Source organism: Electrona antarctica (genome assembly GCF_951216825.1).
Source record: "Electrona antarctica genome assembly, chromosome: 12".
Taxonomy (NCBI): domain Eukaryota; kingdom Metazoa; phylum Chordata; class Actinopteri; order Myctophiformes; family Myctophidae; genus Electrona; species Electrona antarctica.
In genome coordinates, this window is record NC_136793.1 from 51712762 (window position 1) to 51843936 (window position 131175).

The 131175-nt window shown below is 42.6% G+C and overlaps 6 protein-coding genes across 12 annotated transcripts; 4 read left to right on the forward strand and 2 right to left on the reverse strand.

Moving 5' to 3' along the window:
• Nucleotides 1-1160: 1160 nt before the first annotated feature.
• Nucleotides 1161-45461, forward strand: LOC306934690 (multiple epidermal growth factor-like domains protein 9). 2 transcript variants are annotated; one of them, XR_013791330.1, is made up of 7 exons: nt 1161-1837; nt 5134-5338; nt 21639-21778; nt 27994-28143; nt 40101-40370; nt 42883-44656; nt 44861-45461. XR_013791330.1 is itself a non-coding variant. In XM_079517375.1 (6 exons), the coding sequence occupies exons 1-6, from the start codon at nt 1261-1263 to the stop codon at nt 43425-43427; spliced, it is 1887 nt and encodes a 628-aa protein (XP_079373501.1). In that variant the 5' UTR covers nt 1161-1260; the 3' UTR covers nt 43428-45461. The 2 variants fall into 2 exon arrangements, 1 of the variants encoding a protein (XP_079373501.1); XM_079517375.1 differs by having other exon boundaries at nt 42883-45461.
• A 2327-nt stretch (nt 45462-47788) lies between these two features.
• On the forward strand, nt 47789-51143 carry LOC306934456 (lymphotoxin-alpha-like; the record flags this gene model as incomplete). Its single annotated transcript, XM_079517024.1, has 4 exons — nt 47789-47926; nt 49397-49424; nt 49894-49962; nt 50710-51143. The coding sequence occupies 4 exons, from the start codon at nt 47789-47791 to the stop codon at nt 51141-51143; spliced, it is 669 nt and encodes a 222-aa protein (XP_079373150.1).
• A 15023-nt stretch (nt 51144-66166) lies between these two features.
• Nucleotides 66167-102846, reverse strand: LOC306934698 (endophilin-B2-like). Of its 3 annotated transcripts, none has more exons than XM_079517387.1 (11): nt 102667-102846; nt 101461-101602; nt 97775-97903; nt 93173-93306; nt 91120-91212; nt 84410-84472; nt 76197-76220; nt 75706-75795; nt 75145-75245; nt 74313-74526; nt 66167-69020 (listed from the first exon to the last, which is right to left on the reverse strand). In XM_079517387.1, the coding sequence occupies exons 1-11, from the start codon at nt 102727-102729 to the stop codon at nt 68913-68915; spliced, it is 1161 nt and encodes a 386-aa protein (XP_079373513.1). In that variant the 5' UTR covers nt 102730-102846; the 3' UTR covers nt 66167-68912. The 3 variants fall into 3 exon arrangements, with proteins under 3 accessions (XP_079373513.1, XP_079373512.1, XP_079373514.1); XM_079517386.1 differs by having other exon boundaries at nt 91108-91212; XM_079517388.1 differs by lacking the exon at nt 84410-84472 and having other exon boundaries at nt 91108-91212.
• Nucleotides 102847-103190: 344 nt separating this feature from the next.
• On the reverse strand, nt 103191-115864 carry LOC306934696 (phosphatidylinositol 4-phosphate 5-kinase-like protein 1). Of its 3 annotated transcripts, XM_079517383.1 has the most exons (10): nt 115734-115859; nt 115429-115532; nt 113329-113379; nt 112817-112968; nt 107157-107281; nt 107033-107067; nt 106880-106935; nt 106613-106722; nt 104971-105133; nt 103204-104071 (listed from the first exon to the last, which is right to left on the reverse strand). In XM_079517383.1, the coding sequence occupies exons 2-10, from the start codon at nt 115480-115482 to the stop codon at nt 103636-103638; spliced, it is 1182 nt and encodes a 393-aa protein (XP_079373509.1). In that variant the 5' UTR covers nt 115483-115532; nt 115734-115859; the 3' UTR covers nt 103204-103635. The 3 variants fall into 3 exon arrangements, with proteins under 3 accessions (XP_079373508.1, XP_079373509.1, XP_079373510.1); XM_079517382.1 differs by lacking the exon at nt 115734-115859 and having other exon boundaries at nt 103191-104071; nt 115429-115711; XM_079517384.1 differs by lacking the exon at nt 115429-115532 and having other exon boundaries at nt 103205-104071; nt 115734-115864.
• A 1862-nt stretch (nt 115865-117726) lies between these two features.
• On the forward strand, nt 117727-119043 carry LOC306934457 (forkhead box protein J1-B-like; the record flags this gene model as incomplete). Its single annotated transcript, XM_079517025.1, has 1 exon — nt 117727-119043. One exon carries the CDS (start codon nt 117727-117729, stop codon nt 119041-119043), a length of 1317 nt encoding a protein of 438 aa, XP_079373151.1.
• A 2449-nt stretch (nt 119044-121492) lies between these two features.
• LOC306933405 (phosphatidylinositol 4-phosphate 5-kinase-like protein 1) lies at nt 121493-125825 on the forward strand. 2 transcript variants are annotated; one of them, XM_079515620.1, is made up of 9 exons: nt 121493-121689; nt 122211-122261; nt 122515-122666; nt 123018-123142; nt 123238-123272; nt 123370-123425; nt 123537-123646; nt 123933-124095; nt 125012-125825. In XM_079515620.1, exons 1-9 carry the CDS (start codon nt 121534-121536, stop codon nt 125460-125462), a joined length of 1299 nt encoding a protein of 432 aa, XP_079371746.1. In that variant the 5' UTR covers nt 121493-121533; the 3' UTR covers nt 125463-125825. The 2 variants fall into 2 exon arrangements, with proteins under 2 accessions (XP_079371746.1, XP_079371747.1); XM_079515621.1 differs by having other exon boundaries at nt 124012-124095; nt 125012-125463.
• Nucleotides 125826-131175: the final 5350 nt, after the last annotated feature.

A 131175-nucleotide genomic window follows, 5' to 3' on the forward strand; every position in this document is an offset into this window, starting at 1 on the left:
CCTGGCTGGCAGGCTGGGACAACCACGCCTCTAGCTCCCCAGAATGCATTCTCTCTCTCTATGCTGTGTGTGTGTGTGTGTGTGTGTGTGTGTGTGTGTGTGTGTGTGTGTGTGTGTGTGTGTGTGTGTGTGTGTGTGTGTGTGTGTGTGTGTGCGTGTGTGTGTGTGCGCATTGTGGCTAGCAGGAGACTCCTGCATTTCTAACCTGTCTCCTTCTTGGCTCCTGTATTGAAATGTATCCTGAATTTCTCTACAATACAATTATTTTACTCTTATTATCTGTGGTAAAAGGATTGTGTAGGCCTACATGTGTGTTGTAACAGCTCTGTGTACTCAACATTTTAATTGTAGGCCTACATACATTATTTTGTTTTGATTGTAAATGTTCCACTTTTGTTTTTTTTAGCAATGTAACATATGTTTTCTTATGCCAATAAAGCTATTTTTAGCTACAATGTTACACAGCTCTGTTAATAACACATTTATAGCAATTTATACTTGTGTAACATTGTCCATACATTGTTTTGTTTGTTTGTTATTTGATGTTATTTGCTTGGCAGTGCAAACGTCCTATATGTTTCCAATGACAATAAAGACCATTTTAATTGAACAGGGGTGGGGGCTTCTGACAATCTCACAATTACAACAATATTCTGTCTGAAGAAGAACTGTATGCAGCCCATTGTGCCTATTAAAGGTATCATAGTCTCTCAAGACAGACTGTTGACTCCCGAATATTTGCCGATAGCATTCTCAGATTGGGTATGATGTATCATAAAGCATGGACCATGCATGCCTGCATCATCAAAGGATTAATTGTTCAATGCATAGTAATTACATGATTTACACACAGACGTCATGTTCACAGGCATGTTCTGGCAATTAAACCAATTTTATGAATGAAATATCATAGCCATGTCATACCGCTCTCTGTTGTTTATCTATTTGCAGTGTTTTTTTTATGATTTATTCATAAGAGTTGAGAGAAGAGTGTCCAACCAGGGTGAAACAACGCCCCGGAGACGCTCCCTCCAATGCTCCCATTGGCTATGGCACGTGTCAGTCAAAGATACACCACCATGGTAGGTTGCGCGTCGTGATGTTGGAAGTCGCGACTAGTTCATAGGGCAACAATTACCAAGCGTCCAGCCGCCGAAAGACATCAATGGTGGAGCACGACGTACGCAGCAGGTCCATTCAGGGGAAGAAAGGTCTGACAGAGACCATCATTAGGGCTTACATGGAGAGCTGAAATTGAATATGAGGTTCACGTCCTTAATGATGTACATATCTCCGGTTTTGCTATTTATTTTCTACGTGTATGTTGGATTTTCTGAAGCTGCACCTCGCATCAGCTCCCACGACGATGCGTCGCCTAGTGTCCTCCACCTCCTCCCCGGGAAGAAGCCTCCTCGTTCGGCCTCCGACTCCGAGACCTCATTGGAGCTGTCCAGCAACACCGGTATGCCTAAGAAACGTTCACCTGATAACGATGGCGTGGCTCATGTCGGCCCTTTAACGGCACGTCTCGAACCGTCGCCCACCATTGTTTCAGGACCACCAGACGCCGCAACAACCACCTTGCAGCCGGCACCCTCCGCGGATGTTACAGATGTTATTCCCACCACAATGGAACAAAAAATAACAGCGGCGTCGGACGGCTCCAGACGATCCGGTGCGAGGAAACGGTCCACCGATGCACAAACGTCAGTGTTTCCTCCGGAGAAAATGCTGCAGACCATGGTGGTCTCCATGGTTTCCCAGCGCACAGCAAATGATGCCTGGTCTGCAGATCATATTGATGCTACGTCTATTACCTCAACCGAGAGCAGCCGAGGTTAGTGTGTTTTAATCTGGGAAACAAAATAAACGCATATGCATTTGCAATTTTAGAATATGACATCTTCAGTGTTAATCTATAACTCGGAGAGTGTATAAAGGGTGCATTTGGTTATATTTGTACACTCAATTATGAATGGATAAATGAACACTGCGGATTTTACAGTGTATACATGTTTTATTTATATTAATGCTGCATGAATATTATGTATGCAATGTTGGAACCCCTTTCCATTCACAATCACAAAACTGCTATATATTTACTGTCTGGCACAGTGGCACCACCAGTGTGGGCTGGGGTTTTGACGCAGAGAGCGACCGAATAAACCAGAATGCAACAATGAACATACATACTCCTAATTCTTTTTGCATTGCTTACAAACACAACATCATACAGACAGCATCACCTGCTGTACCATGCCACCAAATTTCATAACACAAGCCTATTCTATATAGCGTGTAAAAGGATATTTATTTCATACAGAATAAAGGTCTTTTTATAAGGAGCCTGAGGTGAGTGTTCTAGATATTTCAGTGGGGTGAAAGGTTTATCCTGTTGTCATTTATCCAACCAACCCCCCCCCCCCCCCCTTTCCACAGATGTGTGTGATCCTTTTGTCTCAGAACTAGACACATTTATTTTTATATTTACAAATCTCTGCAGCACCTGTTTAGATAGCTACTGTTGTCCCCACTCCCCCACAGCATTTGTGTGACACACCACAGACACAGAACAAGGAGGCGTACCCCCACGATCGTCCAAAATGGCCAGGCAGGCACTAAAAGGCTGCCTGGCAAGCAGGCAAAGCTATGAATGAGCCCCATGACAGCAACAGAGGAGAGCCCCTCCTCCTCTCCACACACACCTCACAGATATTAGCTCCCCATGTGCATGTGTTGTTCTCCTCTCCAGTCACAGCGGCAGCAGACATTTCATACACTGGATATCGTCTACTATAGACTGTAGGCATAGTGGATGCACCTGACTAAAATGGCCTGCATGCCACGTTTGTCACAGGCCTGTGAAATTATACATGAAAAGCCGTAAAAGAGTGACTTGTTGCAAATGGTCCCCGGAGGCTTCTTATACAGTGGGTTAGGCTCCATTGTTCCTCCGTTGAAGCCAAGGGCTACTGTAGTGATAATATAACGTCAACAAAGACCTCACCTGGGTTGACGCCTAAAGCGGCTAGTAGGCGGCATAGCCCAAAATAATGACACGCATTCCCTGTCAGGGCTGGGGCCTTTGTCTGACGTGCAGACAGATATGATGACGCGTACGTGCTTTGACCTTTACTTGTACAGATACATTATGAGATACTGTATGACCTACTGGCTTCTGGCATAATGTCACATTGAAATGAAAGTACAGTAATCGTTTCCATATACACACACAGTAAAATCCTGAGTGTAACTTTAGAACCTTACCTACCGTCACCCACCCCTATTGTTTTCGTTATTGAGGCATAAACATTGAGGCCGTGAGGAATTGAGCAAAGGGAACATTTCGCAATGGTGACTTGTTTAAAATAATAGTGTGACAGAGTGACACTACATATGCGTCTGGTGAATATCAACGATTCTATCACACAGCTTTACCTGCAATGCTCTTCCCCTTCCCGTCTCTTCTCACCTTCTCCTTCTATTGGCATCTGTTTTGTGGCTTTCACAAATTATTGTATCATTTCTCCTTACCTGCTTAAAGCTGCCTTAACTTGGTATAGGCAAAGACATTTCACATGAGTGAAATACTTTCTAACTCTGTGTAAGCAACTAGTCGACTAGTTTACTAGTCGACTAGTAAATCCACTAGTCGACCTTGTTGGTACTAGTTGACTAGTTGATAAGAAAAAGAAAAAGAAAAACAAGTATTTTTTATTTTTTCCCCGATTTTGTAGGCCTCAAGATCAGGTAGATTATAGTTATAGTCACCATGTACACAGTTTTTCAATGTACAAATATTTATAAAAAATAAATATCTTTTTTTTATTATTTTTTTATTTTTTACATAATAGGTAGTTAAACAACTAGGCAACTAGTCAACTAGTAAAAATGACTAGAAGTGTGTGTGTGTGTGTGTGTGTGTGTGTGTGTGTGTGTGTGTGTGTGTGTGTGTGTGTGTGTGTGTGTGTGTGTGTGTGTGTGTGTGTGTGTGTGTGTGTGTGTGTGTGTGTGTGTGTGTGTGTGTGTGTGTGTGTGTGTGTGTGTGTGTGTGTGTGTGCGCGCGCGAGAATGAGAAACCACTGGAGGGGTTTCCACATTCTTGGGCTTAATTCAGGCAGACAGTCCTTCAGTGGACATGGCTTGAAGTGAACACGTAGGGGCCTGTTAGCGCTCTCCAGGCTTGCATAACCGTGGCCTTTCAACTGTTACATAAAAGTCACCGCAACACAGTGGCCATCAACAAAATAGTCTAATCGGAAAAGGATGCCTGGGCAAGAACACATTCACATTTGCGCCCTCTCTCACCTTTTCTCGTATGGCAGCAGAGGTATTGTGTAATAATAACATTGCAAGTACTAAATGCGAAATACACTGATTTAAAAATGTCGAGTCACACCGTCTGTCCTATTTTTAAGCCGGACAGGCGGACACATCTGCCTCTGCCTGGCATTTTCGGTCATCTGCCTCCCTTTGCTTTAAATTGGACTGGTTAAACAGAATGGGGGTTGAGTTGAAAACACCCCGGTTGCAGCTCACCACACCTAACCTGAGCTCAACTGAATAATAGATGGTTACTCAGCAGTACAGGGTCATCCAGATGTCTGCTGGTTTCGTGGACTGTGGCTGTTTGAACTACACTCTTAGTTTGTAAGCTTTTTTTAGTGGGTGTCATGTGAGAGGCTTTATTCCAAAACACCATATTACTACAATAATATTATATCCATAATATGATATAATAATACTTTTAGAAAGACAAATATTTTAAGGTCTTACGCTTTTAATAAATCTATAATGTTGTACGCTGTTCATGAATGTGTTATAAAAACAGGCCTTAATGTGTCTTCCATTTTTAAATGGTCTCCTTTTGAAATGAATCTCTTCATGTTTAGTTGTGTGGGGTTTAGTGACAGAGTACATTTCAGTGTTTCGTTACCTGCCAGCGGCAGCATGACTATACTATAGAGCAGACCTCCATACCATGTGGCCATGACTAATATTCAGCAGCATTTATAGGTTGGGGTTAATTTTACACCAAGCTTTCTCTTTCCCTTATCCACATTCACTTTCCATTTGACACATCGCTTTCTTTTCTGACTCTCTTTCTTCTCTCTCTCCGTCGACTCTGTACAGAGGTGCTGTGTAACTGCAGTAGTGGCAGTGAAGGCATTCAGGATCCAGAAGACTGTGAGCCGAGCACCGGACAGTGTTCGTGCTTGTCAGGATACACCGGGCTGCAGTGTGAGGATTGTGAGGTGGGACACTTCACCAACGGCACCACTGGATGCCTGCCGTGTGGCTGTGACTCTTTCGGTGCTGAAAACAACCTCTGTGACAGGTGAGACTTCTTTTTGATTCTCGCTCTCTTTAGCCTTTACAGTATAACCATACAGTTGGGTGCCACCGATATTGTCCCTTATCATTTGACCCATTTAGGCCTGACCTCAACATTTTAAAAAATCCTTCTAAATCCTCCAGTTTTCTGAAATAAATATTTTCACGATTTTTCAAAAATAGCAGACCTACAAGCTCGTAGCGCGCCACTTGGTGGCGCGCTATGAGCTTGTAGATCTGCTATTTTTCAATAGCTAAATTATAACAATGTTTAAAACACCAAAAGGGGTTCCCGCCCAAAATGGGTTAACGGACGGTTAAAAGGACAATATCGATGGCCTCCAACTGTATAACATCCCCTGTTGAAGTGCTATTGGCCCACTCTTGGCTTTGTTTATAAAGCATTTTTGCCTCCTATATCCAGCTTTTGGTGTCTGTCCGCAAACTTTGTCCCACACAAACATTACATTTCCATTGACAATGAATGGAGAATTTTACGTCATAGTAACTGAGCAAACCTTTCATTGAAAATGAATGACTAGATAACGCTTGCAAATGTTTTAATGCAGCAAGCAAGCAGCGTGTATGAAAAGCTTTGAATTGTCCATCTCGAGGTGCCCTATCATAAAATAACAGGATGAAATATAAACCTTTCAAGATTTTAAATGATGTCCTGAGGACACCATCAATCGGTTATAAGTCTGTCTGTCTACAGTACTGACCACAAGGTCTGCATGCCGCACTCCCATCCGTGGCGTGAACACAAGGCCAAGCCCCTCAATAGTCTCAAAACATCCTGTGGGAAACAAAATGTGGAAGACGCATTTGGCCATCAGCATTAGATGACCAAATAAATTCCAGATTAGGATTGTGTATTTCAGGCATATCTTAACATTTACAGTAGCCTACATAGCAACGGCTTTACAAAAGAAAAAAAAAATCAGGCTTATTATGAAATATTTTGTTTTGGGTTATCGTGTTTATCTCTGCAAGACAAATGATACATCTGTTAAACGCTAAATTGCTAAACGAATACAAATGCAGAAAACACAGGTCTGTTATTTCCATTCATAGCTGCAGGAGAGAGAGAGAGACTGCATGTATAATTGTTTAGGGAGTTTGATTTGTCACAATGTTCTAGTCTTGAGGAATCATTATCCTCACTGTTCTGCTTCACTTGCTTGGCAATGAGACCATGATCCTACCTTGACTCCCCCATGGAGACTGCAGGGTCTGCTCAAATGTAGAGCCAAAACACACACGCACGCACGCACGCACACACACGCACGCATGCACGCACACACACACGCACACGCACGCACACGCACGCACGCACAATGCTATACTGTAGATGTGTTTACCGCTAGATAGAGAAGATGTGTGACTGGAGAGAAGCTGCATGTGTGGTTGGGAACAAAAATACATATCTTCTGCCTATAACTGTCAAAAGGAATGTTGCTGGTTTCTAAAAGCTTGACTGAACTTGTGTGTGTGAATGTCGGGGATTTGTGACGTGTCTCAACTATGTCCTCAGTCCTGACAAGCCAAGTGACAATAACAGCTTACAATACATAAACCATCATACATTATATATATATAAATCATTAGTGTAAAAACACGTTGCCAAATTGTCTTTGGTTCACATTCTTCTTGCCGGAAAGATTGACAATGTGCACACAGGGTTCGAGAAAGGATCTGGAAGGTGCAGACAGACAGCTCGGGTTATTTCAGGGACAGGGCGTAGAGAGCGTTTACACACTAACACACATAATACGATCCTTCTTAGACTGTCTGAGCCAAGACCACTTCGTTCTAAACCAACAAGCCTAGCTCACTCTCGGTCGGTAATCACTTCACACTCAGCAGATTAGCTAGCTGTGTGAGACCTCAGCCAACCCCCAGCCTTGCGCTATTAGGAATAGCGCTTATTGAGTATCCAGCCCCCATCGTCAAACACACGTTATTCTAATTAATATTCGGTATGACATGGCTACGGTAATTCAGCTAGGAAATGTTGCGTATCTCAGAATCCACACAGAAACGGCGTGGAGCCTCTAATGTGGAGTGATCTGACTTCATCAGTCATGTTATTTATCAAGTTCCTATTTTGACATTACAGTATGACTCCAAATTTGGGCAAGGTTTCAGTGTCATCACAGTCACTTTGACTTCCTTTAAAGTATGAAAGTTAGATATTTAAAAAAGAATACAACTTGGTTGGGGGAGAGGGGGGGGGGGGAGGGGGTGTAGAGGTACCTGTCTTGGTCTACTGGCCGGATACCGGAGAACTCGCCAGTTTACCAACTCGCCACAGCGAAGATTCTTCATCAATGTCTTCATCGTTATGCTAACATGCTGTCTTCATCAGTGTAGTGTGTCAACCCCACAGATGTTGGAGTTCATTTCCAAAGTGATCAAATTATTTTGTGCAATTAAATGGTCAGCTAGATAATGATACAAAGTTGAGTATGTGAATACCAATGATAGCTATACCTACCAATTCAGGATATCTTTTACCAATTCATTACATTGTTTCTGTACTTTGGTGTTTAAACTTTGGCATTCCTACTTCATCTAGTGTTAACTCTAAACAACTCTCTATCTCTCAATTCAATGCAATTTAAATGAAGGTGAAATAAAACTAAAATGCACTAAACCGCGGCGAGTCGGAAGACTGGTGAGTTCTCCGGATACCTACTGGCCTACTGGCGGTGTGCACAAGTTTGATGCTGATTGGTCCTGTGGTTTGGCTTCTGACCGCCTGACAGACAGACAGACAGACAGACAGACAGACAGACAGACAGACAGACAGGCAGACAGACAGACAGACAGACAGACAGACAGACACACCCTGCTACCCGGCTAGCCTCTTGCATGCTTGCAGATCACAGTCATGTAGGCTTATAGACTGTGAGCTAACAGCCTGTAATTAAGCTCTTACAGCATAGACTACTGTAACAATAGTCTTCCATGACACTGTATATTTCATTTTAAAAATAGAAATAAATGTCTGTGTCCTAAAGTTGTGGATTAATTGCAGTAATGTCACATTGATTGAACGGAAACATTTAGCCCGTCTACCAATATTTTAATCAAAGTACTGGAAAATACTATTTGTTTGGAGAAGGTCAAGGTGGGATGCTTAAAGGACAACTTTTTTCTTTTTTTTCAACCAATGGTTCATGTTTTAGGTTGTTATTAGAGAAAGTAAAAGATGAGTGTTATTTTTTTCATTTGCTGCTTTCCTTTGTTTTAACGATTTTAGCTATTTTTGACAGGGGGCAGGGGCATTCAAACAAGTGGCTAAATATGTATTGTTTTTACAAAATGTTACAGCAATTTCCTTATTATTATTTACTAGTCCTACTAGACCCTAGGAAATTACATCTGGCCCTCCCTTTAGGTTGCGTTTTCTGCAGATTTCCATTGGAAACTCACTTTGCTTTCAAATACCGTAGTTAGTACGTACACCATCCTCATGATTAAGAAGGCTAGTTATTACCCCCTCTCATTGAATTAGCTACACCTTTGTTTAAGACCACGAGCCATACCACCTCTCACTGTGCCGGTTCACCAAAATAGATCCCTGTGTGGTCAAAACGAACAGGACAATAGCAATAATGTTAGTCAAAACAAGAAATGCTGGCCTGGGCCATGGCTCAGTGGTCCAGGCACCTTGGCTGGTAATCCAGTCTGCCAGTGTGCCGCGGGTTCGACTCCCGATCCCGACGGCCTTTACTGCATGTCTTCCCCCCCATCTCTCTCCCCATTTCCTGTCAGCCTACTGTCTGTCCCTCCATAAAAAAATATAAAATAAAAAAGGCGAAAGTCACACAAAAAAAAACATTAAAAAAAACAAAAACAAGAAATGCTGATGTCAGGGTCCTGGGCTAATGGTTAACTGGGCTTTATAACTGTCTGTCTGATAATGACTCAACCTATGCTTACCACTGCGATAGCAGTGTGTGTGTGTGAGATAGATAAGAGAGAGAGAGAGAGAGAGAGAGAGTGGATGTGTGCGCGCGTGCTTGCTGGAAACTCCAGTTGTTGTGTTATGCAATACAGCGGTCAAGTGTTTGCCTGGAAAAGGAATAAACCAAACAATGTTATATGATTGGGAAAGCTAGCGGTTGCTAAGATTGTAGCATTGTGAGTGCTTTTGTATCACAGCAAAATAACGTGATGTGTGCCACTACTATAACCCATTCTGGGCGGGAACCCCTTTTGGTGTTAGCATTATGTTATGCTTTAGCTATTGAAAAATAGCAGATCTACAAGCTCATAGCGCGCCACCGAGTGGCGCGCTACGAGCTTGTAGGTCTGCTATTTTTGAAAAATCGAAGAACCACTGACACAGAAACATAGCTTTTTCAGAAAACTGTCAGGATGTAGAAGACATTTTTAGAATCTGATCTCAGGTCAAAATGGAGTACTTTGTCATATGACCACATGATCGCTTGCCGAACATAAACCAGTATTCATTTAGAAATTAGTTATTTTCAGAGAGTGACATGCACGGTCATATGACCAATTCCAAATTAGGCTTTAGTAGTGGCACACTGCTATCCCATTTAATCTGGCAAAATTCAAAGATTATGATATGAATCACTCTGCTAGACTTTGCATTACTATTCAACGTTTTTACATCTGTAATCATAGTTGCTGAACACTTTAAAATAACTATTATTCATAAATAGTTAAAAAGTCATTCACAAACTTAGTAGTTAATTAATTATGACTTGTTAATGAATTATGGCTTTTCAATTATAATCTTTTGTAGTATTATTATTAGTTGGTTAATGATTTTAAATTATGCCTTATAAATAGTTGGTTCATGAACAAGTTGTGTTATCACTAATGCCTTATTACGTTTGTAATAGTTTAATAGTTGATGAACAACTTTCAGTAATTGTAAGTAATTGTGATGTGCATGTTGTAGTTCTGCATAGGTACAGTGAGGGAGGATTCTGGGAGGTTGTAGTTCTGTGTGTGTGTGTGTGTGTGTGTGTGTGTGTGTGTGTGTGTGTGTGTGTGTGTGTGTGTGTGTGTGTGTGTGTGTGTGTGTGTGTGTGTGTGTGTGTGTGTGTGTGTGTGTGTGTGTGTGTGTGTGTGTGTGTGTGTGTGTGTGTGTGTGTGTGTGTCCGTCCTCAGGGACGCATCCGCCTGGGTGACGGACGGCAGACTGCTGGGCGAGCGATGGTGCTTTGGCATGGGGTGGGGGGTCAGATCAACATATGGAATGAATTCTGTACTGGCCATATATTGGAGCGTGTCTTGAGTGTACAGGGTTTTATGAGGTCAGATCAACATATGGAATGTCAGAACCGGTCAGCTCCATATATATGGAGATCTAAGGGTGGCAGGTGGGCAGTGTCTTTCTTGAGTGTACAGGGTTTGATGAGGTCAGATCAACATATGGAATGAATTCTGTATTGGCCATATATGGAGCGTGTCACGAGGCGTGACGGACTGACTGACAGGGCGTAACGGACTGACTGACTGCAGACAGGTTTTCATAGTAAACTGCGACCTACAGTACCGTTACAATAAGGGATAGTTATAATTGTTGCCTACTGTAACACTGACATATGATGCGTCATATGGCAAGGTTTGGTTTTCAAATATACCGGTAATGATGTGAGTTGAAATGGCAGGATATACCCGAGGTGGGGTTGGCGAAAGGGCCTTTCTGTGTGGAGTTTGCATGTTCTCCCCGTGTCCCCTAGGGTAGGTACCCTCACAAAAACATGCAGTAATCCTGGTCTCTAAAACTACCTCCCCCTGGCCAGTCAGGGCGCCTGATGGAGGGGAAAGGAACTGGTCGGAATAACATGTTCCTTCCGCGCGCTACGTCCGGCCAGGGAATTTCCCCCCTGTCAGGTGAAAAGAAGCAGCTTGGACTCCTCATGCATAGAAGGAGGCATGAGGTCAGTCCGCTGCCCCCCCAGGTTGGCAGAGGAAGTGTAGTGCCCAGGATTACATTAGATAATTGGCACTGGGTGAAAAGAACTGGGTTGCAAAATCGTGGGATCAAAATTATAAGTAAAAAAAAAAGAAGAAATGGCAGGATATGAAGGTATGGCTTGTTGTGAATTCCTGCAAAATGTGTTGTGGGGTCAACAACCACTTACTTCCACCATAAGAGTTCTATCAATACTTTATCTGGGTCAATCCTTTTGGGAATGGTTTGTGAAGTTGCACATTTATTTCTCACTGTCCCGTATTGAACAGTGCCACAGTTTGTAATGAAATATTGATTCTGGGTGCAGATGTTTTCCGTCAGTCAGTCCATCCTGTCTGTCTGTCTGGCCCGGCCCAGTGGCACACAGCTGCAGGCGGGAAGCCACAGTGGCTGTTTGGTACGTGAGCGCTATGGTTCCATTTTGTTTGATGATGACGATAATAATATTAATCACATGTTCATAAAACTAGATAAAAGCAACAAGATCAAAATATACACAACACACAACGTGTGTGTGTGTGTGTGTGCGTGTGCGTGTGCGTGTGCGCGTGTGGCATATTGGTAATAGTATTCAACAGTATACAGGCTCACGTGATCATGTGATTCTTCTACATAGTATGTTAACCCATTTTGACCTGAGATCAGATTCTAAAAATGTCTTCTACATCCTGACAGTTTTCTGTCGTTCTTCGATTTTTCAAAAATAGCAGACCTACAAGCTCGTATGAGCTTGTAGATCTGTCATTTTCCAATAGCTAAAGCATAACATAATGCTAACACCAAAAGGGGTTCTCGCCCAAAATGGGTTAACGTATTACCCGCTCGGCCGGTTTTCAGTAACTGTTTTCAGCCGCTACATAGTATCACATGCTTCAAAGCACCGGCTGTATCCCTTTTCATGCCGACGTGTGATTGAAGGTGCATCACTGGCTAATCGATATCGAAAGCACGGGAGCTGACTCTCAGCATCCTGTCCGTCTTTGTCAAGGGCCTGCGTCACCAGAAACCAGCTTATAGCAGAGAACTCTAAAGTGAGGCACCCTGGCTCCGATACCTTCTCGGGAGACATGCGGTACATGCAGTCAACCTTTTCGACTGCACTGTCTAATTTATTAATGTTTTTACCTATCTGCGATTGGTGGTTTTGAGTTTGACTTGCGGTGAACGCCAAGGAATTATTCTGCCGTCTCTTTTGAGAGTGAACAGTCTTGCATCCCTCCCTGTCCGAGTTCTTCGCTCTGCCGCGGCAGGAAGCCATTGGCTGACTGACTGGCCGCACATTGACTTTCATAAACATTTGGATGTGTTTATGTCTTTGGCCCAGCATCAAGGACTTTGTTGGCCTAATGGCCAGAGCTCAGAGCTTACAGGTTCCCAGTCATCGTTGGGATAGGTTATATAACTGGGCCAGCTTGTGATCCTGAGCCAAGGAACAGAAGAATGGATCACTTGACCACTTCAATCCTAGCAACCCCCTATTCTGAGGGTAACAATCGCCGATGCGTTGTGTGGTTGTAGTTGTAGATGCAGCTATTTATGCCGAAGAGATCTGGTGTAGAGAGGGGACCAAATACTGACCCAACCATGGTCAAGTTGACTGGTCAAGTTTACCAAGTATAGAGGGTTGAAATTGTTACTGGTTAAAAGGTCGGCAACCTTTATGATATGAAGTACCATGTTTTCATTTTCTTGATAGTCTGTGTGCCACATCAACATTACGTTTTAATTATGAAACCACGTCAATATGTAATATTTACAACGGATTTGGATAGTCCATAGGCTTAGGCTATACTGCCCTACAAGTGCAGTAATGTTGTTGTTGGACAAACCACATTATTTGTGTATCCCAAAGGTCAAAGTTTTGGGAGATAAACAATTACCCCAAGAACATAATTTACAATTAGTGTAATATCACTTATTTGCCGATATCTCATTTGGCTGACCATTTGAAACACTCTCTCTCCCCCCCCCCCCAGACAATCCCAATTCCCCCGTCAGAGAGTTATCAGTTTGAATGAATGTAGAATTATGCGCAGGATGTAATCTGCATACAGATGTGTGTGGACTTAATTTAACCGACAACATTTTATTTTTAAAAGACAAAACGTATGCCAGTGTGCCAGTGATCTCCCTCCCCTGTGCCAATGTTGGCACCCGTGCCTATAAGGCTGCCCTACCCGTGGGTTAATCCATTGAGACCTGGAACGCATCCATGTCACGTTAGCGTTAGCGTTTTAAACATTATGTTATAATTTAGCTATTGAAAAATAGCAGATCTACAAGCTCATAGCGCGCCACCGAGTGGCGCGCTATGAACTTGTAGGTCTGCTATTTTTGAAAAATCGTTAGAATGTGCCTCAAATCTTTCCGAAAATTGTAATGATTTTGAAAACTTTTTTTTTTTTAATTTCGACGTCAGGCCTGAATGGGTTAAAACGCTCCCTCCCTCCACACAGCAATGCAACTACACCCGTTTTAGCATCGGGCTATTCTCGTTTTTCCTGATGGTATATTCGTCGCCCACTCACTCCCCTCTAAATTAAAAGCACTTAAGGGTAGCAGGCGCTCCACCGGTTTCCCCCTGTGGACGGAGAGGGATGCGCTCGTGCACCGCCGGATGGATGTGGATAGGCAGGCATCACCGGGCCGCGTCTGGCTGAGGAACGAGGTTAAGCCTTGTTTCCCTGTACTACTGACCTACTTAATAACCGGATGATCTAACAACCAAGCGGCGAGGGCAGCATGGCTCTCTCTCTAGTGAAAAGCTACACCAAAAAAAACAAAACAACAATTGCTAGAAAAGCAACCCACCCACACCCACCCCTCTGACCAAGGAGGGGGACAATGAAACACAACAACAGTTAGTGGTGGTGGTGGTGGTGGACTGAAACCTTGGATTACTGTTTACTGTGGGGGAGGGGAGCAGGTTTTCACTTCTATAGCCGGTGTCTTGTCTCCACTCAATTCAATTCAACTCAACTCACTCACTCCACTCACTGCCTTGTCAGCCCTGGAGCCAATATAGGTTAGCGCTGCAGTCCTATATGTACAGTAAGAAGATGCTTTTAAATAAATAAAGAAGAAGCCAAGAAAGGCAGACTGTGTACATTGTACGGTGTTTTACCTCTGGGATGTTACATGAAGGCGTGCTAGCACTACAAACACCCGCCCAGATGGCAGGTTGAGCGGTGTTGCCACAGGTCACTCCTTGGGGGACTGCCAGACAGCTAGTGAGGGGGAGAAAGAAAAACAGAAGAGAACATAATTTGGGCCATGGACCGGTTCTCTCTTGTGAAATAATATTAAGGTTTCCTCAGAACATTTGGAAAATATTGATGATTTCCAGCTCTTTCAAATAATACATTATTATTGATGTATTTATTAATAATAATTATTTATTATTATTATTATTAATATTATAGGATATAAGGATATTAACCCATTCAGAAACATAGGTTTTTCAGAAAACTGTCAGGATTTAGAAGACATTTGTAGAATCGTCCTCGTCAAAATAAGGTCTACTTAAAGCATTTCACGTGAGACAGATTCATTAACCCTTGCCTCTTGAGGTGACCGATTGTAGCGCTACATGATTATGGGTAGAATTATAATATTGATTTGCTTAATCATACTGTAATCACAATTATTGGTGATGAGTTTTGGTGGGGAAGGAAATAAGAAATGATAATCAACTAGTGCAGTGAGTATACACGAGTGAAATACTACTCGCATTATTTCACTTCATGTCTATTGTGTTTTGTTTTATTTATTTATTTATTTATTTATTCATTCCATTTATTCCATTGCACGCCTTTGGTGTGTCAACATACAATATCGTTGACGCACTATAGCAGATTTGTGGCATTTAAAGATACAGATACAGTAAATGTCTTCGATGCTCATTGTGCTTATCAGTGTTATGTCTTTGGTCCAACGGTATTCAGCCCATTTTGGGGCGGGAACCCCTTTTGGTGTTAGCATCATGTTATGCTTTAGCTATTGAAAAAATAGCAGATCTACAAGCTCATAGCTACGAGCTTGTAGGTCTGCTATTTTTGAAAAATCGAAGAAGGACTGACATAGAAACATAGCTTTTTCAGAAAAGAAGACATTTTTCTGATATTTTTTTTGATCTCAGGTCAAAATGGGTTAGTATGTAATGGTCGGCCCGATGCTTTTATTATTTAGGACTTTGTGTACTGGCACAGTGATGTAAATAGGGTTTTGTAATGTAATGAGTCCCGGGACCCATTTTGACCTGAGATCAGATTCTAAATATGTCTTCTACATCCTGACACTTTTCTGAAAAAGCTATGTTTCTATGCCAGTCGTTCTTCGATTTTTCAAAAATAGCAGACCTACAAGCTCGTAGCGCGCCACTCGGTGGCCCGCTATGAGCTTGTAGATCTGCTATTTTTCAATAGCTAGAGCACAACATAATGCTAACACCAAAAGGGGTTCCCGCCCAAAATGGGTTAGAGGAGTCCCAGGGACATTTGATGAGTCCCACTTCAACGACGTTATAGGAGTCATATTTTGCCATTTTGGTTATATTCATGTAGAAAACAGAAGAAGAAATCAATGATTATTATAACTAAAGCTAGCAAAACAAACTAGAATAAAAAACAGTACAGGAGTAGTGCATCCCGTGGATGCAGAGGTCGTTGTTTTATTGCGTCCCTCAACTATAAACTGCGTTTTGGCGATGCAAAATGCACCCTATTGTAATCTCTGCCGGTATTATTTATGAGGCTTTGTGTACTGGTGGCGAGGAGACGAGGGCAAAGATGCAACAGCTGCCAAATAATGTGTCTTGTCTCCGAATTAATTGTCCATTTTCAGGATTAGAAAATGACACATGAACTGTGCGCAGCCCTGACTGACTGTTAGGTTTTCTTTGTTCTAAAAAAAATCACACCCGTGTGAACTGATTGGTGCAAATCCCCCCCCCCCCCCCCCCCTCTCTCTCTCTCTCATTAGCAGGCAACAGTGCAGCACTATCTCTCTCTCCGTTTCTGGCACAACAGCGCCACTTTTGGTACTCATTGGTACTGGTCACACACAAACATAGTCACACACAAACATAGTTGAACACGGACATTGCTGTTCCTTGGAGTGGTTGCACCACTCAAAAATATACTGTATATCAATTTGGAATCAAATACTGTGTGAGATGCATCGTGATTTTATTCGGGCACTATTCTTTGTTCTTCTTTTGTTCACCGCTAAGTGTTCTCCTGTTGACTCGTCTCTCAATGAGGCCATGATGTTGACGACAGTCATGTTTTTGTCTGTGCTTCTTCCAAACATTATCAGGATGGTGTATCTATTCTATTGTGCAGCGTCTGTCGATCTCGGCCCTTGTCCTCGGTCGTGCCCACGCCCCACTAAGCACTGTCACGGGCCTCCTGATTTGCATCAAGTGCATTTGTTTTCACAAAGCCCCGTTTGTGCCCGGAGACCTACGCACATGCTCGGGGGGGAAAGTCCTCCCAGTCACTCTTCATTTGCTTGATTGGTTTTGAAGTCATTGTCGGCAGATTATATATTTTTGGGATCCGTTCTCTGGGTTCGGGGGGCCTCTCTGCTAGCCTGACTGTTGTCTTCAGTCCTAACCGGCCACGTAAGTCCCCCGAACCTCATCAGTCTTAACTCTTAACCGGCCTCGTAAGTCCCCCGAACCTCATCAGTCTTAACTCTTAACCGGCCTCGTAAGTCCCCCGAACCGCATCAGTCTTAACTCTTAACCGGCCTCGTATATAGTCGGTTCACACTTTTTTCAAAAATAGCAGACCTACAAGCTCGTAGCGCGCCACTCGGTGGCGCGCTATGAGCTTGTAGATCTGCTATTTTTCTGGCCTGACTTCCCACTGGTTGTCTTCCTGCAGGAGAGAAGGCGATGATAAACCTTTGGGGCAGTTGGACCCAGAGTGCGCAGCAGAGCCTGTTTATGTGCAACGGATGATTTCTCGTCTCTCTCTGCCACTCTCACCCCTCCCTCGTGTATATAAATCACCCCTGGCCTCTCTGTTTTATAGCCAGCAATAGAGAGAATACTCAGAATAGAGAACAGTCCAGGTGCGACCTACAGGGCTGTGTGTACCCTTAGCAGCAGTAAAAAAAACAACAAAAAAAACACGTTGGTTGAATGAAATAAGTCATGTAAAAATAAAAAAGAGGCTCTGGCGAGGCATGGAAGAATGTAATTAGATTTATGCCGTTGAGCGTGCTCGAAAGCATTTACCGACTGAGATATTTCCAGCCGAGTGCAAATCATTCGCAGTTATGTAAACGTTAACGTATGAACTCAATAGCATGCCGTTTGTTATTATTACTCACTCCTTCCGCCTTACTGCGTCATGTGCCATCTTCTCAAATGTAGGCACGTCGTAAACCCAGTTAAATAAGAACTCATTCTAATCTTGGATACAGCAGGGGTTCTCAACGTTTTTGGTCGGGGACCCCCAGAAATGCTTTGGCAATGTCTCGGGACCCCCGCCCCGCCCCCTCCCGACCCCCAATATAAATTGACTGCTACAATAACCTTAAACCATTTTGGGTGGGAACCCCTTTTGGTGTTTTAGGCATTGTTATAATTTAGCTATTGAAAAATAGCAGATCTACAAGCTCATAGCGCGCCACCGAGTGGCGCGCTACGAGCTTGTAGGTCTGCTATTTTTGAAAAATCGTGTTTTTTTTTTTTTTTTAAACAAAATCTTTTTTCTTTTTTTTCTTTTTTTAATAAATTGGGGACCCCCTAAAATAATTTGGCGACCCCCCGAGGGGTCGCGACCCACGGGTTGAGAACCCCTGGGATACAGTATATGCTTGTAGATCTGCTCTAAAACCTGGAAAAAAGAATGGAATGTAATCTCGAATTCCACGTCTTGCCTTTTTATCCCACATCCACAATCCCCAAGCAACCTCACACACACACACACACACACACACACACACACACACACACACACACACACACACACACACACACACACACCCACTTTACATTCCGGCGGCTGTTATTCGTCTCTCCCTCCAACTGTAGCTGATGATGAGAGAGGGACAGATCCTTCATAAAAAATGACTCTTTTGTCACCACGACTATGCTACTGTGCTCTGTGCTCTCGTCCTACCCAGTGGCGTGCACAGACATTTAGAGGGGCAGGTGCTCAAGTGGAAAAAAAGGGCACTTTGTGCAGCGCGTGGAACCGGCCGGTTGCCTTAATAGTGTGAGATTTATAGATTTTAGGGCCTAAATAATATATTAGAAGCTTTTTTTTTATCAAGAATTGATCAATGTCACCATGGTCCACATACTGTACAGTGTACACTGTATACAAAAAAAATAAAAAAATACATTTTTTTAAGGGCACATTGCCAAAAGGGCAGGGTCTAGCACCCCCTAGTGTCTATCTGTGCACGCCACTGCCCAGTGGGAGACGGAACTGTGTGCAACAGGATTCTAGACTCACCACAGAGCACTTTAAAAAAGAAATCAGCAGAACATTGGCGGAGTGTCCCCCAAGGTATACTGTCTGTGACCCATTCAACTCCTCATCCTGGGCAAATAACAGTCTGACAGAGACTGTGCCGCCCCTAGATTGGGGCGTTTCCACCCCATGAGTGGCCTCAGCTCCACACTGCGAGTGACCTTGGCACCCGTTTCGAATGCCATCAATGCATTGAAAGGGACAAAATGACATTTAACACAATCGGTGCCGGGATGCCGCTTTTACTCTGAAGCCCCCTCCCTTCAGTGTTTCTGATGTCATCGACACTGGGCTCACTTCCTTCGTGGACTACAATTCCCATAATGCTTTGGTGCACTGCTCCTCCTTGTGGATAGGGGAGGGCTGTCTTACTGAGACAACATGTAGTCCAGGAAGTAAGTGAGCCCAGTGTCGATGACATCAGAGACACTGGGCTCACTGCTAGAATCGAAAATATCTAAAACCACATATTACACACATAAAGACCCCCAGGAAAGTGTTCTAAAGCTCCTAAACGTCATTAACATATATTTTTTTGCAAGAAGGGTGAAGTGTCCCTTTAAGACTGCAGGCAGATAGGCAGGCCTCTATAGTACCTCATGTCCCGTCTGTCTGCTGCACAGTACAAATCATCAGGGTTAATTTAACTGAGAGTGTAAAAATAGATTATAGACGGGTCAATTTTTACACTCACTGAGTTAAATTAACTGGCTTACTTGCGTGTTGTTCTGCTTGAAGGAATAGGCCTGTCACAATTATTACATAATCGCCTAATGGCAATTATTTGAGATAATCACACTTGTTTTTTTTGCATAATCGTCAATCGTTTCCATGTTGAAATATTTCCATCTTTTTCAAAAAATAGCAGAAATAGCAGATCTACATCCAACTATTTCCACAATTTTGTAAATGTTGTAAAAGAAAAAGAATATTGAGTGATTTCTTTGTATATTTATTTGTTTATTACTTATTATATTCATTTATTTGTCACATCTGCCCTGTGCAATTTGTGATTACGAAGCCTATAAAAGGCAAACAGAAATACAAATTGCAACGTTCCAAATGTTCAATGCAAAAAAACACAATTAAATCGTTAATCGCAATTATCTGTGTGACAATTAATCGCCAACTTAACCCATTTAGACCCGACGTCGAAATGGAAAAAATAGTCTTCTAAATCATGCAAATTTTCTGAAAAACCTCATGTTTCTATATCAGGTTCTCAATATTTCATGTCAAGGACCCCCCCCAACAATATATGTAATTGGCTGTTGAAAAACGTTCGCTCGGAAAGAATATATTATATTCAAAGATTTGCGCGAGCATTTTGCACGATTCTTTCAAAAATAGCAGACCTACAAGCTCGTAGCGCGGCACTCGGTGCCGCGCTACGAGCTTGCAGATCTGCTATTTTTCAATAGCTAAAGCCAAAAGGGGTTCCCCGCCCAGAATGGGTTAAATTTGATGCAAAGGAAGACTCACTCTGCATAACAAGGGAGTTCTGGCCTGGGCCATGGCTCAGTGGTCCAGGCACCTTGGCTGGTAATCCAGTCTGGCAGTGTGCCGCGGGTTCGACTCCCGATCCCGACGGCCTTTACTGCATGTCTTCCCCCCCATCTCTCTCCCCATTTCCTGTCAGCCTACTGTCTGTCCCTCCCTAAAATATATAAAATAAAGGCGAAAGCCACAAAAAAAAAACATTTAAAAAAAAACAAAACAAGGGAGTTCTGTGGGAAACAGATGGATCGATGGGACGACACCGAGACCATCCTGCAGGATGTCTCGTCATGCATGACATGTGCCCGTTGTATGGCATGGCTCCATCCATGCTCCATCAGGGGCTATAACCCAAACTATTCCATTCCATACCATACATACAGTAGCAGATTTGAGTTGTTCTTGTTTCTGTCACGTCTGGTGTGGCGCTATACTGTATACGCATTTACATGAAGGCTGTCTTCTGAGCCTATGCTTTTGCAGTATCACATGATTTCTGATTTTAGCTTTTATAATTGTGTTTTTACCATTTTTGGTGCATCCTATCGGGTGGAAATAAACAAAACTAAAACCCTCTAATCTCATGCATTCACAAGCATTTGAATCAATGCTAGTACTATTATAACCCATTTTGGGGCGGGAACCCTTTTTGGTGTTTTAAAAATGATGTTATAATTTAGCTATTGAAAAATAGCAGATCTACAAGCTCATAGCGCGCCACCGAGTGGCGCGCTACGAGCTTGTAGGTCTGCTATTTTTTGAAAAATTGTGAAAATATTTATTTCAGAAAACTGGAGGATTTAGAAGAATCTTTTTTTAAATTTCCAGGTCAGGCCTAAATAGGATAATTATATGATATATTATATGCTTATATTTTTGCAGTGCATCAATGGTTGCTTTCCGTTATTAGTCGAGATTCTCTTTGATGATCTCCCTCTCCCGGCCCTGTAGTGTATTAGTAAGTGTTCCCATCAATGGTCCAGTGAGGCTATTCAACGTTGAAGCTCTGGGCCCTAGTGGTAGGAGGAGGGACTACAGGCGGACCCGTGGATTCATGACCAGGGAAACCCCGTGCAGCTGGGCTTTAACACGTAGGACCATCACTCCCTACGTCACCTCCGGACCTCAAATTTGAGGTCCGGAGGAGGTACTTCCGGCAGTCTTCCGGGTGCTTCAAAACGCCACTGAGCAACTCCATCGAAATGAATAGCTTGGGGGCGGGGCTAGTGCTCCAGTTCGGTCTCTATCCTTTATATACACTACAATCTTACTGAACAACGAACTTTAAATATAAAATATGGTCCTTCGAGCCGGATACATAGTGACATTCATTCCATCTGCCTTTTTCCTTCCAGCTCAGGAATATGTGTGTGCAAGACCGGAGTGTATGGGCCAAAGTGTGACGAATGCCACCCCGGGTTCTTCCGCTTCAGCAGCACGGGCTGCCAGCCGTGCCAGTGTAACAACCACACCAACTACTGCCATCCACAGTCTGGTAAGCCTTTCTCCTCTGCTTCCCTCTGTGTGCCAATCATGTTTTTGTCCCAGGGATTACACATCAAGTCACAGTATAAGCAGGGTTCCCCAATTAATTTTCCTCAAGGGCCATATTTTGACTAGGGAACAACCAGGCTGGGGGCCGAGTCCGCACGCGCGAAAAATTGGGTTTTTTATTTTTTCATTAAAAAAACAAATTAAATGTTCTCAACCAGTGGTCCGGGGACCACCAGGTCCTTGAGGGGGTGCCCAGTTTGACATGCATAGGCTACTGACGCCCATTTAATGCCATTTATATCTGGGACACCCCCCCAAAACAAAACAAAAAACTTTTTTTTTTTTTTGTATTCTTCCAAGGGCCACAAGGGGGCGCTCCGCGGGCCGCAAATGGCCCGCGGGCCGCCTATTGGGGAACCCTGCAGTATAGGAAGGTAGACTGTGAACTCGGAAATCGCCTCAGACAAAACATGCAGACAAGCGACATTGCTTCCCTCGATTATATTTTAGATAAATGTATTTCCACAATGATCCATAAGATACAAATTAAAAATAGAGTCTGCACATATACGTTCCATATACACTTGAGTTTACGCTAACTGTATGTAAGGGAGGCTTGCTGCCTATATCTTCCGTAACTTGTCTTGGAGCTTAAAGTGGAGTGTGGTCGCAGGAAGGATCAGCATCAGCATTCAACACTATTCCCTTGCAGACTCCACACACAAGCTCAGGTACCTAGGACTCAACGCCAGCCTGGGTAGTTGGAACCTAGACTTTCTGTCAGTTCGTTGCCAGGTGGAGAGGACGGGCTCCAACACCACTGCCACCAGCGCCGGGCTCCTCTGGTCCTTGTATGTACATCCATAACCGCATTGGCCATGCAGTCACAGCTCCAATTAGGGCATTAAGCAACTAGTCGACTAGTTTACTAGTCGACTAGTAAATCCACTAGTCGACCTTGTTGGTACTTATCAACTAGTTGACTAGTTGATAAGAAAAAAAAATATATATATATATATTTTTTTCTTTCTTTTTTCCGATTTTGAAGGCCTCAAGATCAGGTAGATTATAGTTATAGTCACCAATGTACACAGTTTTTTAAATGTACAAATATTTATTTTTTTAAAAAAAAAGAAAAAAAAGGGGGGGGGGGGGGGGGCGTTTAAACATAATTGGTGGTTAAACAACTAGTCGACTAGTAAACTAGGCAACTAGTCAACTAGTAAAAATGACTAGAAGTGAATGACCTAGCTCCAACCCTAGTGGTAAAGTTCACTGTCCGACTCGACAGTGATGGGCTTGATCACTGATGCCGATGAGACCTGCCCCATCTATCTATCAATAGTTTCGCAGTGGAGAGGGTCAGTCACAACGCTTCTTATACGTGCTCTAAACAAACTCCCATAGACTTGGCTACAATATGATGTAATCTTCAAAAGCCATGATGTATTGGAGGGGCCCCTCAAAAAACATCTTGAATCTCTCTCTTGGACCCATCCGTCGTGCCATGTGTGACCTATAGGAGTCACATGGAACACCATAGCTTTGCCACTGTGGGCGGATCAGAGGTGTAAAAGTGTGTTGGATTACCATAGCTCAGGTTTGACAGCTCCCACTAAAACGCATGACCCTGACCTCTCTCTGTCCCCCTTGCGGGTTGCTTACATAAGAGCGCTGTGCTGAAAAACAACATCCCACATTGCTCTGGGTATTAGCATGACAGTGACTCGTCATTTCGAGCCCTGACATTAGAGACTCGGCAAGATTGTCACCCCCACCCCTTCTCCAACACAGGTGTTGTGTTCCGTCGGGTCGCCACGACAAACCACGGGAGTCCTCTACGGTGGAAGGAAGGACAGAGGTAAAACAATGACAGTAAAAGTATCGCGTATCAGAGCCTCTGCAAAGCCTGGCCAAGTCCCTCATGAAGTTGGGACAGGGTGTATTATTTAGAGTGTTCATTGACTCTAGAAGACAGTGTGCCAGGGACACACAGACTTTGCTATTAGCTCATCTCAGCACACTGTTGAGTTTAACTAACCTATAGCCCGAAGGGACAGTCAGCTGAGTCGGCCGTTTTATTGGTTGTTGGACGGGCTTTGCCTCGCCCCACTACAGGTTGCGGTGCGGTGACAGTATTGTGTCAGTGTAATATGAAAACAAAGCCAAAATCGGGGAAAATGCCCCTCCGTTTTGTAATCTAAAAACGAGTCTGTATGTCTGTATGTGCCTTAACATGGCTCATATAGGGCGTGTGTGGCCCAGGGTACGTTCCTCTTGGACTACTTGGACGGCACGGGACGATTATGAGTTTACAACTATCTCAATTCACATAATTGACGATGTTATAATATATCCGTAGCTGATAAGCACTTCATATTTTGAACTTATGGAGATGTACATGCCTTAACCCATTTTGACCTGAGATCAGATATCAAAATGTCTTTGATTTTTCAAAAATAGCAGACCTACAAGCTCGTAGCGCGCCACTCGGTGGCGCGCTATGAGCTTGTAGATCTGCTATTTTTCAATAGCTAAAGCATAACATAATGCTAACACCAAAAAGGGTTCCCGCCCAAAATTGGTTAAACACAGTGTCTACGACTGACGTCGATACTCAAATGTCAGAATAGTCAGAAGCCAGAAATCAGATATGGGAGAAGACCTTAAGAGGCTCATAGCTACTGTGGAGTCACTACTGCTGTATGGGGCCGAGACATGGACCCTCACAGTACAACAGGAAAAAGCCCTGGATGGAGTCTACACAAGAATGCTACGAATGGCACTTGGACAGACCGCATCAGAAATGTGGACCTCTATGGGGACCTACCACGGGTCACGGACAAAGTCAGAGAGAGAAGGATGAGGCTGGCAGGGCACTGCGTCAGGCACCCAGAACTTGAGGCAAGCAAAATTGACCCAAATGGGAGCCAACCCAGGAGGGGAAAGAAGAGTACCACCTATATGGACGTGATGCAGCGCGACAGCTTGGCTGACAACACTGCAGAGCTCAAGAACCTGATGTTGGATAGGAAATTGTGGAGGGCAGCGATCCAGGAATCCCGAGCTGGTGTTGGCTAGACCTCACTCTCGCAGCCTTAACCCATTTGGGGCGGGAACCCCTTTTGGTGTTAGCATTATGTTATGCTTTAGCTATTGAAAAATAGCAGATCTACAAGCTCATAGCGTGCCACCGAGTGGCGCGCTACGAGCTTGTAGGTCTGCTATTTTTGAAAAATCGAAGAACGACTGACATAGAAACATAGCTTTTTCAGAAAACTGTCAGGATGTAGGAGACATTTTTAGAATCTGATCTCAGGTCAGAATGGGTTTAAGCCAAGGCTAGTTAATGCCTTCTCCTCTTGTGACTGAGCTGCCGAATGGATCACTGTGAAGCTCGGCTTGTGTGGTTGACAGACAGCTGCGGAGCCTTCTAGCATTACATCGTCATTTGTTCGACCTTCGTGTCCTATCGTATTGTGACTCAGGAGTGTGCTTATTTCGGCATAACCAGACTGGTTTTCGGGTAGAATTGTGCACACTAACGTTTCATTTGGTACACTACTGCAGACGTTGCGGGATGTTCCTTTTGTTTTCATCAAGACTGCAGAAAGATTTTCCATCGTCCTATAGAGTTGAAAGGATTACCTTTTGGACAATTAAATCCTCTAACTTTCTTTTACAGAAAAATACAGAGGGTATATATGGAGTGTGGGAGAAATCGATATATCAAACAAGCCTAGACTGTGCACAGCACCATTACGACCATAGGTGTAAATATGTGGATGACCTCGACCTTGTCCACAAAGTGTGGAGAAATCAATATCGACACTAGCCTAGACGGTGCACTGACTGCACCATTATTATGATGACCATAGGTGGGAAGTACGTGGGTGACCTCAGCCTCGTCCACAACGCCTCCGGGCAACATAATCATCTCTCCACCGCAACCCTTACTCAGCTTGACACATGGGTCCAGGATAGACACATGACTACTGAAGTGCAAAACACTGACTGTGGGCTTCATGGAGACTGTACTCATCATCACTCCATCCATCTGTGACTCAAGTCAAAGGGGCCAGCAGTAGCAACCACAATCCAGAGTGACCTCTGCTGAGTTGACTTCTGCTGGGATCAGCAGGTGACCAGTCAGTGACCACTATCTGATTAGCCTGGAACTCACCTATGCTTTCTATGGAATAGGCAGCTCCCGGCAGGATCCGCCGGCAGAAACGGTGCGCAGCTGCTGGACATGAGACTAATTAATTAGAGCGACAGAGAGAGAGAGGAGTGTGTGTGTGTGTGTGTACGGGTGTGCGTCAATTTAACAAAGGTGCAGACGATCAGAAATCAGCAGAGAGTGATCGACGTTTGCGCTACTCTATGCCGAATTGAAGTGGACTCTCGGACCCATACTTTTTTTTTTCTCCCTGGAAATAAAAACGTCTGGGTTTCCGAGGCTACTATGTGATGTACTGTAGCAAAAAGGCCAGCTTGAGCTGTTCCTCCCGTCATTTAAAAAGAGCTGAAATTCCACCGGGTGATTTGTCAAGAATCCGTATTGGATGCGTTTGTCCTATAACTCAAATACACTGCCCCGTGTAGCACAGTTCTATCACACATTCAAGCAACTCCTTTAACCCATTTTGACCTGGGAACGATTCTACAAATGTCTTCTAACAGTTTTCTTGAAAAACCCTATGTCGTTCTCAAACATTTTCATGTGAAGGACCCCCAAAAATAGATGCATTTGGCTGCCGACCCCCATCTGAAAACATGTTGTTCCAGGGACCCCCCCCAGAAGCAAAGATTTGAGTTAAAAACGTTCGCTCTGAAAGAATATATATTCAATGATTTGAGGCACATTTTCACGATCTTTCAAAAATAGCAGACCTACAACCTCGTAGCGCTGCACTCGGTGCCGCGCTATGAGCTTGTAGGTCTGCTATTTTTCAATAGCTAAAGTATAACATAACACTAAAAGGGGTTCCTGCCCCTAAATGGGTTAAAATGATGATTGGCAAATCTTCTGATAGCTACTCTCTGACGCAGCTTATAGTATGTCGATGATTTGCAACCATCACAGAAGGCACGTTCCAAGGACACAGACAAATCCATCCATGAGCCCTTTCATATATACCTTTCCACCTCACCGCCACCCTCCTTTTAAACACCTTTTTTTGATATACGGTTTTGAACTATTCCAGTATTTTGTTTATTGCCATGTATGAGTATACCAATAAACATAACAAAAGGCATACATGAACCCTACGAACATTTGGCAGAATTAGCCAATCTACAAGCTCACAACTTGTCCGAACCCGATGGGTTGTGAGCTTGTAGATCAGCTATTTATGGCGAAGACTTGAGTGGGGGGCCTAGTATACTATAGTCCCCTGGGGGGGGGGGGGGGGGGACTCTGGTCAACTAGTATAATAGGGTTTAAGTAATCTGGAGAGGTTTTACGCATGCATAAAAACGGGAGGGGTCGAGGGTTTAACCCTTTTTGACCTGAGGACGATTCTACAAATGCCTTCTACATCCTGACAGTTGTCTGAAAAACCCTATGTTTCTATGTCAGTGGTGCTCAAACATTTTCATGTCAAGGACCCCCAGAAATACCCCCAGAAATACCCCCAGAAATACTCATTTTCGCGCGGCACTCCAAAGGGGTTCCCGCCCAAAATGGGTTTAAGTGGTTAAAAAGGAGCACCTGATGTGTGATGCAGTAAAACACGGTTGGATGGTTTCATAGTCTGTAAGCAATTCAGAGACAGCCGGGTAATAACATTTACCGCACCAATATGTATATATTACCCTCCTGGTAGACTTTACAACTGAGCCAGAGTTCGGGTGTGGTCTACATATAGTACCGTTATGGCTGCACTTCTTTTTATCACGGACTGTGATAAGAAAACGTCTGAGGAAACCGGGCTAAGGCCTCACTCACACTGTTGCAACATGCATACAACATTTGTCTTGTGTCTTGTCCGTGTTTCATGGCCGCCCCAATGCATTTCCAATGCACAAGTGTTTGGTCAAACCACGTGACTTCCATTGGAAAAGCATTGGGGCGGCCATGAGACACAGGCAGAGCACAGCACAGTTGTTCTTTATGTGTGTACGAAGCCTAAGTCCTTTGAAAGCCCGAACTGATCACCTGTTGTCTCTGTCTCTCTCTCTCTCTCTCTCTCTCTCTTTTCGTTTCTCCTCCAGGTGTGTGTCTGAACTGCCTGGACAACACCCAGGGCGCCAACTGTGAGGAATGCAAGCCCAAGCACTACCGCAGCGCGAGCGCTGTGCTGACGGACGCGTGCGCCCCCTGCCCCTGCTTCAACACCACTTCCACCGGCAGCTGTCACACCGGTGAGAATCTGAATTGGTCAATCCAGGAATCAAACGATTAAAACAAAATCTAAACTAAAACCCATTCTGGGCGGGAACCCCTTTTGGTGTTTTAAGCATTATGTTACAAGCTTGTAGATCTGCTATTTTTGATAAATCTTGAAAATGTGGCGCATATCTTTGAATATAGTCTTTCGTTTTTCGTTTTCTTTACTCATATCTTTGCTTCTGGAGGGGTTCCTGGAACAACATATTTTCAGATGGGGGTTGGTGGCCAAATACAGATAGTTCTGGAGGTCCTTGACATGAAAAAGGTTGAGCACCACTGACATAGAAACATGGGTTTATAAGAAGACTGTTATTTCCCCTACCATAAGCCCTCAGTGAATTGCATTGAATTGTGTGCCGCTTGGGATATTATTTACATTATGAAGAGAGGATATATACCAAAAAAATTATAATTTTGAGCGATGGAAATAAGCGAATTAGCACAACACCCCATTGCCCCATTCAATTCAATGCAATTCATTTAGGGCTTATGGTAGGGGGAATATAGCCTGGCTTGGCCAGCCTCATAGCGGGGATTCACTGAAGATTATTCATATGCGGGGAGGAAACATAGCTATGAGTCTGGCCGCGCCAGGCTAGGGGAAATAGCCAATAAGGAGCTTTTGCACAAAATAACACCTGGACCTCTTTGGTGGGGACGTAACAACTACAAAGAAAGGTAAGAAAGCCTTTTAGTATGGAATTCTCCTTTAAGACTGTCACCAACTCGCCATAATACGTGAACATAGAGGGCATCACTACTACGTTGTACAACAACAAAAATGTGTTTGCATGACACGATGATGCCACAGGAACCATCGCGTAACAAGGTGCAAGACGAGTGCAGTTGCACTGCGTTTTAACATGCATTATTTACATTTATTCTAGGCTAGTTGATTATTCAGAGCAGCGTGTAGTGCATTATTGGCCTCTTCGTGCTCAAGGACACCTCCTTGACGGGGTTTTCATTTCCATCGTTGCCGTTGATGGGTACACAATTATTGTCTTTTGGTGAGGGATTGAACCAGTGACGCCTTCGTTCATGGAATGCTATGCCACCCTGAAACCTGTGTCCTGAACCTTGAATGAAGTCTTGTCAGTCCGGCGTTCGAACCCTACCTACACGGTCACAAAATAATGTCACTGCATGCAAACGCAGCACAGGCATTTCATTTCGATAATCATTAACCCATTCAGGCCTGACGTCGACATTTTAAAAAAAAAGTTTTCTAAATCATGACAATTTTCAGAAAGATTTGAGGCACATTTTAACGATTTCTCAAAAATAGCAGACCTACAAGTTCATAGCGCGCCACTCGGTGGCGCGCTATGAGCTTGTAGATCTGCTATTTTTCAATAGCTAAAGTATAACAGAATGCTTGAAACACCAAAAGGGGTTCCCGCCCAGAACGGGTTAAACTGCCGATAACGATTAAAACCACTAGAAGTGCACACAGAGACTATAGATAAGATAACACGCCAGTGGCATGTTCTGGATGATTTGATTTGAATGCCAGTGGCATGTTCAGTTTATATAAACCTCCTGGCTGCTTGTCTGAATGCTAGACCGATAACTACAGTACACTGGGGCCTGTGCAAGAAGAACTGCTGCTTAAAGTGTCTCGTTAGTACACCGACCAATGAAGAACTGCTGCTTAAAGTGTCTCGTTAGTACACCGACCAATGAAGTCACATTGCTTAAAGTGTCTAGTTAGTACACCGACCAATGAAGTCACATTGCTTAAAGTGTCTAGTTAGTACACCGACCAATGAAGTCACATTGCTTAAAGTGTCTAGTTAGTACACCGGCCAATGAAGTCACATTGATGCTGCGCAGATCTGTTTACATTCCCCCGGTCATGGGGGAATGTAAAAAAAAAATCACACCCGTGTGAACTGAGTGGTGTAAAGTCTTATATAGCCTGTCTGACGTAATGAAATCATGTCTGACGTAATGAAATCACACCCGGGTGAACAGGGTGAACATAGCAACCATGCTCATTTTTTCTGCACAGAAAAAAACCCCTGTTCACCCGGGTGAACAGGGTGAACATAGCAACCATGCTCATTTTTTCTGCACAGACTAACAAAGCCAGTTGTAGGAGTGGTTTACACCACTCAAAAAAACGCATAATTTGTGATAGGTCGGGGGAAACAAAAGACCTCGGGTGCCGGAAGTGCATCCAACGGAAGTCTTTCCCCATATATAGACATATTGGGCTGTAGTTCTTTCGCCAGGCCTTTCTCCTCGTGAGATTGTAAAAGTCCAGGAACAAGGTTAACGACAGGGCAACCCCTCAGATCACAGCTGCGGGTGGGAGAGTTCACACTGAAACACACGCACGCACGCACACACTGACATTACAAGGGTGTTAACGGTAACACAGGTAGGCTAACAATCTTTTTTTTCCGAAAGCAAAAGACGTGCCTACATTATATGTTCTTATCTTATCTCTCGCTGAAAGTGTGTCCCAACTCTTTTGTGTTCGTTTTTTTTTTTTTTTTTATGTTCCATTGCTTTTTTTTCTTTTTTTCTTTTTGCTATTGGCCATATATGTGCCTCTGTTGGGTGCGTGTGCAATCCCCAATATGACTTTGTTTACGTTGGCATCGGCAAACAGCATCATAATACAATCGATAGTCGTGGAATTTTGACCTGGTGCCTCACGGACGTGCTACTGACGACAACCATTTAGGAGCACATACAGTGACATGCTACTGACGACAACCATTTAGGAGCACATACAGTGACATGCTACTGACGACAACCATTTAGGAGCACATACAGTGACGTGTGACAGGACAACCATTTAGGAGCACATACAGTGACATGCTACTGACGACAACCATTTAGGAGCACATACAGTGACGTGCTACTGACGACAACCATTTAGGAGCACATACAGTGACGTGCTACTGACGACAACCATTTAGGAGCACATACAGTGACGTGTGACAGGACAACCATTTAGGAGCACATACAGTGACATGCTACTGACGACAACCATTTAGGAGCACATACAGTGACGTGTGACAGGACAACCATTTAGGAGCACATACAGTGACGTGTGACAGGACAACCATTTAGGAGCACATACAGTGACGTGACAGGACAACCATTTAGGAGCACATACAGTGACGTGCTACTGACGACAACCATTTAGGAGCACATAAGTGGGGTTCCGGGGACCCCCAGGGGTCCTTGAGGGAGTTCCAGGGGGTCCCCAGCTAAATGATATTTTGGAACTAAATGGACCCTTAATGGGTCTGTAACTCTGAGAGTGTACAAATGGATCCAAACGGGTCCGTTTGGTTCCATTTGTACACTCTCAGAGTTAAATTAACATTGATTTTACAATATAAATTGGGGATCCCCGAGATAGAAATGCCATTAAATGGGGGTCCGTAGACTAATATGCATGTCAAACTGGGGGGTCCTTGAAATTAAACAGGTTGAGAATCACTGCTAGAGCCGTGAAAATCTTCCCTTATGATATCTCTTCAAATGGGGTTCCGTGGGCTAATTAGTGTCAACCTGGGGGTCCTTGACAGACCTGAAAAGGTTTGGGAACCACGGCTAGAGGGGACAGTGCCAAACACACTGCAGACGGTAGCCTATACATAAAGGGCAGTATTATGCGTGTCTTAAGTACCAGGTCTTATTACTTAACTTAAGACCTGGAGGCGTGATCAATGCCATTTGGCTATTCTGAGTGGCCAAACAGCATTGACCACGCCTCCAGGTCTTAAGTTAAGTCATAAGACCAACCCATTCAGGCCTGACGTCGAAATTTAAAAAAAAAAAACTTTAAACTCTAAATCATGACAATTTTCGGAAAGATTTGAGGCACATTTTAACGATTTTTCAAAAATAGCAGACCTACAAGCTTGTAGATCTTCTATTTTTCAATAGCTAAATTATAACATAATGTTTAAAACGCTAACGCTAACGTGACATGGATGCGTTCCAGGTCTAAATGGGTTAAGACACGCATAATACTGCCCAAAGCCTCTACTGTATATACACAGACACACAGACGTCTAGAACTATGTTCAGTATGAACCCTGAACCGTCCTAGACGTGGGGACTCCCATGTCGCTTCTCCTCTCGTTCCCGATTTACACTCCGCCGAAAGTAGCTGTATAGCATCTACGTACGGCGTATAGATCAGCTATGTTTGGCGCGTGGCTTTTACATCGGCCCGGGCCTCGCACATAAGTATAAATCAAGCTTCACCTCTCCCTCCCTCCCTCCCTCCCGTCCCGCTCCGTCCCCTCCCCTCCCCCTCCCCCTCCCCCTCCCCTCGATGGAGCCCATTGGTGGTAGGGCCGCCCTGCCTGGCAACAAGAAACTGTCAGGTTGTGTTTGCACCCAGCCAGAGGCCAACTGGCTGGGGATGGGAATGGAGCAGAAGGGGCTGTGCAACGTCACCACGCATGTGGAGTACACACGCGCGCACGCACACACACACACACACACACACACACTACAGCAAGTCATGCAGCAGTGGCGGCGGAACTAGAGGCAATCGCGTCTCCCGTCCTGTCCATTCAGTGACCATTATGAAATATCGGAAAATATGCACAGAAGCATCGCAGCCTGTAAGGGGCTGCTCTTATATAACTGAGTGGTGTGAGTGCACTGTGTCTGTTGGCGGTGGGGGGGGGGGGGGGGGGGGGGGGTTGTTCAGCATGAAGACAGACGTTGCTGTAGCAACAGTGAATAATGAGAAAATGCCACAATGCGGTACCACCGGTGCCGGGGAGACTTGTCTTGACTGGGCCAGGAAAGACCACCGATCTGCAAACGAAGGGCCTCTTCGTAATTAATGATAGAGAGAGAGAAGGAGTGACGGCGAGCGCTGCTGTTGTTGCATCCATATGAGGAAAATGTGGGTCACACATATCAAATGATCCGTGCAAAGTCGAAATCTTTTCTCAATGGTATATGGGCTCATTCATCCGGAAGGCTACTAAAACATTGACTGTTTTCCTTTACTCTCTCTCTCTCTCTGTGTGTGTGTGTGTGTGTGTGTGTGTGTGTGTGTGTGTGTGTGTGTGTGTGTGTGTGTGTGTGTGTGCGTCCTTGTGCGTGCGTGAGAGTGCGTGGAAGTAATGATGCTCATGTGGAAACAACACAACATCTGTGCGCGGTATGTCCATTTTTGAGTGGTGTAAACCACTCCTACGACTGGCTTTGTTAGTCTGTCTGTCTGTCTGTCTGTGCAGAAAAAATGAGCATGGTTGCTATGGTCACTCAGTTCACACGGGTGTGATTTCATTACGTCAGACATTACGTCAGACCACAGCTGATCAGGCTATATAATACCTTACACCACTCAGTTCACACGGGTGTGATTTTTTATTTTGTAGTTAAGAGGCATGATGTGCCAGACTTCACTAACTAGACTACTACACGTGTTGTGTAGAAGTTATGTGTAAACAACCGGGTCAACTCCTGCACACAGAACCTTGAACCCCATACCAGTGCTGCTGCTGCCGAGTATATCGTGTTTCACTCACGCTGGGTGATATAACACATCGGCGTCTAGCTGCCAACTGGACTCTTCAGCAGGGGTTAAATCCATTCTGGGCAGGAACCCCTCTTGGTGTTTTAAGCATCACGTTACACTTTAGCTATTGAAAAATAGCAGATCTACAAGCTCATAGCGCGGCACCGAGTGCCGCGCTACGAGCTTGTAGGTCTGCTATTTGTTTAAAAAGAAATCGTGAAAATGTGGCGCAAATCCTTGGATATATATTCTTTCGGAGCGAACGTTTTTTTTTAAAACTCATATCTTTGCTTCTGGGGGTGTCCCTGGAACAACATATTTTGAGATGGTGGTCGCGGGCCAAATACTTATAATCTTGGGGGTCCTTGACATGAAATAGTTTGAGAACCACTGACATACAGTAGGAACAATAGGGTTTTCAGAAAACTGTCAAGATTTCGAAGACTTTCTTTTGGTTTAATTGCTCAGGTCTAAATGGGTTTTGAATCCAGCTAATCATGAACAGTCGGAGGAGCACTAGTGGTGAGCGGAGCCGTGTCACATGATCATTCCAGATTGAGGTCTATAGATGTAGGGCATTCGTTCAGGAAAAGTGGTACGAACTGAAGCTAGGCAGGCCTGTCGCCGTCTGAAATGATCTCACGTGCATTTGTCCGACCAAGAACCGTCCAAGAACAGTCCATAATAACTCACCAGAAAATAAATTATAGATTCATGCTGCATTATCTAGTGGAGTAGGCGTGCACACACACACACACACACACACACACACACACACACACACACACACACACACACACACACACACACACACACACACACACCGTTTCACTGTGTTCACTGTTATCACTGTACTTCACTATGATTTTTGGTTAACTATGTTAAGGTCACTTAAGCCCTATTTTATATTTCATCAAATGGGAATTGTGGAAATAGCCAGTCCACAAAGTAGCCTCGGAAACCCAGACGTTTTTATTTCCAGGGAGAGAAAAAAAAGTCTGGGACCGAGTCCACTTCAATTCGGCATAGAGTATAGCGCAAACGTCGATCACTCTCTGCTGATTTCTGATCGCCTGCACCCTTGTTAAATTGACGCACACACGTACACACACGCACACACACACACACACTCCTCTCTCTCTCTGTCGCTCGAATTAATTAGTCTCATGTCGCGCAGCTGCGTCTAGATTATCCTGGCGGATCCTGCCGGGAGCTGCCTATGCCATAGAAAGCATAGGTGGACCCCAGGCTAGTCCACAAGCTGCCATCGCATCACGAGCTTGTAGGTTTAACTAAGATATTTGAAAATGTGTGAAAGTAGTTAAAGCGCCTATTATTATTATTATTATTATTATTATTATTAGGGCTTATATAACTATTGAATATTTCACACACACACACACACACACACACTAGGCTTCACCGAAAGATCACAAGGGGTGTGATCTTTCATGCCTCCCAGCAGGTTGGGAAACACTAGTGAAGGGTGTCTACAATTAAGCAATATTACACGAGAGGGTGTGGTTTAACGTGATTATTGCCACGACAGTGATGCGGTAAGAAACGAGACGAAGTCGAGTTCCGCAAGCATCACTGAAGTTACCCTTAAAACTAAGAAAATGGCTGGAAAAAATATATTTTTTAATGACAGATGTAGTCACTACGACCACAAATGTCCCAAGAAACTAGCTAGCCTATAGCCACCGAGTTTGCTAGCGCTCTGGGAGAACAGAGCAGCTGAATTCTTTGTTTTGATTATGGTGCTGGTTTAACCCACGGCTAGAAGGCTGTTTCAACCAATCAGATTGCTTCCTCGAAACGACCTGTGGTATAATGTTGTTTAATGCAATTAGATATGACTTCTGTTTTGATGCATGGGTTGTCAAGGCCAGAAAGTAGTTTTTAGACACTCAGTAGGCATTCCTGCATAACTTCCTTCCTGGTTTGATGATTATGTCTCGCGCATACCCTCTATATGGGTTACCCACATCAAAATTAGATGTGCTATGATTTCATAGCCAGAAATATTTAATAACAAAGCAAACAGTATTTATCTTTGTGTAATGTTATTGGTTTTAGACTTTTCTTAATAACTACATACGTATGTATGTATACAGATTTAGCTAGAATGTGAGGATAAGTTATGAATTTACACAAATCCATGTATACAGTATCTTAGGCCCCATTTACACTGGCAGACAAATCTAGCCTGAATCAGATCTGTGACACATCAAGATTGAAATCCGATTGGTTTAAATGGTCACATGACTCATTTAGACAAATCAGATTCCAATCTGGATGTGGCTCAGATCTGATTCAGGCTGGATTTGGCTGCCAGTGTAAATATGGGGCCTTAGTTAGGAGACCAGTAGAGCTGAAATGACCAGCCAATTATTTCTTCTGCTGACCAAGTTCCCTGGTGTAATAAATACATTTCATGTCATAGTTTTATCTTCCATTAATAAGGGTTTTTGACGGTAGTGAAAATCATACCGCCTGGATGTCTAATTACCGACCAAGGCAGGGGTTCTCAACGTTTTTGTCCGGGGACCCCCGGAAATGCTTTGGCAATGTCTCGGGACCCCCGCCCCGCCCCCTCCCGACCCCCAATATAAATTGACTGCTACAATAACCTTAAACCATTTTGTGCGGGAACCCCTTTTAGTGTTTTAAGCATTGTTATAATTTAGCTATTGAAAAATAGCAGATCTACAAGCTCATAGCGCGCCACCGAGTGGCGCGCTACGAGCTTGTAGGTCTGCTATTTTTGAAAAATTGTGAAAATATATATTTTTTTTAAATCTATTTTTTTATTTTTTTATAATTTGGGGACCCCCTAAAATATTTTGGCGACCCCCCCCGAGGGGTCGCGACCCACGGGTTGAGAATCCCTGGACCAAGGCACATACTCAAGTTCCCTGTGTATCGTTTCCTTCCATAGCAAGTATGTAACATGTGATGTGGGTGAGAGAAGCAGTTGCAACCGTTAGATAATGGAATTCTTGAAAATGGATAGGAAGATAAACAAAATGTTTAAAAGAGAACACTGACCATTATGCTCCTTTGCCTGTTGCTTTGTCGTCCTTTTGCAATGGAAGCCAGCGACATAAAGCTACAAACTGACACCCGACACTTATGTGTGACAGGCGTGACGCACTGCAAAAAAAACGTTGAGCTGGTTTCAACTTTTTTGCAGTGCTCCAATGACGCAGTGGACCGTCAATCAATCAATCAATCAATCAATGACGCAGTGGACCGTCAATCAATCATATGTTTGTCTCACCATTTTTCTCTCCTTAACAATTCCTGCTCTGTTCTGTAAAAGGAAGAGAAACCTCATTCGGGCCAGTTCTCTGTGCTATTTAACCCTACCATTTTCATTCTCTGTGCTATTTAACCCTACCATTTTCATTCACGTAGTGTGGCTTGAGCAATACTTCAACAGCGACAATGTTATCCCCCTCCCCTCTGGTAGTACTGTGAACACTGCATAAGTCACGCAACTTCAGTTTCCTGCAAATAAAGCTTTAAAAATGGTAAATGGTGCATTTATATAGCGCCTTTATCCAAGGCGCTTTACATAGATTGTGCATTACATTCACCCATTCACTCACACATTCATACACCGATTGCAGCGGAAGCCATGCAAGGTACCAACCAGCACATCGGGAGCAATTTGGGGTTCAGTGTCTTGCCCAAGGACACTTCGACATGTAGACAGGAGGAGCCGGGATTCGAACCGCCGACCCATGGATCATTGGACGACCTGCTCTACCTCTTGAGCCACAGTCGCCCCTTTAAATTGCTACAAAAACAAATGTGATCTTTCAACCCCATGAATCCTATAGCGTCCCCGTCCTGGGGTGAACATTCGGTGAAAATAACAGATATACGGTCGTGTCGTTGCGGCACATTTTGAGCTTGTAGACTTTTGGGGAAGAGATTTGGTGTAGACGGAAAAAGAAGTATAGAATAGAGCCCTGGAGGACCCATGTCTTGTCAACTAAAGTTTTTTAAGTGGTTAAGAAAAAGTTCAGGTCCCCCCTGGTTTGTTTTTAGTCTCGCCAGTCGCTGCGAGTTGGAATAAAAGAAGCATATACCAAACAAGCTATTCCAAGAAGTATACTTGAAGAAACTTGTCAGATTCATACGCCGCATCAATTGGCTTTTATTGGGTAGGCCCTAAAATTATGATGCCCTTGATCACTGGGAATTTGGGGTAATACGCAGCAGTGTTGTTTTCGTCGACTAAAACTAAGACGGAAAATGTTCGTCGACTACCTTTTTCCACTGGCAAAAACTATTGGAAACTAAATGAAAACTAAGCTATGATGACTAAAAGTAAGACTAAATATACTGACAATTTCGTCAACAAATTGTTAAAAAAAATAGTCATTACGACGGCATCAAGGCCTGCCAAAATACATTTTAGTCGACTAAATCACCTGTAGATTTAGTCGACTGAAATCTCATGACATTTAGTCGACTAAAACTAAACCAACACTAACACATTCCAGGTGACTAACATGTGACTAAAACTAAGTGAAAACTAATCAAGAGACTTTTATGACTAAAACTAAAATAGAAATTTGCTGCCAAAAACAACACCGATGCGCATTACGGATTCCGCTTTGGGGGTACCTGTCTGATGACAACATGACGCAGGATATCATCTGCTCCCGACCGGATCGTGAACCCACAATGGGATAGATACCTCCCAGGCTAACAAGAGAGACAAAAATAAAATCTAAAGACTTCATTATTATTATGCCATTTAGACCTGACTTCGAAATTAAAAAAAATGTCTTCTGAATCCTGTCGGTTTTCTGGAAAAACCTATGTTTCTGTATCAGTGGTGCTCAATATTTCATGTCAAGGACCACACAAATTATATGTAATCGGCCGCCGACCCCCCCATACATCTGAAAACATGTTGTTCCAGGGACCTCCCCAGAAGCAAAGATTTGAGTTAAAAACGTTCGCTCTGAAAGAATATACATTCAAAGATTTGTGCCACACGATTTTTAAAAAAATAGCAGAAGTACAAGCTCATAGCGCGGCACTCGGTGCCGCGCTATGAGCTATTTTTCAATAGTCTAAAATATAACATAATGCTTTAAAACACCAAAAGGGGTTCCCACCCAAAATGGGTTAAACTCGGTGCCCTTGTTTTGAATAAATGGTGCCCACAGGGGGTGGCATGGTGCAGTGCAGTGTGTTGTGGTTATCAGACCCTATTGGTCATCATGACACAGAGCAGTGTGGCGTCATATTACCATGACCGGAGGCCTTTCAGTGGGAAGCTGACCCTAGAGAGGACACCCATGTGATGATAATGAAGAATAATGATCCTCCGTAATAAGGCATCGGGCATTGAGATCAATTCTAGCAGGACCGTTAGAATCTATTTCTGCATTTTAATGCTCTGCGAAGAGTGTTTTGAGAGCAGATTAGTGTGCGCATGTGTGTGTGTGTGTGTGTGTGTGTGTGTGTGTGTGTGTGTGTGTGTGTGTGTGTGTGTGTGTGTGTGTGTGCATAATGCATCTAAATTGCATTATGTAACATAATCATTGCTGTCGCGTGGAAATGTCCATAACGTTAACTTTTCAGGAAATGGAAAAAGAAATGACCTGTGTTCCAATGGGTCCAGTGTAGTTATTGCTTAGTCACAATGTCCTTTAGTACTTTTCGTTGTCATTTAGGGGCAAAATGTAACATGCAATGCATTGTGAGCTTGTAGATCAGCTGTTTGGGACTTTTGCACTGTCAGGGGATTCATTTATGGAAAAAAAAAAACATTCAAATATGGATATACAAGGTTTCTGCCCTACAATGGACAATATGCCATTTTGTTAATGGCTGCCTTTTTTATTTTTTACTGTTACATTTTCTTAATTAATTGATCATTTTTATAATCAATTAAATCAACTTGTTTGATTAACGGTCGCGTCCCTAACCCTGGCATTGATTGTGCTGTTATAGTCCGTTTCTGCCTGCAATTATTCATGTCTGTCTACCCAGCCAGTAGACTGTGATCTTGAGCCATCTAGTGGCGAAGTTAGGGATGACTCAGGGTGATAATATGCACCCAGAGCACCCAGACAAAGCAAACAGTAAAAGTTTTAATATTTCAACCAAGAGTGCTTTAGTGCTTACACTTACAGCATGTTTAGAGACGCAGGTGCCAGGCCTGTTGAACTGGTAATGGTGAATGTATCCTCAAAACCACACACACACACACACACACACACACACACACACACACACACACACACACACACACACACACACACACACACACACACACACACACACACACACACACACACACACACACACACATTGCATTCAGTGCATTCGGCCTAGAAATAATAAATCCCATTGTCCTTTGTCCTCATCTTGTCTTTTTCTATACAGACTCTGACGGCTTCCCAGTATGCGACCAGTGCCTTCCCCAGTATGGCGGTTTGAGGTGTGACGAGTGCAGCGCTGGGTTCTACAAATTGGCTGGCAAGTGTGTGCCCTGTGAGTGCAGTGGGAATGCAGACCCAAAAGGCCCTGCCCAGATCTGCCACCCGGACACAGGGCACTGTCTCCGCTGTGGAAACGACACCACAGGGCTCCACTGCCAGCTGTGTGTCCCTGGCTTCACCGGGGACGCACGTGCTCACAACTGCAGCCGTGCAGGTAATGGTTTAACCGTAAAGCAAAAGCAAAGCAAAGTTACTATATTTACCCAGGGTATCTGGGCTAAGCTCAAGAACTTGTTTCCAGCCAGGCCCTGCTCATAGAACATTTCATGGTAGTGGTTCAATGCCTTGCTCAAGGGCACTTCAGCGGTGGTAATTTTAACGTGTCGGACCGCTGATTCGAACTGGCGACCTTCCGGTATCAAGACCGCTCCGCAATCCGTTCGGCCACCGCTGCCATCTTTTCGATGATGAGAGGTTTTGATGACAGAATATGGCCATGGTCTGAAGACTGTAGGAATATGTAGGAAATGATAATACTGTGTGTCGGGCGCACTCACTCAATTCTCAATTGGTAATGGCCCCAAAATACAATATCAGGATGTGTCCACTGTAGCTAGTTGAATGTTAACATATAACTTACAGTAGATCAGGTGCAAAGAGGCCTGGCTAGCTTTATTGTACAGCTATACTGTTATTTTATATGCTCACCAAGTAACTCACATTATACTCATGAATCACAAGAATTATTTTTTTATAATAAGTAACATCGATTGACCCAGTTTATGGTACCAAGTTGGGCGCGCTGTTGGAGCTCATAGGAAAGTCCTCAGAGTTACCGTAGGTAGATGGTCTGTACTCACAGTTCCTTAGCAAACCTGTGCAGAAGCTGCAGAAGTATGCAGTGGCAACCTCCGAGCACTTCTATTGCCCCAGCTGGTCCAGCGATGTCCTGAATTTCAGCACACTATATTCAAAGGAAACCCCACACACTAATTCACTTTTTATCCTTTACAACAAATGCATTTTCTTTTATCAATTATACTGTAGTGTTCATAGTACTCACTGGGGCAAAGATAATATCCTCCAACACCCTCTCTTCTCCCACAGTGTTAGTGGGACAGCTGAACTTGTTTTTAGCTGTAGCTTAGCATTTGTTAATTTGTTTGGTGACACTGGTTGTGAATGACTGACTGAAACATACAACTCTCCTGTAAATACAGGCTTCACTAATACAAAGCCACACTAGTGCAACATGATTTGACAATTTCCTGAACTTATTTAAACACATAGGCCCTCATTTATCAACTCGGCGTAGGCCTACGCCAAAATATGGGTGCACGCCGGAATTACCACAATTTTCGGCATTTACCATTTCCGCCATTTACCAACCATTTACCATTTACCAACCTTGAAATTGAACATGTGCCAGGACAAAAATCACGTCTGGTCGGGAGCTGTCGTAGGCTTTGTCCTCAGCTGTTTTTCTGTCGTACACAAGCGGAGCAGCATTGTCTGAACTGCTGACATGCTGTCACAGGCATCTAAACATATGTTTTCACTCCTAAAATGTATAAAACTAATAATTCACGTGAAAAAAATATATTTTGTAATGGCATGTCATATGAAATTGGTAGGATATTTCCAAGTGTGCAAGCAATTAAAATTGCGCAATTAAAAACAATGTTGCAAGTTAGATGCTTAAGCCATTTAAACAGTGTTTTGCATGAGATGAGCGCATACCGGTAGCATCTATAGGTATAGGCTAACCCAGCCAGCCTGAGCCCACCACCACTATAGCCTACCACCAGTACCACATAAGGTTTAGGCTGCACAGGGAGGCAGTCTAATATACAGTAATGTCATAAACGTGCATGCAGGTCACGACAGTGACAGAGACAGACAGAACAGGAGCGGAGGAGGAGATGCAGCTATTTGCAAAACAGCATTTGTCACGGGCTGTGCGTGTCCAAACTCATTCCAATGACGTGAGCAATGTTATTTAATTAATGCTTCACAGAATCACAGGTTTTCGTTCACTAATCTTGTTGTATATTAAATTAATAAACACTTTCATAATTGTATATACAACTAACAACACACAGTGACAGTTGCTTGCAAGTTGCGTGTGCGTGGGAAAGCGGGGGAAACGTTTTTATTGACTTTTTTCGTCATGTAACTATGGTTTCCAAGGTCGTACTGCAGTTGTTCGTGTCGCAAAAACGAGGGCGATGCTTGATTTCATAGGGCGTGCCAGATAGATTTCAACCGTCACATTTATTAACGTCGGAACGAAATTAAGGAAGGATCAGCTGTTTGCGATCACTTTATAAATGCCGTGGCGACGTGGGTGTACTAGGAAACCTACACTCGAATTTGGGGCAGATTTTACACTCAATTGATAAATGAGGGCCTTAATGTCCCTGTTTGTCCCAAAAACTCCAGTCTCTCCCTGCTTCCTCATTTTTGTCCCACCCGTCTTGCTCTCCGTAGGTTGGCTCGTGTTGATTGTCAACCCAGTCCCCCAATAGCAATTCTGCCATGAACAAGCAGCAGTATAGATTGAAAGGAAATTTAAATAAAACTGTATCTGTAGCAGGGTTCTCAAAATGTAAACAACATTTAACAGTGTACACAAATGTAAAAAAATTATGCAAGGTACTACATGTACATACAAATAGTGTCTTGACAATTTGTCCTAACTTTGTGACTTTCTTTACCCACTACAGCATCACGGATCGTCCCCACACCGGCAGGAGTGACCACAACAGGGCCCCCTAAATCCAGCACATCCTCCCCGACTCCGTCGGCCACCACCAGCACACCATCTACCACAGCCAGCAGCACCTCAGCCTCCCCCCGGACCACCAACACCAGCACTGTGCCACCCCGGGCAGCCTCCACCACCACCACCGCCGCCGCCCAGACCCTGCTGACCAGCCTGGGCAGCCCCACGGACAACACCACGGCGGCGCGGACCGAGGTGTCCTGGACCCAGTTCAACATCATCATCCTGGCCGTGATCATCCTGGTGGTGCTGCTCCTGCTGGGCTTCGTGGGCGGCGTGTACACGTACAGGGAGTACCAGAACCGCAAGCTCAACGCTCCCTTCTGGACCATCGAGCTCAAGGAGGACAACATCAGCTTCAGCAGCTACCACGACAGCATCCCCAACGCCGACGTGTCGGGCCTGCTGGAGGACGAGGCCAACGAGGTGGCGCCCAACGGCCAGCTGGCCCTCACCACGCAGGGCAACTGCTACAGCAAGGCCTAGCGGCGGTCCCTGACTGACTGACACCCCCCCCACTTAGCCCACCCCACCCCACCCCGTGCCAGGGGCCCAGCTAGGGCCCCCTCCTCGCTATGGGAGGTCACCACAAAGCTGCTGGATTGTACCAAAACAAAAACAAAAAAAATAAGAAAACCCACAATGCTCCATTGCGCATAACTACTGCTTTAACTCCACCCCAGCTCGCCCGTGGCGCTTCAGAACACTTTGCATTTAAGAACCAGGAGAACAAGCAGGGTGGGATCAAAGATTAGGGATGGCGGTATGTGACAACAACAAAACTAAATGAAGCGGATCAGCAAAAATGGACCCAAAGAGAATAGTTTCTTGTTTCTGTTGTGTCCTGTAGAGGGCATTATTCCAGATCTGGTAGGTACAGTAATTGACAAAGCTAATAGGCAGGGATTAGATAGCCTACCTGTTTGCTGGTACATTGATTCCTGCACAGTTCTGTGTGGACACAGAAGGACTTGCGTGTGATGATCCTAACATTTCAACATGTTTTCAGTGGGACTAATGAACGGTTTATTAAGTTATAACCTCGATCACATGAACAGTGGTCTTTAATGGAGACAATGATTGTTATTTAATTCATTTTTATTCCGTTATTTATTGTTTCACGTTTTTATTCTTGGGAGAAATGCTGCACATGTGTTGTGTTTTTTCATGGTGTTTTACCTTTTATGTGCTATTGAATGGTAATTTAATCGGGCAATATGTTTTCATGTACAGTATGTGTGTCTTTGTGAGCGTTGTGAGAGTAATAGGGGGGAAATTAAGGCTGCTGGCGAAGGCAATTCATGACCTCATTCTTTTATTTTATTGCTTTTTATGATTTTATTACCTTATCTTGAGTATTATAGAGGAGTGTTTGGCACAACTGCAGGGCGGTGACTTGTGCTTATTACAAACCACTGATAGGCCAACATTTTGATCCAGTCTTCAAATCTAATCTAATAATCTAATCAACAATTTGAATAAACAAGTAGTCTATTACTTATATAGTCTATAGTAGTCACATTATCCATGTATCGATTGGTTTATGGCCCAAGCTCACTACGCAATAAAAACCTGTTAATTTAACTCTGAGTCAAATTAACATTGATTATTTTACTGTGCATGTACAAATATTACTCAAATTAATACAAAAATACTGAAGTGAAACCAACCTATACACGGTAACCTAGTAGTACCCAGAGTAATCTAGTAAGAGAGTAATGACACTCCCGTTGACTCTCATTGTAACAATGGAATGCGGAAGTGCTCATTCTATCTCAATGGAATAGTTCCAGCCATAGGAGCAATGTTTGGAACTATCGCCCCGCCCATAGGCACCCGCTTTGCGGCGAGATCAAAGCGTGTCACCACTCTCTTACTAGATTACTCTGGTAGTACCCATGTTACTGTAATCAGTGTAGTCACACACAAACATTTTGAAGAAGGCAAATACAGCAATTTTGTGTAAAAGCAATCCACTTTATAATGTAACAATTTATCCTGGGGGCCTTGGTGAAATCTTTTGAAATCTGCTGTTTGTGAAACTACCATCGACACTTTGATGGCCTCTGTTTGTTTTGTTTTGCTCTGTGGTAGATGATGGGGTAGACGATGGAATTCACTCCTCAGGTATACTGGCTCTTTCCCCGACGTGATCACTGTAAATATGATATTGTACAGATGAATGTGAATAGTAGCGTTATTATTATTATTATTGTACAGGTAGAAGATGGCGTACACTCTTGACACTCTCACACAGACCTTTGGACCTTTCACCTCGAAGGGGCTTAATTGTGGTGGTGATCACTCCACACAGCATTTCTTCTTGTTTGTTTGTTTTCTCCACTAGCAATGACATCTTTCCCATGTGTATTCAGCTGCTGCCTGGACTGGAAACATGACTCGGACACCCAATTGTTGCGCTCAAGACAAGAGAATAGAAATGGTGTAAATATTAGTCCTCAAACTACTCCACTCTCAACACACATTATCGAATAAAATTGGGTTTAACTGTTCAACTAACTTGTTTCTCTATTACTCTGATTCCCACAATGCCCACATTAAGTACTATTGGTATTTGTTTGTTCATGGTCTCATGACTCATGGAGACAGGCGGTGTGACGGACATAAACAATAACATCTGATGTGCAATACACAGTGGTGTAAAGTAACTAGGTACATGTACTCCAGCACTGAGCACGAGTAAAGTACAATTGAGTGTGTGTGTGTGTGTGTGTGTGTGTATGTGTATATATATATATATATATTTTTTTTTTCTAACTTTTTCAGGATTTACAATTTCAATACTTTTACTTCTGCCCGACTACATCTCAGAGGAAAATGCTGTACTTTTACATTACTTTTACTCACTCACTAAAATTATATGATTTTGATATATATATATATATTTATATTTCGTCCATTTCAATATCTAAAGATATACAAAGCTCACAGTGAGCTCGTAGATCGGCTACTTTCAAGACATTTATATTTTTTATTGAATACTAAAATTAAAAACTAAATTCATCAAGACAGTTAAAGAAAAATAATAATATACAGTAAATATGCAAAATATATGCAATTAGTAATTACTACAGAAAGAGTACAGTAAACAGTTGTGGGGCAGGGTTCATTTCCGGTGCTCTTTTAGAGCGGGTTTGAAGTAGGGTAAGGACTCAAGGACACACATTGTTATGACTGCTGCTTGACATTTTGAACTTGTGAAATGGGACATTATGCATAATGAGTATTTTTCCTTTCAGGAGGCTTACTTAAGCGTATGTGATTGAATTTGTGGTATTGGTACTTTTACTTAAAGTATACAAAATGTGAGTAGTCTGCACAACACCACCTCTGCAATCACATCCGATGTGCAAGATAACGAACCTGTTGAAGCAGGTGTGTGAGATATCATGGGTATGCGTTCTGTGGGCTTTTGCCAAATGATTTCCCGTGAGCGCTCCTCCCTTCCGCTCTCTGTGATGTGATGCCATGTGTGTGCGTGCCTTGGTGCGTGCATGTGTGCGTGCGCGCTTGTGTGCGTGTAGTGCGTGTACGTGTGCGTGTGTGTGTGACTAAGAGAGGTCTGTGAGTCCGAGCCCTATGTGTGTGTTGCCATGTCCGCTTATTATAAGCGACTTTGGGCTTATTTGTCTGTAAAGTTGCTTGGTTTAGTGTGTTTGATTGAAAATGTTATTCACAGTTTGTAGAATGGGTACAGTTCAAAAGAAAGTATAGGTCAATACAAAAACTGCTACTATATCCTTTTATGCTACTATTGCCTTTTTTACACGGGCCATGTGTGAATTGAATTAAAATGTTTCATGCCATGGAGTCGGGAGTCTAACCTGAAATGAAATGAAATGAAATGAAATCTATATTTACCCAGGGTATCTGGGCTAAGCTCAAGAACTTGTTTCCAGCCAGGCCCTGCTCATAGAACACATTTCATCGTAGTGGTTGATGCCTTGTTCAAGGGCATTTCAGCGGTGGTAATTTTAACGTGTCGGACGGCTGGTTCGAACTGGGAACCTTCCGGTATCTAGACCGCGCCGCTATCCGTTCGGCCACCGCTGCCACTGGGCACTGGGCACCGCTGCCACTGACTCCGCCAGATGGGGCAGCAGAGAGTACACTGGGTTCCCCCCTCCAGTGTACTCTCTGCTGCCCCATCTGGCGGAGTCAGGTTATCGGGAGTCGGGACCTTACCCGATTAGGCCGATTTGTGTTGTTACAAATATTCCTTGTTTTCATAGATCTGGGGACGGGGTTGCTTATTTCTCTCACACAATCTGGCAATAACACCATAGGGGCAACAAACAACACTGGTGTGCGTGCGTGCGTGCGTGCGCCTGCCTGTGTGTGCGTGCAGCGTGTCTGTCTGTGTAATAGTGTGTATAATATACACACACGCACAGTGTGCGGTCTAGTATGGTAGTAAGTAGTAGCTGGATCCAGGCTAAGTAAGTAGGGGGTGTGTGTACTGTGAGTGAGAGTGTGACTGAGAAGAGAAACTGGATACATATTATGATGACGTTCCAAAAGAGGGAAGTGTTCATTCATTGTCTTTCTTGAAGGGTGCTTAATTTAAATGTGTGACACAACAACAACGTGTATAAAATGCAGGAAAGTTCCACTTGGAAAGGCACTTGACTTTCACTGATCACTGCATGCTGCACCACCGACCCGGCTCTCTAGTTTTAACCATAATGGATCATCACATTCCTATGATGGAGCAGCAGATGGATCATCACGTGGAAGGAGAAGACGCTTGTTGCTGTTGTGGTGGATCCATGTGCCAGTCTGAGTCTCGGCGCTATATTATTAATAATAATAATAAAGATCACTTCATGCAGCAGACGCGCTTAATGCAGCTGACCCGGTTCATTGTTGCGGGCTTTCTGTTCGTGGTCACGGCTCTGCTGGCGCTGCTGCTCGTGTTCGTCTTTGGGAATATGCGTGTGCTTCATGGCTGCCAGCAGTGCCAGGTAAGAAAGAATATTCAAAGAATAATAACAGACAAGTGCACGACACGTTACTGTATATACCGTATAGCCCGCCTGGAATAGCTGTGATATGATGTATAGCACCATGCAGTGGTGGAATTAATTTACTTAAGAAAAAGTATAGCTAAAAGTATATCAATGAAGTACGGTAGGCTACTCTGTTACAACTTTAAACGCAAAAGTCCGAAATAGTACAAAAGTATCTGGTATTAAAATGTACTTAAAGTACCAAAAGTAAAAGTATCTAAGTCTATAGTCATTAGTATGCACTAATATGCATTGCAGACTAGTTTTCAACTGTATAAAAATATTTTGAAATGTGTTTGATGCCACGCACTGTGAGCTTGCTATTTGACCGAGATGTAGGCCTAGTAGAATTTAAAAAAGTACTGGAAATTGGAAATACTCAAAATTGTACTATTTATGTGCAGTGCAGTACCGCACGTACAGGTGCTTAGTTACTTTACATCACTGCATAGCTCGCATTTATAGCATACTGTAGGCTACTGTACAGCCATATAAGGACTAAGGAAGGAGTCATCTCGAGGCACTCCTGCGTGACGTACGTGGCTACTTTTTACTCACTGTAAATAAGTCAACCAATAATACTCGCTGCTGCAACTTGAAGTCAGCTCTTGTTTCACATAATATCCATTTGAAAGGCGTGGCAAAACAAACACGTGTATTTAGTTAAATTAAAGGTAGGGTAGCTAGCCCTAAGTGATATTTTGGGTTAATAAAAAGAAAAACAATTGTATGTTGTTAAACGGTTAAAGCACTAGGGGTCTCCGCTTCCCCGTTTATCCAGCTCTTAAATAAACACAAAATACATTTTCAGTTGGGTTGCTACATTTCAGGCAATCAGGACATAGTAGGCTAGTAGCCTAGTGTTCCAGTTACAATTTTGTCTTCTCATTACTTTTTGAAAGTTGTGTCATCATGAAATGTCGGTAATATCACAGCCATTCTAGGTCTACGTTAGCTTAAATATTATTATTGCCATACATAGTTAGTTAGTTAGTTACTTTATTGACACAAATGTATAAAACATTGGGTCCAAACAATAATAAAAAACCCATGAATCAAAAACTTTAAAAGGTACAATACATTAAAATATACAATACACAATACAGAATCCCTTTACAACAGGAGCTTTCTATTGCTCCACAAGTGACAGGCAGGCATGTAGCATACGCAAAGTCTCTCTGTTAGTGCCCACAAAGAGTGAGCTCAAATCAATACCCTCATGTCCATATTTCACTCTGATATCTTGTGTGAGGGGACACACCAGTATGTGCTGTTCGTTTTGTATACCAGTCTCACATTGGCAAAACCGCTGTTCAGGTGGTAGCCTATGCGGCTCCATCTTCCCTTTTCCACACGCAGTCTATGAGCGGACAACCGAAACCGTGTAAACCATACATGTTGCTAACAGTGTTTGTTTTCTTATAGCATACACCTTCTGCTGACCCTTCACCAGGTAAATAATTATTATAAACATTACTTATACAGTACGTTGCTTTCCAAAACACCTGCTAGCACAGTTCCCAAAGTCAATCAAAAGAGGTGTGTGTGTGTGTGTGTGTGTGTGTGTGTGTGAGCTTGCCTTTTTATATACGGTCACATACAGTATAGTGTCAGAAACACAGACTGTATAACAAGAGTGTGCAGTAAAACTTGGCAATTTGGATTTTATTATATAGTCTCTCGAGACAGACTGTTGACGTCAATTCAAAGGAAAAGAGGGCACTGTTTTTCCTTTATGTTTTGGCGATTGGGTTGTCAGATTGATTAATCATTAATCATTAGTTTGCTTTTTGGGATGTCCCCCTCGAAAACGAGATGTGACATCTCAAGGGGATATCCTTTCTCAATAAAGGTTCATATATATATATGTCATAGGCCTACAGACGATTTCTAACCCATCATGTTTATCATCTATCCTGTAGCCATCAGTGCTCAACAGCAGAAACAAGTTCAAGTTCAACAGCATCAAAATCCAAGTGCACTTTTGACAGGTAAGGTAGCCTACTGGGAAATGCCTATTTTAACTTCTGTTGACTACTAACCAACCAATCAACAAATCAGTGTAATTTCATTGTTTAATGTTTACTTGTTTCATTCTTAACTCCTAAATTGTGGATGGCACTCTCGCCAGCATTAGAGGTCCAATGCCCTGTATCAGTGGGTGTGAAAAGCATGTCAGGATTTAATAGGTTGCTGACCAATTCCCCCAGGGGGGTCTCCATATGAACTCCTCGAAAGGCGAGGCGTTCTGGGCTTGTAGATCTGCTATTTTCACAATATTTCTGTGGAACCGGGTCAAACAAAATGTAATGCCTCAACTCGTACACTACCTTGTAAGTGCTTATCAGGGTGGGGACTTAAAAGGTTGAGAACCATTAATGTATGCTGATCATTTAACTAAAGCCCTAACCACACCAAAGGGTCAAGACGGTTTTAGCGTTGTCCCTGCGGTGTGATATATGTCTTGTTGCACATTGACCCACGTTGACCCTATAGTGATTCAACGCATGGAATTCAATGGCCCAAACCACACCAAAGGGTCGAGACGGTTTTAGCGTTAACTCCTTGCAACCGTTTGGACCCAAGGAGTTGCATGGTGACCCTTTGGTGTGGTTAGGGCTTATAGCATGGCTATATGGCTTTTTTTTCTCATCTGGAGTACTAAACAAAAGGATTGTGTTATCCTGTTTTGGTATGGTGTGAAAACAAACCTTTCTTATTGCCATATATTCTTCTAGCATCAACATCTACCAAGGAGCATCACCACCTTGCGTGGGAGGACAGCGTCGGTCATGCCCACCTCCGCGGGGACTTCAGCTACTGCAACAAATATCTGATCGTGCCCAGAGACGGCTTCTACAGAGTGTACCTGCAGATCACCTACGAGTATGACGGCACCGCCGCTGATCCGGACAATGACTTTATTCTGGATCACAACGTGTATCACATTGCGGACAACTACCAGAGAAACGTGACACTAATTCACACGGTTGACACGGTGAAATGCGATGTGGAACACTGTCAGAGGTCCATGTACTCGGCAGCTTTGTTCAAGCTGAAAAAAAAAGACAAGCTGTGGGTGTATTCAAGCCACCCCAGTCTGATAGCGGTGAAGCCAGACCGGGTTTTTTTCGGTGTGGATTTCCAGTCTGAGTTAGCGGAGTCTGAGTGACCCCCCCCCCCCCCCCCCCCCCCCCTTGAACTTGTGGTTTCCTGAAGGGATTCCGGGAAATCCCGTGCTCATTACTCATGATTCACACTACAACGCTGAGCAAGGCCCATCACGCATGTGAAAAGGACATTTCTTGGTGTGCTGGCTATTTCTTCATTCTTATGATTCACACATGGAATAGCATGCGGAAACCCTCTATATTGTAGATTTGATATACTAGACCGGTGCCCGGCTGTAGAGCACAGACAGAGTCGGTAACGATTGAAGTTGGAGATCCATCCCCCACCCGGCTACGCAACACCCGCTGTACCCGTGTCAGAGTACCCATTCCACCCATCTGCCCCTGTCCCTTTTAAGCCCATATATGGAGATGTCTGTATCTGTCTCTCTGTGTCCCTTCATTCCGATATATGGAGGTCTGTGTCAGGCATGCCCAAATATGGAGTGTTGTGATGTCAGAACAGGCCATGGGCAGAGGCCTATTGTGGTTCTGGGCACTGCACTCCCTGTGGGGGTGAAGTCGGTGGGGCTAACGGTTCCCGAGTTACGTGCATTAAAGCTGTACACACATACGTACGTACGTACGTACAGAGACATTGTGCATTTATGGATAGATAGATTTGGTGTGTAATATATTTGATTTCAAGCTTCAGCTTGTTCCCAAAATATTAGTTTGTTTTTTGACGGACTTTTGATACATTTAACAGATCAAAGATCAATAAATATCAATAAATATTTGTATGCATTTTAAAGCATTTGTTTCCACCTGTTAATTATAGGCTATCTATCTAATAGGGCCAGGCTATCTATAATTTAAGAAGTCCTAAATACTGGAATTGAAACACCCACATAGCGTTTATACTTGAGCCAAAGAAAACATTTCACACTTTCCTTTTCCTTTGCTGACTAATCAGAACGTGAAGTGCAAGAGACTGACTCACAGAATTGTTGTGGTTATTGTCGTCATGGTAATTCGTTTTTTGGGTTAATCAATAATGTAATAATAATGCCATAGTAGGTTTTATAAGCTATATAAAAATTAAAAATAAAACAGCCTCATTGAGGTTAAAATGCAAAAAGTATTTTAATTACAAAAGCGGCAAAAAAGGTGAAATGAAGTGACTTTGATAAATCTATTGTGGTCAGAGATGGACCGTTTAATGCATTTCAAATCCTTTTGTATTTGTATTTTTTTTACATTTTGTATTTGGCTGGTAATGTAATTTGTATCAATATACTTTCAGATCTTCTATTTTCTGTATACATTAAAATAATAAAATACATCGACTTTTCTGCCTTTATTATGGATAATACAGAGAAAGAGACATGGAGTGACACGCATCAAAGGTCGTCAGGATTGGGAGTCGAACCCAGGCCGCATTAGCAGCCTACTGTAGGTAGACAGCTACGCCAGCCACCCGGGCCGGGGAGGATGATAGTTGTCACTGCATGCAATCCTACAGACTGGGGTAGCAACACAATGTGTGGGGAGGAATTGAAATTGGGAAGAAAAATCAGACCCGTCTGTACTTGTACAGTACTGTACACACACAGCTGTCTATAGGAGTGGTTGCACCACTCCAAAAGGGGTAAAAAGCAAGGGCCTATGGGAACTACTCTTCTGACTAAATTAATTGTGGCACACTATTTAAATTAAACGTTTTAAATAGTTAGACTTGTGGAGGGAAGGTATCGAGTATTTTCAAGTCAAAAAAGGGCAAATCTTTCTTGATTTGATGAAGTCGAGTCCAAGTCATTTATTTCGGTCCATTCATTAGAACATTGATATATAGTTAAGCTATCCAAGTGACTCGAGTCCAAGTCATGCCATTGTAACGCCCGGGACGTGAAAGTCCAACATCTTAACCACTAGACCAAAGGGATATCCCTCTGGACCAGGGGAGATATTAGACTTTTGAGGCCATCAGGCAGAGAATCTGAGCCACTCTGCTACACCATGTGACTCCACTACTCTGAGCCACTCTGCTACACCATGTGACTCCACTACTCTGAGCCACTCTGCTACACCATGTGACTCCACTACTCTGAGCCACTCTGCTACACCATGTGACTCCACTACTCTGAGCCACTCTGCTACACCATGTGACTCCACTACTCTGAGCCACTCTGCTACACCATGTGACTCCACTACTCCAGGCCTGGACTAGCCACTTGACGTACAGGGCAAATGCCCGGTGGGCTGCCCAATGAATGTGCCCCCCCACCCCTTACTTAAAAAAATGTTTTGCATATGGAGGGATGTTTTTCAGTATAAAAGTGGTGGTATTAGGGCTTGTTTGTTTGTGTGCCTCGACAGAGCGGGCGGTAGAGTATCTGCTATCTGCTTGCCGGTTGTGGTGGGCCAGTCTGGGCATAATCAATGTCAGGGCCAAATGTTTGGACACAGTCCAGCCCTGCACTACTCTGCGAGGTACTGCCATTTGCTAGAATGTGATTCCAAAGGTCATACAGAATAATTTCTCCATGGTCCCCTTCCCAGTCTAGCTGATCTGATTAAAGTAAGTGACCCATAGATACATGAGATGGGAGCTTGGCACTAATGGTCACAGGTGTGGTGATCCGGATGTCACACTATATACGTACAAATGACTGTCTGAGGGCCTGAGGAGCGTTACCAACGTAAGCTTGCATTTGGGAGCAGCAATACTGGTGTGCAGAGTTTTTATTCTAATATAAAATGGTTTACTTTTTGATCAAGCTATGCGTGTGTCCTTTAGCCGTTTTACCAGCTTCTCTCTCAACTTGCAGTCTAAAATTGAATCCATAATGTTTTATAAAATAACGTCAATCCTGTCATGATGACCCCTATATGCATTGCTTATTACTCGTGAAGTCAGCAAAACGTTCAACCTCAGATGCAATGCATCAGCGATTAAACTGCATGGTTCATTAACAAATTCAACATGGGTTTGTTTATTCCTTTTTTGACATTTTTTAAGCATTGATGGTAAACTTCTGGAACCAAGTCAAGTGTCGTCAACACAGCAGTTTCCACTCAGCGGTACTTGCAACAGCCTCCTGAGTTTACCCATAAACAATGTAACAGTTTGAGAACTTGGTAAATGCTTGAACACACACACAACACTACACCAGAGGACTGTGGTCCTCAAGCTTTTCAGGCCGTGGCCCGTGACCCCCCACCAAAATAATCATATTTGAACTGTGGACCCCCCGTGACAAACACTTGAGTTGAGGCATTAAATAGTTTGCTCAACAGATAAATATTGTGAAAATATCAGATCTTCAAGCTTGTAGACCTGCTATTTTCACAATTTTTAGGTAGTCCCAATTTTCACAACTTTGTTTGGCCAATCAGTTTTTAGAATAGTATAGTTTGCTGTATTAAATGTCTTAAAAGTCCTTATATTGTTACTGTCACTGAGAACCACTGCACTACTACATACACACGGCTCTCAATTATTTAAATAAACTGAGACAAACAGAGGGGACATGAGCCACACTCCTTGACCACGAGAGCCATGGAATGAGCTGACTCCTGGTTCCGTCATAGTGTCTGATTCAAACAGCAAATGGCCACCGGATGCTTGCCTGTTGTTTTCCTTTGAAAACAAGCAAGATGCCGGACACCAAGAAGCAGGTGAGGCCTAGTTTTGTTTAGTTTGCAGCTCTACTCATCTTTAATATTCTGGTTCCTGGAATTAGGAATTATGTGGTCTGACAAAATTGTATACAGCATTCTCAGGCGAGGCTTCCTGTCTCAATCGTGGATAAACAAAATTCCAAAGTGAAATGACCTTAAATTATCATGAAAAAAGTGAAATGGGACAAATAGTTGAGAAATAGTATTGTAACCAGAGAATGTAAGTTTCAATTCAAAGCATTTCGCCCAGTTGCATGGGACATTTGTACAGGCAGTTGAAGGACATCGATCGTGAGTTATTTATGGAAATCACTTTAAGTTGATTTGATTTCGGCATTGCACTGCCACCGACTGTAATGGACACTTTATTTGTTTTGGGGCGGCATACGGTGAGAACACTGTAACCTTGTGTTGTTGTTTTTTCTGCATAGTGCAGGATAGTTGAATACTAGGTAGGCCTATATTGTTATGTAAAGATGGTGCTTCTTATCGTTTTCTTACCTTTGTATTGCTGCATACGACTACTTTCCTTCTCTGTACCTGTGACTCTTAACTGCCTCCTCATGGGTGAGGGAAATTCCCTCATGGATCAATAAAAGTATCATCTATCTAATTATCTATGTCTGCTCATAAAGTAGTTAATATTTTCTTAATACTTGTGTTAAACCTACAACTGCATAGTGTGTGCAATTGGATATTCTCAAGCAATGATTAACAGTGTTAAAGGAGTAGTTCACCAAAATAATTACTTTTCTATCACATGAAACCTTTAATTCATTATTTAGTTTTTGTTGACACTCAAAGAGTCTCCATTGAGTCGACTCTGTACGTATAGGTCAAATTATTGGTTTAGGAATGCGTCAAAACCTAAAATAATCTCCATGAAGTCTAGGGGGTGTGAAATTGATAGAAAACTAGAAAAAGTGCTCCTCGGAGCACAGGTCTCCGCCAGGTCAGGTAGGATATTGTGGGCCAGCAATGTTCGGAATTCACCAATCAGGATGGAATATGAAAAATATCCATCCAGCATCCAGGGTGTGTGTGCAGTGCACAGTTTCGTTGTGATCAAGACAACAGTGCCGGAGATTAGCTGTCCACAGACAGATATAGACACACAGACGGACGGACAGGGTGCAAAACTGTAGCTATGGATAGGGAGTACTAGGTGTGCAGTGCAATGCCGTTTGGAAAGGAAGGGCCAATGTCCTGCGGCGTCCCGCAGGGCTCTGTCCTTGGACCGGCGACCACTCCTGTTCTCCACTTATATTCTGGATCTAGGTCACATCAGCCGCAAGCATAAACACCATTTTCATTGCTATGCGGACAAATATATGTCCCGGTCAAATCCCCAACCACAGGAAGCTTAGGCGCGATTCATACTCCTATTTTAGAGCCGAATAAAAGTTGGTTCGGCTCTGTAGAGCCTACAATGTGACGTCATTTGAGGTTCGGGGGGGCGGGTACCGTCCTAAAGTCGGCTCTTCGGTGCTACTGAAAATTTCTGACGAGCCGAAATCATTTCGGCACTACAGCGGTAAAATAGGAGTATGAATCGGCCCTTAGACCGTCTAAGAGCCTGCCTTGCTGACATAAACTCATGGATGTCACAAAACTTCCTCCAACTTAACTCCTGACAAAACTGAGATTGTTCTCTTTGGCCCCTAAAACCTCACAACCGCTTTAAAAGACAACCTTGGCAGCCTATCGAGTGCTGTGCGACAAGGCGCCAAAAATCTAGGTGTTTTCTTTGACACAGACCTGACTTTTAATGTCCATGTTAATGAAAGGAATAGAATACACCCGCACACATTTGTCCAAGTTAAAAAAGTTGTTCAGTCGTATTTTTACCAGCTCAGAACCATTGCAAAAATCAAATCCATCCTGTCCCCATTTGCAGATTTAGAGAAGGTCATTCACGCTTAGATTACTGTAATGGTCTGTACACCTGCTAATCACAAAAATCCATCTCTCGCTTACAACTGGTGCAGAATGCCGCTGCCAGGCTTCTGAACAACACCAGAAAAGGTGCCCATATCACCCCCGTCCTGTCAACTCTCCACTGGCTCAACACTGTAGTTTTCAGAATTGATTTTAAAATGTACTTTTAATAGCTTTTAAGGCCCAAAATGGTATTGCCCCCCAGTACATTAAAGGAGCATTCAGTGATTTGGGTGATTTGGATGGTAACAAGATGTGCACATGCACACGCTCTACAGTGGGGGAAGTACAACAGACCAACAGCACGTGCACCAATGCCCGCCCCACTCGATCATGATTGGAGGAAGGCCCCTCTCATCCTGATTGGATGAAGGCTTTGCCACCCAAAGCCCAAACCGAAACTAGGGTTTTTTGACCCCAGGGGCTCATTGGGGACAGGGAGGATCTCCTTATATGGTCAGCACACTTTATAGTAGGGAGGATTATCCAAAAAATAAGAAAAAATAAGTGATATTTGAATTAAGTGAAATCACTGAATATACCTTTAAGGATCTGCTGCCCTCCTATAATTCGCGCAACACGCTTAGTCACCAAGGGTGACCGGGCTTTTTCCGCCCTACCCCTGGCAATTAGAAAGGCCAATTCTTTGTTATCTTTATCTATTCAGGAAAGCCTTTCCCTAGATCTCGTCAACTGCCATAATAGTACCACAGACGAAAAACAGTCTAAGTCCAAATTTCATTCTGACCCCTCCACGAAAAGGCCTCGTTGTCCTGAACCCTTATCTATCATGTATACATTATGGATCAATAGTGTGGACTTAGACTGTTATTCGTCTGTGGCATTCGTATTGTACTGCATGTTTGTAATGTATCCGTTTTAGTCATTTGATACCTGCACTGTTTTTAATTTTCTTAGTTTACTTTTGTTTATTGCTTGGCAGGCTCGACCTAACTTCTTGTTACGCATGAGACAATGTAAAAATATAAACACTGAGAACTTTATTCAGGATGTTGTTTCCATAGACTGGGATAGGTTTCAGCTGATACCTTTTGTTGAAGAGGCCTGGAGTTTTCTTTTGAGTGAATTCACTAAAGTCATTGACAAACATGCACCTTGGAAGACGGTGACAGTTAAGGGAAGACACTTACCTTGGATTAGCTCTGAGTTAATACATCTTTTCAAACAAAGAGATAAGGCTTGGGAAAAATATAGAGCTAGCAGAGACCAATCCGACTGGGATGCTTATAAAATATTAATAAACTATTGTAAAACGCAAACCAGGAGTGCGGAGTCAAATTATTATAGAAATACTCTCTCTCAAAACTTCCAAAATCACAAAAAGTTCTGGAACAGAGTGAACAATAAAGTCCTAGAAAAGCTACTGTCTCACAAATCCGTAGTAATGATGTGGTCGTCAACGACCCTACTCTTATTGCTAACATTTTTAATAGTCACTTTGCTTCTGTTGGCAACGCTTACTCTAATGAATCACCTTATTTAAAAACATATAATATCAATCCGATCATCCCTGGATCCTTTACCTTTAGACCTATTTTGCCTACAGTTATCTTAGAAGTAATTTCAGAACTAAAGGATAGGTCCTGACGGCTTAGACGTAAAATGTATTAAATTGGCTTCTCATGTTCTTATTTATCCTCTAGCCGATCTGTTTCATTTATCTTTATCTACCTGTCAGCTTCCATCAGTCTGGAAAAGTGCAAAGGTTACTCCACTTCATAAAGGAGATGACCCTTTGGAGGTTAACAATTATAGACCTATTTCCATTATTTGTACTACTGCTAAAATATTTGAAAAGTTAATTTCCTTTACAATCTGGCTTTCGTTCTAATTTCTCTACCACTACCGCCCTTACAAAACTGACTAATGATATATTTTCTTCCTTTGATAAAGGGCAATTAACTGGTGCTATTTTTATTGATTTAACGAAGGCCTTTGATCTTGTGGATCATTATTTACTCTTAGACAAACTGTATGAAATTGGAATTTCTCAGCAAGCGTTATTTTGGTTTAATGCTTATCTCCATAACCGTCGCCAGTGTGTTTCGTTTCAGCAAGGTCATTCTGAATTTCTAGTGGTTGATATGGGGGTCCCTCAAGGCTCTATATTGGGTCCTTTACTTTTTTCTATTTTTATTAATGATCTCCCAAAAAGAATGTCCCACTGTTCCATGCATCTATTTGCTCCATTCATCACACTCTGATATAGATCAAATCCAAAGCTTGCTGCAATCGGAATTTTCTTTGGTACAGAAATGGCGCTCCAATAATAACCTTATATTGAATAAAAATAAGTCCTGTATTTGGTACCAGATATAACCTCAGTCATTTAACCACTGCATTGAATATTCATTTTGCTGATCAGTCTCCCCTCAAATCTGTTTAACTCATTTCAATATCTGGGACTTTGGTTAGATTCAGAGCTTTCCTTTAGGCCGCACATTTTTTTAGAAATAGGGTAAATGTTAGTCTTAAAATAATGTATAGGTCAATCAATAGTTTCTCCTTCAAGACTAGAAAACAAATCGCACAACAGCTGCTATTCCCCATACTGGACTATGGTGATATAATCTACCAGAACACCTCTGATACACACCTTCATTCCTTAAGTGTTGTTTTCAACAATAATTGTAGATTTGTTTTGAGGTGTCCTTATCGAACGCATCATTGTCTTAATGTATGATTCATTGAAATGGTTATCACGCCATGCCAGGAGACATTTTCATTGGTTACTTTTTGTGTTCAAATGTTTTTATTTCAATTATCCCAGATACCTAAAAACCTTCTTGAACCCGTTCACATCTACAACTTACAATTTAGGCATTTAGCAGACGCTCTTAATCCAGAGCGACTTACATTAAGCAATAACAAAAGCATGGCATACATCACATATATAACTAGAAAAAGTGCCCTTCTGGGCACAGGTCTCCACCAGGAGGATAGGACTGTGTGAGATGTTTGGCAACATGTTTAGGAGTAATATAAACATGTTTGCCTTTGATGGCAATTGGATGATTTGAGGCATTTTGTTCCAAAAATGTGTTTTGCAAAAATCAACCTGTTGGTGGCGCTATAACAGGCCAATATGAAAAGGGTGGGATATATTCCTCAGCCTAGTAGGAAAATGTGTGAAAGATTTCACGTAAATTGCATGCTGCGTTCATGATTTGAGGCTTTTGTTCAAAAGGGGGCAATCTTGCAAACTGTGAAAGCCAATTATAGCCAATTAGGATGGAATATGAAATATGGGACAGATCCGACTTGAGCACATGACCATAGAGATACTCTGTAACGATTTGTGAGATTTTTGGACAGAATCTGGAGGAGTAATATCCAAAAATGTGTTTTACAAAAGTCGGCCTCCTGGTGGCGCTATAAAAGGCAGATGCGGAAAATGCAGGTCAAAGGTTTGTCCTTGGCCTCTAGGGAGTGTGCATGCAACGTTTCACGCAGATCGGTGCAGTTTTAGGTAAAACATGTGAAAAGCTGCCTCATGGTGGCGCTATAACAGGCCGTTCTGGAAAATGTGGGGCAGAGGTTCATCGTTGGCATCCAGGGAGTGTGTGTGCAAAGTTTGGCATCGACCGGGTTATCGGTGCCAGAGATTAGCTGGTAACGGACGGACGGAAGGACACACACACACACGGACGGACACACGGACGGACACACACACACACACACGGACGGAGTGCAAAACATACTCTCTCCCCATGCCTTCGGCCTGGTGGAGACAAAAAGTAGTTATCATGAATCATGCGTAAACTAAGAACGTAACAGTGGAGTATCTATGTAAACTATACATACTATACTATATAATATATTATACATGTGTACTATAAAGTGCTATGACTACATAAAGTGCAATTCTAGAGCTGTCTACGTAACAAGCTATAAGTCTGTTTAAAATACTATATAAGTCTACATAATGTGCTATCTAAGGGGCTAGGCTAGGGCAAGTGCTACTTATTCTTTAAGACATACCCAACATCTTTTTTTTACTGTACCCAGCATTTCAAGAGAAATAGGGAGACGTGCCTTCAAGTTTGAAAAAGTGCTCTATAAATAAAGTTATTATAAAGGTACTGCTAATGTGCCCAACATGAGCATAGCAGCGCGAGGTGAGCTGTATTGTCATATGAAGCATCAGCAGAGATATTTGGTTTGCTGCTGCGATTGGTCTACTTTTGTTGGGACATACTGTACTGTATACAGTACAGACAAATCCTGTTCTTCGGTGCAATATACTGTAAATATTGAAATAATTTATAATAAATGTGTCCGTCTCTAGTCGCACTCTGCTGTTGCCATAATTTTTGAGTGGTGTAAACCACTCCTACGACTGGCTTTGTTAGTTTACGTGTCTGTCTGTCTGTCTGAGCATGGTTGCTACGGTCACTCAGTTCACACAGGTGTGATTTCATTACGTCAGCCATTACGTCAGACCACAGCTGATCAGGCCATATAAGACCTTACACCACTCAGTTCACACGGGTGTGATTTTTAATACAATGTAGCACCCACCACACCACGCCACTCCATCAGTAAGGGCAATGTATGAACAAAGCATATTTAAGAGATGTGTAAGCACACAATCAGCACGTTTACAAGTGTAAAGCCCTGACAAAAAAGGACAGTCATTTTGTAACAAAATGTGGACACCAAAGTCAAGTGTTGTTTATACATTTAGAAAAAAACAAAAATCACACCCGTGCGAAGTGAGGGGTCATATCATTGTACATCATAAATCATCTCATTCCGGCCAGTCACAATTTGCGTCCTCACTTTTGTCTTCAATGTTTGTGTTTACGTAATGTCTGTGTTTACGTGACAATGTAAATGACAATCCACCACTCCACAGGTATAAGATCGTCTCGTTCTGGGACCCTCGATGAGTCAATAAAGACAAGGTGGTTGATGCTGACCCAGAACCATTGGGCACAAATGGACACATTCACTCACTTCCCAACGTCCCAGGAGCGTCCAATGGGAGCCTTAAATCCTCAGTACCCAGGCCAAACGGGAGCCTTCAATCCTCAGTACCCAGGCCAAATGGGAGCCTTCAATCTTCAGTTCCCAGGCCCACTGAATATCATAGTAATAGTACGTTTTTTACCATCTTGACTTAGGTTATCGGACCCAAGTCAAAAGGTGGTTGTATTTATCACATCAGGTACATTCCAATAGTGGCTGTAGTTGTCAAACAGAAAAGTATGCTAAGGCCCGGACAATTAGCTCAACCTAGGGCTAAGCCAGGGCTAAGGCACCTAGGCTGCCAAACCAGCCGGACGGCGTGCCGTGGGTTCGACTCTGAGCCCGACGGCCTTTGCCGCGTGTCACTCCCCAATACCAGATAACTCGCCGCTTTACCAACTCGACGCAGCGGAATGTCGAGAGAAACAAGTTTCAATGTCTTCATCGTTATGCTAACTTGCTGTCTTCATCAGTGTAGTATGTCAAACCCACAGATGTTATAGTTCATTTCCAAAGTGATCAAATTATTTTGTGCAATTAAATGGTCAGCTAGATCAGGGGTTCTCAACCCGTGGGTCGCGACCCCTCGGGGGGTCGCCAAATTATTTTAGGGGGTCCCCAAATTATTAATTTTTTTTTCACGATTTTTCAAAAATAGCAGACCTACAAGCTCGTAGCGCGCCACTCGGTGGCGCGCTATGAGCTTGTAGATCTGCTATTTTTAAATAGCTAAATTATAACAATGCTTAAAACACCAAAAGGGGTTCCCGCCCAAAATGGTTTAAGGTTATTGTAGCAGTCAATTTATATTGGGGGTCGGGAGGGGGCGGGGCGGGGGTCCCGAGACGTTGCCAAAGCATTTTCGGGGGTCCCCGGCCAAAAACGTTGAGAACCCCTGAGCTAGATATTGATAATGATAAAAAGGTGAGTATGTGAATACCAATGATAGTACCAATGATATTGTTTACTGACATTGTTTCGGTACTTTGGTGTTTAGCATTCCTAGTTCCTACTTCATAGTGTAAACTCTAAACAACTATCCTCTCTCTCTCTCTCTCTCTCTCAATTCAATGCAATTTAAATAAAGGTGAAGTAAAACTAAAATGCACTAAACCGCAGCGAGTCGGAAAACCGGCGAGTTCTCCGGTTACCGTCTCAACAATAGCAGCACCCAACAAAGAAATCAGTGGCCAAGTATAGCACTGGATTTGGAGGTTGATAATTGGCTCCAATGATGATCAAATATAAAAGGTGTGGATGATATCTGACAGGTTGTGCGTGTTGTGGTTTCGGTTGACCATTCTGAATGGTCTCTAGAGTCTAGAATCTAAACCAAGGGGGTGGTGGGTGAGTGTTTCGCCACTGAGTCAAGCATATTGTAACAGTGCGTGACCAGGCTTCTCTCTTTGCAGATGAGTAAGGCTGGGAACGAGGCTAGTGCGTGGTAGACCTGAAACACAAGCTGTGTCCCAATTCAGCAAGGACGCAGACCCTTTATTAGGACACAGCTACAGTGAGAGAGACAGCTCTAAAAGAAGCATGTCAATGAATGGACAGAACACACCTTTGTGGTATATTTCCGGCAGCGGTGGAAAGTAACCCAAGAGGAAAATTAGCAAGAGAGGCCAACTTTGCTTTACTTCCCGTATCTGCGTGAGGTGGGCGGTAACATTTTTAGGAGACAGGAAGAATGTTGGAGTCTATTCATTTCCAATGAACGTGAACACAGCTTCTGAACCATTCCTTAACTCCATGGTCACTGAACTAAATACTGGACCCAATCATCACAAGGCACACAACATTTACAAGATATTCATAGTAAAATGGCTTCTTTTAGCGAGACAAATCAGGAGAAAATCTACTTTGTTAATGACATTTCTTTATCCCAGCAACAAACTCTCTCGAGATTTGAGATGAGTCCGGAAGCCTCTCTCTGTCCATCTGCAATTTGAGGGACAACACATATTTAAGATGACAATATGTGAATATTAATAATATTCACATAACGTGAAATGAATGGACATATTAAAAGTGAAATAAAATGTGTGTTCCAATGCTTAGTAATATAGTTTTCCATAACCGTCTTAGACTCTTAATTGGTTGATGGGGGCGGATTTGGGAAATGGCATTTGCCATATAAGTAATGCTCTCAATGCTCCACATGACGTTGTCAGTGTTGTTGTCAGCCTGGGAGAGGGGGGGAGGTCGGGGAGAAGCAAACAAAACTATATTTAGGAGACCATTTGTAGGCTTTGTGTACCATTTTGCCTATAGTGGCTCCAATGAAGTTGGCCCATCTTCATAAATAGACCATCTTTGAAAGTAACTATTAAGAACATTTACTTAATTTTGAGGTATTTGTACTGGAATATTTCCAATATTTTTACGCAACTACATCTCAGATCCAAATATTCTACTTTTACACCGCTATAATTATTTCAAACATTTAGCTAATAGTTACTTTGTAGATTTAGATTATTATTACAAAACATACATTAACCACTTCAGCCCTACGTTATATACATTTCAGCCATTGGAAAATAGCTGATCTGATTGAACCATGAATGAACCAATATCGTCCATGTATCTTATCTCCAACCATGTATCGTGATGCGTAGCAGCGTAGGCCTATCGTGTCGCTGTTAAATGTATCGTTACACCCCAACTTCCTGCACATACTCTAAAAGGAAAAGGTTAAACCTACAGTATTTGCAATCACTTTATGATCATTTCAATAATTTTTTGCCATTCAGGAATTTAATGAAACGGGCATGAATTATGTTTAACTCAAAATGTACGTACTACGTAGTAGCAACTAGCAACACATTGTATTTTGTGTTCCAGTATATGGACGGCCCTCGTCTGGGTGAAGAACAGACAACCCGGCTTCCTAAGGACTACTATGTGGAGTGCATTCCGTAAACTTCCGGTCCAGGGCTTTGTCACCATTTGCCAATAGAAGGCACTGTAGAAAACTGTCCCGATGAAGTGATGCAACTCTCCTTACATATACTGTATATATGTGGCTTTTTATATGGCTCCGAGTAGGACAATTAAGCTGCCAGCCTGCTTTCAACATGAAACTTATCTGAACTGCTGTCATACCCAATACCATGCAGACTTTTGCAGTGAGTTTCAGTGTGGGTGGGTATGTTGGAATCCTGTGACGCAATTTCCCACCTAGTATACACAAAGAAACTCTGTGGGAGGACGGGCTGTTTGGATCACGTTTGTTCACTTTCTTCTTTCTTTTATAGACACGTGAAGCACTTGCAAGAGGCGACATCAGAGAGGCCAAGAGGTCCTCCCGCAAGACCCGGACCTTGGTTCTGTTCAGCCTGATATTTGGCTGGGTCTTGTACAGCGTGATTACTCCGCTTGTTATTTTGACATGTGATATTAGATGACACAACAGCTCATTGTGTGAATGGGTTTTATGTTGATTGTTGGAGCATGTGATGCAAGACAATAAAGTTATAAATAGAAAAAAATTGAGTTCTATAGCTCAGTCATTACTTAACTTAAGACTCACTGAAAGCCTTTGTCTGTGTTCTGCCCGGCTATATTCATCATTTTGGGACATTTCTAGGCATAACCTTTTGTGTTCAACACTTAACTGCAACCACTATGATTGCTTGCAACTAATGAGGGTTTGATAATGGACCAAAAACAAGCTGTGAATAAAACATTTGACCCCATCTGGATGGTAGAAACGGCAGCGTATTTGAAACATATTGAGCCACGAACATGAAATAACATTTTCCTCCAAAAATGGATTACCATCTTGAGAGCTCTTAATGGTATGACCAGTGTGATTATAACTGATCTTGCATGGATTAAAGCAAAATAAAATCTCGACGCGACAGAAAGAAAATGTGTACGGACAAGTCCTATTGTGCGATTTGTCAAACGGTGTAATAGGAGCGCCGCCACATTGTCTCGTAAACAATTAACACAATATTTAAAATTATGTTTCATTAATATTGTTCCTGCCTACATACTGCCAACCATGTGAATAAATTACAGATTGAGCCTTTAACCTTTGCCTTTATGAAATATTTAAGACCATTAGGGCTTTGTGGAAAATGTTTCTATACATTTTGCTAGTTTGACCACTTCAAATGCTCTAATCTTTCAAAAACATTACCGAAGAAGAACCCCCAGAATAGGGACACTTTTTTTAAACCCATTTTGACCTGAGATCAGATTCTAAAAATGTCTTCTACATCCTGACAGTTTTCTGAAAAAGCGATGTTTATGTCAGTGGTTCTTCGATTTTTCAAAAATAGCAGACCTACAAGCTTGTAGCGCGCCACTCGGTGGCGCGCTATGAGCTTGTAGATCTGCTATTTTTCGATAGCTAAAGCATAACACAATGCTAACACCAAAAGGGGTTCCCGCCCAAAATGGGTTAAATACTCTCAGTAGCAACTACATTAGGGTTTGCTTTTAATGAGAATGAAAATCCAAATAAAGGTTACCTTTTAATTCAATTCCATACATTTCATTCATTCAGCATGGCTTAGGGACCGGCAATAAATATACTGAAAAAGCCAAATGAAAATGAAAACAAAAAAAGGTGAAGGGAAAAACAAAAATCACAGTAGCGATGATATAAACCCTCGACAGAGTGCATGCATGTACGGTAACACAGCTCTGTGTGCAAATGCTTTGGTACTAAAGATCCGAGAGAAAAAACAGATTTATACTCTTGACATATTACATAAAACGTAGGTACACAACCAGACAAGCTACTCAAAAGTAGCACATGCAGCACTAGGAATCAAAAGACACTTCAATGACGTAACAGACGATGGGAAAGAGAATCGTGAAGACACAAAGGAGAGAGACAGAGGGAGGAAACTCAGGAAAGAAATAATACTCAATTGCATAGGGGTCAAAGAAACTAAGATGACACACAAACAAACAGGCATATTCACATCATAGTAATGAGTTACAGTCTTGCATGCCACACCGTGTAGTGTACAGGATTGTGTTTGCTCAGAGACATGTCTTCTGTTGTAGAGGAGAGTGCACTGGACATTGCAACGCAGACAAGCATGTCTGGATTATAGCAGATGGCCATAGGAGTGTAAATGTCCCGTCACTTTAAGGCAGTTAGTAGTTGTTGGACTTACAATATTCTTTTTGCTGCAGAACGTGTTTGTATGACCAAGAGGAAGATATCCTATATATATATATATATATATATATATATATATGCTATGGGAAGGGGTGAGCCAAAGTGGTAGTGAGTGGAGCATGTTTACATACTATACAGACACAGTACTACCGTATCTAGAGCAGTGGTTCTCAACCTTTTTTAACCCATTTTGGGCGGGAACCCCTTTTGGTGTTTGAAACATTATGTTATAATTTAGCTATTGAAAAATAGCAGATCTACAAGCTCATAGCGCGCCACCGAGTGGCGCGCTACGAGCTTGTAGGTCTGCTATTTTTTCTATCATCGTCTCTGGTACCCCAATCTACAATGTAAAGTCCTCGGTGTTCCATGTTACGGTCAACGCGCGTGCGTTTTTTAAAAATAGGACTGGACCTAAATTAAACGCACTCGCGGGGGTAAACGCACTCGCGGGGGTAAACGCACTCGCGGGGGTAAAGGCACGCGCGGGGGTAAAGGCACGCGCGGGGGTTTTGTGCGCGAAAAGCCTGGTGTAGCGTGGCCGTAAGTCAGAGGCCCCTTTTCCACCAGGGTCGAACCGGTGCGGATCTTAGTCCATGAGCCAGAGCTCCAAAATGTAAACGTTAATTATGAATCGAGTGGGCAAAACCATACCTATATTAAATTGCTTATATGGTAAATATAAGAAAAATGTATATGTAACCCTTCCACAGTAGTAGCTTTTTCATATATTCTATTTTTTGCACATGTTCCTATATAATGCCTAATTTGCATACAATAAATCATTGTCTTTGTGTAAGTAATCAACTGTGGAGGTTTCACAATTAATCTCTGATAAAAAATGAAAAAGCTACTCCTGTGGAAGGGTTATCATACATACAGACAGTATATTAATTCACTTATAGATCAATATAGGTATGGTTTTGCCCACTCAATTCGTAATTAACGTTGCAATTTTGGTGTCCTGGCTCATGGACTAAGAACCGGGCCGGTTCAAACGTGGTGGAAAAGTGGCCAGAGTGTATACATAATATGAAAATCGTAGGTTCCTCTCTTTGCACATAATCCGACTTAACCCATTTTGGGCGGGAACCCCTTTTGGTGTTTTAAACATTATGTTATAATTTGGCTATTGAAAAATAGCAGATCTACAAGCTCATAGCGCGCCACCGAGTGGCGCGCTACGAGCTTGTAGGTCTGCTATTTTTGAAAAATCGTGAAAATATTTATTTCAGAAAACTGGAGGATTTAGAATATTTTTTTTAAATGTTGAGGTCAGGCCTAAATGGGTTACAAACCGCCTCAAGGACCCCACATGGACTGCCGCATGGACCCCATGGTGAGAACCACTTGATCTTCTAGGGAATAGATAGACACTTTGACCGGGAGTGATGATGCCAACGGTGCAGAACAAGTCAATATACGTGGGGGTGCCAATTCACGATGACTCATCGAGATTCAACTTCAACCCGCAATGTTAGATCAAAGCCACCCAGAAAACAACTGCATACACAAAAGAAATAAAACACAACTAGAAAAAAACAAATCAAAATAACAGAGAACAACAAAAAAAAGGAATGTTTTTTCTTCTTCAGGGTGAGTCACTTCATTCACAATATTACCGTTCTTCATTTCAATTCAAGTTGTAAATGCAACAATTCCTCCAAAAAAACACTGCAGTGTAGTGTCCTTTGTCGTTCATTTTCCAGTGCATTCAGAAAGGAACAAATGAGTGTTATGTATACCATATCAAATGCATACTTGTGAGTTCCCAGAAGTCCTCGTTATCTATATTATTACCAGAACACAACTAGTGAGGACATTTTTTGCTTACAAGCGGAAATACATTTTTAGGATAACAGTAAACAGTGTCCTCAAAGTTATGCTAGTACCAATATGTCTGCGCCATTGTGTTCATGTCTGCGTTTATCTTTGTGAGTCTGTATGTATGCATGTTTGTGACGCGTGTGTGCGTGTGTCTAAGTGTGTGCGTGTGTATAATAGCGTGCATTTGACTGTGTCCATGTGTGTGAATGTCCATGCGTGTGTGTGTGTGTGTGTGTGCGCGTCCTCTTTAGCTGAGCAGCTCCAGATACGTGACAGGCACTTTTCCTTTCTGGTTACCTCTCTCTCCAATGAGCCAATCACAGTCCATTCCGGGCACCGTGTACACTGTGATAAGCTGTGGGATGAAACACAATGTGAACCAATTCCATGTAAACCCATTCAGGCCTGACGTCGAAATAAAAAAAACGTTCGCTCTGAAAGAATATATATTCAAAGATTTGTGCCGCATTTTTACGATTTTTCAAAAATAGCAGACCTACAAGTTCATAGCGCGCCACTCGGTGGCGCGCTATGAGCTTGTAGATCTGCTATTTTTCAATAGCTAAATTATAACATAATGTTTAAAACACCAAAAGGGGTTCCCGCCCAAAATGGGTTAATGGTTAATGTGGTTAAACGCTAACGTGACATGGATGCGTTCCAGGTCTCAATGGATTAATTGAAGGTGTCTAGTAGGGCTGCCACGCCCGATGCCCTATGCTTACTACACCAAAAGAGGTGGCATTTATTCGGCGGGCGCAAAACTACAATCTGACATTCAGCGCATCGGGTGGGTGGGTATGGGTGGTCTCAGAACAGATTTTGGGTGTTCGTGGCAGCCGATACGTTGTGGCTACCCAAACTAGTTTGGCGACTGGGATAAGACATTGCACATCGTTTCCGCATTCAGCCCAGCTTCAAGTTCATTCTGTTAGCAGTGAAGTGAGTGAAAAGCAGCGGTATAGCTCGGAAGAGACAAAGGCCAATTTCCTGGAGAGATCTCTTTCTAGTGAGCATTCATAAACACAACCTATCGCTAGAAAAAGGCAAAACCTCCATACCCTTGTCACAAACTCTCCACAGTGATATTCGGCTGCCAGTTGCATACTGCTCGGCTCAAGCCACCAACAGCGTGATGTGTTTCTGGTGTAGTGTGCAGTTTTGTAGAACATTGGAACGTATTAATAAAAATACCGTTTGCCTTTTAGGCTTTGTAAACAAAACGTGCACAGGGAAGATATGACAAATACATTAAATATATAAAGAAATGACCGATCTACAAGCTCCAGCTATTTTTGGAAAAAATGATGCTTATGCAATTATAATTGCAAATGATCTAAAATAATTGGGATTAGGCGATTGTGAAATACATGTGAGAGACGCATTGTAATGGCGTGGCATGTTTTTCTCTTCAACAACAAACCATAATTCCAGTGATTTTGGTTAGTCCAGGGTTGAGCACATATTACCTTTTGCTCGGGAGTTTGTACAAATATTGGACATTTGTCAATATCATCAATACTTTTTATTGATTTATTCCATTGATAGTTGCACTATATCAAAATAAAATAGTCCTTAACGCTTAAATAAAAATGTGTTTAAAAGAAAAAATATGAACGTTTTATTTGAGATAAGCCTTGTTCCTCTGGCATGTGTGCCCCAATGCATTTCCAATGGAAGTCACATGGTTTCATCAAACATTTTTGTTTGATGGCTGTGTTGAACTTGTGCCCCCCTCCCCCCCATCAAACAAAAATGTTTGATGAAACCATGTGACTTCCATTGGAAATGCATTGGGGCGGCCATTAAACACGGACAAGACAGCCGTCTCAATAGTGTGATTGAGGCCTAAGATGTTGTTGTGTCATCTTGTCTCTTCCTGTCATAGGCCTAGTAGCATTGTCCTGCATCAGATCATGTGTCTTTATCCCAGAGCAGCTTCTCCAATAGCCTCTTCTGGGTTTTTCCGTTAACTGTTCAATTAAAATGTTAATTTCCTTTGTGCCAGTGTTGTTTTTGACGGCACATTTTGATTTTTGTTTTAGTCTACTTGAATAGTTTTCATTTAGTTTTAGTCACATTTTAGTCACCGGGGAATGCGTTAGTGTTGATTTAGTCGACTAAAATGTATTTTGGCGGGCATTGATGCCATCGCAATGGCTCATTTTACACTCGCTGAAAATAGCTAATCTACAAGCCCACAACCGTTGTGAGCTTGTAGATCGGCTATTGTCAGCATGCAACTAATTGTTAAATTACTGGATCTCTTGTCCACTAGTCCCTTCCTAACATTTTAGTCTAGTTTGACAATATATTTAGTCTTAGTTTTAGTCATCGTAGCATAGTTTTCAGTTAGTTTCAATTTAGTTTTTGTCAGTGAAAAAAGAATAGTCAACGAACATTTTTCGTCTTAGTTTTTTAAGTCGACGAAATAAACACTTGCTTTGTGCTTCATATAGGATTGCTGACAATGAGATCGTGAACAAGATGTCATTCCACAACCTGGCCACAGTCTTTGGGCCCACGCTGCTCCGTCCCTCGGAGAAAGACAGCAAGATCTCAAGCGGTTCCACACAGCCCATCTCTATGAACGACAGCTGGTCCTTGGAAGTTATGTCTCAGGTAAGGTTCGTCAACCAGGCACGTGCAGAGAGCATTAGAGAGCCAGGGGGCTGAAATCCCGCTAGGAGGGCACTTTTGAACCAAAAACGCGTCGCAGCGCGACGCGTTGAGAGCTTGTAGATCTGCTATTTTCGGGGCGCAACCCTGCACTCTTTAGCTAGTGGAGATGCAGTGTATACGACTTTTTTTTTTATCACTTAATTTTTATTGATGAAAAGACAGACAACAAAACAAAACAAAGACAATACGGGAAAAAAGAACAAAAATAACAAAAAATCTGACTATTTTCTGCCGGATTTCCGTCGATCAAAGCTGCAAATACTTCGGCGTTATGCTCCAAAAGGTAATAAGACAATCTAGGCAAGCGTAGAATATTGGATTAAATAGCCGTTAGTGTATCTAAATCGGCCATAAAAATACCATATCGGTATCGGATCAAATAATCCACATTCATTTTTACCAATATTGATTAATATTGATTTAATTTGTGCAGTCATCTCATTCAGTATCAGTAGTCACTCAGTAGTGAAAACAGATACAAGAGTATATTTTGGGCCAAGCCCCTAGGGCCTAGCCTTCCATTGCATTCCATTGTGGCACACTCTGTGCCCAGAGTGTGCCACGCCTGGGCACGCTCCCTGACTTTTCCGCGGCATACTAAAGCCCACACGGGTTGTGCTTATAACCACGCCCCCGGGCAAGTTAAGTTTACTGAGGTTAAGGTTAGTGGATTTGAGACAGAGGAAGGCTCCTGAGGACAACAGAGGGTGGAAGGTAGCCTTAAGGCACACGCATACATGAGCCATGAGACCGGTCACCCTAACCTACATGTCTGGACGCAGGCTTCCGACTTCCGTTTCCCAAGTCGAGTCCATCAGCGCATTGACCCATTTTGACCTGAGATCAGATTCTACATCCTGACAGTTTTCTGAAAAAGCTGTGTTTCTATGTCAGTGGTTCTTCGATTTTTCAAAAATAGCAGACCTACAAGCTCGTAGCGCACCACTCGGTGGCGCGCTATGAGCTTGTAGATCTGCTATTTTTCAATAGCTAAAGCATAACATGATGCTAACACCAAAAGGGGTTCCCGCCCAAAATGGGTTAAGGTTAGGTTAGGTATAGTTTTACTGAGGTTAGGGTTAGGCTGTCAATCACAGCGACTGGCCAATCACAGCGCGTCCTTGCACAACCCGTGTAGGCTTTGGTATGACGCGACTTTTCCCCTCTGTTGTCTCTCCTCCCCCGTGCTGCATTGAGACTTGATTCCACCTGTGAGCGCGGCTGCAAGCTGTTGGCCTAATGACTGCCTTTGACCAGAGACTATTAAAGGGTGCGTTCGGAAATGCGCACCGGGAATGTGGTCAGTTTGTTGAGTGTGGTGGGCGGTGACGTCACAGAGTGCGTTCAGTGTGCCTTAGTTACGAACGACCACAGCTGTGACGCATTCACACCGGACAACCCCGGCTTCAGGGTAGGGTGGATTTTCGACAACGCACCGAGTGTACTGAATAAACGAACGACAGGAGAGCACACCAGTGCGTTCAGGGCGCATTCCCGAACGCACCCTAAGACTGTCAGTGTGTGTTGAACTGTGTGCATGTTTTCAGTGTGTTAAGTGTGTTAACCGTGTTTAAGTTTAACACATTTTGTGCCCAAGACGTCTTGGTATTACCGCACGTGCAGAGCCCAAGACGTCTGTGGACGTCTTTTTAAAAAAAAATATATATATATATATATATATATATATTTATTTTTTATAAAAAAAAATCAAAACAATGATTTATTTATTTTTTTAATACGTGGTGCCAAAGTTAGTGTTTTCGCCATTGAGAATGCATTTGGCGTTTAAATTAAATAACTCAGAAACTATAAAACATTTCAAAGTAAAAAGTTCCAGCATGTGTCTCCACAGTCAGCTGAATTATAAAAAATGTGAATGGATTTTCTAGGTGAAAGTGAATTTTGGGCAGTTTTGCGTGGGCTCTCAATGTGTTTTAAGTAAAGTCTTCGTTTATTGCCCAGGCGGTGGCGTAACCGTCTGGGCACCCGACTGGTAATCCAGTCGCAGTGTGCCGCGGGTTCGACTCCCGAGCCCGACACGGCCTTTACTGCATGTCTTCCCCCATCTCTCTCCCGTTTCCTGTCAGCCTACTGTCTGTCCCTTCAAAAACCAATAAAAGGCGTAAGCCGCAAAAAAATATCTTAAAAAAAAAGTCTTCGTTTATTGTTCACCTTGGTTTCCTGCCTCTTGCGCAAAAGTTGAGAATATTTAAACTTTTATGGGCATCTTAAAGTGCCATAAATAAAAACACGACGTGCAGCACGGCAGGCCAAGTGTTTTTCCATTACTATCCTTGCCAAGGCCATTTAATTACACAACCAATGGGGAATTTAGCTGCAATACCAAGTTCTTCTTTAACAAAAGGATATCTGCGACAAACAGGCTTTCATCATCACATGATGAGCTGATGGATGCAGGTTAAAAATAGAAATACAAGGCAATATGTTCCATTGACAGTGGTCTTAAAGCTAGCACATTCATGTTATGTTCTCTTCTTTTATTTTTTATTTTATGTTTTCATTTATTTATTCTGTGTAGACTTTATGACTAACCAGAAACTCAGTTCAAAAACTTATAAAATGTTCAGCTTTTTAGTTTTGTGGTGTCATGCAGGTGGATGTATTGTACTTTTTTCTGTCAGTTTTCTTCTTCTTTTTTTTCGACGGGAACCCCTTTTGGTGTTTTAAACATTATGTTATAATTTAGCTATTGAAAAATAGCAGATCTACAAGCTCATAGCGCGCCACCGAGTGGCGCGCTACGAGCTTGTAGGTCTGCTATTTTTGAAAAATCGTTAAAATGTGCCTCAAATCTTTCAGAAAATTGTCATGATTTAGAAAACTTTTTTTTTTTTTTTTTTTATTTCGACGTCAGGCCTGAATGGGTTAAACTTAGTTTACACTATAGCAAAAAAGCTCAAAGACATTGTCCCCACTTGGGCATCCTGTGCTTTGGTACACTCACCTCATCAGCTAACAGGGAGAGCTCACTGGAGTCAGCGGCATCATAGTCATACAAGACCTTGGCCTTACGGGTGCCTGTGGCTGGTGCCTGCACTTCCTCAATATTCAGCGTGTCACCCTCGCTCACGGTGGGGCTGGTAGTAGTGCTCGGCAGGGCAGAGCCAGCGGCGGCAGACATGGGCGGGCCAACGTTTGTGGTGAATGCATTGGGAAACCTGGGGCAGAAATGAGGGAAGATAAGGGCTCACACACACACACACACACACACACACCCCCCCCGCTACAGAAAAATAGTAGTCAGCACTAGGCAGCGCACACACACACACACAACCAGGAAAATGTTTGGCGTAATTGTATTTCTGAGTCATACTCACACATCTCCATTCGAACTGAATGCATGCAAGATAGTGGAGATGAATGGGTCATGTGTTTTGTTTTTGAGTAACAACAGTGGTTCACAGAATAAGTTCAGAATCTGACGATGCAACTAGACATTTGTGAGGTTCCAGCGGTCCAAATTGGTGAAATATTGCTCGGGCAGAAAAAAAAAAAAAAAAAAACGTTGTCGTAAATATCTTCTCCCATATTTTACCAATGAAAAGTATTAATTAACAAGAGACTGGAACTATAAATGACTACATTGGAAACACACAGGTCGGTAATTTCCTGAAAAGCGACGTTTTGGACATACAAGGTTTCTACCCGACAGCAACCATTTACATGTCTTTGTGATTGCAATGCTCATCAAATTCTGATGAGCAATATCCAAACGTCCCCTTCTCTAGATATTACATGAAAAGCACAGCAATGTTCTCTGCCATTAAGGTCCTCACCTTCCCAGCTCTTTCTGGAGGTCAATCATGTGCAGGTGACACTGCTTGTAGTAGGCAGCCTGTGCCTCCACAAACTCATGGAGGCAGCGCAAGTGGTTCACCTTTGCCAGAATAGGAAAACAGCAAGTCATTCCCGCCTCTTAGCATCGATAAATATGACAATACGACCAAACGTTTAAAAATAAATCACACCCCCGTGTGAAGCGAGTGGTGCAACTCCCCTCTCCCCTCCCAGCTCTCTCTCTCTCCCTCTGTCTCTCATTAGCAGGCAACAGTGCAGCACTATCTCTCTCTCTCTGTTTCTGGCACAACAGCGCCACTTTTGCCCCTACTGCTACTCATAGTCACACACATAGGTTAACAAACACGGACATTGCTGTTCCTTGGAGTGGTTGCACCACTCAAAAACCCACACACACACATTTCATTTCAGCTCGACTTTAAACCCAGAAATGTTTTACTTACATCAATTGCAATTGAATAAACCTTGTGTCACGGCACCACCACAACTACGTGGAAGTGACGGAATGATGATATAATGTGGTGACGGTGAAGACCTACATGTGTGCTGCTGATGCCCTCCAGTAGCAGCCTGGTGACCTCCGCCTGTCTGTCAAACTCCGTCTGGGCCACACGAAGCTCATGCTCTGCCTAAATCCCAAACCATTAGCCAGACGTTAAAAGAATGCTCCAGTGCTCCAGTGTCGCGCGCTGAAAATAGCCGATCTACAAGCTCATAAACATGTGTCGTAGATGGGCTATTGGTGGTGTGCGCAAGTACAAATAAATCCTTATTCATTAAGGTCTAGAAAGCATTCTCCCAACATTGGCCAGGGGGTCTTAATCTTTTCAATTACCAAGAATTGCAAACAGGAAACAAAAAGCAACATTACAGCTGGTGTAATCAAAAATAAATAAGCAGTGGTGAAATGTATCAGAGTCAGCAGCTACGTTACATAATAGTATTAGGTAAATTAGACATGTCATGACTTTGTTCTCAAGCGTCATAGCGCGTGACCAGGTCTCATGATCTTCCGCTGGGTCTTACTCACTTTGTCCACTTCCTCGCTCCAGAGCTGAGAGAGCAGCGCAGCACAGCGAGGAGAGAAGGGGAAAGAGACACGTTCTGATGACATCACAGGAAAGACATTATTGCAAAAAACACCCTAAGAGATACATTCCCTTACGGCAGTGGTTTTCACCCAGTGGTCCTTGAGGGGGATCCAGGTGGTCCCCATGCTAAATGGAGAGTTGGTAACCAAATGGACCCTTCTAAATCTTTAACTCTTGAGCGCGTAAGATGAAACCAAATGGACCCGCACGGGTCCATTTGGTTTCTTTATACACTAGAGTTAAATTATTGTTAACTCATGTTGACCTGACGTCAAAAAAAGAAAGAAAATCTTCTGAAAGAATATATATTCAAAGATTTGTGCCGCATTTTTACGATTTTTCAAAAATAGCAAAGATAGCAGAGCTCATAGCGCGCCACCAAGTGGCGCGCTACGAGCTTGTAGATCTGCTATTTTTCAATAGCTAAAGTATAACATAATGCTTAAAACACCAAAAGGGGTTCCCGCCCAGAATGGGTTAAATCTCTGCATTACTTAACTTACAAGAAATCTACATACACAACTAGAGGCTGTAGAATTGTTATTTTGATCTGTTATTATTTGATTCGTTTGCCTGTTATCTCTCCTATCGTACCAACGTCAATACAGCATTGAATTGTGGACAAAATCATATCCAACGAAAACAAAACAATCCTACGTTTTTGGGTCCGAGAGGCTAAATCTCATCAAAAGGTGGTCCGTGGCTCACATGCCGAATAAATAATGGGCCTGGATACAGAAACGGTTGAAAACCACTACCCTACGGTGATTATTGGTACGAGCGTACGACCGACTATGCTGTGCTAGCAAGTCTTGCAGCAAAAATAGCGTAAACAAAGCTTAGGATGCCCTCTAAGATTCAAGGGTGTTATTGCGAACGCAGTGATTGCGAACGCAGTGAGCACTAACTATAGAAGCTGGCCTAAACTGTCTGCGCTGTCCACACACACACACACACACACACACACACACAGTCACACACACAGTCACACACACAGTCACACACACACCTTAACTTAACAAATAAAATAAAAATTAACTTAAAAACAAAAACTTACAAAGAAAAAACTTAAAGAAAACACACGCACGCACACATACACACACACACACTAAAAAAATCTTTAAAAAAACCTTCAAAAAGTACGTAATTTATTGTTATTGTTGTTATTGCAATTTACGAGCTGCGTTCGCTTCCCGCGTCTTACTTGTGTGTGTGTATATATATATATATATATATATATATATATATATATATATATATATATATAGGCAGGACCACGGCCACGTCACTCTGGCTCAGACATAACCATAAACAAACGTCGACGATCCAATAGAGGCATACAGTATATGGGTATGCCTATAAAACGGGGCATGGGCATATACGTACTAATGAAGTCAGGGATCTCCATATATGGGCACAAAAGGGAAACAGACAGATGGGTACAACGGGTACTCTGTACTGTAGGCCTATTCATACTCCAGTTTGAGGCGATAGCTTATCACCGCAGTATTTTAACTCATTCACCGCCACCAGGGGGCGCGAAAAGTCCCAGACCGCCACCATATATATTTTATTTTATATTTTTTTCAAAAAAAAAAAAAGTATTTTTTACCATACCAACACGAAAAACACGTCCTTGGCGCTCCAGGACATCATGAAAAAGAAGTTAAATAAGTCCTTGGCGACCATTGAGTTTTAAGGAATAGTTTGCTCATGATTACGCATTAGAGATGCTCTCCTAATGCGTAAATCACTCGCAAATGTTACTTAACCCATTCTGGGCGGGAACCCCTTTTGGTGTTAGCATTATGTTATGCTTTAGCTATTGAAAAATAGCAGATCTACAAGCTCGTAGCGCGCCACCGAGTGGCGCGCTACGAGCTTGTAGGTCTGCTATTTTTTGAAAAATCGAAGAACGACCGACATAGAAACATAGCTTTTTCAGAAAACTGTCAGGATGTAGAAGACATTTTTTTAGAATCTAATCTCAGGTCAAAATGGGTTAAATAACCACGGTTATTATAATTGCTTATCACCGCTCACCCAGCCCCCTATGACTCAGACATATCAGTTGGATCGGCATAACATACAGTAGGTGTGAGGGCCCGAACCTCTAGTATGTGTGTGTGTCTGTGTGCCAAAGGCCACGGCTATTTTGGGATGAAGGAAAGGAATTTTGGGAATCCCTGCTCTAAAATGTTATTACCAGATTGCACGACGAGTGTGTAATCTGTACATGAGTAATCAAAAAGCAGGAGGAAGCAACAGATTACATACAGGCCCAGTCGCTAACTATTAAATATGCTGTAAGTGATCATTTTTTTTTTCCATTTTTTAACCAAATACTAATTTTACACCCAATAATTGACATGCTGAGGCTATCAGATGTTTTGGACAAGACAAATCCCGATCCCATAACTTGCGTATAGGCCGATACCAATCCGATACCAGACATTAATAATAAAAGAAAAATTAAAAAAACGTTGACACATACTGTATGCTATGCTAAGCTTAGTGTTATTAGGGGCGGCAGTGGCTCAGGGTGGGAACAGTAAGGTTAGCAGTTCGAACCCGGGCTCCCCCAGAGCAAGACTCTGAACCCCTATTTGCTCCCAATGTGCAGGTTGCTGCCTTGCATGGTTTCCTCTGGCATCGGTGTGCGAAAGGGTGAATGTAATGCACAATCTCTCTAAGTGCCTTGGACAAAGGCGCTATATAAATGTACTATTTATTAGTAGTAGAGTTAAAAGTATGCACAAGGAGAGACAGAAGGGGAGATGGAGCGGCGTGCTCTGGTGTTTGTTTAGACAGATATCTTGTGTTATACTAGCCAACTAAAGACGGTTGATGTTTGGGCAACTCCAAATGACCAAACGTTTTATTTACCTGCCTGATTCCAATATGCCCAAATAAGGGCATATCGGACGGTGTTCCGATACTAGTATCAGGGCATGTTTAAAGGACAACTTTAGTTTTTTTCAACCAAGGTTCATGTTTTAGGTTGTTATTAGAGAAAGTAAAAGATGAGTGTTACATTCTTTTCGTTTGCTGATTTCTTTCGTTTTAGGGATTTTAGCTGTTTTTGACAGGCATTGGAGCATGGGGCTAAATATGTATTTTTTTTTTTTTACAACATAGCGATTTATTTTTTTATTATTTACTATAGTCCTACTATACCCCAAGAAATTACATCTGGCCACAAAAGATCACAGGATCTATTGAATGTGAAGGTAGCCTACTGGGAGGAAGCCACACTGTGTGTCATAGGCTCATTGGGCCTCATGCGCCAATAAGTTCCTAACTTTTCCTCTTACATTTCTTCCTAAGTGAATTCCTAAGAGAAGTCCAGTCAGATTCATGAAACGTTCTTAAGTAGGCAGAATTGTTCGTAAGCATGTTCTTATGATGATGAATCCAAATCCTCGTAACTTGAAGGGGTGTGCCAGTTCATTCAAATTATCATAGATAGACGCCACATATATCCTAATTAGCATCCTAATTACCATAGGGAACCACCCCACCAATCCCATATAAGGCATTGGGAATTCACTTTCCTACCTGTGTTCACCCAGGTGGGTGTGGTTTTGCATGACTCCATGGCCTTGCCTGCAGTCACACCTGTGTGTGATTGCAGCACACAGAAATCACAGGACCTCACACATAGAAATAAAGTTGAGTGAAGTCAAGAATACCTAAACTAAAGTCTAAATATGGTGGAAGAACACCAAACTCCAAACATTAAAAATCAATAATACTGTGGAGGTACTGAAGTGAACAGAAATTCAAAATTCATGAATGTATTTTATTATTTCTCTCACAATAGTCAACTTGCGGGGGGGGGGTTATGTGGTGGGTATGGTGCATTTGTTTGGGTTGGGTTGTAAACTCTAAACCAGTGGTTCTCAAACATTTTCATGTCAAGGACCCCCAAATTGACATGCATTCTGCAGACCCCCATATGAAAATATGTTCTGCTAGGGAAATGCTTTGAAGATTTATCAAAATGTTTCGAAAATAGCCGATCTACAAGCTCAAAATGGGCAGTAATGGGATGCGTTTGTGAGCTTGTAGATTGACTATTTTCAGTATTGTCAAGTATAAAATGGGATTAAAGTGGTAAAATGTTCCATATTTTGCTGTGGACTGCCTGGAACTTCCTCAAGGACCCCTTGAGGTCCTCAGACCAAACTTTGAGCATCATGCAGATGGCACTGTTTTTCCTTTATGTTTTCAGATTGCACTTAAGAACGAAAAAGGCACCCTAAGAGTGCTCTACAGTGTGCGTAGATTCTGTTCTTACCTACGAACAAATCACAGCTAAGAAAAGATTGAGGGATCCCAAAACCTTCTTAAAAACGTCCTAAGTGGGTCTAAGAACAAATTTCATCTTAAGAACTTCTTAAGAGCTTCTTAAGAACTTAACTTCTTAAGAACTTCTTAAGAACTTCTTAAGAGCGGTTGGCGCATGAGGCCCATTATGTCCGTTTGACACGTTGAGACAATGAGCAACATTGCTTCCTACAGTTAATCTTTTGGAAATGTTGTGTTGTCTTTGCCAAAATGTGTTACTTGTGATAATGTTAATCCCCATTCAAGCTAGATCACACACAGTCACACCCATCCACAAACCCTACTTTTCAGCATGAAGTAGGTCTTTCACGAATGAAATTTAAGTTGTCACACAAATAATTGCAATTATGATTTCATTGTGTTTTTTTGCATTGAACATTGGAATGTTGCAATTTGTATTTCTCTTTGTCTTTTGGGCTTTGTAAATTAAAAAAATGGGCAGATATGACAAAATAACTTAAATATACAAAGAAATGTAATCATTTGTAATTTGTTTACAAAAACAAATCGCAGAAATAGTTGATCTGCTATTTCTTCTATTTTTGAAGAATGTTTAACCCATTCTGGGCGGTGACCCCTTTTGGTGTTAGCATTATGTTATACTTTAGCTATTGAAAAATAGCAGATCTACAAGCTCATAGCGCGCCACCGAGTGGTGCGCTACGAGCTTGTAGGTCTGCTATTTTTGAAAAATCGAAGAACCACTGACTATAGAAACATAGCTTTTTCAGAAAACTGTCAGGATGTAGAAGACATTTTTAAGGATGGGTTAAGGATGGATTTTGGGGTATTTTTGCTCTGCGTCGAGGAGAGCTTCTTGCGTCACTTGTGCTCCGTCTGATTGGGATTCACTCCATGACCGACGGATCACGTAACTGACAAGGGGAGAAATGTATCTCACCCTCCGTTACGTAGTGCTTCTTGCGTCGATTACGTTCGACTCTGTAAGGCCAGTGGTGGAAAACTTAAGTAACAGTACCAATATGGCAATTTAGAACTACTTCGTTACAAGTAAAAGTTCGGAATTGAAAATGTACTTGAGTAAAAGTACAAAAGCATCGGCATCAAAATGTACTTAAAGTGCCAAAAGTAAAAGTACTCATATTGCAGAATGTCCCATTTCACAAGTTCAAAATGTGTACAAAAATCTATTGAAAATAGCAGATCTACAAGCGCACAATGCAACGCGCATTGTGCGCTTGTAGATCTGCTATTTTCAAATGGCCGAAATGTATAGGGTTGAAGTGGTTAATGTATGTTTTCTAATCAAAATTAAAATCGCCAAAGTAACTAGTAACTAAAGTTTTCAAATAATTGTAGTGAAGTAAAAGTACAAATTTGGACTCAGAGATGTAGTGGAGTAGAAGTAAAAGTAATGGAAATTGGAAATATTCAAATAAAGTACAAATACCTCAAAATTGTACTTAAGTACAGTACTTAGTTACTTTCCACCACTGTGTAAGGCAGGGGTTCTCAACGTTTTTGGCCGGGGACCCCCGAAAATGCTTTGGCAACGTCTCGGGACCCCCGCCCCGCCCCCTCCCGCCCCCCAATATAAATTGACTGCTACAATAACCTTAAACCATTTTGGGCGGGAACCCCTTTTGGTGTTTTAAGCATTGTTATAATTTAGCTATTTAAAAATAGCAGATCTACAAGCTCATAGCGCGCCACCGAGTGGCGCGCTACGAGCTTGTAGGTCTGCTACTTACCCTACCCCCTTAGACAGCACTTCTTAGACTTATATAGCATTTGAAACAGACTTATAGCATGTCATGTAGACAGCACAATAAGTGCATTGTATGTAGTCATAGCACTTCATAGTATATATGTACAGCATAGTATAGCACATATGTGTAGTTTATATGTATAGTGTCATTATATAGATATGTTCTAGTTATAGTTTATATGTATAGTGTCATTATATAGATATGTTCTAGTCACGGTCTTAGCTTACGCATGTTTCGCGATAAATGCATTTTGTTACATATGTGATGTATTCCCATGCTTTTTGTTCTTGCCTATTGTAAGTCGCTCTGGATTAAGAGCGTCTGCTAAATGCCTAAATTGTAAATTGTAAATTGTAAATTGCTATTTTTGAAAAATCGTGATTTTTTTTTTTTTTTAAATCTTTTTTTTTTTTTGAAAATAATTTGGGGACCCCCTAAAATAATTTGGCGACCCCCCGAGGGGTCGCGACCCACGGGTTGAGAACCCCTGGTGTAAGGCACATAACTCAAATATTTGTGATTAGGCGATTATGCAATAAATTGTGACAGGCCTAGCATGAAGCTCTTCAGGCTGAAAACGTGTTAAACCAAGGTGTGGGAGTAACCACCATACCACCATATCAACTGTGACACACAGGTCTGGTATGCAACCCTGCACCGGTCTGCGGCACTGATAGAAGTAAACCACTCCCTGCTGCCAAACGTTAGTGAAAGCAAATTGAGACTGAAAAGTGCATCTTATGACCAGACAAGGGTTGCCCCAAATACTGAATACTAGTAGGAATCACGTTTGTACAAGTAATGATGCATTCAGAACACAATTTATTAAAGGTATATTCAGTGATTTGACTTAATTCAAATATCACTTATTTTTTCTTTTTTTCTGGATAATCCTCCCTACTATAGAGTGTGCTGACCATATAAGGAGTTCCTCCCTGTCCCCAGTGAGCCCCTGGGGTCAAAAAACCCTAGTTTCAGTTTTGGTGGCGGGTGGCAAAACCGTCATCCAATCAGGATGAGAGGGGCCTTCCTCCAATCATGATCGAGTGGGGGCGGGCCTTGGTGCACATGCTGTTGGCCTGTTGCACTTCCCCCCACTGTAGAGCGTGCATGTGCACATTTTGTTACTGGGGCGGACTGGGTGGTTTTCCAAATCACCCAAATCACTGAATGCTCCTTTAAACGTATAAGTCATGTGGACAATCATCCAGTATGATAACAATGTATATTGTCCATCAGAACGTATTAATGTTTTCAAAATGATTAACACGTGCTGCTGGATTGAAACTTGTCAAGACCGAGACATTAATTTATCTACACTTGTAGAAAACCATAATACTGAGCTCCTTTTTAATTATATCATGTTAAGAGGGACTCACACATACGCAAATACTGTATTAATCAGGAGCTCATTTAGACCCCGTCACATAGGGTGGAGGCCATTACCCACTTCACGGCCAGCATCCATATTCTGGGGGGAATATTAGCCAAAAACAAGCCAATCTACAAGCTCACAACGCAATGTTTTGTGAGCTTGTATTGGCTATTTGTGGCAACCAAGTTGAGGTGTTTAGGAATGAAAAAAGCAGAACTGGCTGTTAAGACAGCACTAGTGAGAGACAGTGTTCTATTCAAAAGCAGAGAGCATGTTAATGAGTGTTACAGTACTGCGTTCTATTCAAAGGCTATAAACTAAGTTTTAAGGAAAAGTTCAATTTGTTTTTGTTCACTCAAGAGATGTAAAGGAGATATGAGCTATACTACGTCCCGCTATAATGTTTATTTTCACATCAGTGTTGAAGACACTTGAAGATTACATTGTACTACGGAGCTATCGAATGTCTTAGACAGGTGGTTATGACTCAGTTAGTGTTGTACCGTTGCGTTGTATGAATGGTGTACGTAATGACACGAAATATGTTGTTCTTTTGATGATGTTGGTTGAGAGACCCCGGGGAGAGTAGCTACTGTAATTGCACAGTAAGCTAATGGGGATCTAATAAACAAATCAAATCAAAGAGCATGTTAATAAAGAGGGTTACATGGTACTGTAAATCAGCTACAGTACTTACCGCAGAAGCACTGGCTGAGAGCACATAGTTCCGGGGTCTCTGCTCCTGAAAGTCAGGTGCAGTCTACAGAGGAAACGGTACAGGGTTTTAAAACACACATCATGGCTTCCAGACAGTGGTACGCAAACAACATGCACAAAACCAATGACTAGAGATCAAACAAACGGCAAGCACAACATACAACACGATATACCGTCGCAGCTAGCTGTAACTACAGTAAAAAAAAAAAAAGCTAACCAAAACTGATGATCACTGTAAATAGAGTCCACCTGCTACCATGAATGTCGTACTGGGAGCCGATGTGTACTGAATTCTCAGAAGCAGAAAAAAAAAAAAAAAAAAAGGTAGTGCTGCACAATGGATGGTTAAAACGAATTGTAATGGATGCGGTAATCATTATAAATTAATTTGAGTTATTAGGTTTGATAAGGGGTTTCATTGCACCTTTTTGTTTCTTACAGTATACAATAATTATTAATTATGGACATTAAACTGTGGTTGCTGGTTAGTAATCACTATGTTGTTACTTTGCACCACCTGTGTCACCTGCCTTCGTCAATCTCTGTCTACCACTTAGGTTTCATCATCATCACCTGCTCTCTCCCTCGGGTACATTTTGTATTTACAGAAGCCAGCTGTGTAGGCGGATGATGCAACAGCCCATAAGTACACACAGCATACATGTGGAAGGCATAAACATCCTTTCCAAATTCACACAGGCAATTGTTCCTCACCTGTGACCGAAACCAACCTGTCTATCAAACAATCAACCGGACATTGACTGTACGGTGACGTGTAGTGACCTAATTGTAAGGGACCATTCCAAACTTACGGTATGGAGGAAAACAGGGTAGGGTTATGGTTTGTCATTCTAGTCCAAGGGAGGTTCATACAAATTTTAATCCATTAAATAAAATAAAAATAAAAGATTTTATTGATATATATATATATATATATATATATATATATATATATATATATATATATATATATTCATTATTATTTTACAGCTTTTTGAAATTCAACAACAACACTGCTCCACTGCTATTGTGCTTGCTCTAAACTCTAAAAGCTTCTTTTTGAGTGGTGTAAACCACTCCTACGACTGGCTTTGTTAGTTTACGTGTCTGTCTGTCTGTCTGTCTGTCTGTCTGTCTGTGCCCAAAAAATGAGCATGGTGCATTGTGATTGGCCGGAATGAGACATTACGTCAGACCACAGCTGATCAGTCTATATAAGACCTTGCACCACTCAGTTCACACCGGTGTGATTTTTTTTGTATGATCCAGAAAAATCATTTCTCTTTGGCTGCAGCATCAGTCCATCTTTGTGCTTGGCCTGGGCATGGCCCTATATCAGTCCATCTTTGTGCTTGGCCTGGGCATGGCCCTATATCAGTCCATCTTTGTGCTTGGCCTGGGCATGGCCCTATATCAGTCCATCTTTGTGCTTGGCCTGGGCATGGCCCTATATCAGTCCATCTTTGTGCTTGGCCTGGGCATGGCCCTATATCAGTCCATCTTTGTGCTTGGCCTGGGCATGGCCCTATATCAGTCCATCTTTGTGCTTGGCCTGGGCATGGCCCTATATCAGTCCATCTTTGTGCTTGGCCTGGGCATGGCCCTATATCAGTCCATCTTTGTGCTTGGCCTGGGCATGGCCCTATATCAGTCCATCTTTGTGCTTGGCCTGGGCATGGCCCTATATCAGTCCATCTTTGTGCTTGGCCTGGGCATGGCCCTATATCAGTCCATCTTTGTGCTTGGCCTGGGCATGGCCCTATATCAGTCAATCTTTGTGCTTGGCCTGGGCATGGCCCTATATCAGTCCATCTTTGTGCTTGGCCTGGGCATGGCCCTATATCAGTCCATCTTTGTGCTTGGCCTGGGCATGGCCCTATATCAGTCCATCTTTGTGCTTGGCCTGGGCATGGCCCTATATCAGTCCATCTTTGTGCTTGGCCTGGGCATGGCCCTATATCAGTCCATCTTTGTGCTTGGCCTGGGCATGGCCCTATATCAGTCCATCTTTGTGCTTGGCCTGGGCATGGCCCTATATCAGTCAATCTTTGCGCAAACTTGAACAACAACGTGAACAACTTGCACAATAAGAGGACAAATGTCTGTTCACAACGACTACTGTTGCTTGCTCTGCAGAAAGTCTTTCAAAGTATTACTTGTAACTGCAAAAACTGAGAGTTGGAGGAGTCGCTGCCTGCTGCTTCACGACAACAGCCACAAACCATGTGGATGGCTGGATTTTAACTTTGTGTCCAACTTGAATTCTTATTTTGAGTAACAAGTCAGCAAATTAAATGGTTTCAGGATTGCCTGCTAAACCCCTCCTCATACAGCATCTCCAGTGCCACAAATGTAAGTATTTTTACCAGCTGCTTCGTAGAAGCGGCAGGTCAGTGTTTACCTGGGAAACTTGCGACCGGTAGGCGGACACCGCTAGTCTTTCTGCTGAGTGTTGCCAAGTCTGCATATTTCCAGCCTAACGTGGATTCATTCACAGTTGCTTGCCTGGTTTGGTTTTTGGAGGCTGCTTAGCTTATTTCTGTCACGACAGTTGCCACCACTGGCAACAACCCATAACATCCCATCGTCTGCACGGCATGGCTAGTCGAGCAGTTTTGATTGGCTGCCTCGTCTCCAGCCATGTTGCCTCAGAATTCTTTAGGGTCACTAATTTGAGCATAACAGCGGAGCGCAGCTAAAAAGTGGCATAAAGTCAGCAGCAGACCCACAGATAATAATAATGCAGCTGGTAATTAATTGATCTAAACAATTTGGGCTTGTTTTCCAGGATGTGGGAGCCAGGAGCCCAGCCACAGTAGATGTTATGTAATGCACGTTACCCTGCTCAATGTGCGCACAGTCGTCACATTCAAAGCAGGTCAGGCAACTTCCCCTCATCACACCCCACTCGTCCTTCTCTACTTATGTGTGGTGATGGCAAGACCGGGATGCCAACAGATCAATAGAAACAATGGGACGTCACGGAATGATACGCTTTAAATATTATACCGTTATTCATCATTATTTGGTGGGGGCAAGCAAGGGTACATGATTCAAGTAAAATACATATTTCTGCCGGGAAGGGTCATGCCATTTTATTTCCAAAGCAAAGCAAAGTTACTATATTTACCCAGGGTATCTGGGCTAAGCTCAAGAACTTGTTTCCAGCCAGGCCCTGCTCATAGAACATTTCATGGTAGTGGTTCAATGCCTTGCTCAAGGGCATTTCAGCGGTGGTAATTTTAACGTGTCGGACCGCTGATTCGAACTGGCGACCTTCCGGTATCAAGACCGCTCCGCAATCCGTTCGGCCACCGCTGCCTCCTCCCGAGCAGTATAAAATCCCCCAATGACCCCTCATTCTAAATAAGAAACAGTCCCTTCCGTAACGGTCTGAGACTTTGCTGCTGGTTGTCCCCGACCAATGATTCAATATTTATATATACAGTAGAGAGCACGTGCTGTTTTCATGCGTATATACAGTAGGTTTCAAAAGTCTGATTTGCCAGCAGCCCAAAGGGGCTTCCATTTGCGGCAGTGCCGTCAATCAATCAGTCCTTTGATACCCCATTAAAACGGAAGAAAAAGATCACGTCAAGAAAACTAGCATGGAATCTTAACCCATTTTGGGCGGGAACTCCTTTTGGTGTTAGCATTATGTTATGCTTTAGCTATTGAAAAATAGCAGACCTACAAGCTCATAGCGCGCGCTACGAGCTTGTAGGTCTGCTATTTTTGAAAAATCGAAGAACCACTGACATAGAAACATAGCTTTTTCAGAAAACTGTCAGGATGTAGAAGACATTTTTAGAATCTGATCTCAGGTCAAAATGGGTTAAAGGGTGTGTATATTATATAAACATTCCTTGGTTATTGTGTGATGGGGCAAGCATGATGACAATAAAATGTAATTTATTCTTCTGCGAAAAAGTGCTGCGTGAGATGTCGCTCGACAAAATATTGCATAATGAAATCAAATGAGCAACATGTTGCAAGGCACCTTTTCACCAAAGCATAAATTAGGCTTTAGGACCTTTGAGACCAGGCATTTTCAGCACAAATGGTGCATAAATGGATGGAACAGTTGCCAGAGATCGTCTGGATGTATGGAGTTACACATTAATCAAACAAGACAAGAGAAAAAGATTTGAGAGAGAAACGGAGCAAAACAATAATTTTAAGACACAAAAGTAACTCCATAAGCAGTGTGTGGGTCTCAATTTCCAATCGCCTGGAGGCTGGAACCAACAAAGAATATATCCAAATCTTTCAATTGCGATCAGATGCTCTGGATTCAAAAGGTCATAATGAGATAGTTTATAGTTATAAGGGTAGGAATTCAATTATTTTTGGGTATCAGTATTTTAAAAATAGCCAACCACTTTTACCATTTCACAATGGACCTTGCGGCAAGCGCCACCTCGCTCCCGCCCCTCCCCCATTGCGGTTGCCAAGTAGGACACGCTTGCTGAGGACCACGTTAAGTCGCCGTTTTTCCGAAGAGGAATAGAAGTATTCATATCAACAACATCCTAAATTCCTCACGTTCAGTTGCTTGTGTGGACGACCACATAACTTCACATACAGCCAGTCACGTCTATCCCCCTCCCTACTGCGGTTTACATCATGAGGTTTACATAGCTTGTAGTCAGCCGCTTCCAATTTTTTCAAGGAAGTTGAAAAGCTTTAGCTCCTCCCCTGGTCAAATGTGGAATTAGATTTTCCAACTGACTTCAGTTCAGTCGACATGCACACGCACAACTTCCTTGAAAAACATGGAAGTGGCTCACTAAACAAGCCATTTAAACGCTTGTTTAACCGTTTAACCCATTTTGGGCGGGAACCCCTTTTGGTGTTTTAAACATTATGTTGTAATTTAGCTATTGAAAAATAGCAGATCTACAAGCTCATAGCACTACGAGCTTGTAGGTCTGCTATTTAGAAGAGGATAGCAGACCTTTTAGAAGATTTAGAAGATTTTTTTTTTAATTTTGAGGTCAGGCCTAAATGGGTTAAACTTGGATTTTCTTTGCCGTTCCTAAATTAAAATTAGGTTTTTAGACCATTAGCGGACCTTCACTTTTTGGATACAATGCACAGAAAAGGGTAAGCACTGAGCAGTGTTCTTTTTGGAAACCAAGCGCCGTTTCTGAACCGCAGTGGGAAGGGGGATAGACGCGACTGGCTGTAGGTGAAGATATGTGGCCGTCCACACAAGCAACTGAACGTGGGGAAAGTTACAAAGCACATCTACATTTGCTCCAAGTTAAAAGTTGTTTGTCGTTTATTAGACCATTGATTTAACCATTGTTTAGTAAAAGTTGACGTCAATAGTATGATTTAGGCTTGTTGCTCGCTAGGCGTGCCATTCTGCTCAAATGGAAGGATGCTGCCCCGCCCGTGGCTTCGTGATATAATGTCCTGTTTCGAGTTGGAGATGTTAAGGTTTTCAATTGCCGGCTCTGAGAAAAAGTTTTACAAGACCTGGGGCCCGTTTATGACATTCTACCGCAACACACAAACTGCATAGTGTGCCGTGCCTATGCCTCGGCCAACGCCAAACCACAACAGAAACAAAATCTGCTCTGCTATGAAAAATCTGCTTTTTATTATTATTATTTATTTATTTAGTAATTATGTATGCATGTATATTTGTGTATATGTGTATATAGATATATTTATTTTATTTCTTCCAGACAGTTTTTCCGACTATCCTTGGGATTGTGGGTGGGGGGGGGGATTGTGGGATAGGGGATTGAGTTTTATTTTTATATTTTATATGTCCGTTTAATACTTGCCCCTGGGCTACTGTTACAAAAACCTGAATAAAAAGATTTTGAAAAGAATAGTATGAGGGTGGGGAGGGAGGGTGAACGGAGGGTGAACGAGTGACCGCCGCGTCCTCCACCTCCATATTGTAAACACCGACATGTGCGTCCATGTGCATCCATGTGCATCCATGTGCGCACCCACGGGGAAAAGGAATAAAAAGAAAATGTCCCCAAACGTCCTGGGTACCAGGACCCACCAACAGCAACGTTTCACCATGGCGTCATTACAGTATGGACGTTCTTGATATGAATACTTCTATTCCTCTTCGGAAAAACGATGACATAACATGGTCCTCAGCGTAGGAGCGGCAAGCGTGTCCTTCTTGGCAAGAGTCATTGGAGGGGAGGGGTGGCCCGGCGGGAGCGGGGTGGCGCTTACCGCAAGGTCCATTACCGGTAATTAGTTTGTTTTTAGGAAGTAACAACATTTACACAAAAGTGGCTTTTTGGCTGGTGTTACACTCGTACTTTGTTATAAGTTCACTTTACAAAATCTAAAATATTTAAAGAACGTTTTTCCCCTTCCCACTCATTGCCTTTCCACTTAGCTGTGTGAATAATCAGATTCCACAGTGCCAATGGTGACATTGCCAAAGCATGTGAGAAAGGGGGGGGGGGGGGGGGGGGACCAAGGCAAGAGGGGGATAACACAATATTTCAAAAATACTCACATCTCCCTCGCACTGTGAACATTAGAATAAAAACACATGTTAGTCAGAGGGAAAAGAACACACCAATGCCAGCCAGTAAACGATTAAACGAGTGATGGGTGAGTTGGGTGTTTTGGGGAGTCAGACATGACAGATTAGGGTGGAGGTGGAAGGACGTGAAAGGTGAAGGGCTGCACGGGGGAACTCACCGCAGCCTTGGCTTCAGCCAACTTGGCTTTCTTCAGACGGGCCTTACAGGAGTCCAGATCCAGACGACGGTTCTCCAGGAGACGCCTCTCTTTCTGAGGGCCACATCGACAGCGGAAAGAGACTCGTCAAGTAACTACTGACATGGCCGCAACGCAATGATGCAAAAATGTACTTGATATTTAGTAGTAGGTTCTAAAGTTCACTCTTTATCCTGTGTACTCTTTATCTACACCGCTACCCTCTGGTGGCTGCATTCAGAGTTTCTTTGATTGGACTAGCTGAACATCTCAAATTAAAACATAATAACACTTTGTGACAAAAGTACATTATTAATGTCGTTCTGCTTTATTTTTCTGTACATGTTATTAATTCTGAAAAAGAGATTACGTAACATGTGTATTGTGAGAATCTTGTTCTTTCTTATTCGTACATGAAAAGGTAACGGGTCTGGTACAGGGGTGATTGACAGGTGTCACAGTGACTGGTTGATGTCACCACCCAAGTTTACCAGTAGAGGAAGTGACACACGGGGAAGAGAGGAATCTCTCAAACAAACAGGGTGTAGGCCTACACGGAGGAGAAGAGGAGCTCCAGGGGCCAGAGAGGGTTTTACGTTTGAACCGACAATACAGTTTAAACGAGCACATCTGCAGCCATAATAATGAAAGAACAGCCGGGCCCGTCGGCTAGAGCGCCACGCATGCTGCTGCCGTCGGGGATCGGCGTTGGAATGAAGGGTCACCTGCCGGTGTTTGGAGTCTAAGAGCTGCTGCTACCGGTGAGGCCATTCCAAAGTTGTTCTTGGAGGATCAAATACTAAGGGGTTTGATTTTTTTGATTTGATTTATTTGATATATTCATGATACAATTCATAAAAGAGCAGTACAGAATTATCAGGATTGCACAAAAAGTCAAGAGGACTTAATTCCATTGTGATCCAAATAAATAAATAGTTACAGCATACGATAAGAAGAACATGTGTACTACTAACATCACAATACTAATGACATTTACAACAGGCCATCATAGATCAATAAACAAAAGACAATAAATAGATATAAATAGATAAATACAGCACTATACTAACTTGCCCATCAGCCACTTTTTACGCCACGCGTTTCGTTTGTTCCGTTGGAACGTTTTGGAGCGGAGAAACTTTTCGCTGCGTCGGATTAAACTACTATAGACTCTCGCGTGCGCGCGCCTCGTTTGAAGAAGAGGACGGACGCGGTCTTTATTCTTTGTTTGATTCCCGAGCGCAGTTTCGTTCCGCTGACTTTGGGACTGGTTTGGAGCGGGAGGGGGGGGTTTGAAAGTGATTATTGGTTGTTGGTTAAGTTTGTTTTCTTGTTTATTTATTTTATTTAGCAGGGAAAGAGACCGGGAGAGACGTCATTGTGAAGTGTACCGTTTACTTTTGGTTTTTGTCAATTACAATATTTGAGCATCTCTACATAAAGTGTTCAGATAAAAACGCTACGATCCTGCCGATTTATTCCTTAGTTAATGATTGTCCTTGTCGTGTAGAGCAGGGGTTCTCAATGTTTTTGGCCGGGGACCCCCGGAAATGCTTTGGCAATGTCTCGGGACCCCTGCCCCGCCCCCTCCCGACCCCCAATATAAATTGACTGCTACAATAACCTTAATAATAGAGACAATACACCATAAATAAATACTGAAACCAGATATAATCATTAGGGAAAGGTGTGCATGTACTATGTGTACTATTATGTAAACTCTTCATTTCCATTTTTCCAGCCATTCAGTTTTGTTTTTTTTTTAAATTTGGGGACCCCCCAAAATAACTCGGCGACACCCGAGGGGTCGCGACCCACGGGTTGAGAACCCCTGGTGTAGAGGGCGATTGTTACAACTTCCTCATTAAGACTCTAAACATATATGGGCAGTTGAGGACAAATCTAGTTTTTATATTTAAGTAAGTATATGACGATATAAAAATAAATAAAATATAATGAGAACCAGAATAAAAGCACTTAAAAACCGTAGGAAAACAATGGCCTAAGATCGGTAGTAGGTAGAGTTCAAACTCACTGAGATGGTCCTCCAGTCTCCTTCCAGAAAGTTACGGAGTGGGTTGAGGAAGCCGATGGCGGAAGCCTGGAGGAACTCCCTCTCTGCACCACCAAGCCTCCTCTCACATTCTCCCACCTTGATCAAAGTTGTTCCTATTGGGAGAAAAATGCATAAAAGATGCATACAAACACACACACACACACACAAACATTAATTTCCATAATAACCAGATTATTAATCAAAAAGCCTGACATGTCAGCAAAGTAGGCTACAGCTCATAGACTATGGTTATTCTTCACAAGCACAAACTATGAAATGATAGTGGATCTACAACACTTGAGAGATGATATCCAGAGTGGAAATCTGAAAATTATACAAATCAAATCGATCTGGAAATTGGAAATTATTTCCCACCCCTTTCAGTGGGGTTAACAGTTAATAAGCCTATCTCACAGAATTTCCCCGCCCCCCTAAATACGCCCCCTTTCGGGGTTAGTGGTGATAGCGTGACGGCACTCCATAGACACTACATGTTAACCGAGGTAATTTAAGAAGTCTACAACTTTTGTTTTCTCAAGGTAAGGTTTGTTCGACCTGATTTACCATCCTGTTTGCTTCATAATAATATTGGTCTGTCACATTTTTACATTAGAAAATGTACTTAGATTCTCCAGAGAAAAAACGTGTAAATGCTCATGTTAAAGACACCACTATTTACCGGAAGTGGGCGTGGAAAGCGGGCTGTGAGATAGGCCTATCGAACTAATGCATTTAATTGATTATAAAACAATTTAAAGTAATCACATTTGGAGGGGAACATAATTATTTTAAAGCAGCAATAAAAGCTCACAATGTGTCGCAATTCAACACGTTATGAGCTTGTAGATCGGCTATTTTCAAAATGTGCCAAGTCATACATCATATCATAAATGTAATAATTGATAGCAGCCTTTGATTTGTTGCTATATACTGTATGAGACAAGTGGACATTGGCATTTAACTAAAAGGCACAACTGTTGCTAGGTGTGTTACCAACGCAACGTATGCCGATATGAGGAGACTTGCAGCTCCAGCAGGTAGCAGCAGCACATACATGAATAATGGATAGACCGCAACTGAGATGCCAAACTACAAGCACAACAAGACACAATACACCTACATAGAGACTTGCAGAATTTGTTTTACTCTTAATTACAGAAAATTGATAAAAGTGGTAGGTAGTAAGTAGGTTGATTCTTTTTCAATGTAGATACAGAGGTGTGGGTTTCCCAGCCCATAAAACAGATTCAGAACATGGCAGACATAAACGTGCCTACGTGTGAAGACCCACACATTATTAATGGGATCTGACATAGTATCAGTGAAAGGCTTGTGCCAAGAAACGAGCACTTGCTAGTGCCATTGGCTGATACTGAACAATGTCTTTTTTTCTTAATCTAATTTGTTATACAACACCTCGCCTGAAAACTGTCATGCCATTTGGTGACACATGGGCTTAGGTTTAATACATTTAGGCCTGAGATCAGATTCTAAAAATGTCTTCTACATCCTGACAGTTTTCTGAAAAAGCTATGTTTCTATGTCAGTCGTTCTTCGATTTTTCAAAAATAGCAGACCTACAAGCTCGTAGCGCGCCACTCGGTGGCGCGCTATGAGCTTGTAGATCTGCTATTTTTCAATAGCTAAAGCATAACATAATGCTAACACCAAAAGGGGTTCCCGCCCAGAATGGGTTAATACATAATAAACCTATCCTATCTATCATACTTGATATCTGGCAATGGTTGGAAAAGGACAAGAGTTATTTTCTATCTGCAACAATATAAAGTTCCGCTTTATTATTCATAACATGGTCATAAATTGTGCTGTGTCAGCAAGTTGTTCTTTTAGGAAATCAGGAACTATTCAAGGATTTGACTGAAGGAAAGCCGCAAATCAACACGCGTACATGAGCGTATGATGTTCCTCAATTTGTAGAACGACATAACATGGCCATCCTGCCACAAATTGCTAATCAGTAACCACACAAAATCTAGGACATGCTATTCTTTCATAACATTGATTACGTTACTTGATAGGACTGCATCTCTTTAGTCATAAAGATTATTTGCGAGGAAAACAGTGGAAAGAAAAACACAAATCAAGAATCAATAAATTAATCAATAAATTAATTAATACAAAATCAATCACTCTATTCCTTGAAGCTGCATGGACAGCACGTCATTCATGTTATTGCCACTGGTTCTTCTAAGACTTTTGATTCTGAATTCAGTTAAAGGACCACTTCACCACTCTTCAACTTCTCTTCCTATAATTGGTCCTCACTAATGTTCATGATAAAATACCACCATTTTTTCCTACTCAGTCTGTGTCTCATAGGAGGGCTGTGGGCAGTTCAGAAACCCGTCCTCCAGTGACATCATCGATGGTGAATCCAAGCTAATAGAAACGGCAGGCTTTCTTTTCCTGAAAAGTTGCAATGCAAAAGTTGAAGCCATCGTTCTCACGATAATACAAGTCTAAATATATATTTAAAACAAATCTTGTTTAAAAAAAGATCTGCGTAATGATGATGTCACTGGTGGACGGGTGTCCGAACTGCCCAAAGCCCTTCTATGAGAAACAGACTGAGTAGGAAAAAATGGTGGTGTTTTATCATGAACATTAGTGAGGACCAATTATATGAAGAGATGTTGAAAAGTGGTGAAGTGGTCCTTTAACAATTGTAATTCCTCCACTGACATTCAACACAGTCACAAGGCGTGCTCTTACGATAGGCCTAACGGCCAGTGGGTACTGATATTGATCACACCATTTTCATTCCAAATGACTATCGGGGATCTGCCAAATTACCCAATTGCAAAATCCTAATGATTTCTAGTTTTTATTAAAGGAGAGCTTACCAAAATTTGTACAGATACTGTAGTAGCAAAAAGTAAACAATAAGCATGTTATTCTTTTATTGGAATTGGCCGATCCTGCAGAAAGGAATCGGTTATCTGTATCGCCCCCCCCCCAAATATCCTAAATACATACTGCTGCAGCCTGCGGAGACAAGGCTGCAACTGACTCCTGTTAAAGAAGAGCAATATTGATCCTCGTGTTCACCAGAGAGGTGATTTATTCCTATTGGGCTGACGGAAGGAGGCCAGCCTTTAGGGCAGTGGGCAGAATGATTGGAAAAGAGGGGCAGAAATGCGATAAAGCTCAATGGCTTTCATTATCTATTAGACTTTACTCTCTCTCACCCTGTGGGCAAACAGCAGAAGACAGTAAAATAGCACACTGCTGATAGACATAACATGGCATTTTGGGGGATGCTTATGTTAACCCATTTAGGCCTGACCTCAAAATTAAAAAAAAGATCTTCTAAAATCCTCCAGTTTTCTGTAGGAAATTATGCACTGAACACAGAATATTACCTTAACTACAGTGTTAATGCCATACTGAACACAGAATATTACCACCTTAACTACAGTGTTAATGCCATACTGAACACAGAATATTACCACCTTAACTACAGTGTTAATGCCATACTGAACACAGAATATTACCACCTTAACTACAGTGTTAATGCCATACTGAACACAGAATATTACCACCTTAACTACAGTGTTAATGCCATACTGAACACAGAATATTACCACCTTAACTACAGTGTTAATGCCATACTGAACACAGAATATTACCACCTTAACTACAGTGTTAATGCCATACTGAACACAGAATATTACCACCTTAACTACAGTGTTAATGCCATACTGAACACAGAATATTACCACCTTAACTACAGTGTTAATGCCATACTGAACACAGAATATTACCACCTTAACTACAGTGTTAATGCCATACTGAACACAGAATATTACCACCTTAACTACAGTGTTAATGCCATACTGAACACACCGAGTAACACATACTGTATAGAAGGGAACCCTCCAAAGATGGCCACGCCAAATGCCTACATTTGACCCATTTAGACCCCGAGGCCGATTCTAAAAACGCCTCCTAAAACCTAACCTAAGGTTTCCTGAAAACCTTCAAATTCGTATTAAAATATATATATATATATATATATATATATATATATATATATATATATATATATATATATATAATGTTGAAGAAGGTTTTCAACAGATTATTGATTTGGGCAAATTAAATGTATACATTTATAAGTCAACGTAGGCTAGCCAGCTCTAGGTGTTGAAATGTTGTGAACATTCAAAGGGGATTTTCTCAGCTTTGGGTAAAACGGCACAATCATTTTAAAATGGCCATATCTCCTTCAAATATTTTCCAATTGCATTGAGTGATACATCATATGAAAGCTTACATTCTGTACTTTAATAATCTGTAAAAAAAACTGAAAAATTACTCTGGTCGAGATGAGGGCCTATTTGCCACACCCGGTCACATATATATATATATATATATATATATATATATATATATATATATATATATATGTGTGTGTGTGTGTGTGTTGCTATATGAGACACAGATGTGTATGTGACACAGAGGGCGCAGCCGGCATTAAAGGTACAAGAACACATATAGGTTACACCAGCTCTAAATGGGTTAAGTGAAATAGAAGCTCATTAGCGTCCACGCACTAACCATAAGGAGCTCCGGCACCAAAGTCCTTGGCTGCGTCCTGCATGTACTGCCCCAACAGTTCCCCGTTGGTGTGTCTGCTCGGTGCCTTTCTATCAAGCTTCTCATAGAGGTACTCCTCAATCCTCGCGCCTGTGAACAAAGAGACAAGAGACCCTGATTTATGGTAGGAGCAGGCAGATGGAACCGCGCTCTCCGAGTCCTTTGGCTATAACCTCTATACCCCCATTCATGCAGATAATGAATTCACCAGAAGTCACATTAGCCAGGTAGCAGAATCTGTAAATGTTGACAATGACAGCACATTTGGTGGAGAAAACATGATGGATTTACATGATTGGTGTGCCCTGTCCGTTCTAGCCCTAGAATGGCTGATATTCCATACATTTCATGTATTCCATAAACAGTCATAGAACAGTAAAGAACACTGACTAGATGCAATTTCTTGGAGGGGATAAACCATTCGAATTTGTACCACTCTATGTATTCACCCATTAATTAAATGCTGCTACTGGCAGTCAGCATCAAATCTTGTTTAAAACTTAAATCTAGTCAAATTTATATATATATATATATCTCTTCAAAAAAAATCACACCTGTGTGAAGTGAGGGGCGCTCTTATCATCATACATCATCATCATACATCATCTCATTCTGGCCCATCACAAGGGCATCCTCACTTTTGTCTTCAATGTTTGTGTTACGTAATGTTTGTGTTTACGCGAAAACCCTCAAAATTGTCCATTCATTGTCAATGGCATTTAATGTTTGTTGTTAGGACAAAGTTTGTTTGCACATACACCAAAAGCTGGACATTTCGCTCCAAAAAAAAAACACACACATTCCCACTGACCACATTCTCTGTACGTGACAGGGTGGCATTCATACTGTAGCAGCAGCAGCATTAAAACATCTGAAAATGTCCTTCAATGAGCTCATACGTAGTACAGTTGGGTGCCACCGATATTGTCCCTTATCATTTGACCCATTTAGGCCTGACCTCAAAATTTAAAAAAATCCTTCTAAATCCTCCAGTTTTCTGAAATAAATATTTTCACGATTTTTCAAAAATAGCAGACCTACAAAGCTCGTAGCGCGCCACTCGGTGGCGCGCTATGAGCTTGTAGATCTGCTATTTTTCAATAGCTAAATTATAATGTTTAAAACACCAAAAGGGGTTCACGCCCAAAATGGGTTAACTGTCCTTTTGCGCAGATCATGCAAACCTCAGCAAAAAGAAAAGGACAATATCGATGGCCTCCAACTGTATGTGTTCATTGAAGTATGTTCACAGGGGAGATTGTGTGCACATCTTGTACCTGAAGGTAGGCCAGCTGGACATCAAGGCAAGAATCAAGGAGAAGAAGGTAAAACATCCGCAACACTGCTTTAAAGCTCCAATTAGTATTTCTTTTTTCGTTAATGGCATAACATTTTGACCTTGTAGGTCTTCATCGGGCAAATCATTTGCCTGACGAAGACCTTATAAGGTCGAAACGTTGCGTCATTAAAGGAAATATATTTTTTTGGGGGGGAGCTTTAAACCAACGTTGTTTAGTCTGCTGTGAACAGAATGGAATATCTGCCATTCAAGGCCTACGTCCGTTCATGAATGATGCATGACATTAATTAAAGGCATCTAAAGGAATCACTTATAAGCAACAAAGATCGGACTCTAAATGCTATAGAGCATTCAACTATTTTTCTAAAGGTATGAGGAAAACTCTTTCTACATTATGACTCGTCAGACTATAATTCTAATAAGACACTACAAAGACAGTGACACACACACACACACACACACACCACTACTACACACCATACAACTGCCTTAGATGCAGCTACGCTGATTAGCGTTAACAATTCATCTGGTCAGAGATATGGATGATGCTAAAATACGGAGGAATGACTATGAGCCAGTCACACACACACACACACAATGAGTGGGAATTGCATGTAGGGCAATAAAGTGAGAGGGGGAGCCCAAAGAGCCCCTCATAGGCAATTAAGGTTTATAGAGACACAAGTTAAATCACAAAACACTGAGCTTTTCAAAATGTCCCGTGCTGGTTGTTTATCCACCACCACAGCACCTGCTGGCCCAGGTGTGCCCCAGAGAAGGCACAACATTGTTCACTGGTGGTGCCCAGATTGGCAGATTATTACCACCAATTATTTAAGCACCGTGTGATTTTGTGAGTCTCTTTGTTTGGAATAAATAAAAGTGTCTACTGTCTAAACAAATCGATCTCATGGTCGTATTTGATTTTCATACCAAAATGTGTAAAGAGTTGATTTGGTCCGAGTGCATGTCCAGGGTAGGAAACCAACGGTTGTATGACCACCTACCAGAACAGCCGGCAGGGTTCCAAACTCAAACTAAACTATTTCACTATTTTCGCTCACAATTTTGGGGGGGGGGAATTGACAGAAATCGACAAATCAGTGTAATCAAACAGTAGATATTCGTACCCTGAGCCACAAGGATTTTGGAGCATTTTGAACAGTGGCTTGGTGTTCATTTCCCACCCTGTTCATCTATAGACCAAAGAATCTGTACTAGCAGTCCACACGCATGAGAGGATTCCATGGCAGGGCACTAGAGGTTTGGTTCTCAACCTTTTCGGGCCGCGACCCCCAAAAATAATCATAATGTGAACTGGGGACCCCCTCCCAGCCACCTTGCCAAGCACTTGGAATTGTAGGAGTTGAGGCCTCGCAAGTAGATCAGCTATTTTCACTTTTTTGCCTCTCTGTTTTATAGTATAGTTTTTTGATTACTTTTGAGGCAAATGACATTTCATTTTCAGGTGTTAAAAAGGTCTTAGTAAAAGTCCTTCAATTGTCAATTTAGAAGTGCAGATATGCTGTATACACTTAAACTGTACTGTTGAGTGAGAACACCCTAAACTAATGCTCTGGGGACACCCTAAAATCATTTGGGGGTCCCGACCCAGAAGTTGAGAACCACTGCACTAGAGGAGGAGGCATAATACTCACCAGTATGATCAACTGTAGCATGGAGAATCAAAAAGTCACAAGTTAGAGTTCCCTGTTTTCCAACATGGTACTACTGCATATCATTGTGAAACTGCTGCTCGTCATCAAGCTGAATTCATTACAGTGTAATTTGATCTCGTTGCATATCAGTGGTTGTAGAAAATGTAAAAAAATAAAATAAAATCTAATTAAAATTAAAAAAGTGGTTTGGCATCCATTAACCCTCTATATCACGGTGTTGCCCCCAAATATGTCTGTCTGTGTCCAATCAAATTAAGAGGGCTGAAGTAAGTTTGGCCTTGTTTTTGTCTAGGGGGGAGCATTCCTTTCTCTAAGTAAAGCCACATGGCATGGGACACTGTGCCACCAATTGACAAGATAAATCACTTAACTTTATATATATACTAAAAGTGTGTGTGTGTGTGTGGGGGTGGGTGTGTGTATTGTCTGGAGGAATGGGATATATTATTGATACAATAATAGTATCGTATAATAATGACGAACCAGCTCCCCCAAAATGGGCTAAAATGCATCGATAGAGGGTTAAGTTTTGTCCAAACTGAACATATAAATTCCCATGGGGGGGGGGGGGGGGGGGGGGGGGTATGTGCACTAATGCAAAGAAGGATGGATGCTCTGTGAGCCGTCTGCTGTTCTCTGAACGACTGGCCATTGTCGTGGAGTCTTACTTGGGTTGGGCTGCAACAGGTACTCTGTCTGCCTGAATATTTTCTCTGTCCAATTTTTGGTGCAGTCCGCACGGCTCAGCAGGTTCTCAAAGTGTGCATCCAGCTCCGTCTTCTCTGCCTGCCCCAACTTCTCTTCTGTAAACTAAAGCGGGAGTCGGTGACATCATCATCATCATCATCATCCAAACTCTAAGAGCGCTGTCCTGGCCTTGGACCAAGACTATCATAGATGTATTTTATCGATTTTTATTTACATTTTGCAATATCATTCGGAATCAAGTCAGACTTGATAAAAATGACCTCTAAGCTCTATGATACTGATAGTCTTTATCCAAGGCTAGATGCTCCCTCATCTCCCAAACCTGTTAGAATGGTATGTTATATTGAATCAGAATCCTCTTTTATCCTATTTTACTGCCAAGATGATTTAAACCCCAAGAAAGCCCATGGCATGGCTTGTTTCCATTGGGGTCCTTCATATCCAATTCATAGTAACATTTAAAGGACAAATATACAGTACTATACCTGTTATTATATACCTAGTCTTAGATTAAGACTAAGGCTATTATAGACCCAGCTCAGCAGCCATAATAACAGGTACTATACTCTGCAGCTGAGCCTCAGCTGACACCGACAGCAACAAGCCTCAAGGAACTGAGCCGGGTTCGTAGTGACGCAGTGGGATTAAACCGAAACCTTAATTGTAATCGTGACACCGCAAGTTCGAGTCCGGGTCTGTGTCACTCACAAGCTCTCCCTTTGTCATTCGTCTTTTGTAATAGTAATGCACTTAACTTTCACCGTCAACTTCTCCGTCTGGCTAAAATTCATTCGAAATTGCAACTGAAACCAATCATGGATCATGGATGTGTGTGCAACAACTGTACTGAATGTAGTACTGCTGCTAGCACATCCATAACATAACCCCGTTGAATGGTGCTCGGACAGAGCTTAAAAGCTAACCTATTTTAGTGACATGAACATGATGATTCTTGAGCGGCACGTTTGACAATCGCAGTCTAAACAAGTAAAATAATCTCGAATAAACTCGCGAGCTAGCTAGCTAGCTAGCTACTAGCAGCTAGCCTAATGCTAACGTTGCGGTGGGGCAGCAGCAACAGCTATATAACGTTACCGATTTAATTCAACGGGTTTGTCAAAATGTAACGGGCATATTTTAGGAATGACCAGTTCCATAATAATTACCTGAACTGCCCGTGTGAAAAACACCCCGGCATCGCAGGCTAGTTTCTTCACGTTGAAATCCATGATTGACTGTAGTAGTGTGTGCTAAATGTTGTTGGGTCTCTCTGTCACGACCCAAGCCACTGCAAAATATCAACAGTCGCTAGGTGTCGCTATTGTTACTTATTTGTGTATGACTTATTTATGGGACTCTTATCTCTATGTTCATTGTGAGTAATAGTATAAGTACATATAAAGGGCACGTGGAAAAAAAAGATAACTTGATCTTCAGACAGCAATTATTTATATTTACTTGACCTACTGTTCTTTCGAGTGATTAGGAATATGCCCCCCACCCACCTGTTGCCAGTGCCAAACTTCTCTGAACCCGACTATTATTGAGTCAGCGCCAGTTTCATATGTAGGCCTATCTGTATGTATGCTAATGTGCTATTGCAAATTAATGTACAGTACAATAAGGAACAGAGGTTTGTCTGCAGACAGTATTGCATTACATAGCTTTTGATTGATTGATTGACAATTTGTATGAACAGTTTGTAAAGCACAGTTCAATACAAGGTCTGCTAAGAGGATTGAAATACCCAGAAATGCACTAAGACTTATTTACTTTGGGGTCCCCCATTTGCATGCAATTAGGCTGCAAGAATGACTTATGGTATTTGGAATTGGGAGAGTGCTCACTCAGCTTGAAACATAATGACACAGCCTTTAGAATATAGCTCTTATAGTAAACAGTATGTTTAGCATAATAGTCAAGCAAAGTTATATGAAACAATGATAGCATATGACCCTTCTGGTTGAGCTAAATGGGGCTGCATAAATTAATACACACAAAATATCACCATCAAAAGTATATTAACATAAATAGGCTATAGGCTTAACACATGGAAATACTTGGTGAAATATTTACATCCATCTATGCTGTTTTTGCATTCTCCTCTCCCTTCCCATTGATCTTTTCTCTTCGTATTACTGGGTGTGGTTCTGTACCCACTGGCAGAACCTCTGTGAATAGGCAGGGGGGCTGACAGTGGAGAAAGCTCTGCCAGGAAAGCGAGACCTTTTCCACAGATTCTCAAGCCTTTTTCTCTGTCCATAAACTGTGAAAATGTCTATGATGCCAACAAAGTAACGGTGCTGAGGCCCGTCCAAGACGTGAATTGCGTTTTCAAAATTTGGCAGCAGGCGACAGTGCTTGTTATGGAATTCTTGCAATTCCATTTCAGTGCTGGTCCCAGTTGCCTGGCAGTTGATCTCTTGGAGGGGGGTTGCATCACCAGTAGTCTCTCCTCGTGCGTGCTGGCGTTGGTCTGACCCACAGTCTGTAGTATCTGGTGGCCGCTGCCCTGAGTTTTCATCCAGTAAACTTAAAGGAATGGTGCAGGGAGCATGTGCCTCAGTGGGACTGTCACGCAGGTGTCCATAGAAAAGAACCAGGGGGTGAGACAACAATATAAGCACAATTAATAGAAGGTGACATATTTTATATATCATTTTATATTTGATGATCTCTTTCTATTTTACTTGTACAAAATTGAATTTGTCTACCTTCTAATGTTCAGTTTCATATATTTTTCCTTTATGCAAATATTATCTGCCATCAAGAGGTTCATGTGTAACTAAAACAACAATTTGGGTGCAGTCCAGTGTTGTTGTTGGCAGCAATTTTATTTTAGTTTTAGTCAGTCTTTTGAATAGTTTTCCTTTAGTTTTAGTCACATTTTAGTCACCAGGAATGTCTAAGTGTTAGTGTAGTTTTAGTCGACTAAATATCATACGATTTTTGTTGACTAAATCTATGGCTGATTTAGTCGACTAAAATGTATTTTGGCGGGCCTTGATGCCGTCGTGATGACTGATTTTACACTTGCTGAAATATGTATGCTATTTTCAGCATGCAACCAAGTGTAAAATGACTTATATTGGATCTCTTGTCCACTAGTCCCTTCCTAACATTTTAGTCTAGTTTTTATTTGTTGACAAAATCGTCAATATATTTAGTCTTAGTTTTAGTCGTCATAGCTTAGTTTTCATTTAGTCAGTGAAAAAAGGTAGTCGACGAACATTTTTTGTCATAGTTTTAGTCGACGAAATCAACACTGCAACCTACTCTGCTTCTCAGCAGAGTATTGGCAGAGTATTGGCGTCAACTGCAATTTATTTAAAGATGTCCCATCAGAATTAGAATATAGGACAGAGTCATTATTCTTTACCATGGATAAACTGGATAAACATTTTGAAAACTAAAATACATGACAGAACAACTATGCCATGTTTAGGATATATGTTTACACTAAAACCTACTTTGTAGTGCAAACAGTGTTGTTTGCAAGGGAGTGTCTCCCTTCCAGCTCGTCTCGGTGCAGAGGCTGATTGGCCAACAGGAGACTGTAATCCAGCACGTTGAGCCCACGGAGAAAAGTGGTGTCAATTTTCACCTGGTTTACAAACCAGGATTTCTGGTGACCTGGCAACACAGACATTTAAAATAAACCTCCCGAAACAGTAAAATCCACTGTTCAGAATCATTTATAGATTTTTAACTCTGAGAGTGCACACATAATTATCAGTACACTCTCAATAGGTATACATACACTCTCAAGAGTTAAATTAAGAGTTAATTTTGAGTTGCTTAACTGTACAGCCACGCACAGCTCCAACGTCGTGATCAAATATTATGTGGACGGTGATGGGCCTGATCGAAAATGATGACGAGATGGCCTACAGAGCTGAGGTTGGAACACTGACACAGTGGTGCCAGGAGCACAGCCTGACTCTCAGCGTCAGTAACACAAAGGAGCTGATTGTGGATTTTAGGAGGCCAGAGAGAGAGCACGCACCTATTTACCATTTATCAATGGTGTTGCTGCGGGGGCACCCGGTGGCCTAGTGGTCCAGACTCCAGGCGCATGCCACATACAGCTATAGGCTCTGGCCTGACAGCGTGTCGCGTGTTCGAGTCCCGCTCATGACGACCCTTGCTGCGTGTGTCCCCCCCCCCTCTCTCCCTCCCTCTTGTCAATCTTCACTTGAAACCATCAATAAAGGCAGAAAAGCCAAAAACTAATCTTTTAAAAAGAAATGGTGTTGTTGTGGAGCAGGTCTGTGACTTCAAATTCCTTGGGATACACATCTCAAGGAACCTAAAGTGGTCCACACACACCACAAATGTGGTGAAAAAGGCCCAATGACAACCTCCGCATCCTCAGAGACAAGTGGCACCACTGCCTGGTTCGGGAACTGCACCGCTGCGGAACGCAAATCACTGCAGAGAGTGGTGCGAACAGCGCAGCAAATCGTGAGAGGGGAGCTTCCTCTCCTCCAGGAAATACACGGGACATTCACCACCCCAGCCATAGCCTGTTCGAACCGCTGCCGCACCCACGGCCAGGCAAACATTACAAGAGCATCGGGAGCAGTACCAACAGACTATTGAACCGTTTCTATTTGTCAGCAATTAGATTGCTGAACAAGAGTTAAGTCTGGTGACACGTACTGCACAGACTGAACTGAAATGTAGTTCAGCACTCCATTTTATATTTATACACGTACAGTCATGACTTATTTATTATTTATTAGTCACAACATTGTATCGTGCAGTCATATATTATGAACTTTATGCCTCTCCTCTTTTAACTGCAATGGTGAGCCTGCACAACTAAAGAATTTCACTCGTACTTGCAATGCGATATGTGACAATAAAGATTGATTCCGATTCTGGATTTTACTGTGGAAATGATTGGATCACTTAATAACTTATTTAACATCACATGACACCAAATGTATACACGTTTTATTTTCAGTGAGTGACGTGGTCATATATGCGAATTAACGCAAAGCACTGTATAATTTAGTATTTTGCTATAACGCAGGGAGGGTGTGTGTGTGTGTGTGTGTGTGTGTGCGCGCGTGCGTGCGTGCGTGCAACAGACTACAAGGCTCTTACCCAATGTGATGTGCTCTCCTTCAAAGTTATTATCCTTCAGCACCTTTATAATATGGTTTCCCTTGGCAGGATCAGTCCATCTGCCCACCTCACAGCCCTTAATGTCATATCTGAATAATCAACAGCATGTTCACCATTAAGATAACTTTGTTTTTTTTGTTTTTTTTAAGTGTTTTAAAAGGTGTTTTATAAAGATATGGATATTAGTCCAGTATATAAAAGAGAGGGGGAAAAGAAAACAGGAGGGGCGATAAGACATAGGCCTACCTAATATTGATCCTCTCATCAGGGTAAAACACACTCTGCATCACAATGAAGTACTTCTATAACAGATTGAAACAGAGAGGGTGACATAGAAACTTAAGCAATGCTCATTCATATGCATGTATTTGTTGGTGTGTACAGATCCAAATGCTGTACCTTTATTTCGTTTGGAATAACAATCCTATGGACACCTGGAATGTAAAAAATATGTTTTGAGTCATCTCCATATAAACCCATTTTGAACATCCCCAACATTTGGTAGGATTCGTTTGACTCTTACCTAGGAACTTCACTATTAGAGAATGGGGGTATTTCTCCAAGTGGTCCATATATGCCTGCAGGTTAGACAGAAGGAACTGCACCTCCCGCTTGCTCTGTGTCTTTAAGAAGAACCTCTTATTATTCCTAGAACCAGGGATACAGAATTGAGAGCATAATATGAATTCTGTGTTCGGTAGACGGTAGTCAGCAGTGTGGACGTTTCTTTGAAAGCATAATTTGCAAGCTACAAATTACTTAAACTGGAACAAATAGAATAAAATGACAGCAAAAGTGCCCTCAGGAAAAGTGCCCTTGGCAAAGCAGTAGAAAACTACTAAGGCAGAGTGTGTATAGTTTGCTTTCGGCTTGCATAGCCCACAAGTGAAAATGTAGGTTTTGTCTGTGGCACTAGTCATGCATTTATTTTAACCCCTAACCCCCATGTTATACTTTGTTGTACTGTACGATGGTGTCACGCGGCAAAAATATCCGATCTACAAGCTCACGGCACGTTGTAGATAGGCTATAGATGTAGCTAAAAAAATTATGAAAAAAGAAAAGAAAGTCTCTGCCTGTATTTGGCACTCTCAAAATAGTGAAGCCAGGTTGACCAAATATGTGACCGGGTCTGGCAAATAGGCCCTCATCTCGACCAGAGTAATTTTTCAGTTTGTTACAGATTATTAAAGTACAGAATGTAAGCTTTCATATGATGTATCATTCAATGAAATTGGAAAATATTTGAAGGAGATATGACCATTTTAAAATGATTGTGCCGTTTTACCCAAAGCTGAGAAAATCCCATTTGAATGTTCACAACATTTCAACACCTAGAGCTGGCTAGCCTACTTTGACTTATAAATGTATACATTTCATTTGCCCAAATCAATAATCTGTTGGAATGAAAACCTTCTTCAACATTCAAACTGTTAATATGAAGAAAAAAAACGAAAATCACAAAAAGAAATCAAGTTTATTTTAGATTTTCGGCCTTTTCATTATAGGCGAGATGAGGACCATTTTGCTAGACCTGGTCACATATATGGTGATTCTTCTTGGGCTGAGATTCAGGAGGTTTATCCACAATGACTGTGTGGTGGTGGTGGTGGCAGATGACGGTGGTCAGTAGTATAGGCCTATCAAGAGTGGCATGGTCTTGGGCATGCCTTCACAGCTAACCTCACGTCCCCAGGCTCATATACAGTAACCTCGTTTCTATTACGATTTTTAGCCAGTGCCAACCGGTCTAGAGCCCCCTACTATAAAACTATATCCTGTAATATATCTGTACATACACACACATGCATGCACACAGACCCATAGACCAGGTCAGGGGCCTTGCAGTTAGTGTCCACCCTGAGATTGGGGGTTCGGGGTTCAATTCCCAGCTGAGTCATTTCAAAATGGCACCCAATTCCCTGCTTGGCTCTTAGTATCAGGCCGTTAGATTGGAGGTAAGTCCCTGCGACATACTGACGTACTGTACATACTGTACTGACATACTGTACATACTGACATACTGTACTGACATACTGGACATACTAACATACTGTACTGACGTCATGTCCAGGGAGGGTAGGCTTCGTCTGTGGCGCTAGTCGTGCATTTATTCGTGCCCCCGCCTGATTGGCCTACCGACACTGCAGGTCTTTGGTCCGTGGTTAGCAGACTTTCCTCCGAGGTGGATAGTCTGGTGACACCGACGCGAGGTTACTCTGTGGTGGGAAATAAATATTGCTCTGTGTTTGGCATTGCCTTGGGGGGTAATTGCGACCAAAGGTCGCAGTTAGCTATGGAATCGTGCAATCCCCGTCAGTGTGTCACACCCCAGGTGAGAGCACGTGACATCATCAGGGATGGAGCACGTGAGAGCACGTGACATCATCAGGGATGGAGATCCCTGATGTAATCAATATTGGCCAGCAACTCTACATCTGACCTCAAATCTCAAACCCTTAGAACTCCTTATATGAAGCTGACCTGTTCTGACGTTCCATATGTTGATCCTTCCCCATCCATCCTTCCTCTTCAATTTTTCCCTTTTGACTGATACCCGTCCATTCAAACTCTAGACGGGCCTGCCCCAAAGTTATTAGTGCAGCCGTGCCCGGCAGCCGGCGAATACTAGAGTTCTTAACAGGCCCGAAAATTAAGATCTTATCCCCCATGCCAAAGCGCCAGCACTTGCCCAGCAGTCTGCTGTCACCCATGCAGATATGTTGATCTGACCCCCCATTCCATACTTTAGCGGCAAAATAACGAGTTGTTTGGACAAATAGTGGCGGCAGTGGGTTTCGAACCTAGGAGGTCTGGATTCATAGTCTAATGAGCATTATACTAGCGAGTTGGCTGGCAGGATTGGTTTCCCAGCTGTAGTAGAAGGTGAGAATGCTTCGCCCCGCGGGCCCCCTACTACTACTTATTCTAGTAGTAGCGGGGCCAATCAGAGACTGGCGGGCGGGTCTTTACGCAACCCTATCGGTGCTGCGAATGACGCACCTTAGTCAAGACCATAGGGCGACTGTGGCTCAGGAGGTAGAGCAGGTCGTCCAATGATCCATGGGTCGGCGGTTCGAATCCCGGCTCCTCCTGTCTACATGTCGAAGTGTCCTTGGGCAAGACACTGAACCCCAAATTGCTCCCGATGTGCTGGTTGGTACCTTGCATGGCTTCCGTCGCCATCGGTGTATGAATGTGTGTGTGAATGGGTGAATGTAATGCACAATCTATGTAAAGCGCCTTGGATAAAGGTGCAATATAAATGCACCATTTACCATAACATGTCAGCTAGTAGTCAGATGCCAATCAGTAAGAGCGGGCCTCAAATGTGGACCATCAGAGAGGACCGAAGGAGATTAACTTTGTATTTTTTTAAAGAGAGATGTCGTCCGACAGCTTTTCAGCTGCTGCGTCAGAGAAGGAACAGGCAGACATGCTGAAGCAGCCTGTGATAAAGTTACACAGAATAGGTATGTGCATGTTTCCATGTCACATGAAACTTTTATTTCAACTTCAACAGAAAGCAGATGTTTAGAAATGTTGTCGGTACTTGGTTAAATAGCCTGGTGTGTATGTGCGTGCGTACAAATAGTATGTTTAGTAAGTAAATAGTCAGATGATTATAAACCTATATATATATATGTATAATGTATAATGTATAATGTCCCCCACCAGACTGTAATAGGCATTCTCTACTTTAATGCGAGTTGCCATTATCCCCATCAACAAGGGATCAACCGACCTCTGCACCTGATTCTTTCTCGTTTTCCAAATGGCCAACTAACTTAAAGGAGCATTCAGTGATTTGGGTGATTTGGAAAACCCCCCAGTCTGCCCCGGTATCAAGATGTGCACATGCACGCACTACAGTGGGGGGACACGCAACAGGCCAACAGCACGCACACCAAGGCCCGCCCCCGCTCGATCATGATTGGAGGAAGGCCCCTCTCTATCCTGATTGGATGAAGGCTGGGCCACCTATAGCCAAAAACGAAACCTACGGTTTTTTGACCGTGCAGTCATCAGGCAGGCCAGCAATGTTCCAACGGCCTATCTGTGCCTGGCAGTTGCTGCTACCATCCTAAATATAGACCATTTATCAGTTGGTAATAATACAACACAGCTTGCATTTTATTTTAAAAGATTTTATTCCTATTTTTTTCCTCTCTCCTCATTCCCCATCCCAGATATCTTTCCTGCCCAACTCAAACATATCTACAGCCGAAATAGTCATCTCAACCAACACCAGAGAATTCATACAGGAGAGAAGCCCTACCAATGTGACCAGTGTGGGACTAGGTTCAGCCAGAACATTAATCTCAACCAACACCAGATAATTCATACAGGCTTGAAGCCCTACGCCTGTGACCATTGTGGGACTAGGTTCAGCCAGAACATTAATCTCAAACAACACCAGAGAATTCATACAGGAGAGAAGCCCTACCACTGTGACCAGTGTGGGACTAGGTTCAGCATGAAAAGTACTCTCAACCGTCACCAGATAATTCATACAGGCTTGAAGCCCTACCAATGTAACCAGTGTGGCACTATAGGTTCAGCATGAAAGAATATCTGAAATGTCACCAGAAAATTCATACAGGAGAGAAGCCCTACCACTGTGACCACTGTGGGACTAGATTCAGCTAGATCAGTCATCTGAAAAAGCACCAGAGAATTCATACAGGAGAGAAGCCCTACCTACACCTGCGAGCAATGTGGGAGAAGCTTCAGCCAGAGCCATACTCTCAAAAATCCCCAGAGAATTCATACAGGAGTGAAGCCCTACCACTGTGACCAGTGTTGGACTAGGTTCAGGCATAGTGGCCGGTCATCTCAAACAACACCAGAGAACTCATACAGGACTCTCTGAAGACATTATGTAGTCAGAGAGCAGGTAATACTGGTGTAGCTGATCTACAAGCTCCCTCGTGACACCTTGTGAGCTTGCACATCAGCTATTTGCACTGGTTAAAACAACATTCTGACTATACAGTAAAGGTTTGCACACTGGTGCGTTTTTTTGCGAAAGCGGAGGAAAAAATGGCGCACCCGACATTCACTCGGATATTCGGGTCAGAAGACTCAGCAGTGTGCAAGTTCCATGCATGTATTAAATATGGCCTATTTTAGCCATGGTACATTATTTATATTTGATTGGGTTATTGGTTAATAAAGCCTAAAAGAAAAGCAGAAATGTAATTCGTATTACATTTCAATGGTACAAAAAAACATTTTAGTCGACTGAATCAACTATAGATTTAATCTCAACTCAAAGTTAAAAGTCAAAGTTTAGGTTTAAGTTACGTCTAGGTTTAGGGTTAGATAGGTTAAGGTTAGGTCTAGGCTCAGTTAGTGAGTTTAAGGTTTGGTTTAAGGCTTTAAGCTCAGTTTAGTGATGTTAAGGTTAGGTCAAACGTCTCCCTTGTGCCTGCGTCATGCACTGCATTTATATTTGACCTGCTTTTATAGACCCATGTATTTAAAGATTCGTGATCCCCCCCAAAAAAGAAATCACTCCCGTGTGAACTGAGTGGTGCAAGGTCTTATATAGTCTGATCAGCTATGTCAGTGACGTCACATACTAACCATAGCAACCATGCTCGTTCTTTTGGTACGAACAAACACGGGTACAAAGCCAGTTGTTGGAGTGGTTTGCACCACTCAAAAATACACAGGGAAGACATATTTGAATATTATAACCACACGGGGGTCAATATTAGAGTAATGTTAACTCCATAGACACATACAAAACAGAAAAAGTACAACAATCACAGCACTCCATCTTTAATGTACAGACACACTACACTACACACTTTTTCCCCTTTTTTGAGTGGTGTAAACCACTCCTACAACTGGCTTTGTTAGTTTACGTGTCTGTCTGTCTGTTTGTCTGTCTGTCTGTTCGTATCAAAAAATGAGCATGGTTGCTATGGTCACCCAGTTCACACGGGTGTGATTTCATTACGTCAGACATTACGTCAGACCACAGCTGATCAGTCTATATAAGACCTTACACCACTCAGTTCACACGGGTGTGATTTTTTTTAAGCACATATGAGTCCAGGTCTTGTACCTGTAATATATTTACTTATTAACAGGGGGGAGAAATGTCATAATGTTAGTCAGTGTGTCTCTAAATGTATTTGTCTGTACAGTATGTGTCCCAGAGGCTATACTCACGTGACAAAGAAGTCTGCCTTGCTCTTTGAGTTGCTGACAAACTGAAGATAATTCCCATTTGACAGGGAGTGCTGGTATTCCTCTTCTGTCAACCCAAGGGATGATCTCAGATGGGCAAACACTGGCCCTGCAAATGTCTGCATCTCAAAATCCTGCACACATAAAATCCAGTCAAATTATTATTTCTTTAAGATTCTTATTTTTTTATTCCTCTTGGAATAATGTGGGTGCATGGGTTTAAATTGCCATGTAGGACAATAAACAATGAATAATTAACATTTGAAAAGCAACTAAATATACCTTTGTGTTTATCATTTCACAGCAACTGAATTGTCCTGATGAGCATGAACTCATCTGGCTCTCATGGAATCATTTTGTAAATAATATTTGATGTATGTCTAAAAACAGCCAAACCTTCATTGTCAAAAACAAAAGAAACATTATAAAAAGTTCCTGTAATTGCTAATTTGCCAATGCCTAGATCATTTTACAGATTCAAAGTGTTGACTCACCTCATGAACTTGAGTCTCCTGTGCTTTGAAATGCTCTGCTGCAAGATCATGCTGGATAAAAATTCAAAAGTACATAGTGTAAATATATATATATATATATATAGAAAGCATTTTCCTTTCTACATTATGAACCACTACCTGATTATTACTAGAAATCTGTCAGTCCTTGTGCCTTTTATAGGCATATAGGGATCTCTGTATCTGTCAGTCGTTGTCTCTTTTATAACCTTATACAATTTTTATCCCACGATTTTGTAATCCATTTTTTCACCCAGTGTCAATTATGTAATTCTGGGCGCTACACTTCCTCTGCCAACCTGGGGGGGCAGCAGACTGACCTCATGCTCCCTTCTATGCATGAGGAGTCCAAGCTGCTTCTTTTCACCTGACAGGGGAGTTTCCCCGGCCGGACGTAGCGCGTGGAAGGAACACGTTATTCCGACAGTTCCTTTCCCCTCCATCAGGCGCCCCGGCTGGCCAGGGGAAGGTAGTTTAGAGACCAGGATTACTGCATGTTTTTGTGAGGGTACCTACCCTAGGCCCTAGGGGACTCGGGGAGAACATGCAAACTCTGTTGTCCCTTTTATGGCAATATACTGGATAGATAGGATAGGATCGATAGGTTTGGGCCTGATGCCATGATGATGACACATTGAGGTTGGACAACGCAGTTCATATTTGGGCGTAGCTGCATTGGGAAGTCCTTATATGGTTATGGCTGATCATGGTGACATGAGCTTGACATTGTGGTTCGTCCGCCTGCCCGTCCTCCCTTGAGGCAATTTGAATATAGGAAGATGTGTGGAAATATTGGGCCTTACTGCAATTAAGCGGGGAAAGCATTATATGTATATTTATTTAGCCCTTCGTTTGTAAAGGAAATGTACATATGAAATGAAAAATCACACCCGTGTGAACTGAGTGGTGCAACTCCCCTCTCCCCTCATGCCTCCCCCCCTCTCATTAGCAGGCAACAGTGCAGCACTATCTCTCTCTCTCTGTTTATGCCACTTTTGCCCCTACTGGTACTCATAGTAACATAGTCACATAGATAGGTTAACACGGACATTGCTGTTCCTTGGAGTGGTTGCACCACTCAAAAAGAAATACTTCTAAAAGAAAGGGTAGCCAGTGTTGTCAGGGGCTCACTGTTCCGGCTCACTGTTCACTGTGCCAGTCACGTATAGCCTATTGGTATTTGTATGTACATATGGTAGTGGCTCCCTCCAACTGTCATTTTGAGTTGTATGACGATTAGGAGAGATGAGGAGACGATTGAGCTATCCATGATTTTAACATGCATGGCACATCATTAGTGGATATACAGGTTTTGTAGAAATGTGTAAGGTGGCTGCAGTGTTGTCAGGGGCTGACTGTCTTTCAGCCAGGCTGGACTGGGACAAAAGATTTGACAATGGCATTTATTTGATCATTAATGGGCTCTCCCCAAATCCGCTTTAGTAATTAGAAAGGCATGTGGCATATATTGCTCTCCTAGACTAGTTTAAATTTACTGAGACACAGCCAGTCACACACGCTGCGCGTGCCCTCCTCAGCACACCATGAAGTGATTTGGCCAGGCCTTATTGTCAATAGCCATCAGGCTCGTCTACAACCAATACAACCATTTGAAGAAGTTAAGACATGATGTTATTTTTGGATTACTGACTCAGGCTTTGACTCTGGTGCACTTGCACATAGATGTACATTACAGACTACAGAACCTTAGGTACATATGATATTTTCATTCATTCACACATTCACTGTTGATATACTTAACTGTACATATTCTATTCTTGTTGAAGCATGTTGTTGACACTGTACATATATTCAATGGTGATAACTTAGGTATTCATTGGTACATTTAGAGCTGTATTTATTGACACATACACATGTACATATAGTACACATACTATATGCTAAACCATTTATTCAGAAACAGTGTACCCAATGCAGACATCTTCTGCGAGAACCTAAGCCTATAACTATTTTTTATTTTAGCCTATATTTTGGCTTGCTCCTGTATTTCACTCTCTGGCGTTGCTGCTGAGACAATAGAATTTCCCCCTGGGGAGTTAATAAAGGTTTATCTTATCTTACCGGGGCTGGGATGTCAATACTAGGCTGGAGAGCTGCGTGTAGGCCATTTTTCATCACTGAGGTGAGATGGTAAAACTCGTGTTCCAGGTTGATTTCAAAAACACCTTGTGAAAAGGTTGGCGAATGACACAGGGCTACATAAAGCAGACAGGTCCACACATACATTTTGGGTATTTTATTTACCTCCCAAAAGACAGTGCAAGACGGCGACGAATATAAAAATAAATAAGACTATGCCCTTTCTATTCACTGGTGTTGTCACCTGCAAATCCCAAGCCAAACTGAACTTCCCCATGAGGCCTCACCTGTAGCATGCCTGCCTTTCAGGTTTCAGGTTTTAAACAGGTTTATCCACCAAGCAAAATGAAACCAAGCTAATTTTCAATACATACAATGCCATGCATATTTCAGGCGTCAAGCAGATACAATAAAAATGCAAAATAACAGGAACAAACACCCCTCCTCCTCTACAGTGCTTGGCACCTTCCAATCAACAGGATTGCCAGCACAGAAGTGCAGAGGAGAGACAGATGAAGTGACCATTCCTATTACCATCACCCTATTAAATATACAGCAATGCTTAAAAACATTGAAATGAAGGGCGTTAAGACACCATGCCACACAAATGTCCATATACAAACCACAGTCACTTCTCAAGCCGCCCAGCCATGTTAATTAGTAATTGGAAAGCACCTGTGTGTGTGCGTGTGTGTGTGTGTGTGTGTGTGTGTGCGCGTGCGTGCGTGCGTGTGTTAGGCCCAAACCACACGAACAGCAGCTATCCAGCCTCTAGCTGCTGCTGATTGGCCAGGCTGTTTTGTGGCCGGGCATCAAGTCTGCCTGAGAGTTCCCAGATGGGAGCAGGAGGGGGGAACCCAGTGTACTCTCTGCTGCCCCATCTGGCGGAGTCAGGTTACACGAATGCAGCTCCTTGCAACTCAACAAAACAGTTTAAAGGACATGTTAGAGTTACACCAATGCAACTCCTTGCAACTGCCATTGGGGACATGCAACTATACTCGCAACCGTTTTGTTGCAAGGAGTTGCATGGCAAAAGTGCGTTTTGGGCTTTAGTCTATAGGGCACAGGGTGCCGTGTCGTGCCCTATAGACTAGTCTATAGGGCACGGGGTGCCGTGTCGTGCCCTATAGACTAGTCTATAGGGCACGGGGTGCCGTGTCGTGCCCTATAGACTAGTCTATAGGGCACGGGGTGCCGTGTCGTGCCCTATAGACTAGTCTATAGGGCACGGGGTGCCGTGTCGTGCCCTACAGACTAGTCTATAGGGCACGGGGTGCCCTATAGACTAGTCTATAGGGCACGGGGTGCCGTGTCGTGCCCTACAGGCATAGACTCTATCCTCGATTGCCATCTCGGATGACACCACCACCGCCTTCGTGTCCGCATTTTCCGGGCCCCGGAACCAACATTACCCCTTTTTCTTTGTCATATGTGTTATGTTGTATATGTTCATTTCAGCAACAATGCTTGACAGGATTGAACTATTAACCCAGGGGTTCTCAAACTTTTGTAAGGCCTCACTCACACTGTTGCAACATGCATACAACATTTGTCTTGTGTCTTGTCCGTGTTTAATGGCCGCCCCAATGCATTTCCAATGGAAGTCACATGGTTTGACAAAACATTTTTGTTTGATGCGGGGGAGGGGGGCACAACACGGCCATCAAACAAAAATGTTTTGTCAAACCATGTGACTTCCATTGGAAATGCATTAAACACGGACAAGACACAAGACAAATGTTGTATGCATGTTCCAACAGTGTGAGTGAGGCCTTACTCAAGGCCCACCTGGGTATGTGTCAAGATGGTATTATGTCAGACAGACACAACAGAAACCGTTGCCTAACAACACCGATGTGGCCTTGATACGCTATATTTAGGTGAGTTTGAAGTTACAATGTGTTTCTGATGTTAAACACAACATAAACCGTTGCCTAACATCACTAATTTGTGCATGTGATCCCCCTGGGGGGCCTTGATACGCCCATTTATGGGCATATTGGTCGGATCGGCAGTGTGGCGTAGGTGCGAGCCCGAATATAATTAAATGTGTTGAGTGTTCAGAGAGGATTTGGCAAATGTAACCGGTACATCAATCTCCCGCATCATTTGTCAATAAAGTACGGTATTTCCGAGATAATTATTTTAGCTAGAGATAAACGGATAAAATGGATTTGCACCTCACCATCTCTTAAAGTACTTAAAGTAGGATATTTATCTGAGATCAATACTGCTAACTTTGATTTGAATGAGCTTTTGCATCCATATCAGATCAAAATGAATTCCAGCAGTGACAAGTTTAATGACAATCGTCTGGCATGTTACCCAGAAGACCAGGGAAACGGTTTGGTTCACCTGGACGACAGCCTAACAAGCCTCCACTGGCTGCAGGACTTCTGCATTTCCAACAACGTCCCTGGGGGAAACTGCAGCAACTTCGATGACTCGAACATTAGACAACTCGGGTACCCCCAGGGCCGCCCGGGATACTCTCCGTCCAACCCAACGGCTGGAGACACAGCTGCCACTGGAGTGCCTCTAAACCATGGGAGCCCTACTACCTCCAGCAGCGATTCCACAGACAAAATGTATGGAATAAATTACGAAGAAACCGAGTACCTGCATATCCCTCTTCAACCCGGTTTTCCGGTGGAAGTTGACTACAAGACACACCCCAAAGTCAAACCGCCTCACTCCTACATCTCGCTCATCTGTATGGCCATGCAGGCCAGCAAACGGCCAAAAGTGACTGTCTCCAGTATTTATAATTGGATCACGGAAAACTTCTGTTATTACAGACATGCAGATCCCGGCTGGCGCAATTCCATTCGTCACAATCTGTCATCCAACAGTTGCTTTAACAAGTTGCCCAGGCAGAAGGATGAGCCCGGTAAAGGAGGCTTCTGGCAGATTGACCCCCAGCACGCCGACGTGTTGCAAAATCATGGCACCGTCAGGCGCAGGAGGATGTCCGCCAACTACTGCAATTGGTTGGCGGAGCTGCAAGGACACGACACCGTGGGCTACCACGTGTCCCAGAACGAATGTCCTTACCAAGGTGGCGTTGGGACAAGCACCAAAGGTGAACACCTCTCTGCCAAAAGCAGTGACAGCGAGAACGATGCCTGGAGTATGCCTCTACACCTCGGGAGCCATATTATCTCTGGCAGCGACTCCACAGGCATGCAGACACTCGCGAGTTATGGACAAACTGGACACCCACATGTGCCCCTACAGCCATGTCCACCGGTGGAGGGCCCGGCGTCCCTGGGCTCCGAGATGGAGATGGGGCTGCAGGGGAATCGCCAGCACCGTTACGTGGACCATCCTGGTGCGACCGTGGAGGGCCACATCCAAATGGGAGGCCCCCAAGTGCCCCAGCAGCAGCATTCACACCAGGATCCCTTACAACTGCAACAACAACACCACCAGCCACTGCACTATTTCGAGGAGGCATGCACGTTGTTTCCAGAACAGCCCATTAAGGAGAATCAGGTACACCCGTGGGGAGACATGAAGAAGCAGCAGGTAGTCCCCCTGATGTTAGATCAGGGCTTGGTCCTTCAGTGGAAACCAGTGGAGGCCTACCTGTAACAGGTGGGTCTTCAATTAATCTGACAATTAGTCCAAAACTCCAAATCCTATCCCAAGTTAAGTTAGTGAGAAAGAATTATGACGCAAGATCAAAGTGGTCGGCAATGTGAAAGCGTCAATAAGTGGTAGTTCTTTAGTGCCAGAATATATGACGTTTTTCAAAAATATAAAACATCTCTGATTCCTGATGAAGCCAGGCAAATTGACCTAATACTGTATAGTAGCCTACCATGAAAACATATTTTGTGTATAATAAGGTGCAACTAGAAATTACAGTAAGTGTTTTTGCCCCCAATGCAGGTCTTGGGTTTCAGCCGGTCGGTTATTTATGACATCACTGCTGTTATGTCAGTACTGTGACATCACGTCACATCAGGCATCTCCGTATTTGGGCAAGATTTCAGCCCAAGAAGCTCGACTTGGGCATGTTGAAGTGAAACAGTGTCATGCCGAGTCAGTAAATGAGAGGTAAGCATGTTCGCTAACATGTAGCTTTGTGTGCACATGCCTAAGGTGGGTGGATGCATGATGAGATCTGCTTCCATACGATTCACGATACCGTGTTCACGATACGATTTGCTCACAATTTCTTTTTTTTTTACTAAACGATATATTCCATCCAGGCCAATTGTGATTATTATCATCATTGCAATTATTTTAAGAATGGAAGGAATTAATAACTAAATAATAGCCCAATAATCACAGACACAGTCACAGACAACTTGCGCAAGTGGAGCACATCTCCTAAGGCATACATGGGCAACTGGCGGCCCGGGGGCCACATGCGGCCCCCACCTTCACTTAATGCGGCCCTCGGGTTAATATCAGAATATTGATATATTATTTATTTCAGCTGTTGCAATTCACAACATGCAAACATGACCCGCTTTAATTACTTCAGTCTAAATTAGTAGCTTAATGACTAGTATTAAAATGTTATTGTCTTTTTTTGATGTCCAATGTATTTGTATTTAGTTCATAAAGATACATAACTATAACTATATGCATTTAAATAAAAAGGTTACTTTTCAGGATTCCAATTCAAAAATAGCAAAAAATTATTCTGGATTTCAATTCAAATATAGCAAAAATAGCCAATCTACAAGCTCAAAACGCGTCGTACTGCGACGCGTTTTGAGCTTGTAGATCGGCTATGTTTGCTAGGAGAGAAATATGCATATGTGGCCCTCTGGAGCGAGTATGGAAATATAGTGGCTCTCTCCGTCTTCAAAGTTGCCCACCCCTGTCCTAAGGAATCACCCGTCACTATGCACTAACCACACCTAAAACCAAAGTTTAAAGAACACGTGCACAAGCCGCTGCCACACGGTCGAAAGAGCTGCGCACGTTCTCGGCTGCGCGTAGCTTAAAGCTTGAGTTTTTAGACAGCTGGTGGATGGAAATTAAGCTCCACCTCCGCGGAATTCTTGCGGGACGGCCAGATTCCCGGAAACGCTCTCCTCCGCTCAAGTCTTCCGCGGAGGTGGAGCTTCTTTTCCATCCACCAGCTGTCTAAAAACTCAGAATTTAAGCTGCGCGCAGTTTAAGAAGTGCGCAGCTTAAGACCGTTTTGCGCTATGGTGTGGAGACGGTGACAGAGCCACTGCTCTGCCTGGCAGCCTGGATGTTGAATCACACAGTGCGCAGCATGTTTCTCAGGCCCAAATACACCAGGCAGTGATTACCAGAATCATATTGATGCTCTGTATTTACAGTGCCATGTTTGATATCAGCGTTGTTTGTTTTAATCCGAGTTCCAGACAGTAGTTAAATAGTTGGCCTACGGGGATACGCCCATAATGCACACTCACTTTTGCCGTCTGCCGCACCCTGCGCGGCTTGTATTGCCCAACCAGTCTGGAATGCGCGGCACTTGACTCTTCAATTCCTGAATCACTAGTCTTCACTGTAGGCTACGAAAGGTAAGAGATCAAACAATTCTTACCTGACATATCTCAGATAAAACACGAGTCTTATTTACGTTTGAATTAGGCAAGGCGAAACACAAATTCTTGAATATATACTATATAGGGTGCTGGCGTGCTGCACACTACAGTGTGACTTTTTAGAACTAACCAAGGAAACAAGGCAACCAGGTAAGAGCTTTGTGAAGAATATACAAAGCAGGTGTGACCATGTAGCAGCTTGTTAATTCACTTTTTCCGTGTCCATTGGAAACGACAGATTTACGGATTTTGCCTGAGCCATAGTTACATTTACATATTGCATAGTAATGAACACTTTTCAATCAATTTTTGATGAAGTTTTGATGAATTGAACATGGTGGACCCTGTTGTAAACAAGTGTAATGCTTAATTGGGTCGTCCACTCACAGTTAACAGCCTTTGTATTGAGTTTGTGCTTGAAATGTACTGTAATTCTGCAAACTGTTAATACAATTTTCAATCAATCAATCCTGTCAAAAAAAAATCCGAACTGAAACAGATGACAAAGAAAAGGGGTGATGGTGGTGGTTCCGGGGCCCGGAAAATGCAGACGCGGAGGCGGTGGTGGCATCTGAGACAGCAATGCAGGATGTTGGGTGTTTTTGAAATCAACCCGGAACACGAGTTTTACCATCTCACCTCAGTGATGAAAAATGGCCTACACGCAGCTCTCCAGCCTAGTATTGACGTCCCAGCACCGGTAAGATAAAAAATAAACCTTTATTTAATATTGATCACAGTGGGGGAAGTTATTGTCTCAGCAGCAACACCAGAGAGTGAAACAGGAGCAAGAGCCAAAATAAAATAAAACAAAAGTTATAGGCTTAGGTTCTATACAGTCTATCAATAAATACTAAGTCTAATTGTACCAATGAATATCTAAGAAGTCTATCACCATTGAAATGTACAGTGTGCCTCAACAGTGAGTATCTAATATCTGGGTAATATACTGTGCATTGTGCAATCTATCAATAGTGAATGTGTGAATGAATATATGTACAGTATATCAACAGTGAATGTATGAATTGATATATGTACCTATGGTTCTGTAGTGTATATCTAAGTGCAAGTGCACCAGAGTCAATGCCGGAGTCAGTAATCCAAAATAACATTTTCAATTCGTAACTTTAGATGGGGGTTAAGCTTGGTTGTGGAGCCTGATGGCTATAAAAGCGCCCCTCAAAAATTAAAAAATTAAATACTTTTTGAATTTGTATCCAGCATGAACTTGCAGCAGAACATTTCAAAGCAGAGGAGACTCAAATTCATGAGGTGAGTGGTCATCATCTCTCAACAACAATTTGAATCTGTAAAATTGTCTTGGCAAATTAGCTATTATAGGAACTTTTATTGGGTTTTTTTTTAGAATGTTTGTTTTGTTTTTTTAACAATGAGGCCTTTTAGACATGCCTCAAATATTATTTACAGATAATGCTATTATAATAAATCCTATTCCAAGAGGCATAAAACAAAAATAAATAATAATCTTAAGAAATAATAATTTGACCGGATTTTCTGCGTGCAGGATTTTGAGATGCAGACATTTGCAGGGCCAGTGTTTGCCCATCTGAGATCATCCCTTGGGTTGACAGAGGAGGAATACCAGCACTCCCTGTCAAACGATCATTATCTTCAGTTTGTCAGCAACTCAAAGAGCAAGGCAGACTTCTTCATCACGTGAGTATAATTTTGCCGCCTACAGTACTGTACATACATGCATACAAATGCATGTATAAATGGTAAAAAAAAAAAAAAAAGGTAAATGGTGCATTTATATAGCGCTTTTATCCAAAGCGCTTTACATAGAAAAGCAATTATCTGCATTATAGTTACTACTGCTGCTGCTGCTTTTTCTTTGCCAAACAAGTTTTATCCTGAGGGCACTTTTGCTGTCATTTTATTGTATTTGTTCCAGTGTAAGTAATTTGTAGCTTGCAAACTATGCTTTCAAAGAAACGTCCACACTGCTGACAGTCTACCGAACACAGTATTCATATTATGCTCTCAATTCTGTATCCCTGGTTCTAGGAATAATAAGAGGTTCTTCTTAAAGACACAGAGCAAGCGGGAGGTGCAGTTCCTTCTGTCTAACCTGCAGGCATATATGGACCACTTGGAGAAATACCCCCATTCTCTAATAGTGAAGTTCCTAGGTAAGAGTCAAACGAATCCTACCAAATGTTGGGGATGTTCAAAATGGGTTTATATGGAGATGACCCAAAACATATATATATTTTTTACATTCCAGGTGTCCATATGATTGTTATTCCAAACGAAATAAAGGTACAACATTTGGATCTGTACACACCAACAAATACATGCATATGAATGAGCATTGCTTAAGTTTCTATGTCACCCTCTCTGTTTCAATCTGTTATAGAAGTACTTTATTGTGATGCAGAGTGTGTTTTACCCTGATGAGAGGATCAATATTAGGTATGTCTATTTTCATTGTTTGTGATGATTTTGACCTCTATTTTATAGATTGGACTATTCTAGCATATAAACTAAGTTATCTTAATGGTGAACATGCTGTTGATTATTCAGATATGACATTAAGGGCTGTGAGGTGGGCAGATGGACTGATCCTGCCAAGGGAAACCATATTATAAAGGTGCTGAAGGATAATAACTTTGAAGGAGAGCACATCACATTGGGTAAGAGCCTTGTTACCACGCACACGCACACACACACACCCCTTATACGGTAAAAACTAAATGATGTGCTTTGCATATGACCAGTGATCACATCACTCACTGAAAATAAAATGAAACGTGAATATGCCTACATTTGATATACACGTTATATTTGTCTTACTCTGTGTATGTATACCTATTGAGAGTGTGCTGATAATTATGTGTGCACTCTCAGAGTTAAAAATCTATAAATGAACAGTGGATTTTACTGTTCCGGGAGGTTTATTTTAAATGTCTGTGTTGCCAGGTCACCAGAAATCCTGGCTTGTAAACCAGGTGAAAATTGACACCACTTTTCTCCGTGGGCTCAACGTGCTGGATTACAGTCTCCTGTTGGCCAATCAGCCAATGCACCGAGACGAGCTGGAAGGGAGACACTCCCTCGCAAACATCATTATTCGCACTACAAAGTAGGTTCTTGTGTAAACATTATAGTTAAACATATATTATAACCTAAAACATGGTGTAGATGTTCTCCCATGTATTTCTGAGCGGTGCTTAACCGCTCCAATGACTGGCCACGTGTCTGTCTGTCTGTCTGTCTGTCTGTCGTACGAACAGCTACCGCTGGGTGACCTATACTGAGCACTATAACCATAGAAAATTTGAAAAAAAGAGATGTCTAATTGGCTGCTGCAGTTTGTTGGAGCGAAGTGTGTGTGCAAAAGCGGGCAGAAGTGCGCAGGAAGTGCGTTGCGTCACTGCCCAAGTGACATCTCTCATGCGAATGCTCCATGTCTCTCGCTGCCACTCAAGTCACGGTGACTACTGGCCAATCACAGGGCGTCTTTTCCGGGACTTCTGTTGTGCACGCTCAATCTTTACGATCATGCTTCCGCTGCTTCCAGTATGCTTCACAAGGAATCTCGGGAAAACACGCTTCAGAGCCGGAAGAGGCGTCTACCTTTATATAGATTTTGTTTTCAAAATGTGTCTCTAGTGCAGTGCATGGTAAAAATAAATAGTATTTTTTTAATTCTAACTCTGATGGGACATCTTTTTTTTTTTAAGATTTTCTTTTTTTTTTGCCTTTATTGATAGATACAAGTGAAGAATGACAGGAAAAAGGGAGAGAGAGAAGGGGGGAGACATGCAGCAATGGTCATCAGGAACGGGACTCGAATACGCAACGCGCTGTCAGGCCAAAGCCTATAATGTGGCATGTGCCTGGACCACTATAGGCCAGCAGGCCATCTAAATAAATTGCAGTTGAAGCCAATACCACTCTGCTGAGACGCAGAGCAGCATTGGGGGTAAAATATGTCACCTTCTATTTATTGTGCTTATATTGTTGTCTCACCTATATCCCCTGGTTCTTTTCTGTAGGTCCCTGGATCTGGATGACAGTCCCACTGAGGCACATGCTCCCTGCACCATTCCTTTACTGGATGACCACTCAGGGCAGCAGCCACCAGATACTACAGACTGTGGGTCAGACCAACGCCAGCACGCACGAGGAGAGACTACTGGTGATGCAACCCCCCTCCAAGAGATCAACTGCCAGGCAACTGGGACCAGCACTGAAATGGAATTGCAAGAATTCCATAACAAGCACCGTCGCCTGCTGCCAAATTTTGAAAACGCAATTCACGTCTTGGACGGGCCTCAGCACCGTTACTTTGTTGGCATCATAGACATTTTCACTGTTTATGGTCTGAAAAAAAGGCTTGAGAATCTGTGGAAAAGGGTTCGCTTTCCTGGCAGAGCTTTCTCCACTGTCAGCCCCCCTGCCTATTCACAGAGGTTCTGCCAGTGGGTACAGAACCACACCCAGTAATACGAAGAGAAAAGATCAATAGGAAGGGAGAGGAGAATGCAAAAACAGCATAGATGGATGTAAATATTTCACCAAGTATTGTGTTAAGCCTAGCCTATTTATGTTAATATGTATTTAGATGGTGATACTTGTGTTTATTTATGCATGCTTATTTAGCTCAACCAGAAGGGTCATACTGTCTAAAGTACATCATTATTATTTTATATAACTTTGCTTGACTATTATGCAATTACTTTAACTTGATTAAAGATACTGTTTACTATAGAGCTACATTCAAAAGGCTGTGTTATGTTTGCAGACAAGCTGAGTGAGAACTCCCCCAAATACCATGAGTCATTCTTGCAGCCTATAACTGTTACTGTATACACAAATGAATCTAATGCAATACTGCAAATAAACCTCTGTTCCTTCATGAATATTCATTTGCAATTTCTCATGAACATACACATTATAAAAAAGTAAGTAAAACTAGTTACTTTTATAATTTAGTAACTAGTAAAGTAAGTTAAGTAACTAGTTATTTTTTGAGAGCAGTAACTTTACTTTTTTTAAGTAGCTTGCCCAACTTGGAGCATACATACACAAACTCAACTAAGCTGCAAGACCCATGCGCCATGCGAGCTCATGCTCGTTAGGCATATACCTTGTTCGTTGTATAACGATAAAACATGATATAAAATACAATACCAACTGGTAGTATATTATTTAGTTAATATCATCAGACTTAGATTGGCTCAGATCTATTGACTTCTACTAAGCTACCTGGTCCTGTGCATATTTTGTAGACTAAATGACAGTGGCCGTCACCATGTCTGTCCAAATTAATATTAAGAAAATCACACTTGTGTGAAGTGAGGGGCGCTCTTATCATCATATATCATACATATTACATACATTGATTGATTGATTGATTGAAAATGTTATTAACAGTTTGCAGAATTACAGTACATTTCAAGCACAAACTCAATACAAAGGCTGTTAACTGTGAGTGGACGACCCAATTAAGCATTACACTTGTTTACAACAGGGTCCACCATGTTCAATTCATCAAAACATTTAGAGACGTACAAATAGACACTTCTATATAGACAAAGAACAGAACAGGAATTCATCATAATGGAGGTAAAAAGGGAAAAGAAACATATACAGTGAGGGGAAAAGGGGGGGGGGGAGGATTCAGATTTTACGGGGGCCAGTTTCGAATTGCAGCCATCCGTAGGTGCCCTTTGAGAGCGGTTTTGAAGGAGTCAAGGGATTCGCATGTCTTAATGACTGTTGGTAGGGCGTTCCACATTTTGGTGGCATAGTAGCGAAAATAATTTAGTCCCTTGTTTGTGCCGAATCTGGGTTGTAAATGGTTCGTTGCACTCCCTCTGGTGTTGTGGGTGTGGACTTCGTTAACATTAAGGAAGTATCTAGACAGGTACATGGGTATCTTGGTGGAGTATCGAATCTTGTGGACCAGACCCATTGCAAGATGCTGTACTCTGTCGACAACCCTAAGCCATGCCAGTCTGTCAAAGTGGGCAGGGGTGAGGTGGGTTCGGGGGGTGAGGCCAAGTAGGAGCCTGACCAGTTTGTTTTGGGAAGTCTGGAGCCTAGTTTTAAGGGCCTTTGAGGTGCTGTGGTACCAGGAGGTGCATGCATAGTCAAAGAAGCCTTGTACGAGGGCTCCTGTTAAGGTCTTCAAGGTGTTTTTGTCGACCAGTGAGGAGATCCTGTAAAGGAATCTTGTTCTTTGGTTGACTTTTTTGATTACGTTGGTGGCCATTTTATCACCGGAAAGATTAGCCTCCAGGATGGAACCTAGGTAGGTAATTTCATCTTTACATCATCACATTCCGCCAATCACAATTTCCATCCTCACGTTCCTGTCATTACTGCCAATCACAATTGGTGTCCTCACTTTTTATCCTCAATACGTATATTGCTCAGCCAATCACATCATTGCTATGGGGTCCTCAGCCAATCAAATCATTGCTATGTGGTACACACAAACACACAAAGCTGGGCATAGGAGGGGCTAGCACCCCTCAAAAATGACCTTAAAATATAGAGCAGGCCGAGTCATTCAGGGGAAACCTTGTTTCTTAGCTCCAGGTCTACCGGTCCAGGCACCTTGGCCGGTAGTCCGAGTCTGGCAGTGTGCCGTGGGTTCGACTCCCGATCCCGACGGCCTTTACTGCATGTCACTCCCCCATTTCCTGTCAGCCTACTGTCTGTCCCTCTATAAAAAATATAAAATAAAGGCGAAAGCCACAAAAAAAACATAAAAAAAGAAAAAAACACCATGTGTCACGTATATAGGCCTGTGATAGGCCTATAACTGCCTTTGAAATAACATTGATGGAGCACGGTGGCAGCCTTCAGGAACGCCAGGAATGACAATCACCTTGGTTCTAATTACATTGCTACTGTGACTGTCACCACCATGTTGAAACAAAGCGCCCTGTTCTCATTAACCCACCCACCCACTTGTCACTGGCTTGCACCTCAGTAAACCCGCAGCATGTTTCCAACGGTCATCGCCATCATAGCCTTATCAGCTTATTCCGAGTGCGTTTCCTCGTCTCACTCCCAAAAGAAAACGGGTTGCTTCAAAGTCAACAACTGCAAATGCATCATGAAGGACGGCTCGGGGGTGATCAACCTGAAGGCCATGGGCGACCCCGAAGGCTTCCTGGGGCGTTGGAAGCCTGTGGCAACAGACTTCACACCACCCAACGAGGAGATCCTCTTCTCCTTCAGCCCTTGCCTGGCCTTCTCGGAGCCGGACGACCTCGTGGAGCCGGACTGTAGTGATGTTGCTGCTTGCCTCATTGTCAGGTGCGGCATGTGCATTTCTTTTTAGCTACATTGCATAATTACATGAGGCATAATATAAGCTTTGATTGATTGACTGATTGATTGAATACTTTGCCTACTGGGCACTTTTATGAAGGGGGCCCTGGGGAACTGGGCCCTTGAAGTGGGTGCCGCAGAGGGTGCAGGATGTGGCCACAGTGCCCAGTTCTCCCCCAAACCCCAGGACCAGTTATCTCAATAAAGGACAGAGCCTTTATTCTCAGTTCTCTGGCTACTACCCTTTTATATTTCTCCACCCTGCCTTGTGGCAATATAAAGGGAACCTAAAATTCATCCTAAACCATATGACACTGTCTCCATCTGCTGGCCATTCTACATACTGCATCTTACTAATTTATTTCTTTGGAACAGGTATAGGGTCAAAGTCAACAGATACATTAGCCGCTACATGAACTATGGAAGTCATGAGGGGAATGAGTTTCACTACAACGACAGTACAAAGACGTTGTCTGTCTCGTATTTTGGTAAGCTACGAATACAACTGCTCCCTTTCACTTCACAGTGGTAGGTCATTAGTGATTCCAACTGTTGCCGTGTGCATATTACGTTCTCTCCCTGTCATTTAGTCCCTTCTGCCAATCTGCAGCAGCCACTTGACTCAGTGGACACAAAGCAATGGCAAGTGGGTGTCACAGTAGGCCTATGACGGAAGAGGGAGAAATGTACCTCACTACTAATTAGTCTAGTAGCCAGCCCATAGAGCCCCATTGTGAACCCGGACATGTTGAGTACACCAAGGTTTTATGTTAGAAATGTTGAGTATGGGTCCCCAGCATGTAGAAACTGCCGGATGCTAACTTGCATATGTTGAGCAATTTTCATAATTGGCATAATATACCATTTTCATAATTGGCATAATATACCATACCATTAACAACCTATAGAAGTCAAATTTGCATCATGCTTTATGTAGCATGTGATGTGTCAAACTAGGGGGTTTTCATGATGCTGAATCCATTTCAAACATTAATTTTGCAAAAAAATACTCATTGGGCTAAAAACGGCCAATGCCGTCATAACAAATGTGATGATGTCAGCACATTTGGGCAAGTGGGCATGGCTGTTTTAAGCCCAATGAGTGTTTTTTTTGCAAAACTAATGCTTGGAATGGATTCAGCATCATGAAAACCCCCTAGTTTGACACATCACATGCTAGATAAAGCATGATGAAAATTTTAATATTTTGCCTTCTATAGGTTGTTAATATGTTAATACGCAATGCCTCCCTACTTGGCACTCGGTTGGATTGGGGGGGGGGGGGGGGGGGGGGGCGGGGGGTCAAATCAACTAATCAAATGGTCAAATGCGGAGAAAAAATGTCACTGCGGTAACGTGAGACAAATCGTACGACTTTGGCTTTGACCAACTTGTTAAGACTAATCTCTCTCAGCCCTAGCTCACGCTCACGTGGGCATGGCTGTTTTAAGCCCAATGAGTGTTTTTTTTTTGCAAAACTAATGCTTGGAATGGATTCAGCATCATGAAAACCCCCTAGTTTGACACATCACATGCTAGATAAAGCATGATAAAAATTTGAATATTTTGCCTTCTATAGGTTGTTAATAATATGGTCACATATTTTGCCAGTTATGAAAATTGCTCAACATATGCAAGTTAGCATCCGGCAGTTTCTACATGCTGGGGACCCATACTCAACATTTCTAACATAAAACCTTGGTGTACTCAACATGTCCGGGTTCACTTTTTGGCTACTAGACTAAATACTGGCATCATGAATTGCTAATTCTCTACTATAGCACAACAGTCTAACCAGACAGTGGCCTTGTGGTTAGAGTGTCCGCCCTGAAACTGGGAGGTCGGGGGTTCGATCCCCGGCCGGGTCATACAAAAGACTGTAAAAATGGGACGCAATGCCTCCCTACTTGGCACTCGGTTGGATTGAGGGGGGGTCAAATCAAATGGTCAAATGCGGAGAACAAATTTCACTGCGGTAACGTGTGACAAATCGTACGACTTTGGCTTTGACCAACTTGTTAAGACTAATCTCTCTCAGCCCTAGCTCACGCTCACGGTGACCGGCCACGGACCGTGGTGCACTATCACTGCAGTCCAAATACATCCGTGTCCTTCATTCAAGCCCTGAGCCTGAAGACAGACGAGCCCCTAGAGGTCTGGGTGGAGAGCCCCTGTGCTTGTGCAAACGCCTGTGCCATGGGGGACCTCGGTCCCGGCACCATCTTCCTCATCCTGCTTTCCCTCAGTGCTGCTGCCTACTTCATCCTTGGTAAAAATAATAATAATAACAAAAAAAAACCCACCATTTTCATCTTTTGATCTGCGCACTTGAAAATCATTTAATAATTTTGCATGAGTAAAATTGTGGATGGTTTGATATTTTTCTACTGCGTTAGTGAGGTGAGGTGAGGGTGGCATGTGGCTCAGCCAATCAAGAGCACATACCTCATGGGGTTATAGCCCCTCATTGCAACATCCTGCGGTTAACTTTCGGCCGATGGCCGACGGATGCCTTTACTTCCTCAACACTATAAAATAAAAAGGAAGAATGACTAGAGAAAGATGACATCTACAACTTCCACTTTCTGCTTGGCAGGCACCTGCGCTCTGAGGCCCTTCCGGACCAGCAGCGGGGTGCAGATCGCTCCAGAGGAGAGCGTGTGGTGCATGCTCTGTTATCTCTTTACCGAGAGAAAGGCAGGCAGGAGGAGGAAGAGGCACTGCTCCAGAGATGACACACTTTGAGATGTGGTAGTGAAAGCATAGCATCATAAATGAGGTCTCAGAGAAACTGGGGCAGGTATGTTTGCCTTGCTCATCAATAAATTATTTGAATTTTTCACCAAAGACGGAGTGCCTTGGATTCCCTTTT

Excerpts from the sequence above, each read along its gene's own strand:
- LOC306934690 (XM_079517375.1), top strand. The coding sequence starts at position 1,261 with ATGAGGTTCACGTCCTTAATGATGTACATATCTCCGGTTTTGCTATTT. Across the intron at positions 21,779-27,993 it reads CTACTGCCATCCACAGTCTG|GTGTGTGTCTGAACTGCCTG; the intron begins GTAAGCCTTTCT and ends TTTCTCCTCCAG. Across the intron at positions 28,144-40,100 it reads CACCGGCAGCTGTCACACCG|ACTCTGACGGCTTCCCAGTA; the intron begins GTGAGAATCTGA and ends TTTTCTATACAG.
- LOC306934698 (XM_079517386.1), bottom strand. The coding sequence starts at position 102,729 with ATGGATTTCAACGTGAAGAAACTAGCCTGCGATGCCGGGGTGTTTTTC. Across the intron at positions 101,603-102,666 it reads TTTTCACACGGGCAGTTCAG|TTTACAGAAGAGAAGTTGGG; the intron begins GTAATTATTATG and ends CTCCCGCTTTAG. Across the intron at positions 69,021-74,312 it reads TCTCCCTGTTAGCTGATGAG|CTTATCACAGTGTACACGGT; the intron begins GTGAGTGTACCA and ends TTCATCCCACAG.
- LOC306934696 (XM_079517382.1), bottom strand. The coding sequence starts at position 115,593 with ATGTATGTGTGGACCTGTCTGCTTTATGTAGCCCTGTGTCATTCGCCA. Across the intron at positions 107,068-107,156 it reads TCTAATAGTGAAGTTCCTAG|GTGTCCATAGGATTGTTATT; the intron begins GTAAGAGTCAAA and ends TTTACATTCCAG. Across the intron at positions 106,936-107,032 it reads TTATTCCAAACGAAATAAAG|AAGTACTTCATTGTGATGCA; the intron begins GTACAGCATTTG and ends AATCTGTTATAG.
- LOC306933405 (XM_079515620.1), top strand. The coding sequence starts at position 121,534 with ATGCAGACGCGGAGGCGGTGGTGGCATCTGAGACAGCAATGCAGGATG. Across the intron at positions 122,262-122,514 it reads AGGAGACTCAAATTCATGAG|GATTTTGAGATGCAGACATT; the intron begins GTGAGTGGTCAT and ends TTCTGCGTGCAG. Across the intron at positions 123,647-123,932 it reads AGGAGAGCACATCACATTGG|GTCACCAGAAATCCTGGCTT; the intron begins GTAAGAGCCTTG and ends CTGTGTTGCCAG.